This window comes from Macaca nemestrina, chromosome 11, assembly GCF_043159975.1.
Source record: "Macaca nemestrina isolate mMacNem1 chromosome 11, mMacNem.hap1, whole genome shotgun sequence".
Taxonomy (NCBI): Eukaryota; Metazoa; Chordata; class Mammalia; order Primates; family Cercopithecidae; genus Macaca; species Macaca nemestrina.
The window spans coordinates 113,387,105-113,531,283 of record NC_092135.1 but is presented as its reverse complement, the minus strand read 5'-3'; the positions used below and the strand labels follow the sequence as shown (position 1 = coordinate 113,531,283).

General features: G+C 39.1%; 1 protein-coding gene across 20 annotated transcripts; it reads left to right on the top strand.

Annotated features, from left to right (window-relative positions):
• Positions 1-64,054: 64,054 nt before the first annotated feature.
• Positions 64,055-140,086, top strand: LOC105481166 (fibronectin 1). 20 transcript variants are annotated; one of them, XM_011740522.3, is made up of 47 exons: positions 64,055-64,471; positions 65,307-65,435; positions 66,670-66,807; positions 68,191-68,322; positions 69,283-69,420; positions 72,087-72,245; positions 74,628-74,819; positions 75,592-75,771; positions 76,390-76,566; positions 78,006-78,158; positions 79,692-79,820; positions 81,095-81,238; positions 85,314-85,435; positions 90,321-90,501; positions 90,696-90,872; positions 91,994-92,122; positions 92,223-92,312; positions 93,111-93,305; positions 93,932-94,204; positions 95,777-96,043; positions 101,111-101,205; positions 102,614-102,782; positions 103,237-103,323; positions 105,751-105,942; positions 107,332-107,604; positions 108,698-108,880; positions 112,281-112,370; positions 113,619-113,888; positions 115,596-115,712; positions 116,387-116,551; positions 117,089-117,244; positions 118,230-118,343; positions 119,483-119,752; positions 121,235-121,422; positions 122,286-122,373; positions 124,476-124,652; positions 125,441-125,530; positions 125,766-125,945; positions 127,395-127,484; positions 128,496-128,687; positions 128,781-128,887; positions 130,350-130,488; positions 132,784-132,948; positions 135,197-135,322; positions 135,843-135,949; positions 138,872-138,982; positions 139,315-140,086. In XM_011740522.3, the coding sequence occupies exons 1-47, from the start codon at positions 64,324-64,326 to the stop codon at positions 139,384-139,386; spliced, it is 7,266 nt and encodes a 2,421-aa protein (XP_011738824.1). In that variant the 5' UTR covers positions 64,055-64,323; the 3' UTR covers positions 139,387-140,086. The 20 variants fall into 20 exon arrangements, with proteins under 20 accessions (XP_011738824.1, XP_011738822.1, XP_011738832.1 ...); XM_011740520.3 differs by having other exon boundaries at positions 128,421-128,687; XM_011740530.3 differs by lacking the exon at positions 107,332-107,604 and having other exon boundaries at positions 128,421-128,687.
• Positions 140,087-144,179: the final 4,093 nt, after the last annotated feature.

The following is a 144,179-nucleotide window of genomic DNA, read 5'->3' as shown; positions in this document are numbered from 1 at the left end:
AGCTTTCCTTATATATGATGTATGCAGTGTGAGCACTTGACCTCTGATGTTCTTTGATGGAGAAGGAAAACACTTGGTAATCATCATGTATATTATGTACCTTCAAAAATGGGAAGACTGTTATTTGGTTACTTCTCTTCTCCAAGAAAAGCTCTTCCAATTTCTTCAACTCTTTCGTATAAGTTCCATTTTCCAACCCTCTCATCAACATTCACAGTCTCTTCTGAATCTTTCCCAAATGTTAAGAGTTCTCTTAAGATGTGGAGCTCCAAGCTGGAAAGTACATTCTTGTAAAAATTTGACCAGTGATGAGTAAGAGCAAGTGCCATCTATTTATTCATCTGTCTATTTAAAGTTAAGTGATCACGGAGGGTCTCCAAGCATAGACCATAGATGTTAGGTGTATTTTGGTGCAGCATGAACATCAAAAGGGGGAAAGCATGTCTGTTTTTGCTTTAAGCTCTTGGTTTCAGCAAGACCACACCTAAAGGAGTTCTTAAGGCATATCTACAATCAAATAACAGACAATGTCTTTTCTAAATCAAAGACAAATAAACACTCTGCCAACTCTGAATCATTACCTTTGAGACCTCTTGTTTTTACACAGTTAAATGTTAATTATCAAATTCCACCGGCATGTGTGGGTGACTCATTAGAGTCTTCTTATTCATGCATCTTTTGGCAGACTTAAAATCAGGAAAATTTCTTTATGAAAACATACCAGTTTTATATGTTTTGTTTCATGAAAGAAGCCAAGTTGTCTAACTACACCTAGTGAAATTTTTCATATTCTTAGGTAGAAATCCTGTTGCATTTCTTCTTAAAATTCTCTACCCATTGCTCAGATTCTCACCCCCTTTGAATTGTCCTTTCATTCACTTTATTCTTTCCTTTGTATCTCTTTATTTTCTCTATTATGTTTCTTTCCCTCTCGTACATTCTATGTAATTTGGACATACATTAACTATAAATAGAATAGAAAAGAACTTATTAGAAATGTAGAAGTGAGCTTGGGGAAGAGGAGATTTAATTAAGGATTGAAGCGTCACCCCTGTTCACATCTGAAAACATCAAATAGGAACAGTGGTATTAGGTGCATGTAACTTCCAACTTGTGAAGCAATCGAGAAGAAAGGAAATAAAGTTATTGAATGATCAAAAAGATGTCATAGCACCTCAGACTCAAACTTTCAACAGTTCAAAATTTGAAAAGCTTTTTTTCCCCAACATGAGTTGTGAGTTGTATTTCATCAAAAATAAAGTTTGGAATAAAGCAGTCCATTTTTTTAAAGCCTGGGGGAAAAAATCTAGACTCTCTACTTCAAAAAGAAGCTATATTTATCAGAGTGGCTACATCACGAATGAAGCCCAAGAGTTAGAGGAATGGAGCGAGTCAGCCTCACATCGACAAGCAGCCGCAGGCAGGCACATTCACAGCCAACCTGCTTGGCAAATTGGTGTTTGAAAATACGATGTTTCGAGCATAGGAAGTCTGCAGGCGGAGTGTTTGTGGTGTTATCAGACAAAAATCTCTGTGTACCTGGACTTGGCATCTGCATCTTCTCAAACCCCAGGCTTCACACTGAGTTACATCAACATGTGACTCAGAAGAGGCGGAAAGGGAAAAACAGGGCACAAAGAAGGCAACATAGGGGAGAAAAGAGCAAATAAAAACACAGGCCAAAGTAAGCCAGCCTAGTTCTGAAGAGAACCGTGAATACTTTTTTTTTAACGAAAGGTAAAAAGGAAAGCTGAGTTTACATTTTCTAATGACTAGAGCTATCTTCTCAAGGGAATATGGAGAAAATAAGAAAATGCATACCTTTTTTTAGACAAAGTCTCACTCTGTCACCCAGACTGGAGTGCAATGGCACGATTTTGGCTCGCTGCAACCTCTTACTCCCAGGCTGCAGCGATTCTCATGCCTCACCCTCCTGAGTAGCTAGGACTACAGGCGTGAGCCACCACACCTGGCTAATTTTTGTATTTTTAGTAGAGACGGGGTTTCATCATGTTGGCCAGGCTGGTCTTGAACTCCTGACCTCAAATGATCCACCTGATTCTAAAGGAGGATTAATACTGCCCTTTAACCTAAAACATGGCTAAAAAAAAAAAAAAAAAAAAAGTGCCGGTTTTTCCTATCCCAGTCTCTCAGCTCCAACAGGGACTCATGTTGGCTTTCCTGAACAGTTTATAAATCTATCTCCTGCATTGTTATTAGAAAATGGTGCTATGAGCAGATCAGAGACTTTTTTGGAGTAAATGATTGGATATTGGTCTCCCACACAACTTGCATCTCACTGAGAAGCAGTAGCCTCAAATAGTGGGCATTGATACTCACCTCAAATATCATGTGGTTAATTCTAGTCCCAAAAAGCACTTTCTCACTTAAAATGAACATACTTGTATTACTGAAAAATGCCTTTATAAAACAGGAATCTTTTATTTCTCTCACTGCATGGTCAAAATTATCAACCACCAAGCAATGTTGATAGAAAAGAAAAAAACTTAGTTTCCTTTCCATTATACAATAGCAATTATATTTCAGTAAAAGTGCAGTTAATTCTGTTTGCTTTTTAGTGCCACTGCTAAATAAAGGCTATGAGACTCCTGGTCAGGGACTAAATCTAAAGTAACTTTTTCTTTTTTTTTTTTTTTTTTTGAGACGGAGTCTCCCTCTGTCGCCCAGGCTGGAGTGCAGTGGCCGGATCTCAGCTCACTGCAAGCTCCGCCTCCCGGGTTCACGCCATTCTCCTGCCTCAGCCTCCCGAGTAGCTGGGACTACAGGCGCCCGCCACCTCGCCCGGCTAGTTTTTTGTATTTTTTAGTAGAGACGGGGTTTCACCGTGTTAGCCAGGATAGTCTCGATCTCCTGACCTCGTGATCCACCCGTCTCGGCCTCCCAAAGTGCTGGGATTACAGGCTTGAGCCACCGCGCCTGGCCTAAAGTAACTTTTTCACAGACTGCATAACTTAACTTGTGTGCACTCAATAAAGTCATCAGCATAACTAGTGAGCAAATCCCGGAGTCTCCTAGATGAAGGAGGGAGTCGTCGAAATACCTAGAAAATTTTATCTATTTCATAACCAGACAGTTTAGAAAATCCAATGTTCTTGACTTTAATATAATGTGGAGTGGGTGATCCAATAATCCCAAACACATATAATATTATCCTATGTCCAGAATCTCCGGGTTCTGCAGACACAACCAACTACAGAAATATGTGAATGTAGATAGCAAATATGCAAGACTGGGCAGGGATGGAGAGCTGGCCAATTGCATTCAGTTAGGCAGGATTGACTTAAGCATCTAACCAAGAGTTTAGAATTCAAATAGGAAATTAACAAGACATTTTGAGAAGTCCTTTTCTCCTCTTATCATTAAATGTTCATATTTTTCATGTTCTTTTATATATTTTATATAAGATTCCTAAATATTTCACATGTTTCCAGTGACATTTTGTACTGAGAAGAAAAAAGGGTAATGAAATGTTAATGATTGTGAAATGCTAATAACCCATGGTTGGTATAGATTAGCAATCTGTATTTCTCAATCTGGTAAACTGAGAAGGGCCAAAAAAAAAAAAAGAGACTTTCCTAATTTTAACTGGAGTAGTATAGAATAAATGAATTGTTAATCTAATATCCAATTTCTTCTTTAGGACTTTTGTTCTAGACATATTTTCCTTCAACAATCTGGGACTGAAGGATACTTGTGAACTACTGTGAAAGCAGGTTCTAATAAGTGTAGAAAGATCATGCTTCGTTCAGCAGGAGGCTCTTTTATCCCCAGATACATTGAGGGTAATGGGCTGGCTATGGCTGTTAGAGTCTTTCTGAGACTTTCTGGTTGCAAGGTGTGTTGTTTTGAGAAGTTATTACCTTGTGTTAGACCTGCTAATTTTAGCTTGATTTTTTAAAAAATTGATATGCCACAGTTTTTTCAGCCCCTGAGAATAAGAGGTTTGAGGCAGATGTGTGCATACAAGGGAAAGCAACCATCTGTCAGCGTAGGTGTATCCTCAAATACTATGAAATAATAAGCAAAAGAATGTTACTTCCACTCAGCAGTCTGAGCAGGATCAGGATCTGGGGGCCAGTGGTTCAGGCACGGCGGGCTGCAGGTCCGGAGCCCTGCCCTGTAGGGAGGCAGTTGAGGCCCGGCGAGAACTCCAGTACAGTGCCGGCGAGCCGGTACTGCTTGGGGACCCGGTGCACCCACTGCAGCTGCTGGCCCGGGTGCTAAGCCACTCACTGCCCTGGGCCGGTGGCACCGGCCGTCCACTCCAAGTGCCGGATCAGCTGAGCCCAAGCTGCCCGTGCCTGCCAGAACTCGCGCTGGCCTGTGGGCGCCGCGCACAGCCCCGGTTCCTGCCCACGCCTCTCCCTCCACACCTCCCCACAAGCAGAGGGAGCCACCTCTGGCCTCGGCCAGCCCAGAGAGGGGCTCCCACAGTGCCGTGGCGAGCTGAGGGCTCCTCCAGCGCCACCAGAGTGGACGCCAAGGCAGAGGAGGTGCGGCGAGTGAGGGCTGCTAGCATGTTGCCACCTCTCAATGTGACATATAATGTTGAGTATCTTGTCATATACTTATTTGTCATCTGTATATCTTCTCTTGTGGGGTGTCTGGTCATATCTTTTACCCACTTTTTAACGGGACTGTTTGCTTTCTCACTGTTGAGTTTTAAGAATTATTTATATATTTTGTATATCAAACCATTATCAGATATGTGTTTTGCAAATATTTTCTCCCAGTCTGTGGCTCATCTTTCCATTCTTTTAACAGGCAAACTTTTTAGTGCAATCTTCCCCAATGTGGCTGTTCTAGAGCAAATAGGAAGAATTTTTGTCACTGTACTGACTCTCTGATATACATATCGAAAAAGACTTTCATTCATCATGTAGCAAATAAAAATAGAGAACAAAAAATAGAGTTACATTGTGTAGTTCCTGGGTCACTGTAGATTTTTAATCAATGTTTCTTACATAGGAGATTGGGTTGAAGGAAGGAAGGAAGGGAGGGAGGGAGGGAGGGAGGGAGGGAGGGAGGGAGGGAAGGAGGGAGGAAGGGAGGGAAGAAGGAAGGAAGAAAAAAAGAAAAAGAAAAAGAAAGAAAGAAATATTGCCAGCACCCTGACAGTCTGGGCAACAAGATTTTTAATACTATCCAGAACATATGCTGGCCTTAAGACATTGAAGGAAAGGGCTGAAGAAAGTGGCTAATGTAGGTCTCCAGCATCCTCTCTCTCTACTTATTGTCTATCCACAACCAGGAAGACTGCTGATGTGGTCAACAATAAAGACAATTTGGGAGCAATAAACTATAGAAAGGGTGCCGACAGGAAAGAGTTTGAAGTCCACCAATCTGGATCTCAGACATCTCCACCTCTCGTCTCTTCCTACTAAAAATATAATTTAAAGTTAGATTTACAACACCCTATTTTATTAAAAATATTTGATGAATGTGGAGATAATCAATGTACTTCTCCATGTTATTTACATATTTTAATATCATTAACTGAATCAAAAGGCTGTTCAAACTGCATTGAATTTCTTTTTGTGGTGTTAATGATGAAATCTTACAACAGCAACTCTTGCTTGAACCAAATTTAACCTTTTGAATGTCCAAGGAAATACTTTCGACTGTGTAAACTTACATGGTGGAAATTAAAGGAGTGCCCTCTTTTAAAACTTTGAGGGCTTCTAGGTGTACATTTTTCTCTTGTAATATGTAGTTACTGAGGAAAAATTGGAAGATGCAGAAAAATGAATTGGTAATTATTAGATTTCCTGTTAAAGATGAGGAAGACAATGCTAGTGCTGTCAATACTCAAGTTCCTTTTCTTTCTGTTGGAAATGTAGTTCCCAATATTTTGCAGTTAGTTGGGTTCATGTGACTGAGCTCTGCCCAGTGGTATGTGGATGGAAGTGATGTGTCTCAATTCCAGGCCATGCCACTGAAACCTCCTTCCTTCACTTGCCCAATGAATACATAAAGTAAGTCAGTCTTTAAAAGAAGGAAGGAGATCAGGTCCTCAGATAATTACATGAAGAGCCACCTTCCAACCTTGCATTGTACTGTGACATGAACAAGAAATTAAACCTTTAGCGTCAAGCCACAGAGACTCAGAGGTTGTTTATTAAGCAGGTATTCAACCCTGACTAATAGAATCACAAACATTTCAGTATATTTCTTTTCAGTCTCTTTTCTAGATACATATTGAATACAGTAATGGTCATATTGAAAGTATGTCTTTGTATTCAAATTTTTTATTTAATACTATATCATAAGGTTTGTCTCTCATTGAAAACTCTACATGTACATTTTAATCACTGTTTATTATTCTATGGTATGAATATAATTTAAAAAACTAAAAAACTGTTTGGATTATTAAATTCCATTCAAATTTTTTACTACACATGATAAACCATGTTTATATATAAATATATTTTCTTTAAGTTGATTTTCAAAAATAAAATCACTGGATCAAAAGGTGTAAGTATTTTAAGTATCAACTCAGATATATACTGACAGACTACACTCCCTAAAGATACTAAAATTTGCATTTCCATTGTAAGTGCTATGAAATGCTTGTCTTACCACGTCTTCACCAGTACAAAGAATTATCACAATAAGTTTTAACTGAAGTTTATATTCTTAAAATGAAATATCATGCCTTTGAAAGCAGGCTTCACAGACCCTAAGGAAAGTGAGCTGGTCCTATAGTTTATCTACTTCTTGAGAAATGGAGCCACAGATTCACTGTGTTGGCAAATTCCAGGATGTGAAGGGCCAAATCTTCAAAGATAGGAAATCACTTCAATAGCATAAGTTGTTCAAAATCTATTAGAATGAGGGCAAAGGACTGGGAGGTAATATTAGAATAGGGCCCTGAAGAATAAATTGGAAGCCTGCCATTCAGACAGGAGGACAGAAGATATTACAGTTGGAGCACTATATACACACACATAGGCATAGCTGAGAGGCCACATGTGGAAGAAAACGAGCCCATCTGTGTTTTCAGAGCATGTATGATGGCATAGAAGCTAAGATGGACAAGAAGCAGTCACCTGTGCAGGACCAGGCATATCAGGCTGAGAAGTCTGGAATTTGTTGTATAACTAATGGAAGACAGATGTGCTCATAACTGGGTTCGTTCTTCAGAAATTGAAATGATTTTATACCACATTCAGGCCACTTTATAGGTATTATAAATTACTACAGGTAAGAGATGTCATGTTGAACTTGAGAGTCAGCATTAAGTCACTTATGTGGCAGAGCTGAAATGTAAACCTAGGTCTTATTGGCTTCAAGGGCTGTGATCTTCTCATTGTACCATGTTACCTTCTGTGCTGTGACGATGTGAAGGATATATTGGAAAAGAGAGAGGCAATGAAACAACTTAGGAGGCCATTACAAAGTTCAGAAAAAAAGATAATAAAATTCCTAACTACCTGTCTCTAGGATAAAGTAGTGTTGCAAAGGCCAAGATTATAGTAAAGAGATTTGCAAGAAAAAGGTATTGGAGTTAACATTGCAGGTCACTGATTGGTTTCTCAAGACACTTCCAATAGAGAGGTTAAAGGGTGGGAGTAGAGGGCTGGGAGCCAGACTGCTTTACTGCTTACAGAGTAAATGGGAAGTGAACTGTAGAAATGGTCTAAAAGTATGATTGAGACCATTCAGTGATATTTTCTCCAAGCTCTTTCACTCCACTGCTATGACCACTAATCATAATTCTTCAAGATTATAATGATAACACAACTGATACTAGAAGTTATGTTGTGGGCTATAAAATACATTTCCATTGGTCATAAAAATACCTTGGAGGGGAGTTACTATCCCAAAACATGAGGAATTAATTTCCCAGGTATTCAAAACCATAGACATATCCTAGCTTCAACAAGATGGTAATAAATTTCCAGAGACATTGGGAAAAATTGCACTAAAAAAGTCTGCCTGTTAAGAGAATGAAAAGACGAGCCACAGATTGAGAGAAAATATTTGCAAAACACACATCTGATAATGGTTTGATATATAAAATATATAAAGAACTCTTAACAGTAAGAAATCAAACAGTTCCATTAAAAAGTGGGTAAAAGTTGACCAGACACCCCACAAGAGAAGATATACAGATGGCAAATAAGTAAATGACAAGATACTCAACATTATATGTCACATTAGGGAATCACAGATTAAAACAACAATGTGGTGCCACTGTACACCTATTAGAATGGCTAAAATCCAAGACATTGACAACACCGAAGGCTGGCCAGGATGTGCAACGACAGGAATCTCGTTCATTGCTGATGGGGATGCAAGATGATACAGTCACTTTTGAAGACAGTTTAGCAATTTCTTACAAAATTAAACATTCTCTTACAATGTGGTATATACTCAAATGAGCCAAAGACTTATATCTACATAAAAACCTGCACACACATGCTTATAACAGCTTTATTCATAATTGCCAAAACCTGGAAGCAAACAAGATGTCTTACAACAGGTTAATGGGTAAACAAACGTGATACATCCATGCAATGGTATTCCATATCACTGAATGGCATTCAGTGATAAAAATAAGTAAATTATCAAAACTTGAAAATACATGGAGGAAACTTAAATGCATATTTCTAAGTGGAAGAAGCCAATCTAAAAAGGTCACATACTGTGTGATTCTAACTATATGACATTCTGGAAAAGGAAAGAAATTGCAGACAGTAGAGCTATTATTGTCAGGGGTTCAACACAGCAGGATGAGGAGGCAGGGGATGGAATTTTGGGGGGCTGTGGAACTATTTTCTATAATACTGTAATAGTGAATACCTATCATCACATATTTGTCAAAACTCATAGAATGTACACACATAGAGTGAATCCCAATATAAACTATAGACTTTACTTGATAATAATGTATCAATATTGGCTCATCCATTCTAATAAATGTACCACACTAATGCAAGATGTTAATACTAGGGGAAACTGAAGTGTGGGGAATGGGGTAGAGTGAGGGGGTATATGTAAGTTCTCTGTACTTTTGGTTTAATTTTTCTGTAAACCTAAAACTGCAGGAAAAATAAAAAAGCCTGTATCATTCTATCTACATCCAGCTATTGCAGCAATTTGCTCCAAGTCAGAAATAAGCTTTTTATTTTAAGGAAAAAATACGTAGGAGATATTTGAGCTTCTAGTCAACTAAGGTACCATTGAATAAATTATGCATGCTAAGGACTAAGCTAATCATACTGTGACTGATGCTTTTGTTAAAACTCTGTAGAGACTATAGAAAGACTCTGAAGAAAGCCCTTAAGAAATCCCCAAATGTGGTATTTAGAGTTAATAAACTTCTCATTATCCTTACCTAGGATAAGGTCTTCACAAAGATTAGCTTGTCTATGCCTAATAATATCTGATCATAAATGGCATGATTGTAGATAACCAAAGCATCATCAATGATCCCGAAACAGTTTTAGTGATATTATTTAGAATTTCTATTACCCCTACAATCCTAGAATTTTCTAGCATTCTAATGTTTTCTTTCAGAGATATTAATAAGGATTCTACAAGTGTGTATCAGGCAGAGTCCAGTCAGAAAACAGAAATAAGTCTATGTTTTCAATAGAAGGACCTTAATACAGAAAATGTATTAACTAGATGTTACAGAAGTTCTAAAGCCCGAGCCCAATGCAGAGTGGAACCATTTCCATCTGCCCAATGCGGACTGGAGCTACAGAGGAGACACATCTGTTAGAGATACTGACCGAAGTGGAGACAGAGAATTGGTGTGTCTTCTCCCCTCCGTCTGCCCTCCAGTGTCTCACTTGTGCCTTCTATTGGTCAGAGTGATCCAGAAGTCAGCTTGCAAGGGAAACAGGGAAGTGTTGCTCTCCCATTACTGAGAAGGGCAGAGACTGGATCTGACACCAAAACTGAGAAGTGACGAACAAAAGGTGCTCATACTTCAACAATATGTTCATTATGGCATCCACAAAAACGCTGAATTCACAGAAAAACTCAGAAATAAAGAGAGAAGATAAATCATGTCTTCACAAAGTTTCTCATAACTGCTGACAATGGTAAAATACTAATGTCTTTTCAAGGAAGGAAAAAAAGTTGACAGTCTCATGAAAGTAGAATATAGTGGGCATCCAAATGATGAGGGAAGTTTTGGAATGAGAACTTCCACTGGCACCTTCTTGGGTTTCTCTATCTCTGCTATCAGCATTTAGCCAACTGAGATACATATGTGCAACACTGGATATGATCTAAAGTTAAGGAAAACTAAACTATCTTGGGGCTCTGCACTTCCTACTATTTTTCTGCCTCAAAAATCTGCCATTGTCAGGTTACTTCACATTTTTTTACTTTTTTACTGGAAAAACCATTCGATGGAGCTGATCTCAGCATAATGTTACTTTTTGGGATGTTATATGGTCATTCGCTTCTCAGTCAAAATGAATTCCTTATGTTGAGAATAAACCACATTTTTTTTCTGAGTTTAGGGTTTTTATTTTTAAAAATCAGTTGTATTTCTATAAATTAGCAGCAAACAATTAAAATGGACATTTTTTGTTTGTTTTGTTTTAACTTTTTAGTTCAAGTGTACATGTGCAAGTTTGTTATATAGGTAAAACTATGTCATGGGAGTTTGTTGTACAATTATTTTGTCCCCCAGGTATTAAGTCTAGTACTCATGAGTTATTTTTCCTGATCATTTCCCTCCTTCTACCCTCCACCCTCCAACAGGCCCCAGTGTGTGTCATTCCCCTCTATGTGTCCACGTGTTCTCACCATTTAACTCTCATTTATAAGTGAGAACATGTGGGTTTTTTTGGTTTTCTGGTCCTGCAGTAGTTTGCTCAATATAATGGCCTCCAGCTCCACCCATGTTCTTGCAAAGGACATGATCTCATTCTTTTTTATGGCTGCATAGTATTCCATGGTGTATATGTACCACATTTTCTTTATCCAGTCGATCTTTGATGGGCATTCAGGGAGAATAAACCACAATTTCTTACCATTTATTCTTAAACTTATGAGAAGGGAGCTATACATAGTTAGAAAAATAATGATGGCTAGCTCTGAAACATTAAGTGCTTCAAGAATATCATCTATAGCCTGAATTCCTTTTGAAGTCAGGAGTCTCTCACCTGCATTCTCAATTTTCACAACTACAATACAAGCCTTGTTTGAAACTCTTTTTGCAAGGCTTTCTCATTATCTCACTATGCAGCATTGAAGCCACACACTCACTGGTCATGATGTGCTCTCTACTTGCCGAGGGTGAAATTAAAAGAATAGTATCTAATGTTGGCGTTCAGAGCTATTACAGGAGATTCCTACAGAGATTGAGCCACTTCTAGAGAAAATGTCAATATTACAGAATGTGCTTGGAGCATATCTTTTCCTGGCCGAAGAAGCTGAGTAAGTAACTTCCCAGAACCCTAAAATACTCCATAATGACAAAAGAGGGGACAATTTTGAGTTATTCACAATAGTCTATAGTTCACTCACAAAATAATAATAATAGGTAACAATTCTGAGCACTTATTGCAAAGCAAGCACTTTTGTATGCTCTGTGCATGTATCAATTTCTTTCTGCCTACAACTCTTATCATTTTCATTTTGTAAATGAGTGAACTGAGGCAAAGAAAGACTACATACCTCCACCTAGAATCATGAAACCAGTGTCAGAGACAGAATTTGAACCCAGACAGTCTGGCTCCAGAGTCTATACTATTAAATACTCTACTCTCTACCTTTTTTTCTTTTAGGAAGTATATTTTACATTGTCTGGGCCACTTTATCATGGCACTTTCAGAGAATATTTGCATAAAAGCTTTGATTCAAAGTTTTGTCTACTGAACTGCAATTGATTCAGATGTTACCATAGTATATTACATGGCTGCATATGAGCCTCCTGCTGTTCTATAAAGATTATGTTTGCCCAATAATCCATATGAATTTCTTGGGATCACATCCGGGGAAGAACTACGCTATTGACATGGAGTCCTTAAAACACCTGGAATTAACCCCAAATATAAACTTTTCAGCCACATCAGCTAGTCATACCATATAGATGCTGTAAACAACTTATGTTAATAAAGTTTAAGAGTTTTGTTGACAGGAATCTTTGAAAGGTGCCAACATTTTAAAAAGCCATGCTGAAATGGTGACACTGACCTCTAAGTTAACTGTAGTATTTCTCTGAGGAGTTGGCCAACATGCCTTGGCAGTTTTCTCCATCTCATCCTGTGATTCTTAGGTCAACGACAGGAGTCATCCTGCTGAGTTAAAAACGGGGAAATAACCCCACACTTGCCATAACCGTGTGCTTCCAGCCTACTTAAGAACTTGAGCAATACCTATGAACACAACTTAGTTACTGCTCTGCCCGTACCTACCGCTTACTTACCCACATCTCAAAAGTCATTTTTGTTCCAATTATGGAGATAGATCATTCTTGTTTCATAATAAGTAAACAAGAGTGGCAATGTCTATCATGTCGCTAGCCGTAAAAGTGTTCCTCCAAGAACAGAACCAAGTTAAGCATTTTAATGCAAGCCAATTAATTTTTTTTCTAGCTCTGGAGACTCACAAAAACCATAGAGCAGTAATTCCCTGGTCTCTTTCTGTTCTGAAGTGATCTCTCTTGTTTCCATTCCCAAGGCGATCACAGAAGGGAACTCTACACTTAACAAATGGGGAAATGAGTTAAGTATGCCAGGAATTGCTATGATTCAGCATTGGTTTTTGAGATCCAGTGGAGCTCCTATTACACGAGCAAGGTAATTTTTACAGTGTTAAAGAACTATCTTGTTGAATGCCATTCCTGTTATCTATGGCTACATAATAAATGACTCCAAGATTTAGAGACTTAGAACAATGACATTTATTTTGCTCATGAATCGTAATTTAGATGGAGTTCGGTGAGGATAGCTCATCTTTGCTCTACTTGACATCAGCTGGGTTGACTCAAAGGCTGGGATTTGGAATCATCTGAAGACTCATTCATTTGCAAAAATGATAGTTGCTGCTGGCTGTCAGTCATGCAATTAGCTGGGGCTTTTAGATGTGTATGTGGCCTTTTCATGTGTCCCAGACTTCCTCATAACATGGTGGCTGACTCCAAAGGGGCTAGTGCACTGAGCGAAAAAGAAAGAGCCAGATAGAAATTATATGTCCCTTTATGTCCTAGTCTCATAAGTCATGCAATGTCACATTCATCACATTCGATTGCTTGAGGCAGTTAGAAAGCTCCACCCAGTTTCAAGGGGAGAAAAGAGACCCCACAGCTCAATGCAGGCATATTGATGCAACACTGTACAAGAGCACGTGGAATGAGATATATATTGGTGCAACAAGCTTTAGAAAATACAGCCACAGGCTGGGCGCGGTGGCTCACATCTGTAATGTCAGCATTTTGGGATGCTGAGGTGGGTGGATCACTTGAGATCAGGAGTTCAAGACCAGCCTGGCCAACATGGTGAAACCCTGTCTCTACTAAAAATACAAAAATTAGCTGGGCGTGGTGGCATGTGCCTGTAATCCCAGCTACTCAGGAGGTTGAGGCAGGAGAATCACTTGAACCCGGGAGGTGGAGATTGCAAGAACGTGCCACTACACTCCAGCCTGAGCAACAGTGTGAGACTCTGTCTCAAAGAAAGAAAGAAAGAAAGGGAGAGAGAGAGAGAGAGAAAGAAAGAAAAGAAAAGAAAAGAAAAGAAAAGACAGCCACAATGGCCTACTTGTTTCTTTGCACATTTTTTAGAGGGTTGAAACAGAGAAATATCACTCTTAGAGTGGGCTGCCATAATTACCACCTCTGTTTCTTTGAGTATGCCCACGAAACTATTTTTTTTTTGCTCTTTTCTGGTTTTAAAGAGCTTGTTTTTTTCTCTCGCTCTAACATTGGTAAAACTACATATAAAGCATATGAAAGACTTTAGGACATCTGAATGACAAAGTTATGTGTTTTATAGACAGTAACCTTTTTATGTTTACAGTCTTCAGATTAATTTTTGTTAATGAACAAATGAGGAAATGCAAACAGTATGTAAACTAAACTTTAATATTTATGATTAATACTTTAATTTATTAAATTACAATTATTATTAAATTAATAATTTAATACTATGATTATGTAATATTAGATTACAAATTTTATTACAAAACACTTGCTGAATACCTATGCTTTCTTGTTTAAAATACTGGTATTTTTATTTTTGACTCATATCTATGGGATGTTGTAAACATTATCAAGGTATTAAGTGCAATATGTTTGCAATGCTAAAAACAGTAACTATGCAACTAGAGATAATTATTTTATTATCTTTCAATTTGTAATAACAAATCACAGATGTTATCATAGTCAGCATTCGTCTGCAATCCACACAACTGAGATGCTTTTGCAATATTCAGTGAATTGTCAGTATACTCCTGAAGAGGACAGGAGCCGGAACAATATTTCAAATCAATACTCTGTTCATTTGAAGACAGAATGATTATGAAACTTTCATGCCTTTTGTAAGCAATTTGCTTCAGTCTAGATTATGCTAATTGTACTATCATATTCTATCAAATATTCTGAATTAAGGGGAAAAATTATGGTCTGTCTTAGATCAGATCTCTGTGACTAAGATAATGGTAAAGATAGTTGAAGAAATCAATTGCTCAACCTTTAATTCAGAGATTACTTGTAAAACAAAAAAGAATTGTGCCAAAGGAAGGGGGGTATTGATTCTAATACCTAATCAGAGTGTCCTAAAAAAAATAAGGAAAGATGAAACCATCTCGGATTTATGAGCAAAATTCTGTATAACTGCTGACAATGGTAAAATTTTTATAATATTTTTAAGTTGGCAATTTTATTTTAAAAAGAGGGGGAAACCAAGAAGAGAAAATTTGCTGTATTTTTTTTTAATTGGTGAAACTATCTTGTTTCAAAGGAGACATGCTCTGAACAGTGTTGGCAAGAACCAAAGGGATTTTGTTGTTATTGTTTTTGTGGAGGTTGTTTTGTTTTCTTTTTGCTTTGGGTGTCTGTACTTTCAGAAATTCCCTGGTAACTGAATTATAAAGACTATTTTTCAAACCTGATAGATTTGAGGCAAATTGTTTGTGAAAGTGTTGTAAAAAAAGGACTTGAATAAGGTCATATTTATAATTAATAGCTATGAATTAAAGTGGTTGGGAATAATACAAATTACTTTCAGCCAAACTAAATATGTTAGCAAGTCAAGAAAATTTTCTCAAATAAGTGCCTGATTTTGCAGGAAAAGGTGAAAACATGAACAAATGAAGGGCTCAATTACTACCGATTAACGCACAACAAATAGCACAGCTGACATGACCATTATCCACTCACATACATGCACATATTAGTAATGAGACTTTTGTTAATAGACACATGTAAGTCACTTTTATTCTTTTACCATTGTATGTGGTATATGGAGGAAGAGAAAGAAGAGAAGGAGGAAAAGAAGGGAAATGGGAGGGCATAATATAATTTTAGGACTCCATGTTTTAAATATTATTTTAATCCCATCTATTTCTTCCTGAAAGTGAAGCTGTGTTTCCGGAAACCCCTCCACCTAAGATGACAGTGCTTAGGCAAATAGAAGAAAATGGCTGTGGGGTTTGAAGAAAGAAGAAAAGAAGGATAAGGAAGAATGGGGAAGAAGGAAGATATAGGAGAATCAGCAGTGAGATGAAAGAAGGTCAAAAAGAAAGAATGGAGAGAGAATTAGGTAACAAAGAGGCACAGGAAGAAAAGAAAGAAAAACGGCTCAGCAAAAAATGAGAATAATGGAAACCAGGCACTGGTACACAATAACTCCCAGACCAAATCCAGCTCATTGCCTGTTTTCGCACAGCTGAGCTAACAGTGTTTTTTTACATTTTTAAACAATTGAAAAAAACAAAAGAGGAACAATATCTTGTAACATGTAAAAATTGTATGACATTTAAACTTGTATATATAAATAAAGGTTTATTGGCATGCATCCATGCCCATCAGTTATATATTGTCTACGCTTAATTTTGTGCTACAACAGCAAAATAGGGTAGTTGTGACAGAAAGAGTATGGTTCTCAAAGACTGAAATATTTATTATCTGGTCCTTACAGAAAAGGTTTGCCAACACCTGGAGTGATCTATAAATATTTATTAAATAGCAACTCAGCACCATTCTCTATGGAGGATACGAAAGAAAAGAGAAAGTCATGAATACATGGCTCCTATTTTTGTGGACTTATAGTCTAGTTGCGAAAGGAAAAACTAATAACAGCTGTTCTTCATAGTTGATTGCTAGGAACTACGAAAATGGCAATAATATATGGTTTGTTTCTTCCTCATTCTTGCTGAACTTGATACCTTGTAAATGGTCATAATATTAGAACCCTGGCACCCACAGAACAATTGCATCCTTCAAAGCCACTATTTTATATTCTTAACCTCTAGTTTAAGGCTATCGTCCCCATCTCCAAGAAACATACAAAATACCACAAATAAAGGCTTGATCTTGAATGGATAATCCGGCCAAACCAGTCTCTCAATTCCTAAAGGAGAGGAAGGCTTTGGTGGAAGATGTAGACAAAGGCCTGAGAATTGAACATGACCCTTCGTATCAAAGGGGATGATATGGGATAGTTACTCTTATTTATCTAAAATAGAAAGAAAATTCCCTAATGCTTTGTTTGCAGTAAATTTCTCCCTCCCTAAATTAAGCTTGCCACCTCTCCACTGCCCACAAGCACCCCCTGCCTAGCCTGGAGGGATGGGAGAGCAGAGGGACCACTCACTCCTTTTTAGTGTGTTCTTCAAAAGCGACACTTTTTCAACCCTCTTTAAGGCTGTACCACCCAATATGGTAGCCACTGACCATATGTGGCTACTGAGCATGTGAAATGTGGCTAGTCCAAATTGATTAATCAGAAAATACACATCACGTGTCTAAGACTTAGTATGAAAAACAAAATGCAAAATATCTAATTTTTTTCTAGAATTTTGATTTCATGCTGAACTATTTTGAATATATTAGGTTAGATAAAATATTTTGTTAAAATAAATTTATTTCTTTTTACTTTTTAAAATGTGACTACTGTGAAATCTTAAATGACCTATGCTATTTGCATTCTATTTCAACCGGACAGAACTGTTTTTTTTTTTTTTTGTTTTGTTTTTGTTTTGTTTTTTGAGATGGAGTCTCATTCTGTCGCCCAGGCTGGAGTGCAGTGCACGATCTCAGCTCACTGTAACCTCTGCCTCCTGGGTTCAAGCGATTCTCCTGCCTTAGCCTCCCAAGTAACTGGGACTACAGGAGTATGCCGCCACACCTGGCTAATTTTTTGTATTTTAGTAGAGTCGGAGTTTCACCATGTTGCCGAGGCTGGTCACGAACTCCTGAGCTCAGGCAATCCGCCCGCCTTGGCCTCCTGAAGTGCTGGGATTACAGGTGTGAGCCACCGTGCCCGGCCCAGAGCTGCTTTAACAGGCTGATTTAATGGTCAGTGTTAAAGAGGTAGCTGTGTGGCTCATTTCCTTACCTCCTTCAAGTCTTGACTCAAATGTCACCTGCTCAATAAGGTCACTTAATAAATTGTAACTTCTCAAATTCCTGACTCCCTTACCCAGCTCTATTTCTTTTGAGCCAACACTTACCATCTTCTAGCCCACTATATGGTCTAATTATTTATTATATTTATTGCTTACAGTCTATTTCCCGGCCCCTCACTCCCTATAAGGTAGAAATAGTTTATCTGTTTTTTTCTCACGGATGCATCTGCAGCACCCAGAGTGGCATCTGGTATTTGGCAGCCATCTTCTGGATGAATGGTGAAAGAAGCAGTGTAAAATATTCAATGGAAACCTCAATGGTCAGTATATGAGGCTTTTAGGGAAGGTTTAGGGAGAGTTTTCAAAGGATTGAACTTTCTAAAAGATTCTCTCCTGCAAACCTCCCTCTGGTTCACACTCTCCTATCCCCAGGCCTCTGTCGCTGATGTTGAAACCTAGCTGTACTCCAAGTGCTATTTCTCAGCCAACTGATAGACTTAGGGTTTGGGGTGCTAGAAATCATATGTAGATGCTGGAGGGATATTACTGGCCTCCCCCTTGAGAATGAATTGATGTGCAGTATTTTAATAAAATCCTGCTATGCAACACGCATGCATGTCCTAATCAAACTGGATAAAGTGCATATGACAAAGTGAGATTTGTTCATTCATTTCTGGGTTACACTGGATGCCACTACCAACAGAAGCTCTTAAAACATGGTATGTAAAACATATCTGAGTGCTGACGTTAATGGCATCAAATACTTAATAATGCAAACCATCATATAGGTATTAACAACACCCCAATATTTTTATTTCAGAGGAATAAAAATCAACATGGCTCTGAAAATGGTCCTTATCCTTCAGAAGTTCTTAACCTTATCCAAAGTATGTCCAATTCCTTACTCTTCAAATTTCTTCTTAAGTTTATTTATTTATTTATTTATTTATTTTTTATTATTATACTTTAAGTTCTAGGGTACATGTGCATAACATGCAGGTTTGTTACATATGTATACTTGTGCCATGTTGGTGTGCTGCACCCATCAACTCGTCAGCACCCATCAACTCGTCATTTACATCAGGTATAACTCCCAATGCAATCCCTCCCCCCTCCCCCTTCTTCTTAAGTTTTAACACATTAAGTCGTACCCACCCCATATCTAAATGAAGATTGCTCACATCTAGACATAATTATTATAGTAGGTGCTCATTTCTTGTATCAAGTTTTCCAATATCCATTCTACTTTTGTTCTTATTACTAGGAAGAGAAATGGTCTCATTTTGGCACAGTCTTGAACATTAAACTTACCACTGAGGTCTCAATACAAACCTTACTTTGAAGTAGAACTGACAGACTCCTATCATGTGACTTTAGGTTGCACTTGTTGCTTCATCATGTCTTTCTAGTAAAACTCCCTGTCTTTATGGGTGATATTTTCACCATTAGAGAGTCGTTCTTTTGTTTATGCTGTGTAATCTGGGATAAGTCATTTTTATCTTCAGAAGTCAGTACTCCATGGTGTGCTACACATGATTAAGGCATTAGTAGACCTTTGTGCCTTAACATAGGTTAGTATGTCAAATTGCTTTCCTAGTTAACAATTAATTGACATCGGTGTTCAAAAGAATGAGGCATAGGAGACAAAAAGTTTATGAGAAGTTCAGGAGATGAGAGAGAGCATTATATCTAGACTACTGGACTTAATCTGAGGTAGAGATGATTCCATGGAGAAGGGAAATTAAAGGTTTTAGTCAGACACGAGGAAACTGGGGACCAGAAGAAGGGAGAGTCAATTAGGATGATCAATGGAGTTGAAAGGGAAGGAATTGCCCAGGAATTTCAGGCAGGGCTCTGTGGCTCCCTATTCTCTCTCCCTTATCATAAACATTGCCCAAAATGCCTAATTTATTTAAATGACTGCCTTACCCAAGGACCTAAAAACAAAACAGAAGGCACACTTACACTGGAAAATTTGAGGTGAGTTTAATTAAAACCACTTCTTACAAAGGAATGTGCAGGGTTTAGAAGAAGCAAGAAGGCATGGTACAGTACCTTGAGGGTATCAACAGAAGGGAGCTGCTGGCCGGGCGCGGTGGCTCAAGCCTGTAATCCCAGCACTTTGGGAGGCCGAGACGGGCGGATCACGAGGTCAGGAGATCAAGACCATCCTGGCTAACACGGTGAAACCCCGTCTCTACTAAAAAAATACAAAAAAACTAGCTGGGCGTGGTGGCGGGAGCCTGTAGTCCCAGCTACTTGGGAGGCTGAGGCAGGAGAATAGCGTGAACCCCGGAGGCGGAGCTTGCAGTGAGCCGAGATCGCGCCACTGCAATCCAGCCTGGGTGACAGAGCGAGACTCCGTCTCAAACAAAAAACAAACAAACAACAAAAAAGGGAGCTGCTGCCAATCCTAGGGCTGGAAACATACAGGTAGGAGAGAATAGGCCCAGACAGCAGGCTGGACGAGGGGTTCCCTGGCAGGGGCTGTGGCCTTTGGTAGAGGACCAAAGCCAATCCTCAGCGACTTGACACACAGGCAGGTGGGATAGTAAACACCCGGACCTCGCACTCCTCTGAGCCTCCGACTTCCTGCAGGGAGAAACCTTTGCTGGAAAAACCCAACCATTGAACAGGAAACCCAATGGCAAGGGAGCCTCACCTATTTTCAACAAGAAAAGCGAGAGGATCTGTTTCTGCCACCTTTTTATAGAACATTATATTTTAATAAACTTTTTTTCAGTTCAAAGTGAGTAATACCGCATCCTCTTCATTATTCGTCAAAGCTTCAGACTAAGAGGGAATTTGTACAGGTGCTAAACTCTGGGCTTAACATAATGCATCATAGTGGAGACAAAAGAGTACAAATTTAAAGTGCCCCTAGCTTATAACAGATTTTAATTAGTTGCTGCAACTGTATTCAATCAACTGTACCCAAGCAACTGAACTAAACTATTCCTAAGCAAAAGCCAAAAGAATAAAAATTAAAATGACAGGCCCATGAAAAATTCATTTGTGGTGCTGGAAACATTTGCCTTGGTATCACAATCTTGAGTTACTAGAAATTTTGTACATGGGAACAGATAGGACACACACACACACACATCTATAGCCAACAAATGAATTGAAGCATCGTAGCAACAGTTCATAATTATGTAAAAAAAAATAGAGGGGGAACAATACTCCTGCCTTGTTCAGACGGATGAATACTTGGAATGCCATCCCTATGACATAACCCACAAGTGATCAACTATTGACCTGAGATTTCAGGTTAAGTGGAAGGTAGGATGTATTTCCAGAGTTGTACTTTCTATAACCACTAACAAAAAAAAATTATATAGAATTAAAATTCCTAAATATTAAAAATGTCCACCTTGTACATGACAGAAAAAGAATCACTGTTTCAAAGTTCCAACTCCGAATTTCACTACTTTTCCAATTATAATTTCAACATTTTCTATATAACAAATACAGAAATCAGTTAACACTTCACAGAAAATTTATTGTTGTTTGGGGTTTGGGAGTTTTTATTTGCTTTTGATGGGAAAAGAGGGCCTTTACCTATTTTAGCAAATACTTTTTTAAACCAATGAATCTGTAATGGGAAGAACAAAGTCAAGGCACTGATAGATGATGAATATGTTTTTTTCAAAAGGGCTTTGCTTTCATTCCTGGAGTGGAGAAAAGAAAGTGAGATCAGCCCTTCAAAAGTTCACAGACATTTACTGCAATTGCTGTCTTTGAAGCCAACATTGAAGACACCAGAAGCTTTGGAACTGGTATGTTTTGACCACTGGTATTCTAACCATCTAGTATAGGAGCTAATGGGTCCCTGTATCTCTATTTGCCTTGGCTTAATGATGTCAAGGATAAGATAGAAACATTTTGATCCACTCAATAGTTATTGTTTTCCCAAATCCAACATTCTCACTGGAGAATAATAACTGGATATTAATTGAAGATTTTAGAATTTACTTTTTTAAAAAAATTGAATGTTTTAGAATTGCAACTTTCTACCAGTGATTATTTACATCCAAGAGAGTGTTTCTTCTGTATGCTCTGGGATGACTATGTGAGTTGTTCCAACTAGTGTCCATCCTGACTGTGAGTACCCATGATACACAAGTTATCACATGTAGAATATTACACCAATGTTAGGTTAAACGACAAAACCACATACCATCCTCAACAGACTCTAAATACAAAGCTTATGGGCCATGGGAAATAGAGTCCTCTTCATATCTCCCCCAACTCCATACCACATTTTATAAAATGATCCAATATTTTTGATATCTAATAATTAATTTTTCTATTATTTTTCTCTTTCAAAAATTACTTTTTACACTTACACTAGGTTTTACAACTATATTAACAATTATGTAGACATTAAAAATGTTTTCCAATCTTCATATCACCCAGAATCCCTTTAGTTCTTAATCTTCCCCTTTTCAAGTTTTTATTTCCTTATGTTGATTTATTTCTTGGTAGGATAAAGAAATGCAGAAAGAGTGCCTGGCTTTTGTACAAGAGAGGGATCCTGGTTTTGGATGCCTGAAACTTATACAATTTTACGGGTTACATTTAAGAAGAAAATAAACAACTATAATGACTTATTTTACTGTATATAAATCATACTTTGATTTAAAAATTAGGTATGAATAGGAATTTGCATTTAAAAGGAGAAAGAACAACAAATACAATCTTTTTAAATATTTATTTTAATTTCTTTTTTTCTAATTTTTAAAATATTTTCTTTCTTTTTTTTATTTTTTGTTTCTGAAACTTTCAAGTTCTAAGAGCACTAGGCCCTTGTGAGGGATATTCAATTGAGTCCCTGAACCTGAAAACCTCAAGAGTACCCCTCCCAAATACAAGATATGATGTGTCAATGGACTGTGGAGAAGGAGTATGAGCTTTGGATTTTATTTTTATTTTATTTTTGAAGAGATGAGGTTTCACCATGTTACCCAGTCTGGTCTCAAATTCCTGAGCTCAAGGGATCCACTTGCCTTGGCCTCCCAAGGTCCTGGGATTACATGCATGAGCTACCACACCTGGCCAACACAATCTTAAAATATGAGAAAATATGACAAAACTCAGAAAGTTCAGAAAAATAATATAGTATTTATCTTAATTAATTGTCTGGTATACTTCTGCAATATTATACATATTTTTCTACATTTTTTGTTGCATATTTTTAATCACCTCTCCAAATGACAAAAATTTTGTAATGCCTTTATCTATACAGAGATGTGTAAGAGAATTTCTATAGCTTAGTGATCAAAATGTGTTTTTTATTATTGACAGTACCAAAAACTACTTTTCATTTCACCCCTTGTTATTGGTAATGAAACATAATTCTTTTGGATCCTTGTCATATTTTGGAAAAGCACTATATAGTTTCTTTCATAGAGAGTGGAATATTTGGAATATTTGAAATAGTTAGAGACTCACTTCAGCTTTGTACATGTCAAACTCTGCTTCTTCTCCATCACCTACTCACCTCTGGTGCTGGAGTTCTCCCCATGGCAATACAGTGTCTGTCTCTGCAGCTGTATGTCAGGATACCTTTAACTTTCCATTTAAAGAATCTCCTTTTCTCTGAAATTCAGACATTTTATGTTTATGGCTATGTGTGGAATGTGTTTGTTAATGTGCCTGGCATTTTCTTAGCCCTTCTGGTATGAAGACCACATCTTCAGTGACTCAGATCTGTTTCTGTTGTCTTCTAAAAGTCTTCATGCATAAACTGAACTACCCGGATCTCTCGTTCATGTCTGTTGTCTCTTCTCATCATATTGATTCCTTTATTTTTCTCTTAATGCTGGGAGAATTCCAAGTTGTCTTCCAATTCGCTGATTTTATTTCTGCCTCTTAAATCTGCAATTTACTGCTTCCATCACATTTTTTAAAGAACATATTTTCACCTCTAGGAAGCGTTTCCTGACCTCACACCTTGATCTACATCAAAAGTCCTCCCAATATTCAGTGATAAAATGAACTACCTATTTTTTAAGTTTTCTTCTGTTTCTTTGAATAGCTAATTTATTAATGAATTATATAAATAGGCAATTCATTTTATTACTGAAGAATAAAATGAATTGCCTATTTATATAATTACTGAAGAATAAAATGAATGACCTATTTTTTAAAGTTTTCTTCATTGTCTGTTTGATAGGGGATTTTGTCAGAGATGGTTTAAATCCCTGCACAAGTCTTTCAGGGTGAAAAAGGGGAGGGTGAGGTAAAACTTAAGTTGCTGTGTAGTTGTTGTAGTTGCTTTGTTCCGTCGTTTTAGAGGACCAAAATTCTTCAACAGAGAGTGAGTATGACATTCTGAGCTATCAGTCTTCTCCTTGGTAGGTTGTGGCAACCTCTCAGCCTGCCACCTGTAACTGGCAAGGCTATCTTTGTTGGGGGTCAGCTGTGACGGGGCCCTCTTTCTCTGTTGAATGTACCATCCCAGCAAAGTGCCAGATTGAAATGAAAGCCATTTTCTCTTGCTTTGTGTGTCACAAATATAAGCATCTCTAGAGCCTTAGCTTATCTTTCTGAGTTGCTTAACAATTTTATTAATAAATTTGCTAGTATTAAAACATGTTTGCACTTTGAGATGAAACGCTACTTGGCCATAGCATTATTACTTAGCAAAATACTAAAAACAATTCTATTATCATTTTCAAAAATTTGCATCATATTCACAACTGAAATTGGCTCCTGCTTGATTTTTTTCCAACTCCCTTTGTTAGGCTTTGATATCCAGAGATATGACAGTTTCATAAAATGAATTGGTATACTTTCCATCTCTTCCTGCATTGAAGAATATTTTAAATAGAATGGAAATTACCCCTTTCTTTGTTAAGCGTTAAGAACGCATCCATAACATTGTTTCAGTCTAGTGTCTTTTTGGAAAGTAATCTTTCTGAGAAACAATATTTACTTTAAGAAAAACATATCCCTTTATGTTCATTTTGTGTGAAAAAATTAAAATACGTCATCAAAAAGATTATAAAATCATTGAAATCAAATTCCAGGCTGTATATTAACTTTTTGCCTTATTAACTATTTTGGTGTATAATTTTTTGGTATTGATCTTCCTATTATTGCCAACCCTCACTCCCGCCTTCCTGCTATCCACACACACAATGTATTCATTTTGCTATTATTTCATTTGTTTTCTTGCTCTCTTTCTTTAAGCTTTGCAATGTATTGTGAAAATCCTTTCATGCAATACATGTTTCTAATCATATCATTTTAATGGCTGCCATTTTATGGTGATGAGGCACTTTATTTAATCAATTGTGGAAGATGAGCTTTTAGACCTTTTAATCCTCTTTTATAATCACTGTCTCACAAGAACACCTTTTCTCATAATGGTCCTCTCCTTTTGACAGCTGGGGCTTCTCACTTATCTATCCTGCCATTCACCTCTATTTACCCACCCCTGCAAAAGCAGATAGAGGTGTATCTATGTGGTTAAAATGCTTTCATCAGAAATTGCAAGTCTACCTCTTCAAATCTTTGATGAAAACAAAAACAAGAAAACAGACAAAGGAAAGCATTTTCACTGCTTTCTTAGGCTGGTGGCCCATGAACTTGGGGAGTAAGAAGGAATTCCAACTTCAAACCAAAGGCCATCACACCCAAGTGTACCTCTCTTTGGGGAATTCGTTGCCTCCTCTGTTGTGGTATCTAGCTAGCTGGGGCAGCACTTCCCTTTCCTACCTGGCATAACTGCCTCATTTAGGATTCAGCAAAGGAAGCCCTGGCTGTTTGCCTAGGAATGACCAACTACACAAAGTGTGAGCTCAAATAATTTAAGAACCATGGCAGCAATCACGCTCTATGTGAGCCATGACCAGTGTCACAGAAATTTGCACCTCAAAGACCTCCCAAAACCCAACCTTTCCTCCGGCTCCCTCTCTGGGGTAGAAGGTGCTTCCACCTACTTCTCTGACTGGCTTCTTCTTGTGCAGAAAACTATTGGTCGTCTTGTCTGTCACTCAACTTCTTCTATCTGCATATATCCTCCACGAATTCCACTCAGTTTGAACACGTGGATGTCACTCTGTCGTGGTTTCAGCAATGCTAAAAAGTGTCTCCTGCATTTTCAGGGTTATTTGGGAAAGAGGAGGATTAAAACATATGTGCTCAAATTGTCACCTTGAACCAGAAGCATTGTATTTTTTTTTTCTGTAAAAAGGGCTAAAATGATATGCTTTACCTAAGAAGTTATTTTCTGAAAAATAAGGATTTTCTACTTAGAAAATGTTTCCTTTACATCTTAAATGTAGAAGAAAATGTAATTTATTCCTATATTTTCTCCGTTGCCTCTTGGAATTCATCAAACAGCAACAAGCTCTGACACTTGGCACCCTAAAAGTAAGAAGGAAGATACTCACTAGACTAAAAGCTCAAGATAATTAGAGACTGTGGTCTTTGTATCCCTACCACCTTGCACAAAATAGTGGCTTGATAAATATCCTTAAGCTAATTTAAGAGATACCTGTGCAGACAACTGCTTATTTAGCACTGGGTAACATGCAGAGTTCATGACAAACCCACGAGCCTTGGAGCAGAATGACCACATAGCACATAGCACTACTTACAAACTTTATGTATTAGTTCATTCTAACGCTGCTAATAAAAATATACCCAAGACAGTAATTTATACATGAAAGAGGTTTAATTGACTCACAGTTCCACATGGCTGGGAAGGCCTCACAATCATGGTGGAAGATGATGGGGGAGTAAAGTCACATCTTATATGGCATCAGGCAAGAGAACTTGTTCAGGGGAACTCCCACGTATAAAACCATCAGATCTTGTGAGACTTATTCACTACCACGAGAACAGTATGGGAAAAACCTGCCCCCATGATTCAACTACCTCCAGCTGGGTCCTTTCCAAAACACGTGGGGATTGTGGGAACTACAATTCAAGATGAGATTTGGGTGGGGACACAGCCAAACCGTATCACTTTCCAAAGAAAAGAAGAAACATAACACTCGTCAATTGCATAGGCAGAAAGTAGAATACCATAAACCCAGCCTGTGACTCAGGGTCATAATAATAAAATACATCATGGCAGATTTCATAAAAATTAGAACGTAGCACATTTGGTAATTTCCTCTATTTGCAATGGAGAAAAGACTATGTGGTACCAGGGAGACAGGGAGGAAGGGAGGGAGTTATTCTGAGATGATTTACTTCCTCTAATCTATGAGAAACATATTTGGAATTCTCACTAGAAGACTTGAGATCCTTAGATTTGGAGTTGTGTGACTTCAGGAAATTGATATTTGGCCAGAAATTTAAAGATTGCTTTTTCTTGTATTAGGTAAGGACATAATTTCTGAATTTACTAATGCTTTTGAAACGCAAGTCTCTCTTTAAAAATCTTAAATGTAAACTATTTTTTCTATTTTAAAACATTTCAAATGTGGGAGCGAGCTTTGTAAATGAAATTGCTATCATCATCTATATCAATTTTGTGTAAAGGAATTCCTTATCATAATGAAGAAAAGGTCATTTTTACCAAAAGAGTTTTTAAAAAACTGTTCAGAAAAAGGCTAGGTGTGGTGGCTCACACCTGTAATCCCAGCACTTTACAAGGCTGAGGTGGGTGGATCACTTGAGGTTAAGAGTTCAAGACCAGCCTGGCCAACATGGCAAAACCTCATCACTACTAAAAATACAAAAATTAGCCAAGCATGAGGGTACACACCTGTAATCCTAGCTACTTGGGAGGCTGAGGAATGAGAATTGCTTGAACCCAGGAGGCGGAGGTTGCGATGAGCAGAGATCGTGCCACTACACTCCAGCCTGGGTGATACAGCGAGACTCCATCTCAATAAATAAATTAATTAATTAAAAGTAAAAATTAAAAACAGTTCAAAAAAAACTAAGAATGATATAAGGTGGTAAAAATTTTAAAGACAAATACATGCTTCCATTGGCAAATACTTATTGAAGGTCTAGTATATGGTAGATTCTGTTATAGACATTGGGGGTTAGAAACAAACACAAAATCCCTTGCCTTCTTGGAGCTGACATTCTAGTGGGTAGAGACAGAAAACAAACATAAAACATAACACATGAGAAAATATTTAGTATGTGATACAGTGCTAAGTACTATGGAGAAAACTAAACAGATGAGGGGGATGGGGAGTACAGAGGTAGGGAGTTGTGTTAATTTCTATATTAGTTTATATTAGTTCTATATTAGTTTTTATTGGTACTATGACCAAGTACCCTAAACTTGGCTTAAAATAACACAGATTTATCTTCTTACAGTTCTGCAGGTCAGAACTACAAAAAAGGTTTCACTGGACTAAACATCAAAGTGTCAGCAGGACTGCGTTCCTTCTGGAAGCTCTAGGGGAGAATCCGTTTCCTAGCCTTTTCCAGCTTCCAGAGGCTGCCCGTGTTCCTTGGCTCATGGTCCCCCTCCAATGATCACATCAGTCCCACATCTGCTTCTGATATCGCCTCTCCTCTGATCCTCACCCTTTGCCCTCCCTTTTATAAGAATCTTAGTGATGACATTGGACTCATCTGGACAATTCAGAATACTCACCAATCGCAAGACTCTTAACCTAATCACATCTGCCATGTCCCTTTTGCCATGTAACAAAACATATTCACCCACCACACCTAGCCTTTTTCTGAACAGTTTTGTGAAAACTCTTTTGGTCAAAACGACCTTTTCTTCCATATGATAAGGAATTCCTTTATACAAAGTTGATGTTGATGATGATAGCAGTTTCATGTATAAAGCTCACTCCCACATTTTAAATGATTTAAAATAGAAAAAATAGTTTTCATTTAAGATTTTTAAAATGAGACTTGTTTTTCAAAAGCATTAGTAAATTCAGAAATTATATCTTTACTTAAGATATATTATTCTGTCTATCATAGGCGAAGATTGCAATTTTACTTATGGTGACTATGAGTGAGTGTACTGAGAAGGTAACATTTGAATAAAGATGAAGGAAGTGAAGAAAAACAGGGATCAAGAGGAAACAGCAATTAAGAGTTTTCCAGTATGAAAAGAAAAACAGGAATCTTAAACAAGACTTGCTGACTGGGGCTGTTGTTGCCACTCTGCAAACTGTGCAAGAAGACAGCAGTGTCTCAAATGCCACTCTCCGGGAATGGAGAGAGTGGGCAGAAATGGATGTTTCTCCCAAATTATGGTAAATACAAAGTGCCAAAATGAACTTCTTACTTTCTGAGAATCTTCTATTTGAATAGCAGTTTATAGGCCATGGAGTCCAGGCAACTAGCACTGGGGGAGGCCAGGCACAGTGGCCCAAGCCTATAGTCCCAGCATTTTGGGAGGCTGAAGCAGGAGGATTGCTTGAGCCCAGGAGTTCACAACAAGCTTGGATAACACAGAAAGACCCCATTTTATTATTATTTTTTTTTTTTTGAGAAGGAGTTTTGCTCTTGCCACCCAGGCTGAAGTGCAATGGCACAATCTCAGCTCACTTAATCTCCACCTCCCAGGTTCAAGCAATTCTTCTGCCTCAGCCTCCCATCACACCCTGCTAATTTTTGTGTTTTTAGTAGAGAACATGTTGGCCAGGCTGGTCTCAAACTCCTGACCTCAGGCAATCCACCCACCTCGGCCTCCCAAAGTGCTGGGATTACAGGTGTGAGCCACCGCACCAGGCTGTGAGACCCCATTTGTAAACAAAAGATTAGTAGATTAAAGAAAAAAAAAGATTTTCATCTACTATCCTTTCTTCAAACACCTTCATATGTCTGTAATGCTTTTTGGCAGCATAAAATACTCAGTTCTTGATACATAATTTTGTTAAGGATGGCTGCTTTAGAAGGTTGGGTATTAACTTGTTTTCTAAAAATGATGAGTGTGACGCCAGTGCTATAGAAATCTGTGTGTCCTATTAACTCTCTGGGTTCTTTAGAAAGTGAGAGATTTGGTGTGGAACTAGTATAATTTCTGAGGTCCAGAAAGAACCAGCCCCTACCCTCTTCCAACATACCCACAGCCCCACGCACTGAGACTGAGCTACTGCATAGTACATTTTGGAGAATGGCTTCTGAACTTTAATTTTAACATCAGACATTTGGACTTTGACCTTTCCTTGCATAAGAATGGTGACATTTATTTATAGAATATAATATTCTCTAGACTTTAATATCTGTAGTTTATAATTTAAAAGGAAGCTTTTTTATGGGCTTTATAATTTCTTCCCAGGACTTTGATCATTAAAAAACTGTTATGGTTACATTTGGGGGATCTCTAAATCGTTGGAATGTACGACTGAAATTTCTATGCATTTCATTAGTGGAGTGTTTTATGATTTCATTTGACCTCTGAAAGACTATAATGGATGACCTAGGATATCAGGTGGGATGGAAAAAAGAATAGGAAGTGAATATTCAGTCTTTGATACAAACTGACTTTGAAGTTGGTTGAATTAATGTCCAGGCATAACTTGGTTTTTTTGGGGGGTTTTTTGTTTGTTTGTTTGTTTTTGAGATGGCGTTTTGCTCTTATTGCCCAGGCTGGAGTGCAATGGCGTGATCTCAGCTCACCACAACCTCCACCTCCTGGGTTCAAGCAGTTCTCCTGCCTCAACCTCCTGAGTAGCTGGAATTACAGGCACGTGCCACCAGGCCCAGCTAATTTTGTATTTTTAGTAGAGATGAGGTTTCTCCATGTTGGTCAGGCTGGTCTTGAACTCACAATCTCAGGTGATACAGCGGCCTTGGCCTCCCAAAGTGCTGGGATTACAGGCGTGACCCACTGCACCCAGCCCATAACTTGTTTTATTATGCATTGTTTTATTGTACTTCACAGATATCGCACTTTTTACAAATTGCAGGTTTGTGGCAACCCTGCATTGAACAAATCTATTGGCACTATTTTTCAACAGTATGTGCTCACTTTTTGTCTTTGTGTCACATTTTGGCAATTCTCATAATATTTTAAACTTTATCACTATTGTTATGTCTCTTATGGTGATCTGTGATCAGTGATCTTGATGTTACTATTCACTATCCTAACTTTTTGGGAGCAACACAAACTGTGACCATATAAGATGGAGGAGAACTTCATCAATAAATGTTGTGTGTTCTGACTGAGCCACTGACCAGTTGTTTGTTTGTTTCTCTCTCTCTCTCTCTCTCTCTCTCTCCCCCCCCCTCACTCTCTCTCTCCCCCCCTCCCTCTCTCTCTTCTTTGGCCTTCCCATTCCCTGAGACACAACAATATTGAAATCAAGCCAAGTTATAATCCTACAATGGCCTCTAAGCATTCAAGTGAAGAAAGAGTTACACATCTCCCACTTCAAATCAAAAGCTACAAATGATTAAGCTTGGTAAGGAAGGCATGAAAAAAGCCAAGATAAGCTGAATGCTAGGCCTCCTATGTCAGTTATCCAGGTTGTAAAAGCAATGGAAAAGTTACTGAAGGACATGAAAAATGCTACTCCAGTGAACACACGAATTATAAGAAAGCAAAACTGCTTTCTTGCCGATATAAAGTTTTAGTCATCTAGATAGATCAAACTGGCTACAACATTCCCACAAGCCAAACCCTAATCCAGAGTAGGGTCTAATTCTCTTCAATTCTATGAAAGCTGAGAGAGGTGAAGCAGAAGCAGCTGCAGAAGAAAAACTTGGAAGCTAGCAGAGGTTGGTTCATGAGGTTTAAGGAAAGAAGCCATCTGCATTTCATAAAAGTGCAAGATGAAGCGGCAAGTGCTGATGTAGAAGCTGCAGCACATTATCCAGAAAAAATCTATAGCTAAGATAATTGATAAAAGTTGCTGCAGTAGACCTGGTGCAGTGGCTTACACCTGTAACCCCAGCTCTTTGGGAGGCTGAGGTGGGTGGATCACCTGAGATCAGGAATTCGACACCAGCCTGGCCAACATAGCAAAACCCCATCTCTACTAAAAATACAAAAATTAGCTGGGCATGGCTGCATGCGCCTGTAGTCCCAGCTACTCAAGAGGCTGAGGCAAGAGAATCACTTGAACCCGGGAGGCAGAAGTTGCAGTGAGCTGAGATGGTGCCACTGCACTCTAGCCTGGGTCACAGAGTAAGACTCTGTCTCACAAAAAAAAAAAAAAAAAAAAAAAAAAGTTGCTGCAGTAAACCACAGATTTTCCATGTGGATGAAGTAGTCTTTTACTGGAAGAAGATGCCATTGAAGACCTTCATAGCTAGAAAGGAGAAATCAATGCCTGGCTTCAAAGCTATAAAGGGCAGGCTGACTCTCTTGTTAGGCGCTAATGCAATTGATTTCTTAAGTTGAAGCCAATGCTCATTTACTACTCTGAAAATCCTAGGGCCCTTAAGAATTATGTTAAATCTACTCTGCTTGTAGGACAACAAGGCCTGGGTGACAGCATATCTGTTTACAGCATGGCATGGTTTACTGATTATTTTAAGCGCACTGTTGAGAACTACTGCTCAAAGCAAAGGTTTGTTTTTTTTTTTTCAAAATACTACTGCTCATTAACCTTGCACCTCGTCACCCAAGAGCTCTAGTGATGTATAAGGAGATGAATGTTATTGTCATGCTTGCTAACACAGCATTCATTCTACAGCAAATGGATCAAGGACTAAGTTTGACTTTCAAGGTTTTTTTGTTTGTGTGTTTGTTTTTGTTTGTTTGTTTTGTTTTTTGAGATGGAGTCTCACTCTGTTGCCCAGGCTGGAGTGCAGTGGCATGATCTCAGCTCACTGCAACCTTCGCCTTACAGGCTCAAGCGATTGTCCTGCCTCAGCCTCCCAAGTAGCTGGGACTACAGGCACAGGCCACCACTCCTGGCTAATTTTTTGTATTTTTAGTAGAGACAGTGTTTCACCATGTTAGCCAGGATAGTCTTGATTTCCTGACCTCGTGATCCGCCTGCCTCAGCCTCCCAAAGTGCTGGGATTACAGGCATGAGCCACGGCACCCAGTCTCAAGTCTTATGGTTTAAGAAATACATTTGGTAAGGCTATAGTTGCCTCCTCTGATGGATCTGGGCAAAGTACATTGAAAACCTGGAAACTTTTTACCATTCCAGATGCCATTAAGAACATTCATGATTCATGGGAGGAGATCAAATTTTCAACATTAACAGAAGTTTGGAAGAAATTTATTCTAATTTTCATGGATGACTTTGAGGGGTCCAAAGCTTCAGTGAAGGAAGCCACTGCAGATATGGTAGAAATAGCTAGAGAACTAGAATTAGAAGTGGATCTTGAAGATGTAACTGGATTGCTGCAATCTCTTAATCAAACTTTAATAGATGAGGAGTTGCTTCTTATGGAAGAGCAAAGAAAGTGGTTTCTTGAAATGGAATCTACACCTTGTGAAGATGCTGTGAATATGCTGAAATGACAACTTAATTAGACTATTTCATAGACATAGCTTATAAAACAGTGGTAGAGTTTGAGAGGATTTATTCCAATTTTCAAAGAAGTTCTACTGTGGGTAAAATGCTTTCAAACAGCATCACATGCTACAGAGAAAACTTTTGTGAAAGGAAAAGTCAATTGATGTGGCAAACTTCATTGATGTCTTATTCTAAGAAACTTCAGCAACTACCGCCTTGATCAGTCGGCAGTCGTCAACACGGAGGCAAGACCCTCCACCAGCTAAAATGTTACAACTTGTTAAAGGCTCAGATGATCATTGTTGGCATTTATTAACAAGAAGATTTTTTTTTTTTTGAGACAGAGTCTCCCTCTGTCGCCCAGGCTGGAGTGCAGTGGCACCATCTCAGCTCACTGCAACCTCCACCTCCCGGTTTCAAGCGATTCTCCTGTGTCAGCCTCCTGAGTAGCTGGGATTACAGGCGCACAGCACCACGCCTGGCTAATTTTTGTATTTTTAGTAGAGACGGGGTTTCACTGTGTTGGTCAGGCTGGTCTTGAACTCCTGACCTCGTGATCCGCCCACCTCGGCCTCCCAAAGTGCTGGGATCACAGGCGTAAGCCACTGCATTTGGCCGCAATAAGGCATTTTTAATTAAGGTATATACATTGTTTCTTTAGACAGAATGCTATTGCACACTTAATAGACTACAGTATAGTAGAAATATCATTTTTGTATGCACTGAGAAACCAGAAAGTTTGTGCAACTTGCTGTATTGCAATATTTGCTTTATTAGGGTCATCTAGAATTAAACCCACAATATCTCTGAATTGTGCCTGTTTTGCTCTGACCCACTTCAGAGCTCTGGGTGACCACTGAAGATTGAGAGGGATCCTCAATGAAGTGGATTTCACTATTGGGGGTGGCCCTATAAACGAGGGAATAGAACTGTCCTTGGAGGGAGGCAGCCACATTTCTGGCTGCTCATGGGTTTAATAGTTAATTCAGTGGGTTAAGAAACAAAAAGAGCCAGGAGATCCTAGGTCAGAACTTCCTCCACATTCATGACATCTCCAGCCTTGCTAGATGCAACAGCTCTGGCCTTTCTCAACCCCTCCTCCCAGTCCTCAAGGAAGAATGACTTATCTAATTGGTAAATTTGAAAAGAATAAATAGGGCACGTTCACTAGGCCAGCTTGCTCACAGAGGCCCCTTCGGGAGACCCAGCCCAGGACTGAGTAGAAAGTCTGCCTGGTTATATGGCTCATATTAGGAAGTCCATCTGAGGCCAACTGATATCTAATGCCAACTTTGTCAGTAATTAGGGTGGTATTTGGGCTCCTTATTACTTTTCTTGTTTCTCAATGGTTCCAAATCTAGGCAGCAAAAACAGATGTTGTTTACTGAGTCTCTGAAAGAGTGCATCAATGGAGAAAGAGGCATTCTTCCCTCTGCTAAATTAGTAGAATAAAAGCCTGGAACTGCTGCTAGACATCTTATCACTGTATATTTGTGCATGGGAGGAGTCCTGCCTGAAAACAAGCCAATGCAGAGAAGGCAGGGCCAGGAGTATTGAAAAGAGCCCAAGTTCTGATGACACATATTAAACATCTACATGCAGCTGTGTCTGATGCCTGTGAACTTTTCAATTATAGGAGCCAACATCTTCACTCATTTGCTCAGGCCAGTTAGATTTTGGATGCTTGCAATTGAAAGAGACTTGACCAGTATTGTTTAGGGATGGACTAATTTTTTGAACCTCAGCCACAGAAACATCTGGCTTTTTAATTTGTTTCTCAATTAGATAAAATGTAAGTTAAAAATGTTGTAAACCACTGGCATGAGCTTATAACTTTAGTTGCCTGGTTCAGAGAAAGTTAGTAGCTCCTCCCAGCCCCACTACCTTTAGAGATGCTCTTGTCAGACACCTGGAGGGGGCAGATGGATGGGTGTGACTGAGGAATAGAATGTTACTTTCCCAAATAAGAGAAGTGCTGCTTGGTAGATAACTACATCATGTTATCTCTTGTTTCTGAGCTTTCAATAGCGAGTTAATTTTCTTCGCACTTGAGTACCTATTTGATTTAAAAATCTCTTATGACAGTAACTTCAGTAGCTCATATTTGAAATTTTAGAAAAAGTGGCACTTCTTTTGGGGAGGAGGTTAGTGAGAACTGAAAGAAATGTGAGAGAAGAATTAATTATGCTTCCTTGAAGGAGGCATCAGAAGAAAAGTTACATTAATGAAAAATTAACAGCATTAAGGTTTTCAAACTGATTTCATGTGTGTCTCATTAACATGGGTAGGAGTACAAACATGCCTGTCATCATCAAAGAATTTCCTGAAGACTTCCTTATCAAGGTTCAATTGCACATTGAGACAATTGCTCTAGGGCCAAAGAAAATCATGTGGAACGGCAAAGGGTGGGAATTCTTCCAGGAATGAAGATGAGATGCCACTAAGATGAGAGCTAAGATGAGAGCCACTGGTCATCTCTCTGAAACAGGATACCCAGGATGTATATAATTTGATGATCACAAGGGATGAAGACAATAGGGTTTAAGAGGGCAACAGGAAATCTAAACACAGACAACTCACTTAACTGTGAAATTGGTTGCTTAATGGTTGGTATGTCTAGACCGGATCCACACGTAACCAAGCATAGGAACAGGAAGACGTTCCAAAAACTAGGGGTGAGAAATAGGTGACGCTTCTGCCTGAATTTATGAAAAGAAACCATATGTAAATTAGATAACTCCCAGAGTTCATAATTTTTATGCATCTTCGTAGGTTTGCTTTTCTCTTTTTCATTCTTATAGAAGTCCACTGAAGTCTTTAGGCTACTTACACATTGATGAAACGACCTCTGAAACTTACTATCAAAACAGAATGGCTTCACTTCATTCATTTTAGTAAAACCTTTTCATGATATTTTTCCAAGTGAATATGGGTAGTAAGATTTTGTATAGGGATGCTACCATCTTTATCTCAACATGGACAAAATGGAAAATTAATCTGCTGAAGTAATACAAGTTGAGAAAAAATTTACCTTTAATTCTTTATTAAAGTAGCTGGAAAAAAACTGAGCTAAAACAGAAAAGGAGTCAAATAAAATGACATCATTTACCCTAGGAAGAGAGTCTAGCTAATTTGTGTCCAGTTCATATATATATCAACTATTATCTGTTTTAAATATTAAATTTAAAAATTAGGTTTCCAATGTATACAGAAAAAAGCCTCTCACTGACTATACAAAGATGATAAAAAGTAAGGTACCATTTTAACCTTATGTCTCGTATATGTAACTCGATATGTCATAATAAATATTTCTCCAATAAAGTTCACACATAATGCTTCCACTGTAATTTTTTCTATACAATCCATAATTATTATTATTATTCTTTGAGATGAAATCTCCCTCTGTCACCCAGACTGGAGTGCAGTGGTGCGATTTCGGCTCACTGCAACCTCTGCCTCCCAGGTTCAAGCAATTCTCCTGCCTCAGCCTCCCAAGTAGCTGGGATTACAGGTGCCCACCACCACGTCCAGCTAATTTTTGTATTTTTAGGAGAGACGGGGTTTCACCATGTTGGTCAGGCTGGTCTTGAACTCCTGACCTCAGGTGATCCACCTGCCTCGGCCTCCCAAAATGCTGGGATTGCAGGCGTGAGCCACCACACCCGGACACACCCCATAATTTTTACAACTTTCATTCTTAATTACAATGAATATGATCTATTTTTAAAGCAACACTTTATATTTCTTTCCCTCCTGAAGTAAATCCATGTATATTCTTTCAACAGGTCACAAAGGTCTCCCAGACCAGATAGCTCAACATACTCCCAGCAGGGATGCAGTATGGTAAATTCTGTTCCTTTTGCTTTGTTTATTTACTCATGTAACAGATTAAATCTTGTCTAAATCAGTGTCATCTTCAATGTTGCTTCTGCATTATTGCATTTGTTAGGGTTCTTTCATTGCAAGCAACAGAAACCAACCAGGGCTATGGACCAAAAAAAGGAATGTATTGAAAGAATATCAGGGTTTCCTAGAATCAATATGACTCTGGAGAACTGGGCTTGGGGTTATACTCTTCTCTGAGCCCCAGACCTTAGCAGCTACAGTTGGGTTTCTTTTTTTCTTTTTTTTGAGATGATGTCTCCCTCTGTGGCCCAGGCTGGAGTGCAGTGGCGCAATCTTGGCTCACTGCAAGCTCCGCCTCCCGGGTTCACACCATTCTTCTGCCTCAGCCTCCTGAGTAGCTGGGACTACAGGTGCCCACCACCAAGTCTGGTTAATTTTTTGTACTTTTAGTAGAGACGGGGTTTCACCGTTTTAGCCAGGATGGTCTCGATCTCCTGACCTAGTGATCCGCTGCCTCAGCCTCCCAAAGTGCTGAGATTACAGGCGTGAGCCACCGCGCCTGGCCCCTACAAGTGGATTTCTTAAAGGCATCTCAAGATCTCGTCCTCCTCTTGTCAAACTTCTCTCCTGCTTAAAAATTTTCCATGGCTCTCCATTGCTCTTAGTATAGTCAAGAACTTAGGCTCAGAAAGGCCTATCTGACTGTATTAATCTGTTCTCACACTTTCTTTAAAGAACTTTCCAAGACTGGGTAATTTATAAAGAAAAGAGGTTTAATTGACTCACAGTTCCACATGGCTGGGAGGCCTCAGGAAACTAACAATCATGACAGAAGGAGAAGTAGGCAAAACTTATATCGCAGCAGGCGACAGAGAGAGACCATGTGAAGGAGGAACTGTCACACACTTATAAAATCATCAGATCTCATCTGAACTTACTCACTTTCACGAGAACTGCATGGGGGAAACCAGCCCCATGATCCAGTCACCACCCACCAACTTTCTCCCTCGATACGTGGGGTTTATGGGGATTATAATTTGAGATAAGATTTGCGTGAGAACACAGTCAAACCCCATCACTAACCTTCAATGATCTTGAATGTGTTGCCTGCACTAACTTCTCCTTTCCCAACTTATGCTCAGCACCCAACCCCTTCCAATCAGACCTCTGTCTAACTCGTCAGCATCCTCTCATGCCAAGTTCTCTCGACCAGTAAGCTAGAGCTTCCTAACTGCTTTGACAAAGCCCACAGCACTTCTGTAAGCTGATCACAAAGATGCCAAACTATTGAACTGTTTGATATGGCCAGAAGCAGAGGCAGGTTCATTGATGCTTATATGCAGTGAGGTGAAAAATACCAGGAAGTGAGCTCCAGTCCAGTCATGCTGATCTCCTTCATGTCCACAGTGCATCAGCCTCTCCTCTGCATCCAGGCTTCTATCCATGATGTTCCCACTGCCAAGAATACTATGCTCAACTCCTCAGCCAGCTTATCCTTTGAGACTCAAGTTTTGCACCAACTCTTCTAGGAGATCTTCATCAACTTCTCATATTTGGTTAGCACACCCTATCATTCAGACCCACAGAACTCTTTACTCCATCTTTTGAAATATCTGTGGCACTAGAAGTTATTTTCATGAATGTCTGACTCCCCCCACTATATACCCAGTGGAGCCGGGTCTCGGTCTGGTTCACTGCTACATTTCCAGCCACAAGAAGAATGCGGGCAGATAAACATTCAATAAATTGTTGGTGCTGAGTGATTGTTGGCAATCATGATTACCTAGTATAAATAAGTAAAAATAATAGCAATCATTATCTTATATGTGTAGACTCTTTTTAAATTGTTTTTGTAATTAGAATCCTTTCTTATCTGGAAATACAGAAAGTGAAACACTGTAAACAGAAATTAACAATACACCTAAAGTGGCACATCCCATTAGTGGGAGATCAGTAATGAGAACTCAGGTTCTCTGCCTTGCTGCTCTGTTAATTAGAAGTTTGGGAAAGCTTTGGGCAGGTGTCTGACTTTCTAAGTCTGAAATCCTATAGAGAAGCTAGAATTCCTTTTCAGAAAATATGTATGACTGCCACAGTCATAGACAGGCTTTTAGTTAGCATGAGATATTGTCTGACCCATTACAGCAGCATAATCATGCTCATAACACTTTCTGCTGATTCGCCTGAAATTTCAAGCATTAGGAGATTTGGTTATAAAAATTTTTTTATTATCTGTCATCTATCAATTTTGTGTTTTGATTTTTAAAATGCAACCAAAAGGATAACAGGAAAAGCACTGAAAATATACCATTGTTATAGTTATTCAAAGAAATTTTTTACAATTTTGTAAAATTGCTAGCTCTCTACTTGGGTTTTTCTCTAATGATTCCACACAATTCACAGAGCAGCTGAAAAGAAGGAAAAGGGCTTCTGGTAAGAAATATAAGAAGGCAAATGCAGCAACCATGTGCAATTCTGATTTCTTTTCAATACACCATGTGACATTTCTGATTATAAATTGATGGCAGACCCATACTGGTATGAAAAATTTACTATTATGTAATGCAGACATGTTATTCATAACAATGTACCAGATGGAAAATGTGAGCATTTTAAATGGAAAGCGAGTTATTTGCTCTTTTCTATCTTGTATAAATCCTCAAAGCATAAATTAAAAGCAGAAGAGCGCCTTGTACAGTTTCAAGATCTAAAAACCTCTAGCATTCTCCGTAAATTTCTCAGCAGTGTGAAGGACAGTGTGTTCAGCTAGCCAGACAGACACTCTTATCTGTTCTCTAGTGTTGTTGTTCCACTCTGGGATGACTGGGTTAAAGAAAAATGTACCCTGAAATGAGTATTTCCAACTCTAAATATGCAACACAAACCTTGAGGCCAGACAGGGTTTATTTTAGTTTCTGTTCACGGTGCCGTGTGTGCTGCTTCATGTTGAAAGTTTTCTCATTCAGAAAATATTTCAATCTTTCATGGTTTTGCAATGACTATATAAAAGAGGACTCAATGCACAGAGAAATAATCTCTTAGATAGTCACTTGAAATGTATTTATTTTCATTTTGTATTGCCTGAATAATTTATGTGTTATATTTTGCTACTTATAGAGATGAGGAACTTAAAAGGCAATTTTTTAGAGCTAGGGAAGCTTTTTTTTTTCTTCCATAAACATCAAGCTAGTACCCAGAATGTCCCTCATAAGCAACATAATAAAATAAAAGATGAATATTTAATACATAAGGAGAAATAGAAAAATTCACACTTACATTATTGCCATACACCTCAATGAATAAAAGAACTACAAAGTGTGAAACTGAAATGTCAAAATGACAAAACCTCTAAAAAGGAAATATCTCCATTGGCCAAGAATCTATAAATTATTTCTACCCTTAAATACCAGCATGGGAAACCACAGAGCATACGTTAAACTCAGAAAATAGGAAACAACGCTTCTGTGACAAGGACAATGTGGCATATCAAGTGCTTACACTGCCCTGCCACTTCCTACTTCAATCCATCCCATATGGAATGGCCAGAAGAGCCTTCTGCAATTCTGGACATGTTGCTCCCTGGGTTGAAAATATTCAAAGGCTTCTTCTTATCTACAGAATACTTTAAAACCCTCTAAGTCTTTAGTGCGGGGCTTGAAATATGTTGGAATATTTATAAAGTTATATCATGACAAAGATTTTCTTCAAAATAATCTGGGAGACAGAAGAGAAGGAGGGAGGAAGTAGTGTCATAGTTGGAATATAATGGGTCATGAGTTGATCATTGTAGAAAATGGGTGGTAACCACATGGCGTTCATTATTCAACTTTCCATACTTTTGTGTTTATAAAGTTAAAAACAAAACAACAACCCTTCACCTTAACATTCAAAACCTTCTATAATTTGGACTTAATAATTTACCTTTCAAGTTTACAGTCAACCCCTCAAGCACCTAAAGTCACATCCAAATTCATTGTCAAAATTTTGTCCCTGAGCATATCTTTTCTTGACTCAGAGCCTTTGTTCCAGCCATTTTTCCTTCCTGGAATGTATGTGTCACCCAGCTTCGATTATTGGTCTACATTTTCGGAGTCTGAGTTTTCTCCTCTTTAAAATGATGGGTACGGGCCAGGTACGGTGGCTTATGCCTGTAATCCCAGCACTTTGGGGAGCCAAGGTGAGTGGATCGCTAGAGGTCAGGAGTTGAGACCAGCCTGACCAACACAGTGAAAACCCATCTCTACTAAAAATACAAAAATTAGTCAGGCATGGTGGCATGTGCCTGTAATCTTGGGAGGCTGAGTCAGGAGAATCCCTTGAACCCAGGAGGTGGAGGTTGCAGTGAGCCAAGATAGCACAACTGCACTCCCGCCTGGGCAACAGAGCACACTCAGTCTCAAAAAAATAAAAATAAAAATAAAATGACAGGTATGGACTAGAAAATTTCCAAGGTCTCTTCCAGCTTGAAATTACTGAACGAGGCTTGACACTCACTCCTAAAGACAAAGATCTACTTAGGAATAAAGTCTGTGGAACGCAGGACTCAACTAGCTACAGTCTGAGCTGGAACTGATGTCGCCTGTAATATCAAGTTGTTTGGGGGATTTCAATAAAATTATATTCTCCTCCCCCACCTTTTAAAAAATATTTCACTATTACTGACTTCTTTGAAACTTTTCATCTCAAATGAAAGCTGGCCTAATAATCTGTAAGGTTCACTGAGCAATACATTTCTGTTGCTGTGGAGATGGGATGCCTTAGGGAGAGAGGTACTTTGAGACTGAGACTAGGTCATTAAGGACTGGTTGTAGGAATTTAGCAAAACAGTGTGAGATTGTGAAGTGTTAAAATGAAAAACGGGTTCTCCATGTACCATATGAGCACTAGTTCTCTTATTTCAAATGACTTAGAGTGAACATTTTTGTTGCTTAGATTTTCATTATTAATTGTTAATTAAAATTACTTGAGTGATTAAAAACTCTTGGCAGCCACTGAATGTAACAAAAGAGCAAAAATTGTGTAATAGATTATTTAAATCTATTTAAATTGTGTTAAGTTATTATTCAAAATAAATAAATATTCTTATTGTCTGATTATAAAAGTCACACACATTTGAACCAAATGGCTTTGGTTATGTATGTCTGTTCCTCTTCCATGATCACTATCCCCCCTCACCCACCCACCAAAGTACAACAGGTGTTTCTGTGCTCTGTGAGCCTGTCTGATGGGATCAGAGGGTAGAGATTCTATCAGGGTTCTATAGCTGGGATTCAAATTGATTAATCAATCTGAGTGTTTAAAGTGGGAATGTTAAATTGGAGGCTCTGTGAGCTGACTGTTAGAACTCTTGGTTGACAATGACAGAAATGCAAGCTCAAGTGTGCTTAAAGGAAATATAATAACTTGCTGGCTCAATAACTTAGAAGTCCAGAAGCATGATATGTACAATGCAGCCCGGTATAGATGCTCAGATGACATCTTCAGGGCTGAGCCCCTCCACCTCAGATCTCACTTTTCTTTGGGGTGCCTTCATTCTCAGGAAGGCTCTTCCCACACAGAGGCAGAGTAATCACCAGTAGCATCACACCTATATTCTACCATTTTAGCAATTCCAAACAGAAGTGTGATTATTAATTAATTCTTTAAAAATTCTCAGGAAGGGTCTCCATTGGCCTAGTTTGGACTGCAAGCCCAGCCACGAACCAATAGTAAAGGCTGTTGGTAATCAGTCACTGCAGTGCTCTGATTACTGGGACCTGAATCAAAATCCCACCCAGAGATCAGCTGGACCTGAAAAGCATGCACGGAAAGTGGAGAATGATGGGTCTTTAGAGGAAAATCGGGGTGTTTTCTCTTATCACAGGGTCATGTATTAGAAAAAGAGATCATAATATTAGGTTGATGTGAAAGTGATCGCAATTGTTGTCATTATATTCAATGTAATATACTCAATGGCAAAACTGCGATTACTATCACATCAACCTAATACTTAGTTAATTGACTATTAATTCACTGATCAACTGAGGGACTATCTAGGGCCAACTTTGGAACAGCCCCTTCTTGGAGAGAAGATATATAATCAGAAAGCTGCTAGCAGAATGGACTGACTGGCTGCAGACTTGGGCTTTTTATGATCTAAGTGGCTATGGTGCTTTCCCATTCAATTGATTGACTGTCGAGCCTTATTCGTTGGTCATTGTTTATTTTTGCTTGGGTTATGCTAGGAGAGAATGACCAAGGCATTTGGACCAATCAAATGATGAAGGAAAAGCATATTTAGGGTTCCTACCTGGTCTGCTGTATATTTAAACATGGCTTACCAAATTCCTGGCCAGGCGCGGTGGTTCATGACTGTAATTTCAGCACTTTGGGAAGCCGAGGTGGGAAGATCACTTGAGGTCAGGAGTTCAAGACCAGCCTGGCCAACATGGTGAAACACTGCCTCTACTAAAAATACAAAAATTAGCCAGGTGATGTAGCAGGCACCTGTAATCCCACCTACTAGGAAGGCTGAAATAGTAGAATTACTTAAACCCGAAAGGCAGAAGTTGCAGTGAGTCCAGATCATGCCACTGCACTCCAGCTGGGTGACAGAGCGAGACTCCATTAAAAAAAAAAAAAAAAAAAAAGTCCTGGAGTAAGTCTCAGGTATCAGGAATAAGCCTATTTATCAAATATAGCATAGTAACCTGTTAATCCAGCGTGCCTTGTCAGTTAATTTTCTCATTACTTACCTTTGAAGAAAATATATTATACATATTTGGTGTTTGCCAACAGGCAGAAAATGTGGTTCCATTTACTGTCCAAATAAGCAGAGGTAATCAGTTTCTCACTTCTACAAAATGCAAACCTTTTGTTGGTAAATTTGTTACAATTTAGAAAGGATACATTGCCCCTCTTCATGCTTACAAAAATTCAGTTAACCTCACTCTAACTCAAGCCTCAACTCCTTTATAAATCCTTCCTTGATCACTCTGCCTACAACAATTTTCTTTCACTTCTTTTTTTATCTCGCCTTTTCTTCTCTCATTTTCTTTTTCTGCATTAATAATACTAAATGTTACTCATTGAGCAATTATTATGTGCCAGACACTCTGTTAAATATTTGTTAAGAACGATCTCTTTAAAATCCAACGAACAAGGTAGATTATTAAAGACGACGCTTGTTTTGCAGAAGCACGGAGAAGCTAAAAAGTTTTGTTCAGTGTCACCTAATTTAGTGATAGAGCATGACTTTGAACCCAGATAGTCTGATTCTCAAGCCCACGCCCTTAGCCACTTTGCTATACAACCTCTCACCGCACTTTTGATTATGTTATGTTATGTGGCAAAAGGGATTTTGCAGATGTAATTAAGGTTATTAATTACTTGACTTTGTGTTAATTAAAAGCAGATTATCTGGTGGGGCTAATCAAATCACATGAACCTTTTAAAAGCAAAGAGCTTTCTCAGACTGGTGACAGGAAATGTCAGAGAGATTCAAAGCACAAGGCCACTGCTACCTGAAGATGGAGGGGAACACGTGCAAGGACTGGAGAGCTGCTTCTAGTTTGTGAGAACAACCCCTGGCAACAACCACCAGGAACTGAATTCTGCCAACAATCCATCTGAGTTTGGAGGCAGACTCTTCTCCAGAGCTTTCAGGTAAGAGCTCAGCCTTGATTTCAGCCTCATGAGACCCTAAGCAGAGAACCCAGTCAAGCCCACCCAGACTTCTGACCTACTGAACTGTGAGATAATAAATGAGTGTTTTTTTAAGGGGCTAGATTTGTGGTCATAGATTTGTGCATTAGTGGAAAACTAACGCAAGGCCAGACACAGTGACTCACACCTATAATCCCAGCACTTTGGGAGGCTGAGGAGGGTGGATCATCTGAGGTCAGGAGTTTGAGACCAGCCTGGCCAACATGGTGAACCCTTGTCTCTACCAAAACTACAAAAATTAACTGGACATGGTGGCAGAGGTCTAGCCAACATGGCAAAACCCCATCGCTACTAAAAGTACAAGAATTAGCTGGGCATGGTGGTGTGTGCCTGTAATCCCAGCTATTCGGGAGGCTGAAACAGGAGAATCACTTGAACCCGGGAAGCAGAGGTTGCAGTGAGTGCCACTGCACTCTAGCCTGGGTGACGGAGTGAGACTCTCTCTCAAAAAAAGAAAACTGATGTACACTTTTTTTAAATTAGGCGAACCATATGAACTTGTCAATATTGACTGTTGTGACCTACAGAAATAATTACTTCATTTGACTCAATCTAACATTATTTGAGGATGATCAAGCTAATATTATTTGCTGATGGGTTCTTAAAGACTTGACATTTTAGGAAGACAAAAACTAAAGGTTTATAATTTTACTCATCCCCATGTTCTTTACTTCCCAAAATGCACACACCAAAAAAAGTATATATGTTGACAATTTCTCAGTTCTATGACAGAGAAAATGTCCTCCACTGCCTACCAATTGTGAAGACATTACAGTTTGTGTCTTTTCTCCAATGTGATCTTAAAATGTTTGAGATCAGAAACCATATTTTTGTTTCCAGCACAATGTTTGTTACATTAATAAAGCTTCAGGTTTACCAATGTTGGCACTTTGAAATGCAGAGTTAGTGATTCAGTTATGCAGAGTAACATCGGAGAATTTGCATTAGCATAACCACTAGAGAGAAAAGACGTTTTTCATTTCAGACCCTAGATTGAGACTTTAAAACCCTTTATTTTCAAACTAAAAGAAGAGGTAAGGAGCACTGAAAGTTCCCGTGTGCAGAAACAGGACTCAGAGGTGATGACCGAGGTGAAAATTGAACAGGTCATCCTTCTAAAACAGCCCATGAGGGCATCCTGAGAACAAAGGACAAAGCAATCTTCATTGTTATAAACTCTTAATTATCCAAGAGACCAGCAATTGTGCTTTTTTTAACAGAGCTTAAAATACATATATTTTTATTTACCTTTTACGTATGTGGTCAAAAGACACGAAAGATTAATTCAGTACAAGGTGCAATGTTTGATCCCATGGAAAGAGTTCTGAGACAGAGTCAAGACCAAACAGCTCCTCCTAGTTGTCATTGAGGGCATGACATTTACTATCAAATATTAAGGAAATTTTCTGAAGTGTGACTCTGAGATGGAATAAGAAAACTAGTCATGTATCCTGATCATTGTTGCCTCAAGGTCTGTATATCAACTTTGCTCCATTCATAGAGATAATAATCAGCTGTGGTTAACTGATGAATGATTGCCAGGTCACTAGAACCCATCCACTTGGGAACTCCTAGGACTGTGCTTCCAAATTAATACGGTCCATTCTTTGGGAAACTTTTGTTCAGTGTTTTCCTTCTAAACTTCAGAATCAGTCAAATAAATTTACCAATAAAATTTTAGTAATATACAGTACTATTTACAGAGTGATGTACAGAATCTATTTTCAGAACTAACAAAGGAATACTAGCAGTAAAAAAGATCCTGCAAGGATCTTTTTTAAAAATCTGCTTAGAAAATAGATATGGTTTAACACCTTAATTTGTAAAAATTTATTTCAAATGGTCTCGTTCATTAGCCCATTTTAAATGTTCTTTGTTCTTTTCTATTATTGTAAGCAGAGGCATGCTGTGTACTCTTAGTGTAGTCTATTAACTAATATAAAAGAAAAAAATTGTGAAAAGGTTTTCATCATTGCATGATTCTGTTGCTCTTATAGAATACAAGTATTAGAATTGGAAGACATCGTGGAAGGCATGCAGTACAATACAAGCATGAGTGACTCCCCTTTAAATATCATCCCCAAGTAATTTTATGTTTTTTGTTCAACTATGGCAGCCCATTTCCATCTTAGATAGCTCTTACCATTAGGAAGTTCATCTTTATGGTGAAATAAAATCCTACCTCCCTGTAATTTTTATCTTTAGTTATGAAAGTCAAACTGTACTTAAGATGTGGCTATTTTGTTCTTATTTTGCTAGTTATAATTTAATTACCAGTCTTTAAGCACTGTGAAAATTCTAACATTCTCATTCTATCAAACTACATTCTGCATTGTTCAGCAATTTGTATCTCCATAGAAACAATTCCTACACATAGAATTGTAATTCCCTGTGGCATAATTGTAAACATTTTCTCAGATAACTTCAAAGCCATTTCTGAAATTTCTTCTAAAACATTCACATGAACTCAGATTGTGAAAATGAGTTATACCTCCTTTGAAGTCCAGTTGTTTTTTAATTCCTCCAAATATAAATATTAAAACTAACATGTCAAAGTAAGCAATAGTAGTATTAAGACAGTTAATACTGAAGGTAAATGTTAAACTCATGCTACTTTCTTTGCAAAGAGCATCTGCAAATTTAAAACCAAGAGTGGTTTAATTATAGATAAATCTACTTGAAAAGTTACATTAAATGGTTTTACATGACATATCTTGGCATTTTATACTTTTTTAATTTTCAAAAGTTTATTTATAGAGAACACAGCTATTAGTGATGATGATTCTAGGTTTAGAGGGAACACCTTTTCCCACTTCCTGGTGATTTTCCATAAGCATAGTCTTGGTGCTTCTCTGGGCCAATTTTCCCAATTTATTTCTCCTCTGGAGAAGTGAAGTGACTCACTGGCTTTGTAAATTTGGGGAAAATATCCAGACCAGACTGATCGACTCTGCTCTCCTTTTCTCTCCTGGGTAGAGAGGCTGCTCACTGTGATATTTGCTGCTCCTCTGTTTGTCCATGCAGTTGGCTTTACTGGAACAGCAACGTGCCCTGTGTGGGCCACTTCTGGCCAGCAGGGCCTGGAGAGGACGGATGAGACTCCCTAACTCTGGGTACACTACGCAGGCCTCCTTCACTCCCTTCCTGAGCCACTTCCTTCACCTTAGCCCCCATCAGTTCTCTATGTGGAATTCAGGCAGGAAAGAGATGAGCTGTTTAATGAGCGCTCCTCTCATCCCCAGGGACCCTCAAAATGGGAAATCATGAAGTACAGGAACAAAGATCTTTGAATTACTTAAACAGAGGAGAGAAACAAAGCTTTTATTTTTACTAGTGGTCAGGTATGAACTCTTCATTTCTTCTGTTAGAAACAAAAGCAAATTTAGGATATAAATCTATATTCCTTGCTAAGATGTGTGCTCCAATATTCTGAGTATATGCAAAATGTGCACATGAATGTTTAAGAAGTACGCATATATCATTATTTTGCATTTGGGCATTTTTAGGTGAAGTTGAAAAAATATAATGGACAAAAGCTTTTTTACAGTTATGTAATTTTTGAACCCAAGGAATAAGAATTAATCTAATCCAACACATTTGTTTTAGGGAAACTGAGGAACAAAGATTTCAGTATAATCAAGTTCACATAGATATATACTGACAGAACAGGAACTGGAATGTCAATTATATAAAAATTGCAACTGATAAATATCATACCACCCAAAGCCACCAATGCCACTCTATAGACAACTGTCAAGCATCTTTGCAATATACTAATGATGTGAATAGACCAGATATAATTTTATTTAGCTTTTAAAATGAGAGTAATTAAGTGATTAAATTATACAAATATGTACCTTTTCTATAATCGTAAGGCAAATCCATAATAAATTAATAAATAACCTAATTTCTATTAGTGCTTACTATGCCACCAGATTTCACATATTCAACTTTTAACAGAATTTAACTTTTAACAGAATTTTAAAAGAATTTCTCTCCTTGAAATAACAAGGCAACGTAGACTAGGCTGTACTACTACAGATTCCTGATCATACTCCTGGGTAGCTAAAAATCAAAATAGTTAATGCAAGAATTATATATATTATGTGTAACAGTTAACTTTCTAAGACAGTTCCTTTTTGTTGTCAATATTAATGACATCTCAGAATGTGAGTTTTAGGCAGTCTTCAGCCAGCAATTTCATCTTACTAAAAACTGAGCAAGCTTTTCACAACATACTCATTTTTGTCTTGAACAATAAATAGTACTCCCCATATTCACTCACATTGTTTTATGCACTATGAGGTCATTTGAACCTCACGGGCTTCTTTCACATCAGCAATTCCAACAGAAGAGATTTCTTTGAATTTTGCTGCTTAGGCAGAAGTCCAATATTGAGGCAATAGACAAGAAAACATAAAAATGAATCATGAAAGCTGACGTGTCATTTGGGAGAATGGCAAAGAAGAATACAGCATCACAAATCAAAACAGATTGAGAGTCTAAAATCAGTGGTTGAGAAAACCTTTCTAGGTGGCTGAGAGCTGACTTACCCCAAGAATTGTCACCTCTGGCATGTAGAAGTCTCATCATCTAACCTTTCAAGAGGGATTTATTGAACATTTGTCATGTGCCCAACTTGGTGTTCCATGCTTGAAAGAATACAAAAGAAATCAAAATATTATCCCTGCTCTTAGGAGGTTTATTCTTTAATTGGGATGAGAAAATCAGATACCTGAAATAACTAGGCTAATTACAACAAAATCTCTTAAGCAACTTCCATTCAACCCACTTCCCAACTGTGCTCTGCTTTCCCTCCGTAAAATGTACTGATGACATCCAAGGTATACTCAAACCTCATGATTCCACCCTACCAGGTCACTGCTCTTGTGCTGTTATAATTTGATTTATATGTTTAACAGAAGTCAGTTGTTGGGTACCTAACTGTTTATTGCCATTGTAATGGATTTGATAATTATGTAATTAAGTTAAGCTTTTTTTACCTTTTGTATTTGTCTGTTTTGCATTGCTATAAATAAATACTTAGGCTGGGCAATTTGTTAAGAAAAGAGGTTTATTTGGCTCACAGTTCTGCAGGCTGTACAAGCATGGCAATATACAGCATCTGCTTGGCTTCTGGAGTGGCCTTAGGAAGCTTTTACTGATGGCAGAAGGTGAAGGGGGAGCAGGTATGTCACAGGGAGAGAGAAAGGGGGAAAGAGAGAGAAGGGAGGAAGTGCCAGACTCCTTTTAACAACCAGCTCTCCCAAGAGCTAATAGAGTGAGAACTCACTCATGACCATGAGGAAAGCACCAGGCTACTGATGAGGGATCTGACCTATTACCCAAACGCCTCCACTAGACCACACCTCCAACACTGGTGACATGGTTTGGCTGTGTCCCCACCCAAATCTCATCTTGAATTGTAGGTCCCATTATCCCTACATGTCATGGGAGGGACCAAGTTCGAGGTAATTGAATCATGGAGGTGGGTTTTCCTGTGCTGTTCTTGTGATAGTGAGTGAGTCTCACGAGATCTGGTGGTTTTATAAACAGCAGTTCCCCTGTACATGCTGTCTTGCCTGCCGCCATGTAAAATGTGCCTTTGCTCCTCCTTCCCTTCCTTCATGACTGTGAGGTCCTCCCAGCCACTAAATCTATTTTTCTTTATAAATTTTCCAGTCTCAGATATTTCTTCATAGCAGTATGATAATGGACTAATACAATTGGGGATCACATTTCAACATGAGATTTGGAGGAGCTAAATATCCAAACCATATTATCTTTAAAATCAAAATGTTAAAAGAGAGCAATTCCTAAGAAAACCAATTTGAATTACTTTGGAAAAACTCAATAAAATTGAGATATTTAAAATATTGCTATTAATTAAGTTTGGGTAAGACAACTATAAAAGATTGGAGAAAATAGTATAAGAATCTGGAAGGAAATTCCACTCAGATGGTCTACACCAGCAGTCAGCAAACATTTTCCTAAATGAACACAGTAAATAGTTTCAGTTTTGTAGTCAATATGGTCCCTGTCACAACTGATCAACTGTGCCACTGTAGCACAAAAGTAGCCAGGGACAATACATTTTTAAAAATAGATGCGGTTATGTATTTTTTCACTTCATTTATGAACACTGAAGCTTGAATTTCATATAGCATTCTTATGTCATAAAGTATTATTTTTAATTTTTTCAACTGCATAAATTCTAAAAATCATTCTTAGCTTACAGGCTGCACAAAAACAAAGGATAGGCTGGATTTGGCCCCTAGGTTTGCTGACTCCTAGGTTAAGTTACATATCTTAAAGAACAGAGAAATTTGGAATTGCTGCCTCAAAAGGCAAATGCATTCTGTTTTTAGTGTTCATTTAATTTTATTAAATGTGAGACATTATGCTAGTCTCCTTGGGCTGCCATAACAAATACCACAAACTAGGGGGCTTAAATAATGGAAATTTATTTTCTCACAGTTCTGGAGGCTGGAAGTCCAAGATCAACGTCTGGCAGGGTTTGTTTCTGGTGCAGGCTCTTTTCCTGTTATATTCCTTTTCCTCTGTGCTTGCCTGGGGTCAGGAAGGCATACAGGGTTGGGGAGATGTCTCTGGTGCCTCTTCTAATAAGGATGCTAATCTTAAGGATCGGGGTCTTGATCTCTGAATACATGTATAGATCACTATTCTTGTTTCCTTCTCACAATATCTTCTCTTTCTACAGTCATGATTTTAGATTTTAGTTTGTTTTAATCTTCACTTTCTTCTATTTTTTTTTTTTTTGCATTGCCTCTTATTCTTTTCTATAGTTTTGTATTCTATAAATTCACTTTAAACTTTTGTGTTGGAGGCTTTTCTCAAAGGTTTGGTGACTGATCCTTTGACATCCATTCATGTTTAGAATCGGGACACTAAAGATCTGATTGGAAACTGCGCAGAGAGGTGGAGCTTAGTGACTGATTGGCAACACCGTAAGTGATGGGGTTGGGATCTGGCTATTTTACTGCAGGAATCCCCAGTGTCAGATCTACAGATTATTGTCTCCAAAGAGACAAAGTCCAGAGAGCACATTTTCAATCCGCCACATGGAGAGTAAGCAAGTATACCTCCACTTAACTCTCCTTTTTTTTTTAGCCCTGCGCTTCACCACTATCACCCTCCCTGCCACTGAGTTTGGGGTTTTTCTGGTTCAATCTATCCACACAGCAAATTTCCTGAGTCCTACTTGGTTAAGGTGGGGGAGGGGTGGATCAGTCCATGGCTGGGTAGAATAGGGGCAGGAGTAAAGAGGGTGTCCAGTTATTCTTTCTGCAGAGACTTTCAAACACCTCTCAGTTCCACTTTCCTTCCCTCCATTTAGGGGTACCTGATGCCTCCCATGATTGAGGCTTTCTGGGTTTCTTGAATGCCAATCAGCTTCCTTTTTTTTGGCTTGCTGGCATTAATTCTGTGACCTTAGTTATTATTTCTCCACCTGTGTTCCTTTTTCCAAAATGTTGTTGTCTCTCATCTACTGTCTCCTTTCTTATTCTCTTTATTCTTGTGTGTTTAAATTGTTTTCATCTCTGAACTATAGGTGTGATTTCAGGAGGGTGTAGAGAAAATGCATGTGTTCAGTCTACCGTGTCTTAGGTTCATGCATTTTAAATATTGCCAAAATGTCCTTTTAAAAGATTATCTCAATTTTCACTCCTAAAATCTGTGCACATGTATACCTTTTTCCAACTGACACACTTACCAATAGTGTACAAAAATCAACCTTTTTATCTCTGTCAATTGGCTACTATATTTTACATTCCATAAAAGTAGAGCCTACATCTTATCTATCAATGTCTCCTACACACAATGATTGACACAAAAACATCTGTAAGAAAGAGCAAGCATCAACAAATTCAGCCCTTCAGTTAACCAGGCATTTGCCTTTGGGCATATTATGTCATGCCTCTGGAGTTCTATCTATGAACCTAAATTTATCACTCATTCTCTTGTTATCATTAATATTCCAGGTGCTTGGATTCATTTGCTAAGGTTGTAATACAAAGTACCATAGAATGGAGGCCTTAAACCACAGAAATGTATTGTCTTACAGTTCTCGAAACTAGAAGTCCAAAATCAAGATGTCAGCAGGGTGGGCTCCTTCTGAAGGTTGTAAGAAAGAATCCATTCCATGCCTCTCCTCTAGCTTCTGGTGGTTTGTGGGAAATCTTTGTTTCCCCTTGGCTTGTAGATGCCTCACCCTGATCTTTATCTTCATCTGTCCTGGCATTCTCCCTGTCTGGGTGTCTGTTTCCCCTTGTTATACGACAGCAGTCACATTGGATTGGGATCCACCCTGATGTACGTGTTTTAACTTGATGACCTCTTTAAAGATCCTATTTCCAACTCGGGTTACATTCTGGAAGACTAGGGGTCCAGACTGAATTTGGGAGGGACATCATTCAAACCATAACAGTCCTCTTAGCAGGTGCTCAAGAATATTTAATGGAAGACTTGAATTTATTATTTACAAACAAATGGTAAAATATTATGGGAGTTTAGCATAGAAGCTAAAATTTTGCGTGGAGTTTATGGAAAGCTACGAAAGAGAGGAAACTTGAAAGTAGAATTGCAAATATCAGGGCAAAGCTAATAAACAAATCACACGCAGTCAGCAGGAACAGGGCAGCTAAACAACTAGGCATGTAAGGAAGGTAGTGTGTCATACTGGTTACTATGAAAGCTGGGCTGCTGTAACAAAGCTGCTTAGTAACACAGGGGTTTCTACAATCAAGGAGGATGTCTATTTCTCATGCAACAGTCTCAAAGTGAACGGCTCATGTCAATAGTCAAGGTCTGCTCTTCATGGTAATTCAGGTTCCAAACTTTTCCAAGACATTTTGATCAGCAACATGGTTAGAAGCTGGGTGTCTTCTGCGTTGTGTATTTCAGCTAGTGGGAGTGAACAAGGGAATCTGGAGGAGGGATGTTAATAAATTAAGGCCCAGAACCAGAGCTGGGATAGATCACTTCTTCTCACATTCCACTGATGAGGAACTATTTCTATTGCCATGCGTAACTACAAGGGAGACTGTGAAATTTAGCCTAATTGTGTACGATGGGACTAGCTGTGAAAGAAGAGAATGGATCTGTGTGGACAACTAGCAGTCTCCACCACACAACTTAAAAAACTTCAAATGGTAGAAAGAAAAAAAAAAATCTTTCCAGAAGGAATTAATTTAGTGCCTACAATCAAAGACTTTACAGTACTGTTGGGGAAAAAAGAATCAATATAAAATTTTTGAAAGCGCTATAATAATATCCTGGTCTGTGTGGGAAAAAAAAGTATAGGTAAAGTCAAAATGAGGAGAAGAAAAATACCAGATTGGGCCATAATAATTAGAAAAGGCTCATGATCATTAATGTTGCCACTAAACATCATCATCTTTCTGTTGGTTTTCTCACTTTTACACAGAGGTAACAATCATCACAAGTGACAACTTCTCACAGAACATAATTTATATCACCTTATTTACATACTAATTATATCAAATGATAATAGATCTCATAATGATCTACCAATTAAGTTAAGAACTATTTAATTCAACACGTTAAAAACCCATGGTTTTAGCATTTATTTCCTGTGATATCTTTTTCCCCATGAGTTTGAGATTAAACTTTCCTTCAATTTTACTCTTTGATATCCTGTTCCAAAAAAATAAAATTTATTTCCAAAGCTCAGACTGATAGAAAAGGATTGAATGCTATATACGCTAAAAGGAAATATTAAAACAATAGTAAAAAATATATGTAATAAGTGGAGAGAGGTGGTGTAAAAAAAAGAAAAGATAAAGTGATGTAATAGAAAATTGTCAAAATTATGTCAGTACTTATCAAATTGCATACAGGTATGTGGGGCAGATTATATGGCAATTAGATCTCAATAAACCTGTTTTAAAAATCTGAAGGGAACATTTCAGAGAAAATTGTATGGACATGTTATTTAATTTTTTAAATCTTGAGTAATTGCCCTCTTAATTACCTATATAATTACCTCCTATATAGGAGAACAACCAGAACCACAATTTGCTAAGATATTTTAAGTGTTTGTCTAAGTTGTAACTTTAAGCAACATTAATTGGTCCGCCATTAAAACTCAAATTTGAAAGAGAACCATAGACAATTAAAAAACAAAAATGTTCGTTAGTGAAGGAAAATACCTTCTAATTTAATACGCTGTGTCCTTAAGTTGAAAAACTCAGTTCCCCAGAGAAGTTTTAAAAATATCGGTGCAAACTTGGTATTCTAATTGTAATTCCATAGTATATTTACTTTATATTGTTCCTCAAAACTGAAATGTGTTTACAATTTGGGTCTATAAATATTTATATTATTTTGCTTTAAAACTTAATTGGACAAAGAAAATGGGAAGATTAACTTAATGTGTAAGTTGGTAAAGTATCAGGAATCTTTCAAGAATTTATTGTCTGCCAGGTGTGGTGGCTCACATCTGTAATCCCAGCACTTTGAGAGGCTGAGCTGGGTGGGTCACTTGAGGCCAGGAGTTCAACCCCAACTCTACAAAAAAAAAAAAAAAAAAAAAAAGGATTTATTTATTGTCAACTGACAAAAATGTGACCATTTTGCTGTAAAAACAGAGGATAAATTATCAAATATCTTTAAGATGAGCTGTAGTGAAATACTGCTCATATATAAGTAACAAAAACATTATAATCACTTTTAAATTCAAACAAGCCAAAATTAATGGATTCTCTAGGTTTTGAAAAATAAGTAATGTAAGTTGAGGCCAGGCACAGTGGCTCACGCCTGTAATCCCGGCACTTTTGGAGACCAAGGCGGGCAGATCACTTAGGTCAAGAGTTCGAGACCAGCCTGGCCAACATGGTGAAATCCATCTCTACTAAAAATACAAAAATTAGCTGGGCGTTGGGGGTGGGCACCTATAATCCCAGCTACTGGGGAGGCTGAGACAGGAGAATTGCTTGAGCCTGGGAGGCAGAGGCTGCAGTGAGCCGAGATCATGCCACTGCACTCCAGCCTGGGTGATAGAGCAAGACTCAGTCTCAACAACAACAATAATAAGAATAAGAAGAAATGTAAGTAGAAAAACCTATAGAATACTATCAGTTTCAATGCATTTCAGAAACAGTTGTGTTCCCTAATATCACACTGTATTCTATGAATAAAGGTATGACAGATTTTTGTTTGGTTTTGATGGAAAGTCTCTATGAGGCATAAGTGATACTAGTCTACCAGGTCTGTCCAAGGTTTTGTTTCTAGAGAAGGAATTTGTCTACACTAATATTGTGAACACCTAGGAATTTACCACATGCTGAAGTAGAGCAGATCTGAATAAGCTTTCCTTGACTTTGCATGCTCTCAGCTAGATTATTTCAGTACCTAAAATGAATTTAAAGGCAAAACTTGCATTTTTACATGTGTGAAAAATATATAAAAACCTTTAGCTTTTACATTTATTGCATTTGTAGATTTAAGGAGCACTTTAAAAGATGAATCTCTTTCTGATGTGCCCCTGATCTCAACTTCTTTGCGTGAACAAAATTACTTGGACAAAATCAAATTATTTCCAAGACAGTTAAGAAGTCAAGACATGACCATGCGTGGTGGCTCACACATGTAATCCCAACACTTTGGGAGGCCAAGGCGGGAGGATCACTCAAGCCCAGGAGTTTGAGACCAGCCTGTGCAACATGGCGAAACCCCATCTCTACAAAAAATACCAAAATTTTGCCGGGCATGGTGGTGTACGTGTCCCACCTACTCAGGAGCCTGAGGTGGGAGGATTATAGTCCCACCTACTCAGGAGCCTGAGGTAGGAGGATTGCCTGAGCCTGAGAGGTGGACTTTGCAGTGAGACAAGATCTTGCCACTGTACTACAATCTGGGCAACGAAGTGAGAACCTGTCTAAAATACCATAAATTTAAATATAAAATTCCGGTTTCTTTTCTCCATCATTGTATGATCACTATGTCATTTGCTCCTATCATCTGAGCATTTTACTTTGGGAAAGATACAGTGTTAAAAGGGCAGGCATTCAGTAGAGAGAGAAAAAAATAAGACCATGCAAGTCATGGGAAATACAAAGAAATCACAGCATGATTAATACTAGTTGCTAAGGTTGTAAAAGAATTCATATGTCCTAAGTCTATTCTGCTATAATTTAAGGCTTAAAACTATGGGGTAGGCTGCTCATGTTATCATTGGATGGTTAGAATCTGGATCGTCGCTGGGCACGGTGGCTCATGCTTGTAATCTCAGCACCTTGGGAGGCTGAGGCGGGTGGATCACCTGAGGTCAGGTGTTCAAGACCAGCCTGATCAATGTGGTGAAACCTTGTCTCTATTAAAAATACAAAAATTAGCTGGGCTTGGTGGTGCATACCTGTAAGGCTGAGGCAGGAGAATTGCTTGAACCCAGGAGGTGGAAATTGCGGTGAGCCGAGATCGCACCATTGCACTCCAGCCTGGGCAACGAGAGTGAAACTTCATCTAAAAAAAAAAAAGAAAGAATCTGGATCACCAGGGTTTTAGCAGAAAATGGAATTAAAGTGATTTCCACTGGGAGAGTTTGGTGAAAGCACTGTTAGTTACCCCAGTGTGGGCATGACCAAGGGATAAAGAAGGGATGCTGAGGTTCCCAGGGACTAGCAATGTAGGCAGTTTGTCACTCCTAGGGCTGCCATCATAGGGAAGGAGCTGGTGACAGCTGGAGCCTCGGGGGACCACAGCCTTGGGGGGACTGCTGTTCTAGAGCAATATTTCTCCCTTTTTCTTTTTATGTGTTAATACCCTCCCCTACACAACCCTCCAGGAAAGAAATGAAATTTAAAGTCTAACTAATATGATAAATTCATGACCGGGCGTGGTGGCTCATGCCTGTAATCCCAGTTCTTTGGGAGGCTGAGGTGGGCGGATCACCTGAGGTCAGGAGTTCGAGACCAGCCTGGCCAACATGGTTAAACCCTGTCTCTACTAAAAATACAAAAATTAGCCCAGTGTGGTAGCTCATGTCTGTAGTCCCAGCAATTTGGGAGGCTGAGGCAGGTGAATCACTCGAACCCGGGAGGCAGAGGTTGCAGTGAGCCAAAACCATGCCCCTGCACTCCAGCCTGGGTGACAGAGCAAGACTCTATCCAAAAAAAAAAAAAAAAAAGATAAATTCACAACTAAGGAATAACATTTTTATTAGGTAGGATTGAAGTTTTTTTAACCACTCCCCTTCTACCCCAAGAACCCACTTTCACCCTCTTGGGGCAATGTTGCCCCATTGAGAATGCCGGTCCTGGGGAAAGGGAGCTGCCACCAGAACCCTGGCACTGAAGCTAGAAGCAAGGAGGAAGTGGGGAGGAACAACTCTCACCTTTCATCCTCTGTCCTCCAGCAAACAGAGGAACCAGCCCTGCAGTTCACAGGGTCAGGCCCAGGGTCCAGAAGCAAGGCAGAACAATCTAGAGGAAGATAAGAAGTAACCACCAGAGAATGTTTCCAACTTTCTTTTAACATATAGGGCAAAGTCTCTTTGGGGAAAGCCATGTATGTCTTGGGTAAGAGCAAGAATTTTGTGTCAGGAGGACCTTGGTTTCAATTTCAGCTCTGTCCCTGTCTTATGGCATAAGATCTGGACCATCTTTCAGCTCTGAACTTCAGAGAGTAAAATGGCATTATTAATATCTACTTCTGGCAGTTGCTTTGAAGATAAAATAAAATAGCATATGAAGAGCACTTAGCACTGTGCCTGGCTGGACAGCCACTGAATGTGAATCTCAGAGTGTTTGTCATCCGCCCTTCTTTCCTTCCATTCATTCATTTGACATTTGCCAAGCACTTATCCAAGGGTGCCTGGTACCTAGTGCTGGGCATAGAGAGGAAACAAGACAGAGCCTCTGCCCCCAGCAAACTTCCAGCCCAGTGGAGAGTCAATGGTAACCATCTTCCACACTTGATTTAAAATGCTAAAACACAGCCAGGCTGTTGGAAGGAAACTGGTTCCCAGAAGAATGGCCTTGGCTACAACAGAAGAAAATTGGTAGCATGTCAGTTAGCAGAGTCCTGGGTGACATCTTTTGATAAATCAATCTCATGTGAAAGAAGTCACCACAAAATTGTTTAGCCAATTGTCTTGTCCATACATTTGTTTCTGAAGGAGACCATTATGTAATCACTTGACTAATTACCTGGTATTGACAGTGACACAACCTGATGCCACAATTTCTACAAGGCTGGTGAGTCAGAAAACTTCATTCTTTGTCAATTATCAACAAACTTCTCAGACATTATACTCATGAGAGCTGCCTGCAGGGCACTTTATTTTTCCTTTTCACGTCTGTACTTAACAAGTAACATTTTTGCACATTGCTTTTCTAAGCTTTATATCCTCATCGGTAAGAATGAGAAGATGATAGTGCTTACCTTAAAAGTTTGTTGATGGTTAGATGAAAAAATGCATATGAAACACTTAGTACTGGATCTGGTTTAGAGTGTTTAATAAAATCCAGCTATTTAATTATTTCTATTTAGGTGCTGAAATCTTTGTGATTTCGTGACTACTTAAATGTGCATGCATGTAAGCAGTGCCTTAGTTTTTAATGTTTAAAATAGTAATGATTTTAAATGTCCATTTTATCTCAGTAAAATGGTCATACTTAATGAAAGAATATATCAAATTTATCTAGAAAATGGTTCAATATAAATTTACAATTACAAGTATATTGGCATTTTTACAATTCGGTTCAATATATTCTTAATTTATTTTAACTAATTAATTCACTAATTAGACAGGTAGGCATAAATATTGACTGCTTATATCACAATAGTCTGTTGTTGGCATAAATTGTTATTTATTAGATAATGTTTGTGGTTATTTTTAAGCATGTGACTCAACTAACTTTTGTGATTAGCTGCATATGAGATGTTTAAAATATGCTAATGTAAAAAGAATAGAAAATAATTTAAATATGGCAAATCTTCTAATTTTTTTTTAATTCAGCCTTTCAACAACAACAACAAAAACTCTTTAATGCCAGCAACATGAAATAACACACAAAATTAAAATTTTTCCAAGAAGCTGCTGCCTTGCTTGGAAAGATGAAATGCTCTCCAAGATAGTTTTGGTTCCATGTTCCAGCTACATAGTAGTCAGTTCCCATTTTACTGGATAAGTTAAACGCCTTTGCCATGCCCATTGGGAGTTACATCACTCTAATGAGAAAAGAATATTCCTGTTAAGAAGAAAAAGCATAGATTAAGGCTTTTAAAAAGTGCTGATTAAAAAACAAAGTCACTTAAACTATAAACAAAATGCCTATTAAGCAAAAACTGGTTAGTTTTCATGACATCATTTAAAGCCCTTATCCACTATTTTCTCCCTGGTTGCAGGCACCCTGTCAATTATTGACAAACTTTTCAGACATTCTACTCATGAGGGCTGCCCGCAGGGAAGTTTATTTTTAACTTCTCACACCTGTGGTTAATGAGTAACTTTTTGTAAACTCGGCCATTTTCAAGGAAGAAGGGAAGCATTTTATGCCAAAAAAAAAAAAAAAAATTCAAAATAAGAAAAAAAACTACTCTAATCTCCCTCTTTCTCTAATTTTTATCTACCTCTAATCTACTTATAGAAGAAGATGAAATGAAAGTTCGAACTCTCCAGAGTCAGTGGTCTCCTCTCGAGCAGAACTGAAAGAGATTAATAACAGGAGAAAAGCGAAAGGGTTTCAGGAAAAACAGCCCATCAATTAAATGTTACATCTAAATGTAACATTTTTAAATGTAACATATAAATGTGACATATTTAAATGTAACCTTTAACATTTAACATTTCAATGTTAAATGTTAAATTTTTGAGACAGGATCTTGCTCTGTCACCTAGGCTGGGTCTGGAGTGCAGTGGTGTGATCATGGCTCAATGCAGCTTTGATCATTCGATCTTCTGGGCTCAAGTCATCCCCCAAGACTCAAGTCAGACTCCTGAGTAGCTGGGACAAGAGGTGCCTGTCACCAAATCTGGTTATTATTATTATTATTGAGACTGTCTCACTATATTGCCAAGGCTGGACTTGAACTCCTGGGCTTAAGTGACCCTCCCACACTGGCCGCCCAAAGTGCTGGGATTACAGACATGAATCACCACACCTGGCCTGTTTTTAGTTCAGTCCTTTTAAATGACTGGATGTGATCAATTCTTTTGTGTGCTTAATCAAATGTTTCCATCGCTAATCTTCAAAACAAATGAAATCAATTTAATTAAGATTTCCATAATTGCTCATGCTCCTCCTTAACCTTCTCCTTAACTTTCTGGAATAATAAAATTTCCCAATACCATGGCCCCCCGCCACCCGCACCCGCCCCCAACTTCCTGAAAATATATGTGCTTCTTTTTGTTACAAAAAGTTTAAGTTGTCTGAGGCTCTGGGAAAATTCTATCACTATGGCAAGTCCAAGAAGAAACAAGGCACAGTCCTAAATGAAGATCTGTTCTGTCTCTACCACATATATGCCCTCACACAAATAGCCGGTTTCAGAAGGAGTTACTGGTGTAGAAGAAATCCACTACTATATTCACGGCAAACTTCCTCTTAGAAATATGAAGAAATGAGGACGCCTTGTGTATGTTGCTGCTACTTAAGAGCAAATCCTTGAAACCAAAATCAGGAGATGGTTAGGAGTAAAAAAGAGCAAATACTAACTTTTAAAATCAACTTTTGAAAAAAACAACTTTATTGAAGCATAATTTACATACCGTAAAATTCACTCTTTTTAAGTGTATAATCCCTAGAATTCTGAAACTTTTACTAAACTGTACAGTCATCACTGCAATGTAGTTTTAGAACACAGATTTCCATCACCTCAATTAGATTCCCTGTGCCCTTTTACAGTTCATTCCTGTTCCCAGCCCATGAACTTGGGTACCCGTGAATCTACTTTGTCTCTATTGATTTCCCTTTTGTCACATTTCCCTCTCTGAGTACAGCTTTAAAAAAGAAAGAAAGAGAGAGAGAGAGAGAGAGAGAGAGAGAGAAAGAAAGAAAGAAAGAAAGAAAGAAAGAAAGAAAGAAAGAAAGAAAGAAAGAAAGAAAGAAAAGAAAGATATCCAAGAGCATTTCCTACCAATAGAAGAATACAACTTACTGAGGAAGAACCACCTTGATAAAATAGAATCCTTAAGGAAGTCCAAAGATCCTGGACACCACACACATTGGTTGAATTAGAGTCAGAATAGTCTTTAAGGATTTAATTATCTCTCCAGTCAGAGATAACAGACTTAGAGTTGCAAGGGATCTTGATAATTAAAGAATACTGTAGTAAGCCCTGTTATCATAACTAAGAAAAGCCTCTGTCTCTAAAGTTTAAAGAAAAAAAAAAAAGGCAAAAAAAAAAAAAAACCTTTCAAGTAAAAGAGTAAACTCCGAAGCATTTCTATAAAAATCAGTCAGATGTTATTATTTTTTCCTTATGAGACAGAGATATCCTGTTTCCTTAAATAAATTAGATATCTATGGGATTGAAATACAAAAGTTTCTTCCAAAATGTAAGGTGAGCTTTCCACTTCAAGCTCCACTATGCATATTATTCTAGTGTATTTTCAGTACAGTAAATATATCAAACTATCATGGTTTTGGTTGAGAAAACACTTTTCTAATCACTTATTTCCTTCCCCCAGAATCAATGGATTTTAAGAAAGCTTTAGCTACAGGTTTATCTTGCTTACATCCGGATTTCCAGGTATCCCTCTGGAAGAAACACTCAGCTTCCCAGAAATTTACCAAGCATTTTACAAGGAGCTCTTTTATATTTGAAAGAGAAAACTGTTTTGTCAAGCGATGAGAAATTAAAAAAAAAAAAAAATACTTTAACCCAGACAGAATTCTAAATTTGGGGAAATCCATGGCACTCTTTCAACTTGGAGTGTGGGTCACCAAGATTCCTCAAGAGGTTTTTTTACACTATTTGTAGGAACCTGATATTTGCTGGGTGTTTTGCTTTGTTTTGGTTTGGTTTTAAATCCTTGCATGAATAAAAACAAATGCTAATTTTGTGTCTTTAATGTGTCCGGCATTTTATAGAACACAGAGTTCTAATTACTCCTGTGGCAATTACTGAAGGTGAAACTTTTGGAGAAAACAGGTACCTAGCCGAAATAAATATATTTTATTAGTAGCTTCATGTCCTCTCAAAGTAAATGGAACCTCTGAAATCCTAACGCAAGAAGGCAAAGCATTCAGTTTGGGTCTCTCTGGATCTACTGTGGAAGCGGTGGACTCCTCCTTCTGAAGATCTTTAAAAGCAATTGTGCTTGCGTTTGTCTGAAAAAAAGGACTGATGTGATGAGTTGCTAAATGAGAGACTTTTTAGACTCCCTTTCCACTCTGGGTTTAGAGTTCGAGACGGGGGAATCTTAAAGCACTTTCCACACTCTTGGAGTACATAACAATTGAAATAGAAAAAATCTGGCGGCGGGGGATGGAGGGGACATTCTGTAATGGAACGTGTCAGCAAAAAGAAAATGGCAAATAAATGCGAGAAAGGTACCGAAGGAGCGCAAGACAGTACACAGGGTGCCCCCCACCCACCCGGCTTTTAATGATTTGGGCAGAAAATTCTCTGCTTTGTGTGTCACTGGCGCGGTGAATGTGGGAAAGGACACGAAGACCTTTCGCTCCCCACAGCTGGTCCAACTTTCCAATTTTCAGGTTGTTCACAGTGATTTCACTTTCAGTGGAAACGGGTGTCCCATCCCCAGGAAAGAAAGGCTTTCCTGAGTTTGTGAAAAAGCAAACTGTTACTTTGTCCTTGCAAAGGAAAACTTTATTCTCTGAACTTCCCCGGGATCTGCAAAGCGCCCCGCGGAACTCCCGGTACTTAGTAGAAGCTCATTCAAGGTCTCTGTTCCCCTTCGCTCCCCGTTCGTCCCCTGGCCCTTTCTCAGAGCCAGACAGGCGCAGAGCTGAGAAGGGAAGTCCGAACAGGGAGCTGTGAAGACAAAATAAGGGAGTCCCGAGTCAGTGCCCTCTAGTCCAAAGAAAGCGAGCAGGGTGGGGGGAAAGGCAGCCCCGCCCTGGGACTGAAAAGTCTGGATTCTTACAGCTGCAAGGTGGTGGATATTTTATGGGGTTTCTTCCCCACAAAATACACTCCTATAAGCAGAGATTTCCACCCCCCACCCCGACCAGAGGTGACGCAATGTCCTCAAACACCACCACCACCCCCAATAAAAAAGAAAAGGGAAGGGGGAGCGTCTTGCAACCCCTTCGCTTCACACAAGTCCAGCCACTCCCTTTCCTCCCAGCCGCTTCCCATCCCTGCCCCCATCCCCTAAAAAGTTTGATGACCGCAAAGGAAACCGAAAAAAAAGTTGTCTTGCCCCAGTCCTGGCGGGCCATCAGCATCTCTTTTGTTCGCTGCGAACCCACAGTTCCCCGTGACGTCACCCGGAGCCCGGGCCAATCGGCGCGCGGTCGGCGGCCGCGGGCGGGGCGGGGACAGCCCAGTGGGTCTCTCCTCCCCCGCGCCCCAGGCCTCCAGCGGGGCGGGAGGGGACTGTCCCATATAAGCCCCGGCTCCCGGGGCTCGGACGCCCGCGCCGGCTGTGCTGCACAGGGGGAGGAGAGGGAACCCCAGGCGCGAGCGGGGAGAGGGGACCTGCAGCCACAACTTCTCTGGTCCTCTGCATCCCCTCTGTTCCTCCACCCGTCCCCTTCCCACCCTCTGGCCCCCACCTTATTGGAGGCGTCAACCCCCCGGAGGCATTGGAAGGGATTTTTCCCGCAGGTTGCGAAGGGAAGCAAACTTGGTGGCAACTTGCTTCCCGGTGAGGGCATCTCTTCCCCACCGTCTCAACATGCTCAGGGGTCCGGGGCCCGGGCTGCTGCTGCTGGCCGTCCTGTGCCTGGGGACAGCGGTGCCCTCCACGGGAGCCTCGAAGAGCAAGAGGCAGGCTCAGCAAATGATTCAGCCCCAGTCTCCGGTGGCTGTCAGTCAAAGCAAGCGTGAGTACTGACCGCGGGCTGAAACAGGCTGCCTCAGGGATGGGACGCTACAGCCGACCAAAGTTGGGGCTGAAGTTTTGTGCGCGCGAGTGTGTGCGAGTGTGTGCGCGCTTTACTGAGAGAAACCAGCTGTGCACACAAAAGGATCGAGTTTTGAGCAGGCTGCTTCTGAGGGCCTGAGATGATAAGATCATGCATTGGAGGACGGGGACTCTGCGACCTACCCGTGTTCTAATAAATTCTGCACGTTCAGATAGATTGTCCTTCTAGGAATTAACCAAAACTTGCTTTTAAAGAGAAAAATGATGCATGTCTATAAATTTTCCGTCCAGGATTAGTGTGGTCCTTACTGCTACTTATTTCCTTCTGTTAAATAATTGGTCAAATATTTTCAACATGGGGGTGGAAAGGGGGTATTGAAATAGCTGTCTTGTTTGTAACTGACTTGGAAGAGATGCAATTGGTTCCAACCTCTTTAGGGCCGCTCAGGATACTTCACCAAGAACAGAGGTTGGAATTCTTTCCATTTTTCAAAGACACACCCTCCTTTTGCTTCGAGAAACCTGCTTAAAGTTGTCCTTTTTTACTATTACTCCAAAAGAATAGTTAAGTTCCTTGCAAGTTTTAAAAATGTGATTTCAATTGTCTGCCTTCCAAAATGTTTCCAACTTTTTTATGTAGACCCCTGGCCAGATGCAAATGACATCATTGTATATAACTTTTAGCAAAGTTGAAAGGAAAAAAATATACCTAAATATTCACATGAAGAAAATTCCATAATTTTGGGAAAAGGAGGAATGGAAATGTAGTAACGTTTTCCTTCAATTATTTGCAGCCGGTTGTTATGACAATGGAAAACACTATCAGATAAATCAACAGTGGGAGCGGACCTACCTGGGCAATGCCTTGATTTGTACTTGTTATGGAGGAAGCCGAGGTTTTAACTGCGAGAGTAAACCTGAAGGTAAGTGACCACAAACCCCATAGTTAGTATCTTTTAATACATGAAGTGGTAATTGTTAAACTTTGCATTCGTAAGTAAAACTATATACACCATTTTTCTAATAGAATTACCTGTCATTTCCTCTGAATAAACGTTTAAAAACTGCTTGTGTTTGCTTTTCACATGCTTTTACCTTTAAAACAAAGAAACGAATCTTTCCCAAATTAGTTCCTAGAGTCTTGTTTTTGCTTTACTCTCCCAGTTTTTGATGAGAAAATCAAAGATTTTGTGTGTCCTCTGACCAAAAAAAAAATTGCTTATAAAATTTTAATTTATTAGAAAGCAGTCTCAAATCTTAAACTGTTAGTTTATGAGCCAGAAAACACTTTGGGGACCTATATTATAAAATAATTTGTCAGCGGCAGTTAACACAAAACCACTAGCCACTTCAAAGTTCTCATTCCTTTGGGACCATTGACATTTTTCTTATAAATTATAGCAACTCTGTCAGAGAAGCACTCATGAGGGGAAAATGGAAATCATAGGATTAACAAATGTTAAGGCCTGGTGGGAGGTGGGGATCTTCAAATTGTTTCTTTGTTTTTGTTTTGTTTTTGAGACAGAGTCTTGCTCTGTCACCAGGCTGGAGTGCAGTAGCATGATCTCAGCTCACTGCAACCTCTGCCTCCTGGGTTCAAGCAATTCTCCTGCCTCAGCCTCCTGAGTAGCTGGGATTACAGGCGCACACCACCACACCCAGCTAATTTTCGTATTTTTAGTAGGGACAGGGTTTCCCCATGTTGGTCAGGGTGGTCTCGAATTCCTGACCTCAGGTGATCTACCCGCCTTGGCCTCCCAAAGTACTGGGATAACAGGCTTGAGCCACTGTGCCCAGCCAGTTGTTTGCTTTTTATGTGAACCTTGGTTTGACTTCCTGAGTCAGAGATTGGGATCTGAAACCCTTCACAAATCTAGCTCTGTCACAAGTTAGTACTTGATATGGCCTTTTTCTAAGAGCCTGAGATTTCTTTACAATATGAATAATTTACAGAAAATTTGAGAATTTGTCAAGGTCAGAAACCATGGCCTTATTAGAGCCTAGGATAAAAATCTGTATCTCTCACTTCATTTTATTCTTTGAGTTGTACCATGTTACTTGTGGAATAGAAAAGTGGGTTTTCCTTTAGAGGGGATTAGTGAACTAGAAAAACTTGTACCTAAGTGAGGCTCACGTGGACTTTCCTTTTCCCCTCAGCTGAAGAGACTTGCTTTGACAAGTACACTGGGAACACTTACCGAGTGGGTGACACTTATGAGCGTCCTAAAGACTCCATGATCTGGGACTGTACCTGCATCGGGGCTGGGCGAGGGAGAATAAGCTGCACCATAGCAAGTAAGGAAGACATTGTGTAAAATGACGCCAAAATACCAAATATGAATGTCTCTGTTACCATCACTGTCATTTTCTGTTATCCATGACTGGATATTCCTAACTTTGGGATTTGGCCCTGGTGACCTGGTACTCTTAAGTGGTCACCCAACTGGTTCCTGTGTTTCTTAAAGACGGGTATGAGCACAGATGGAGTCAGTGTTTGATGTGTGTGCATTTATGAGTGTGTGTGCATTTATGAGTGTGTGTGCATTTATGAGTGTGTGTGTTTGTGTACACAGTAGAACCAAGAGACAGACCTCTTGGGTTCCATTTCAATAAGACATGCTTAGGGGAGTTGCCCATTTTAAATCACCTGGACATCTTCAAGCTAGACAAATCATGAGACTTTTCTGCCGTGACTAGGAAGGTGTTCATGAAGAGTGAACAAGCCATGTGTTGTGTGATCTTCTTGTTTGCCATGCAGAGACCTCTTACACCTCACAGAAACAGTCTGGTTTCTTGGTGACCAGTAGGTTGTACCCAGGAAGCAGATGTCCCTATTCCAAGGGATAATACTAAATTATTAACCCAATCGTGTTTGCTAAGGAACTTTGGGAACTGGGTTGATTCTCATCAACTCCAGTTTAGCTAAGGCACTCTTTCCAGTATGATTCACTGAGTTACCAATAGATTCTATTAACATAGTATTTAAGTTTTTAGATCCATTCTTTAAATATAAGTCATCTTAAAGGCTTCTATTCAAAAGTGTTCCGTGTGAATAGGCCCAGTCAAGTTACCCCATACTTCATGTTAGGCTTTATCCAACTTTACAGGCAAATCGCAAGAGGCAAGGGTCCATAGTGTTTAGTCTAGTTCAGCATTTGAATGTGCCATTGGACTTAACACCTTAGAAAACTACCAGGATTTCCACACTTTATATGTATGTGTCTGTTTGCTTTCCCCCAAAATGACATTTCTATCCTAGGGTAAAATACAGGCTCTCCATGCTCCTAAAACCTGGAGTGCTATGCCTGCTGTGGCCTTTTCACTGAATTAGTCTCAGTCTTAGCCTGCTGTATGTGAGTGAAGACCAAGCCTCCCAGCCTTTCTTTTCTGCTTAGGACCCAATTTCCTGTGATCTCTCTGGGAAAGCAGGATTTTTGACCTCTTCCTTGCCATCCAGATTTCTCTGTAGTTTTCCATTGTGTTCTAAACAAGACACTTAATTGAATTGACTCCAAGTGACCAGACCTGTTAATGTTTCCCCTGTCTCTGATGGGAAAGCTGTTGTCTGTGTCTCTACTTTAGCCAACCTAAGTACCTACCATGGGTGGAACATGAGACCAAAAAAAAGAGAAAAATTGGTTCTGCCTTCTCCTAACATTTGTGTTGTATCTTCAACAGACCGCTGCCATGAAGGGGGTCAGTCCTACAAGATTGGTGACACCTGGAGGAGACCACACGAGACTGGTGGTTACATGTTAGAGTGTGTGTGTCTTGGTAATGGAAAAGGAGAATGGACCTGCAAGCCCATAGGTGTGTGAGTCTCAGGGCTGAGCCAGAGCTGGGATGCTTAGTTCTAATGTGGAGTTAGACGAGAATCACATCTACGTAGGTCATAGACCTGAATTCCAATGAAAACCAATGGGAATTTTATTTGAAATAATGAATTATTATAGAATCCATAGTCTTCTTACAGGAATCAGATCAAAAAGTACTGACTGCACATAGAAGTCTGAACTTTGCTTCAAAAGTATAGAGATTTAGAATGAAGTCATTTCTTTTACCTAATAGCTGATCCCAGATTCCTCTTTGGTCAAGATATAATTTATTTAAAAGAAAAAAATGACACTTTGGACACATTTCTCTATGGAATGTCCTGGACTGAAACATGAAATGTGTGTGCTTGTCACACTCTGGTCATTTCTTTTCGAATTAAAACTTGTTGAGCTTCTTTGGGTCTCAGTCCTCAGTTGAATTCTGTAAGTATAAGCCTGAAAGTTTCTGGCTATAAATTTTACTCTGTTTATTTATCTTCTAATTTAGAGATTCTTGTCTTGTTTTGTATTGTTTTGCTTTCCAACATTTTAAAATAGCTTTTTTTTTTTTTGTCATTGTATTTAGGCCACTCAAAATTCATAATTGGTCATTTGTAATTGGAATTTTGCATATTTAGTCTCCCACAGACTAGTTATACACATAAATCCTTGCTACTGGAAATGCTGGTGGGAAGTTTGGGGCTCTCTGAAAATATGTAGTCCATGTACTTATTAGGAGAATGGAATTTCTGCCTGCCAACTCAGCTGGAGCTTTCTTTTGCCTTGGCTACTTACTGTGTGCTTAGATGCTGGGTGTGTCATTCTTTCTGAACAGAGTGCCACTTAAAAAAAATGTGGCTGAATTTTTGCTTACACACTACACTTTAAATTACAGGGAGCTTGCACAATTCAAAATAACCATTTTTTTTTCCTGTTTTTCTTCCAAATTTCCCTACAGCTGAGAAATGTTTTGATCATGCTGCTGGGACTTCCTATGTGGTCGGAGAAACCTGGGAGAAGCCCTACCAAGGCTGGATGATGGTAGATTGTACTTGCCTGGGAGAAGGCAGCGGACGCATCACGTGCACCTCTAGAAGTATGTTTTACATCCTTATGTTAAAGTCCAGGTATTGTTTTCTGGACTCCTAGAGAGACGGGTAATACTATGTCACTTAGAACCTATCCAGTATACCAGCATGCTTTGGTAACTTCTGGATGTCAAGAAAACTTTCATAACCAACTTACTCTGCATCTTCAGAGAAGACTACATAAATAGAAAAACATACCACTTCAATAAGGTTCAATCTCAGCTCACTGCCACTGACAAAGAGTTGAACAAAAGGTTTAGGTTTCCTTCTATGTTTGAAATTTAAATAAGGCACATTCATAGGCTAAATTGATAAAATTAAAAAGAATTTATCCCATACATTAAATGATCTACTCTGGAGTTAAGAATAGTATCTCTGACCCAACGCATTTTATTAGTGCTATAAAGAAACTGGGCCCTGGCATCTTTACTGCTCCTTCTAAGATTGTCTTGGGGTCTTAATTGTTGCCTTTGGGTTTCAAGGCTCCTTTTTTGATATTTTACACTAATAACAACTAGAGAGTTTGTTGAAGTAAAACAGCCATTAACTGCTGGTGTTGTAAATAAGTTTAAAATCAAATCCAAATAATTTGAACCTATTTTATTTATCTGGCTGAAAACATTTAACTATCTTAACATAGCCATCATCCAAATTCAAATTCTTTGCTAACAAAAAATAGGTCTCTCATGAAAAATGGTAACAATTTTGACCAAAACTTTCCCAGAAACTTGCTGGTTTATTAGCTATTTTGCATTTAAAATGTTACTGTGATCATCAGACTTCCAGGATCTTTGTGGCAATATTTTAGCTTAAGACAAATTAGATGTCTGACTCAAACCTTATCTATTATTTAGAACTCTTTAAATAGCAAGTTGGGAAAAGTTTCGGAAAGAGAAGTCATTTATTCCAGAAAATTTTATAAGCACTTACTTTGTTCGAGGTATTATAGGGGTGCAGATATGAACTGAACATTAGCTCAGCCTTCGAAGAGCACTTAGGGGGTCAGGGAGATGAGAAAGTCTTACACATATTTATCATCTGCAAAACACAATATTAAAAGTTTCAACAGAACTACTGAAAGTAGCACTATGGAGGTTCAGGGGATGATAATACTTCTAGCGGGGGAGTTGGGAAAAAGCTCTAATCAGTAATTATACCTTCACGCAAACTTCTGTTCTTGTGGGAGAGGAATGCGAGTGTGTATTTGTTTGAACCTACATCAACTGTTAATTTTTTGTGTCTAACCCAGTAGTTGCAACAATATCTGATTCACAAAGAAATCAGATCCTCTATACTCACATCATGGTACAGAGCAAATCTGGATTATAATTTAAATAATCTATTTACCAGATAAATGAACACATAGACTAATGGTCATTTAGTTACAAATTATCATTTTATGTTGATCCCACTCTTCCATTGGAGGGCTAACACTGAATAATTTGGGGCTATTTTGCTAGTGATTTTTAAATACTGTAGGTGTTGGAGTATAGGGGAGGGGAAAATAACATTTTAGTAAAAGAAATTGTGCATCCTCTAAATTTTTTACATAACAAATGAAGAAAGAGATACTACCATCTTTTTATAGCTTCTTTGTATCCATTGGTGAAGACCCTTTAAGACCTGCTTGTCTCCCCATTGTTTTAAGTTTTTTTTGTTTGCTTATTTGTTTGTTTGTTTGTTTGTTTTGAGACAGAGTCTCGCCCTGTCGCCCAGGCTGGAGGGCAGTGGCGTGATCTCGGCTCATTGCAACCTCCACCTCCTGGTTCAAGCGATTCTCCTGCCTCAGCTTCCCGCATAGTTGGGATTACAGGGGCCCGCCACTATACCCGGCTAATTTTTTTTGTATTTTTAGTAGAGACGGGGGTTTCACCATGTTGCCCAGGCTGGTCTCGAACTCCTGACTGCAAATGATCCACCCTCCTAAAGTACTAGGATTGCAGGCATGAGCCACGGCACTCAGCCTGTTTATAGTTTTCTAAAGCAAGTTCCCTATTGAAAGGCAGGCCATCCCAGCACTTTGGGAGGCCGAGACAGGCGGATCACGAGGTCAGGAGATCGAGACCATCCTGGCTAACACGGTGAAACGCCGTCTCTTTTAAAAAACACAAAAAACTAGCCGGGCGAGGTGGTGGGCGCCTGTAGTCCCAGCTACTCGGGAGGCTGAAGCAGGAGAATGGCCTAAACCCAGGAGGCGAAGCTTGCAGTGAGCTGAGATCCGGCCACTGCAACCCAGCCTGGGTGACAGAGCAAGACTCCGTCTCAAAAAAAAAAAAAAAAAAAAAGCAGGCCATAGACAGTGATTACTAGGAAAAGTCCTGGAAAAGCCTGAGAAGGAAAAAGATGAAATATAATGCCAGACAATGAAGTTAGCCAAAGGAACGGTGTGAAAACAATGAATGAATGAATGAATGAATGAATGAACGAACGAATGAATGAATATGTTATTTGACAGAGAGATGAAACTAGACTAAACCATTCAGCTCCCTTTCCATTGTAACAAATATAATTTCATCTTTCAGAAGTGTAATACCTTGCAGCACTAGAGCTGAATATGAACCTATTAGCAAAAATAGATTACCAGGCATAGATAGCATTCCTTTTTTAAGTTTGAACTGACCACTTGCCACTCTTGACCTGATATATGTATTTATGTGCTTCCTTTGTGACACAGATAGATGCAACGATCAGGACACGAGGACGTCCTATAGAATTGGAGACACCTGGAGCAAGAAGGATAATCGAGGAAACCTGCTCCAGTGCATCTGCACAGGCAACGGCCGAGGAGAGTGGAAGTGTGAGAGGCACACCACTGTGCAGACCACATCGAGCGGTGAGGCACAGGACGAGCAGGGGCGGGAAACGGGGAAGCAGGTCAAGAAATATTTCCACAAATCCGTCTTTCCTTTGACATGCCATTTGGGGATAATTTGCAGGGTTTCAGTGAATAACCTAAGATCATTTAACACATTATGGGTTGTTAAAACTTTTTTTAATGGAAAAAAAAAAAAAAAAAAAAAACTTTTTTTAATGTCAGGTTTTAACTTTTTGAGAAATAAATGAAAATTTGCAGGGTTTCAGTGAATAACCTAAGATCATTTAACACATTATGGGTTGTTAAAACTTTTTTTAATGTCAGGTTTTAACTTTTTGAGAAATAAATGAAAATGATGCAAATAAATCTTAGGGGGAAAAAAGCCAGATTTATCTCCAAAAGATAAAACTGAGTTTTAAAGAATCCTATCATCATAAAATCTACCATGGATAGATCACACACACACACACACACATGCACGCACACGTATTTTGAATATCCAAAGTTCATTTGAAAGGAAATGAGAGTTATAATTAATTAGATGACTACTTGGTTCTTCCCTAGGAAAGAACAAAAAAAGTACATTTGAGTTTTCTGTTGTTTTTTGTTTGTTTGTTTGTTTTTGAATGAAATATACTTCCCTGTTCCGACATTGAGCTCTTTTTGTAGTGGAAACCATCCTTCATATGTGGTTTCTATGCTCTGGCAAACTTTGTTACATTTTATAAAGTAATGCACAATCATTTTCTTCATGTATTGGCATTTGAAATTTTAGAAATTCAGAGAGGACCTGGAGATGGCCATGAAAGACATGATATCCAAGCATTCTTTTTAAAAAAACAAGTTTTAATCATTTTTGGCATAAGAACAAGATTTTTACATCATAAATGTTTCATAAAAATCTGAAGAGAGAAATATGGCCAACATGAATGTGCACTCCTCTCATTATTTTTAATACGTTTTGATCAACTTTTTACTATATGATGTGCCAGTATCATTATATAGTGTCTCAGCCGTCCTTCAGTTAAAAATATTAATTGTTCTAATTTTTCTTCTTTTGATGAGTTTTTGTCTTGCTTTGGGCACTTACAAAGGTGAACAAGATTAGATTTGATATCTTTGAGTTATTTGATTATCATTAATAAAATTGCTACTGACCAAAAAAAGTTATAAATGCCAATCTACCAAAATAGATTAAAAGAGTAGGTGGGAATTAAATGGGGATAAATACTCAGTAAATGTTAGCTATTTTTATGAATATTGCCAATACTGAAAAGACTCCATTGTTCAAAAAAGTTTGAAAAGCACTGGGTTAAACAAAATGGAACCTGCTCTGCAGAATTTGTATGTTCCTTTACATCATACTCTCCATGGTGGCGTGTAGGGGATGGGCGCCATGTCTCCCTAGTACGTTTGACCTTGGGATTCTTTGCCTATGAACATCTTTGGGTTCTAGTGTTCAGCAGCACTTAGGGAGGCACTGAATTCAGTGTACCTTTGGTCTAGCATCAACCCTGATTCTGTTCTGCGGTGGGCCCTGGCCTCCAAGAGAACAGATATCTAAAAGTTGAAAGAAAAGATCGACACATCCTGTTGTATTGTTCTGAAAGGAAAGCTGTCTTAAGAGGATCGATTGGTTTTAGAAAAAGCACAACAGAATCGCAATAATACTGAGGAGAAATAAAATGTGGAAGGTGGAGGTGACCTCCAGAGAATCCAGGACAGCTGCCGAAGGCACCCTCTAATGAGCTCAGTTACACAGAAAAGCGAGGAGATGTTCAAGGTATCTGCTGTATGGAGTAGCAGGATGATGTCTGTGATTTAGAAATATAATCCTGGCCAGGTGTGGTGGCTCATGCCTATAATCCCAGCACTTTGGAAGGCCGAGGCGGGTGGATCACCTGAGGTCAGGAGTTCGAGACCACCCTGGCCAACATGGCAAAACCCCATCTCTACTAAAAATACGAAAAAAGGTCAGCCGGGCATGGTGGAATGTGCCTGTAATTCCAGCTACTCAGGAGGCTGAGGCAGGAGAATCGCTTAAACCCAGGAGGCAGAGGTTGCAGTGAGCCGAGATCACGCCACTGCACTCCAGCCTAGGCAACAGAGTGAGACTCCATCTCAAAAATAACCCCACAAAACAAACAAACAGAAATATAATCCCAGTAGCCCCAATTGAGCTGGAGGATGGAGACCACTTGGTAGACACTTGTGGATTATTTCCTAGACTAAATACAAAAGCAACTGCTGAATAAGGGACATTTGTTTTTTCCAGTCCCAGGCCAGTAACGACATGGATTTCAGAGTGATCTCTGTGAGATCCTAAAGATCCTGACTGTAGAAAGTAGTGAATTGTCTTCTCTCACCCAGTTTCATGACCTTCCCTTCTCATGCCATTAGGATCTGGCCCCTTCACCGATGTTCGTGAAGCTGTTTACCAACCACAGCCTCACCCCCAGCCTGCCCCCTATGGCCACTGTGTCACAGACAGTGGTGTGGTCTACTCTGTGGGGATGCAGTGGCTGAAGACACAAGGAAATAAGCAAATGCTTTGCATGTGCCTGGGCAATGGAGTCAGCTGCCAAGAGACAGGTATGCATTATCTTTTTGAAGAATAGGACTGATGACTTTATTATTTAGTTTTTGAAGGACAATACATTCATTCAATGTGAAACAATAAAACAAATAAGAGAAGCTTGTAATCTTTACCACCCTGTGATAACAATCAGGGTTGGCATTTGAAACATTTTCTTCCAACCTTTTTAATTTATGTATTTTCTTTCTGGCGATGGGCATCATGGGTAAAGATTGTATTATCTTTATTTGTCTAAAGTGTTGTTACAAGAGAGCTGCTTTCTGAATGATCATCAAAATTTTATATTCTAAATCTCAATTTTCAGCAACTTTGTGATGTAAACATGTTCCAATAACCTAATATATGTATTCTGGGCTACAAATGTGGTAGTAACTATGGCAATAAAAATTGGTACACAATTCTCCCCCAGAATAGCCTTATATATTAATTTTTATGGCATAGATATAGCCATAAATATTATCCCAACATCCTTAAGCAGCATCCTTAATTGACCTGTATAAATATAGCTTTACAAATAGAGAAACTGAGGCATGGTAGCAGAAGTGGTCATGAAGGATATCAGCAGAAGAACTCAGGTGTCATTCTATCCACAGTAGACGTGGATTCCTGAGTAATGCATTTAGACTGAAATTAACGATGATCATCTGTACTCATACCTTCTTCCTTTGAGGGCACAAGCTCAGTATCTCATTGAAGCCATAAATAAGCAGCTGCTAGTGGGAGATAAAGCATCTCTGTTTACTGACACTCCTTTGATTATGATTGTAGCTGTAACCCAGACTTATGGTGGCAACTCAAATGGAGAGCCATGTGTCTTACCATTCACCTACAATGGCAGGACGTTCTACTCCTGCACCACAGAAGGGCGACAGGACGGACATCTTTGGTGCAGCACAACTTCGAACTATGAGCAGGACCAGAAATATTCTTTCTGCACAGACCATACTGGTGAGTGTCCCAAGGGGGAGCCACAGAAGTGAAAAAAAAAACTCACTTGCATGCCCTATTTTTACTTGCCAGCATTCTAGCCATTTATTTTGAGGCTGCCCAAGAAGCATCGCTTTTGTTAAGTTTGGACTCAAGAGATAATGGAGCTCACGTAACAGCTGAGGATTCTTCCGTCTTCCCCAGTACTGTTGGGAAATGACACCAAGGGAATAGCCTTCCAGTTCATTTGATTTAACACATTGGGATTATGATGTGATTAAAGATACTTGTATTTTGGAATCAGTAGATGATCCCACAGAGCTGAGGAATACACAGGATGAATATTTTAATGCCTTAGCTTATTTTCCAGTTAAAACAATGTTTTATTCAAAGCTATCATTTAATCTTTTGTGGGGGGTGCTGGGGAAATGACAGTGAAAATGGGATTTAAATCTGTTTTGAAGGTGAAGGTAAACATTATAAGAAGCTTAGAACTATATTATCAGATATTTTTTATTCTGAAATAGACTCTCTGAGAATTAGCTGCAGAAACTTGGTTCTCTCAGACCAGTAATTCTGTGTACATTGGAAAGCTCAGCGGTAATCTTTTCCTTCCTTGTTGTGTATTGTTCCTGGCAGTTTTGGTTCAGACTCGAGGAGGAAATTCCAATGGTGCCTTGTGCCACTTCCCCTTCCTATACAACAACCACAATTACACTGATTGCACTTCTGAGGGCAGAAGGGACAACATGAAGTGGTGTGGGACCACACAGAACTATGATGCCGACCAGAAGTTTGGATTCTGCCCCATGGCTGGTAAGATGAAGCCCTTGCGGGTTGTCTTGTTTGACAACTATTTAGGGAATAGAGACTAAAGACTAGTGTCCAGTTTACTCCTGTTTCATTCATTAAGACAATTTTGAGACAACAGAAAACTTCATGTGAAGTGTGTGTGTGTGTGTGTGTGTGTGTATGTGTGTGATGTTACATCATATACATAAGGATTGGGAAGAATAATTAGATAATTATTTATATAATTTTTAAACCTCATTGACATGATTTAGTGTCAAAAGTATAATTCCTTATTTCTAAGTCTGGAAATAGGAATTTACACAGGTTTGTCTTTGTAAAGAGCACACAACTGAGTAGCTCACAACATTTAATATATATATGATGGCTTTAGTCACAGAGCTACAACATTGACACATGGTTGTGGTTTGATGGCAGAAGCTCCAGCACTTATTAAAGAGTGCCAAAGTGACTAAAACTCAGTGTTTTCTTTTCTTTTTTTTTTTTTTTTCTGAGACGGAGTCTCGCTCTGTCGCCCAGGCTGGAGTGCAGTGGCCGGATCTCAGCTCACTGCAAGCTCCGCCTCCCGGGTTCACGCCATTCTCCTGCCTCAGCCTCCCGAGTAGCTGGGACTACAGGCGCCCGCCACCTCGCCCGGCTAGTTTTTTGTATTTTTTAGTAGAGACGGGGTTTCACCGTGTTAGCCGGGATCGTCTCTCGATCTCCTGACCTCGTGATCCGCCCGTCTCGGCCTCCCAAAGTGCTGGGATTACAGGCTTGAGCCACCGCGCCCGGCCAAAACTCAGTGTTTTCTAACAGGTAGGGAATCTCGCCTTTTTTTTTTTTTTAAGGTTTCCAGTTTGTATAGATGGCGAACAAATGGAAACCAATATCTTTTACTTGTTTTCAGATTTCAAGAACCCCATAGATTCCCCTTGATTTTCCAGTTGTAGAACCAAGAGCTTGTGCAGTAGGCACTGTCAAGAGTGACTATGAGACAAAGAAACTGCTTACACTTTTATTTCTTTATTTCAACAAAAGAAAATGTTGAGTTTAGAAGAAAAAACCACTTTTGCTTGAAATTCTATATCCAAACACATAGTTTTTATTTGATCCAGAATAAATTGGAACTGGGAAAAGTTATGAAGCAGTAGTTAAATCCAGGCTTCTAGAACAGCATGAACCCTTTGTGTGAATGTGTAGGTATTATCTTAGTTTAACATCCCCTAACCCTTCCTGTAACTATTTTCTATGACGTACTTCATGTTTGGACTACGTTTTCTGCCTCCAGGGCTCAAAAATTCTACCCCTTCACCTGACAGCACTTAGATTTCTTGGGTGCACACAAAGCTTCTTCCCCAGTGAGAATTCTTGGGATGACCAAACTGAACGGATCCTATTGCACACATACCTGTTTAGACCTTGTGATCATTTATCAAGTGCCTTTCTCATCCATTTCCAAACAGCCCATGAGGAAATCTGCACAACCAATGAAGGGGTCATGTACCGCATTGGAGATCAGTGGGATAAGCAGCATGACATGGGCCACATGATGAGGTGCACGTGTGTTGGGAACGGTCGTGGGGAATGGACATGCATTGCCTACTCGCAGCTTCGAGGTACGCTGGCTGATTAATGAAAACATTTGAGATGGCAAAAGGTACAGAGAGGGAGACTTTTTTTAATGAAAACTTGCACTTTGCCACAAGCAGGGGAAGAAATACTCAATGCCACTTCATTCATTAGTCTACCATGCTTGGTAAGATAAGCCTTTCAGGCAGCCTGCTAAGACAAGCTGGCATAGCAATGCTAACGTCCTGAAACATTCCTAGGATGTAAGTACTTAGGCTGAGCCAAAAAGATGACTTCAAAAGTAAGAATGAAACATTTGATCCATTCAGCTTTAGGCTATGCCACTGGATTCATGTCTAGAAAAGATAGGATAATTTCTGTAAAGAAATGAAGACCTTGTTATTCTAAAATCAGATCCTTGCAGATCTAAATTTCAGGAAACAAATACATAGGGGACTAACTTTCCTTGTTCAGATTAGTTTTTCTCCTTTGCACCCAGCTGTATAATATGAGGAAGTATTGACTTATTTAAAGTGTTTTAGTTTTCCATTTCTTTGATTTGAAAAGTAATAGTTAGGGAGAACTCTGAGCTATTAATAATCTGTATGGCTAGTGTGTAGATATTGGTCTGAATTTGTTCTCCTTTTGTGGTGTCCAGTGGGTAACACCATCCAGGAGTAATAATTACATGTGGTGTTGCAGAGCTGAAAGAGACCTTAATAACACATACAGACCTCACGCTATAGATCAAGAAGCTGAGACCCAAAAAGGAAAAAGTAATTTTCTCAGGATCTCTCAAAGAGTGAGCAACAGAGTTGGCCTAATTTATTTTAGCAATATGAATACTGTTGACATTTTATTTCCCAAATATATATATCTCCACCCCTTCCCCCTATTCCATAGACCAGACCACTACATCATGCTGGGTGTTAGATAAATATGTTTAATCTTCTTCTTATTTATCCTAACAAGCAGATATTTAAAGGAAATTACCAACTAAGCAAGAAACTTTCAGAAAGTAAGATGTATATTTGTTCAAATATTGGCTTTTCACAGGAAACTGTATTTTACTACTTTTTTTTTTTTTGAGACGGAGTCTCGCTCTGTCGCCCAGGCTGGAACGCAGTGGCGTGATCTTACTCCCAGCTCCGTCTCCCAGGTTCATGCCATTCTCTGTAGTAGCTGGGACTACGGGCGCCCGCCACCACGCCCGGCTAGTATTTTTAGTAGAGAAGGGTTTCACCGTGTTAGCCAGGATGGTCTCCATCTCCTGACCTCATGATCCGCCCACCTCGGCCTCCCAAAGTGCTGGGATTACAGGCGTGAGCCACCGCGCCTGGCCATATCCTTTACTTGAGCATGCTGTAACCTCTGCAACAGTTACAGATTTTGGAGAGAAAAAAAAAATTTTTGGCAAAAATTGTATTAAAAATGTTATTCTATGCTTGTAGAAAAGTTATTTTAGTGGAAGGTGTTGATAATTAAGCAGAAGTAGCTGTGTGCTTTGAGAAGCATACCTTTTTTCTTTCATCAATGGAACTTTAAAAAGTTTCTCACTCACCCACCTATTTCCTCAACAGATCAGTGCATTGTTGATGACATCACTTACAATGTGAATGACACATTCCACAAGCGTCATGAAGAGGGACACATGCTGAACTGTACATGCTTCGGTCAGGGTCGGGGCAGATGGAAGTGTGATCCCGTCGGTGAGTAGCCCCATTTCCCTAGATGAGTTTGCACAGGGAGAATGGTGAGCAAGTTTCAGATGAGAAAAGCTATGTGAAATCACGTGACTGAAGTTGGCTCCAGACTTTAATCAGTGGCTTGCAAAGAGCTTTGTAAAGTCTTCTCTCTAATACTGAACCAAAATATCTTGATATTGGTAGTCATCTGGTTTTTGCTGAATTTGATGACAAATTTAGGCTTATTTTAATTGAATGGAATTTATTCTTTGGTTTAGAATCATAAAGATAATTCATGCTATGAAAAGTATTGTTTCCTTTTTTTTTTTTTTTTTTTTTTGAGAGAGAGAGTTTCGCTCTTGTTGCCCAGGATGGAGTGCAATGGCAGTCTCAGCTGACTGCAACCTCCGCTTCCTGGATTCAAGCAATTCTCCTGCCTCAGCCTCCCGAGTAGCTGGGATTACAGGCATGCGCCACCAGGCCCAGCTAATTTTGTATTTTTAGTAGAGACGGGGTTTCTCCATGTTGGTCAGGCTGCTCTCAAACTCTCTTCCTTACCAGCTGTGCAACAGCATGAGCAAAGGGTTGTACCAGTAAATATCGCCCACCAAAATACTCTAGGATTTGTTTGGCTGCCCTTCAAAATAGAACTAAGCAAATAGTGAAGGTTGAGCCTTAAAAGAGCTGTGTTACCAGCACGACAAAGTTTAAGGTAATCCATTACTATTTTTTTTTACCAAAAGAGACTGGTTGCTAACTAAGAAAACAAACTGATATCATCAGTTCGTTTAGTGTGAGATTGCGAGAACTGAGAGAGAAGCCTGAGAGGTTTTCTTAGAAGCTGCTCAGCAAGTACTCATAGTTAGAGTCTAGCTCTGTCATTTAAATGTCAAATTAGTTTCTTTAAATTTTGGAGAAGGAAAATGAAATTATTGCAGATTTTTTTTCTTGCTATTCAAATGTTAAGCCAGTTACATTAATATGGGTAAAATAATATCTAATATTTAATATTAATATGTAGATTATCAATATACACTGAAATCCAAATCTTTACATTTTTATTTAGAAATATTACCCTTTAGAAAACTATTCCTCCTAATAGGTACTTTTTTTTTAATTATTATTACAAATTGTCCTGTAAGGTAAAGAATGTGAACAAAATACTTTTTTGACTGCATATATGTGTAAGGACAGTTGCAAATTTCTATTCAAACTAAATGTATGCTCTAGCACCCTGACATTAAATTCATAGTTTTAAGTCTTCAAGGCTGTTTATCTTTTCCTTGCGTGTATTTTAGACCAATGCCAGGATTCAGAGACTGGGACATTTTATCAAATTGGAGATTCATGGGAGAAGTATGTGCATGGTGTCAGATACCAGTGCTACTGCTATGGCCGTGGCATTGGGGAGTGGCATTGCCAACCTTTACAGACCTATCCAAGTAAGTAGCTCTATTACTGCAAGTTGAGAACTGCCAATTGGGTTATAACAACAGGGCAGTGATTATTAATGATCTCATGCCTAAGTTGGGGGTCTCCCCTCTTTCCCACCCTTTTCTCCTATTATTATCTAATAATTGAATTTTTCATTAAAATAACTTTTCTCTCTTCCTCTGTCAAGTAAAAGGTAGAGAAGGCTATGAAGATGTGCCTGTCTATAATTTTACTTCTTAACACTGTAAAATATGCCATTAGGTTAAGACACTCTGGCTGATTTCATCTTGTATCCATACATGGAAATAAAAACCACCAAGTGAGTTATGCTGGGAGTAAAGGTTTGGGGTTTTATATTATGATTCTTAACAGAGAAGCTGTGTAGAGAGATGGCATGAAATGCAACCTAGGGTACGTGTTCATTCAACATGTCATCTAAGCTCCCTTTGTATCAAACTTCTCATTTATTTGATCAATTGCAGCCAGGAACACAGTATGTTGGGCCAAGGGTTGAGTAACTTGGTCAACTCTCTGCCCACACAGTTCAAACACCCTCAAATGTTTATTGCTGAGTTTTTCCAGGTCAAAAAGACATCATACCTAGCTGTAGGTGTAATTAATTCATCTGGGGGAAAAATTGCATTTAAATATTCACTGAGTGATTACAATAAAACATGTTACTAAAACATGAAAGGCTAATTAAAAGACATCAGTTATTTGAGCAACTGCTGAGGTACAAAATCTCCAAAGTCTTCACTAATGTTTGACTTAAAATATGGCCTACATTCAGAAATAAAAAAGAGTTTCAGGGTGTCAGAATCTGCATGTGACAGAAATTAAGATTAAATTAACTCTGTAATAAGAGATTCACTGTGACAGAGAACAAGCTATGGGAACAACTTGGCCAAAGGTAGTGTTAGCCAAGCCTCACTCCTCCATTTCCTCATCTGTAATATGGGGAGATTGTAGCTGATTACCTTTAAAGTTCCATCCTAAGTACTAAACACCCAGATGCACCTTTTCTGGGAACTTGGAAGATTCTGCTTTTCCCAACCCTCAGACACTGTCAGTGCTGGGGAAGGTGACTTTGCTTTTGAAGGCTTATAGCACAGATTGATCAACCTCCTAAGTTGTATTTCTTGGAGGATTTGGGTGTAGGAATCACTTAATGTTTTGTAACTTAATATATGCTTGCTGGAAGCATTTAGGTGGACATGTTAGAGATAAAATCCGTAAAGGAAGGAATCCTTGAGTTATTGGAGTTTTACATGTTGATCTTACTCCTACTCTTTAAAAAGGAGAACAGCAAGAGCCCACTGAGCACAGAGGCAATTTTGGAGGGAAGAGATTGGCATTTGACCTCAGATACGCTCTTTGGCGCTTATCTGTATCTCTGGTTTGCTCAGTGGCCTAGCATGTAGGGCTTTAAGAGTGTGGTGAGAATAAAGGAACAACAGATTACCAATATATTGTCTCTGAGTTCTGCCCTGTTTGTTCCTCCTACAGAGAACTTGGTAGAGTTGTTCAAACTAGCAAAAGATAAGAGAGATTTGGTTTGTCAATAAGCAACTAGAAAAGCACAGATCTCAGCAAAATAAATAGAGAAAAAAAGGACTGAGTCGAAAAATCATAAATGTTTAACTTCTCCAAGGACACTACTATTGGAAATTACTCAGTTAGACTTTATTTTAAACTAATTTTAAAAGTGTAGACATTATACTATCTCCTTTTTTTGGTATCATCTCAACCATTTTATTGTTAGTTTATTCATATTGAATAAGAGAGGGAGTAAAGATTTCACAATGGCAATAGCTAGTATATGCCAATTAAGTTAACTTAAAAAGTTATACCAACTACCAGTAGCAAAAGGATTATCAAAAATTTAAATCTAATAATGTAAAAGATGTCATAATTTTTAACTTTTCTGTCTTCAAAGGTACGTAATATAAGCTAGAGTAATTATATGTAGTATAAGCTAGTATGGAGGAATTTAATTGATCTAAGAAATAACTGTCACAGTCTCTTTACTTCCTGAACAAAAACATGCTAAATTCCATTGCTGTTCAGTCCATTTCCTTTAAAGGTGGGCTATGGCACAAGGCTAAATTTAAAACGTAGAATTTCAGACCAGTGCTTAAAATCTTATGAAAGCAAAAGGGACCCGTAGTTTTGTTCCACTTTGGTTGGGGTAAAAACCATTGCAGTACCCTTTTTCCTTCCTTTCCCTGCCCGTTTTTATCCTCCTCCTTGTGTCCTTGTGTCCTTGTGGATGTAGAAATATGATTAGGCTTAGAGGTGAACAGTAAAGGTCATTTATGTTGCTTTTTTAAAACTTAGTAGACATTTAACCATTATAAGCTTTTCCCCCCTCAAAATCGTGATTGACAAAACTAAATAAACTGTGTATCAGATGTTTCTTTATAGAGGAAATTGTAGACGGATTTCTTTAAAGGATCAATATTTAAATAACCCTATGCCAATTATCATAAATAATTAAGGACATGATATTCCTAGCTTTCCTGATCTACATGGAAGTACGTTAAATAGTCACATCTCCAAAATTTTTCTTGAATAGTTGTCTTTAAAAATGTGTTTCCCTTTGTAAGGATCTTCATAAACAGAAGGGGCAATTCAAACAGGGACATGGAATTGACTTAGGCCAATTGATTAAAACAAACATCCTATGTGTTCTGTGAAATGCATACAACTTTAAAATGAAAAACTGATAATTTTATGCATTCTGGTATTTTGGTATTCATGTGGCTTGGAAATATGTGCATTAAATGGAATTACGATTCAAAGTATTTGTTAATCTTCAACCAACCCGGAATTGTTACTGGTGTAGAAGTGAGCATATTGTTCTAGAATTTCTGAATCTACATGGATATCCAAGTTATATGTTTTTTTCTGCTACAGAAAGCTTTGTTTTCAAAGAGAATTTAACAGCTTAGATAATAAAGCTTGAAAATCAATGTAGTTTTTCCTAGAAGCTTTCAGAAAACTTAAATCTGTTAATAATCTGGTGAAGTGCTTTATTACACATGCAAAATTTTGCTCTGTTTGACAGAGTGTCAGTTAAAAATTCTTGAAAAGGTTATTATAAGACATGATTTTTATTTCTAGTAATTTAAACATTGACTGACATCATAAAGATAGTGTTTTAAGAAAAGATAGTTTTCTGTTCTGCAAGCATAAATTTTCTAGCTATTTCATTATTATCTTAAATGGAGTTAACACTATTTAGAAATTGATGCTACTTCCCTTATTTTCCTTTTTTTTTTTAGACAAAAGAACCAAAACCATACTTTAAATTTTGTTGATAGCAGTGATAAACATCAAGATGTAGAAATACGGAATTTAGTATATACTTCATAAAGTCATTTCTGTTGATAACTGATTTTGGAAAAAAATAAGTTTAATCACTTAATAATTTTATGGATCAATGGTGTGATTTGGGAATACACTTCTTGAATAAAAATAAAACGAGATGTTTTTTCCAAACTGATAGATTGCTTAGACTGATGAGAAATAAAACTAGGTCTTTAATTATTACCTTTGCCTATTTGTCTAAGATTCTACCCCCATTTAGAAATGTGTTTGTTTTACATCATCTCATATGGCCTTTGGAATGTTGTTTCCTTCTTAGGTAGTAGATTCATTCTTGATGAAAACCTTCCAAAATTAGAATTTGCTTTAAAAGAGGCTCAATACAATAAGTAAATGAAGTTTGCATTCTGTATTACATTATTTTTATAGGATCGTTTCACAATTTTCTCATAATTCTTACTTTGATAATAGAGAAAATAAAAGCAAGCCAAGAGACTTTTTTAAAAATGTATTTTATTTGCTATAAACAACTACGATTTGCATTTCTCATATGAAGAACAGTAATTATCAGCTAAAAATGGATTTGCTGCATTGATTTTCAACGTAAATATTTAAAAGATTAACTAATCCCAAATAATTTTACTATACTCACATTTAACGACAAGCAAAGCTGTTTGTAATGATGACTGTCCATGTACACAGTTTTAAGTTGGAGTGAATATCTAAGATAATTAAATGTTACATTTTCATTTCCAGGCTCAAGTGGTCCTGTCCAAGTATTTATCACTGAGACTCCGAGTCAGCCCAACTCTCACCCCATCCAGTGGAATGCACCACAGCCGTCTCACATTTCCAAGTACATTCTCAGGTGGAGGCCTGTGAGTATCCCACCCAGAAACCTTGGATACTGAGTCTCCTGACCTTATCAAATTCTGATGGTTTCTTTTTTTCCCAGCTTTTGAGCCAATAAGTCTGATTAACTATTCCTATAGCCTTTATTATATTTGCTTAGTGAACAAACAATATGTGCTCAATTAAATTGACTTGTAGACTGAGGGGATTTTGGTTTTGGTTTTGGGTTCTTTTTTTTTTTTTTTTTTTTTTGCAGTGGGGCGGGGGTGGCTGGTATTTGGAAGAATTTAGCTCTTTATGTTAGAGAAATCTTTTTTGTAAGGACTTAGAACTGATAATGCTTAAAATTGTTCTTGGCCAATGTGGGAAGAGAATCTAAGGTTTTTATATGTCTTGCAACCTCATCAAAGGAAAATTACTAGTGTCATTTTCATAATTTGAAAAAAAAATAGCTAAATTAATATATTTCTTTTTTGATTCACTTTTAAAGTGATCATTTTTAAAATTTTACTTTTGATCTACTGAATTTATTTAGATAGAAGGAAAAGAGATGATGGGAGGGAAGTTTAGATGAAGGATGACAGTTGGTTTATTTAAACAGTAGCCCTGTGATTTCCTAATGAGAAGTGACTAGAAATTGAAGAAACCAAATAAGGAGGATATTGGTCTATTTAGTTTTAGTTTCTCTTACTCTCTAAACCCTGCCCTGTTTAACTCCAAAGTTCATGGCTCATAATTTGAGAAACACTATTTTAAACATAGAAGAAAAAAATGTCCATTTTAAATCATAGCTATTGAATTCCACAATTAAAAACAAACAAACAAAATTTGACCAACCCAGGCAGTTAAATTTAAACTCTTCGGGAAAAATTTAAACTGTTAAAATTATTCTTTTTCTAAATTCCTAAAGCAGAGGGACAGAATTTTTCAGATTTAAAAGAGCCTCCTAGGTGCCCAGAAAAATTAGCAGAAAGAACCACGTCTAGACACATCTTTGATGTGTCAGAGTTCCAAGGATAAAAAGAAACTTTTAAAGTCTTCCATACTCAGCCAGGTTATCAATCAAATATGAGGGCACATTAATATTTTCAGACAGATTTTTGGTAGTTTATTTTCCATACATCCTTTTCCTTAAGAGTATTTGTAGATACACTCCAGAAAAACAAGAGTGAAATAAGAAGAAAGTTGTGGGGTCCAGCAAACAGTGCTTCCAAATCAGACCCCTGATAGTGGTGGAAAACTTTGCAATGTAGTAACTGCATAGCTGGCTTAGAGGGCAACCAATACAGATGGAACAGAAAGATGAGGATGGGATTGAGGGATCAGGGATTGAGGTCTCCAAGAATAAAGAGAGACTTCACAGAAAAAGCAGGCTTGGGGATAATTAATCACAGGGGCAAATAATGCAGTTAAAATAATAACATGACAATCAGGTGGAGGAATGTATAATAAACCCAAATGTGGCCGGGTGCAGTGGCTCACACCTGTAATCCTAGCACTTTGGGAGGCCAAGGAAGGCAGATTACCTGAGGTCAGGAGTTTGAGACCAGCTTGGCCAACATGGTGAAACGCCATCTCTACTAAAAATACAAAAATTAGCCAGGCATGGGGGCACATGCCTGTAGTCCCAGCTCCTTAGGAGCTGAGGCAGGAGAATCGCATGAACCCAGGAGGCAAAGGTTGCAGGGAGTTGAGCCGAGATCACGCCATTGCACTCTAGCCTGGGCAACAGAGCGAGAGAGTCTTTCTCAAAAAAACCCCAAATGTGGCCAGGTGCGGTGGCTCACGCCTGTAATCCCAGCACTTTGGGAGGCCGAGGCGGGCGAATCACGAGGTCAGGAGATCGAGACCATCCTGGCTAACATGGTGAAACCGCGTCTCTACTAACAATACAAAAAATTAGCCGGGCGCGGTGGTGGGAGCCTGTAGTCCCAGCTACTCTGGAGGCTGAGGCAGGAGAATGGCGTGAACCCGGGAGGCGGAGGTTGCAGCGAGCCGAGATAGCGCCAATGCACTCCAGCCTGGGTGACAGAGCAAGACTCTGCCTCAAAAAAAAAAAAAAAAAAAAAAACCCGAATGTATTATAAGGCAATAATTCCTATATAAAGCAAACTAAAATGCAGCAATATTAAGGTATAAAAACAAAGAGAGGAAAAATTCCATTGAACCTTGATTCTGGAAACTTTGATCCACCCAGCAGTCATGATGTTAGACTCATTGAAAAGAATATATTTCTAATGCTTGATACGATCGGTCTATAGATGCATCATGGAAACTTGGTTGCACAAAAACAAAGTAAAAAGTAAACATTTACATGAAAAAATGGTGGATATGGAAGGTGGAGAAGAGAGGAGGTGATAGCTTTATCTTTCAAAATAGAGAATCAAGAGAGATGGTACCAAAAGCTGATGAAGTAAAAAAAAAAAAAGATACTTAATACTTTAAATTACAAATATAAACACAAGAAGAACAAATATAATGATACAAATGTCAGACCCTGGGAATGTCCACGATTCTGGAAGGAAAAGGGTGGTATTATTGAGCTAAATCCTCAACTTTGTCTGGGCACGGTGGCTCACATGTATAATCCCAGCACTTTAGGAGGCTGAAGCCAGTGGATTATTTGAGCCCAGGAGCTTGACACCAGCCTGAGCAACATGCCCATACCCCAGCTCTACAAAAATATATAAAAATTAGCAGGGGAAGGTGGCATGCACCTGTAGTCCCAGCTACTTGGGAGGCTGAGGCGGGAGGCTCGTTTGAGCTTGAGAGGCGGAAGTTGCAGTGTGCCAAGATGGCACCACTGCACTCCAGCTTGGGAGACAGAGCAAGACCCTGTGTCCACGTAAATAAATATATAAATAAATCCTCAAGTCTCATAGCAAAGAGTCTGTAAATATGACTTCTTGTTGACAAATGAAAAAAATAGAGGTGTAAGCATGTTGTCTACATGGCGGCAAGACCAGAAGAATAGAAAATGGAAACAGATTCTCTTAGAGAGGGGAATCATGTCTTTCTCATTGGCTCAGTATAGTCTCCCTAGAGTCTAGAATGGTTCAGCACCTGGCACACTGCTTAACAAATGGTGAATGAAAAAAAAAAAAAAAGTCATCCTTTTTTCTTCTTTCACCCTATGTCCATAATCTGGCCATTTGCAGAAGTTGATATCCAGTGATCTAAGTCAACAGCATCAGTGCATCCAACACGTTCTAGTCTCTCATCTTCTTATTGCATCACTAATTTTATTTACTTTAAAATTAAGGATATCCAAAGTAGTATGTGAGACCATTGCAGTGGGAGACACTGAGATATAAAATGTATGTTGAATTGGAAAGTCTTCAAAGAGCAGCAGTGACAAATTTTTTGAGATTTTTAACAACTACATAAATTCAGGGATTTTTTTAATGGATGCCGCCTGAGACTTTATTTTCTGTTATTTTCTTCTAATAACTAACCAAACAAGCTCACATTGAAAAATGATTTATTACTAAATTTGAGCTAATTGCAGTGACTGATTTCAAATTTTTTCCACAGTGTATTGGAGTTAAAATTTCACTGTGAAGAGTACTACGATCACTCTCGCTTATTCCAGAAATATAAATGGACACTTGAGTATTTGAATTATTGAGGAACTGGTTGACTGGGTAATTTTAAAAAACCACTGGGCATAAAAAACATATTTTGACTTATATTAGTTTAGAATATTTACACTTGAAAGTGTCTCATCTTGTCTGAAGTAAGGGTGTTTCTTTCATACACATTTTATTGCACTGAGTTTTGTGACCCATAGCATATTAATGAAGCTGAACAGGATGTGAAATATAAACTGGGAGCAAAAGATTAAATAAACCAAAATTGCGTTTTTTCTGCAGTCTTGTCCAAAATTGGGTAACCACTTCTGATGGGGTAGCTCCTATCCAAGAATGAGTCACAAAACCAGACTTGTTGAACCTGGTATGTGATGGCCCCAGGAACTGAGTCACAAAGCAACATTCTGCCTTTGTTTTTTCAGGGCAAGAAACTTGAATCGTATCCCACTGAGTTAAAAGACAGAATATATGGCATTGGCATTTCTGTACTTCAGAGAGGAATGTTATCTGTTATAGGAACAAAAAATAAATAGGAGAGGCAAAGCTTAGGTTAATCATATTATGTTACTGATATAACATAATTAACTTGGTAAAAGTGAAGGTGTGGGCCGGGTGTGGTGGCTCACACCTGTAATCCCAGCGCTTTGGGAGTCCGAGGTGGGCGGATCACCTGAGGTCAGGAGTTCGAGACCAGTCCGACCAACATGGAGAAACCCCATCTCTACTAAAAATATAAAATTAGCCGGGTGTGGTGGCACACACCTCTAATCCCAGCTACTTGGGAGGCTGAGGCAGGAGAATCGCTTGAACCCGGGAGGTAGAGGTTGCGTTGAGCTGAGATTGCACCATTGCACTGTAGCCTGGGCAACAAGAGTGAAACCCTGTCTCAAAAAAAAAAAAAAGGGAAGGTGCCCAGTGTCTGCAACTATGTCACCCCGGACATATCACATATCACTCTGTTTCTCCATCTGTAAAATGGGAGCAACAATGCCATTGCCTCACCATCAGGAGGATATGGAGACTAAATGGGAGAATGTAGGTAAATAGCACAGAGAATGGGTATTAGTAAGTAAACTGCAGCAGTTTGTTGATGTTAACAGTAGTTAGCATTATGTGTTAACTATGTGAACAATAGTTAGCATTATATCTAACTATACCTAACTATATAACCATTGGGAATCCAGTTTTCCATGATGTGCCTCTGGAATGGAGCTGCCTAAGTCCTGCCTATGTCATTCTTCTCTGAAGATTACTGAACATCATCTTCAAATGTTCATCCTTGTAAACACTTGTGTGTGTGTGTGTTTATTTAAATTTTCAGAAAAATTCTGTAGGCCGTTGGAAGGAAGCTACCATACCAGGCCACTTAAACTCCTACACCATCAAAGGCCTGAAGCCTGGTGTGGTATACGAGGGCCAGCTCATCAGCATCCAGCAGTACGGCCACCGAGAAGTGACTCGCTTTGACTTCACCACCACCAGCACCAGCACACCTGTGACCAGTACGTACACAACCACCCTCACGCCTCCTATGCCCAAGGTTCCTGGAGCTGAGCTCTCCTGAGGAAGTGCTTTCCTTCTCAATTCATATTCTTCCATGAGGGGCACCAACATTTTTAAAAATGATGTTGGCAGCAAGGACGGTACATTTTCTAGAAGGCTGAAGGCTGACTTTCCCCTTTCTGTGACTCTCTAGGCAACACCGTGACAGGAGAGACAACTCCCCTTTCTCCCCTTGTGGCCACTTCTGAATCTGTCACTGAAATCACAGCCAGCAGCTTTGTGGTCTCCTGGGTCTCAGCTTCCGACACTGTGTCAGGATTCCGGGTGGAATATGAGCTGAGTGAGGAGGGAGATGAGCCACAGTATCTGGGTAAGCGCAATATGTCGCTCAAGACCGGTTTGGGGCAGCTGCTGGAAAACTCTCACTGGGAGGGGCCTCTAGGCAGGTGGTATCTGTGGTCTGGAACTGGCTGACAGCTCAGACTGAACAAACCAGCCTTCGGCATGAGGAAGGAAAGGACTGACTCTTTCTAGGAAGTGGCCGGGTTTTTCCCAAGCCACCCTCACATGTTCCTGGTCCCTGATGCCAGCTGCATCATGTGCCTACCTGGGCACAAGTTTCTACAGCAAAAGCTGTTTTCTTGGTGGAAGTAATTACCAGGACTGCAGCTGACAATGTTAGCACAGTATCATCACTCATACTTTTCAAATAGTTATGGTGAGGGGCCTTTAAAAAACTTTATCAGCACACTGAAGTGTGTGCCAATCGTAAGCACTGAGTTCAGTGAATTTGAATTCTTATAAAGTGAACACACCACAAGACCAGCACCCGGATCAAGAAAAAGAATATCTGTCTATCCTGACCACATCATCTTCCACCAATAATCACTACCCTGACTTCTTACTGCAGAGAGCTATTTTTAAAAATTTGGCATTAGATTACAAAAGTTACACATCTTTAGAGAAAAAGTTGGAAAAATGAAAGGAAGGAGGAAGAGGAGAAAGGAGAAAGACAAGGAGTGGGGTTTTCCCATAGTACATTAATAATCACTGATTACACGGGGTGCAGTGGCTCACTCCTATAATCCCAGCACTTTGGGAAGCCAAGGCTGGTGGATCACTTGAGGCCAGGAGTTCGAGATCAGCCTGGTCAACATGGTGAAACTCTGTCTCTAATAAAAATACAAAAAAATTAGCCAGGTGTTGTGGTGTGCACCTGTAATCCCAGCTACTCAGGAGGCTGAGGCAGAAGAATTGCTTGAACCCGAAAGGTGGAGGATGCAGTGAGCTGAGATCGCACCACTGCACTCCAGCCTGGGCAACACAGCAAGACTCCGTAAAAATAATAATCACTGATTATCTATTAGCACATTACCTTCAGTCATTTTTCCCTATGAATATATAGTTCTTAAAATATCCTTCTTCTAAGCTGTAGAGTCATTTGAGGGACTAGTTTGCTCCGATTAGTTACCTTGTCTTTTCATTTCAAAGATCTTCCAAGCACAGCCACTTCCGTGAACATCCCTGACCTGCTTCCTGGCCGAAAATACATTGTAAATGTCTATGAGATATCTGAGGATGGGGAGCAGAGTTTGATCCTGTCTACTTCACAAACAACAGGTACCTGTGTGCTACATAATGTTAAAAGAATCTTTTTCTGTAAAACACAGGCCTGTAGTAGCACTTCCTGACTGTTTGCCCCACTTTCTTTCTTTCTTAGCGCCCGACGCCCCTCCTGACCCGACTGTGGACCAAGTTGATGACACCTCAATTGTTGTTCGCTGGAGCAGACCCCAGGCTCCCATCACAGGTCAGCTGAGCCTCCCGCTCTTTGGCTGCTATGTTAATCTTAATGACATCAACAGGGAGGGCGCAGATTCTGACTGTGGATCTGCATATCACTTTAAATCTCCAATATAATTTATGGGAGAGAGGTGTGTGTGTGTGTGTGTGTGTGTGTGTGTGTGTGTGTGTGTGTGTCGGGGGGAGTTATTTTCTATGGCACATTTCCCCTCGAAACCATTTTACCAACTCCCTTATACACACACACCACAACATACACACAACCTGTAAAGCCAGCTCATTGGCTTATTAAAGCAAGTGTTCCCAGGGTTGAAGAGGTGTAATTTTCCTGAAAACCTTGCTCTAAGATTTATCCTTAAGGAGAAAGCTGAGCTGCCTTCTTAGCTCATTAGGTGATTCAACTGCCTCATCACTGAAGTTCCAAAAAGACACACACAGTGCTAGACAACTCTGCTCAGGCTGGTTCATTAATTGCTTCCCTCATCTGGAGCTCAAAGAGGAAAAATCAGCTTAACATGAATATTTTCACCTAATGGCATCTCTAATTGACATTTATTAAGGATCTCAGGTCTTCAAGGATGACATTTATTATTAACAAGGTTTGCATGACTGTTCTTATTTTATCTTCGTGCTGAGTAGTCATTATTACAAGAAGTGGCAATATTAAAAGAGTCAAAAAGAATCACTGGCTCTTCACTAATCAAGCAAGATGCTAAGGAATATTCGAAAAGGGAGGATTTATGGTGTTTCTAAGCCTCGGTCTCAAAGAAAACAGTGCATCTTACTTTTGTTGATCCATCTGCAGGGTACAGAATAGTCTATTCACCGTCAGTAGAAGGCAGCAGCACAGAACTCAACCTTCCTGAAACTGCAAACTCCGTCACCCTCAGTGACTTGCAACCTGGCGTTCAGTATAACATCACTATCTTTGCTGTGGAAGAAAATCAAGAAAGTACACCTGTTTTCATTCAACAAGAAACCACTGGCACCCCACGTTCAGGTAACTTTTTTAAGAAGACACTTCCTATGTTATGTTATCAAGATTGTTCCTGAGGGGGGGTGGTTTTGTCTCTGTCAATAGTTCCCACATTCAAATAATCTTATGCAATAGTTTTTCCCTAAACTTCTGATGTTTAGCTGAAATGTCATAAGTAACTTATCAAAGCTGGCTACTGGCCTTTCTTATTAAAAACCAACACCATAACGTCCGTCTACAAATTTTCTCCCAGAAGCTCAAGGGTCATTTCATCTTTGATTCTTAAGTATTATAAAATGATTCAGTAAAAGAAAAACCATTACATTATTTTCTGCAGTTATTTCAAAGGTTTTTGTTTGTTTTGTTTTGTTTTTTAGTATCTTTTCTTATAACCCTCTCCCCTCACCATAATATGACACTTCATATGCTGGTAACTCATTTATTACCTAACTATTTTAGACAAAAGGTTCAAATGTCATAATTTAAGCACTATGACGGGGCCATGAAAATATGATCTGATTAAGAGAAAAAACTTAGCAAAACTCTCGAATGAGAGGCTCAGTGAACTGCCTATCATATCCGAGAAACTGGCTTCTTAAAAATAATCTTCAGCAGAAAATGTGAATGACTGGTTGACTCTTGTCTGTCAGATACAGTGCCCTCTCCCAGGGACCTGCAGTTTGTGGAAGTGACAGACGTGAAGGTCACCATCATGTGGACACCGCCTGAGAGTGCAGTGACCGGCTACCGCGTGGATGTGATCCCCGTCAACCTGCCTGGGGAGCACGGGCAGAGGTTGCCCATCAGCAGGAACACCTTCGCAGAAGTCACCGGGCTGTCCCCTGGGGTCACCTATTACTTCAAAGTCTTTGCCGTGAACCACGGGAGGGAGAGCAAGCCTCTGACTGCCGAACAGACAACCAGTATGTCTTTTCCTATCTTTACCTCCCCTCCAAATTCTCCACCCTCACTTCCAGCCCGTGAGGAAGTGCAGCAAACCATTGACTCAGAGGTGTATGGCTTAGAGAGAGGGAAATACCCAGCCGGCAAGGGAATGCATAGTGAACACAAAGCACATTAAACTTGAAAACAAAACTCAAACAAGCTCCATGAGGCTAAGTGGTAACCCATTTCTAAAATACATGTATCAGCTGAAGGGTACTAAGAGGGAGAACTGAAGAGAATCTAATTTGAGTGCATTTTTCCTGTAACTAAATATATCTAGATCAAAGTTAAAATGCAGGATCGTAACACAGTAGAATTCATTTAAGAATAGCAATTGTCAAGTATCTAGTATTACTAGCCACCAGCTTATCTGCTCAGTTTTTACAAGCATTATTCTCATATTTACTCTCTGTTTTGACCTTAGGAAGGAAGGTCTTATTATTATTATTATTTTTTATTTTTTTGAGATGGAGTCTCGCTCTGTCGCCAGGGCTGGACAGTAGTGGCGCAGTCTCAGCTCACTGCAACCTCCACCTCCTGGGTTCAAGCGATTCTCTTGCCTCAGCCTCCCAAGTAGCTGGGACTACAGGCATGCGCTACCATGCCCTGCTAATTTTTGTATTTTTAGTAGAAACAGGTTTCACTATGTTGGCCAGGCTGGTCTCAAACTCCTGACCTCAAGTGATTCACCCACCTTGGCCTCCCAAAGTGCTAGGATTACAGGCATGAGCCATCGTGCCCAGCTGGAAGGTCTTACTAGTATCCATATTGAATACATAAAGAAACTGAGGCTTTAAAAAAATTCTGGAACTTGTAGGGTCACAGAGATAGGAATGGATAGAGCTGGCTCTATAACCTATGTCCAAAGCCCATGCTCTGAATTATTATACTTGACTGCCTCTTAAATATTTCCTCTATTTGAAATGTAATTTAAATTTCGGTGGGAAAACTGCTGGTTATTATTCTTAAGAATAAACTCCACAACTTATGTGATTCTGATAGTGCAAACTCACCAGTATCCTACCATGAATCTGAGGATATGTTATCATTACTGTAATTACTGTCTAATCTGAACCATGTGAAAATAACTTTTATTTCTCTAGCAGGGACTCTTCACAGAATATTGCTTCTGACCCATAGAGAGCTTCTTCTTGCTGTCATTTTAGGAGGCATATCCCTTTTTCCTTAATCTGTTTGGCTCAGAGCAACCTGTGAAGTTCAGAAGTGTTTGTTTTGCCTTTTTAAAAATACCATTGCTTTAATGTAACTATAATTTCTGAGAGTGATGGGAAGGTCATGCTGGAACATTAGACTTCCCGAAGGATCACAGTCAAGCAAAATGGTTCCACAATTTCTCATGACTGGCAGAGTTTTGGCAAAGTTCTATGTAGCACTCAATCTCTTACTGGCTCAGTTTTTCCGGGGTTCTGACTTTCACATAGTTGCAACCTTGAGGAGAGAAAACTTAGACATTCAATCAAGCTTCAGGACTTGAGTTATGATCATTACTGATCTAAATATTTCTTGGCATGTTTCATCTTTTTTCCTAGAACTGGATGCTCCCACTAACCTCCAGTTTGTCAATGAAACGGATTCTACTGTCCTGGTGAGATGGACTCCACCTCGGGCCCGGATAACAGGATACCGACTGACTGTGGGCCTGACCCGAAGAGGCCAGCCCAGGCAGTACAATGTGGGTCCCTCTGTCTCGAAGTACCCACTGAGGAATCTGCAGCCTGGATCTGAGTACACCGTATCCCTTGTGGCCATAAAGGGCAACCAAGAGAGCCCCAAAGCCACTGGAGTCTTTACCACACGTAAGCCGAAAATTAAATGCCTTTTCTTAACTATATTTACATTCTCTATTCTTCATGCTTTACAAAAAAACAAAACAACGGCCCCCCCAAAAAAAAACATTAAAAAGTTAGTATATAATTTAAATCAGTGATACTAAAAATGTGCTCCGTAGACTGGCTGCTGGCCCGTTAATTGTTTGCTGCTAGTCTGCAACAAGAAAAAGAGTTGTGCCAGAATGTAAATCACAAAGCACACTGCTTAGTAGAGCTGAGAATTTTTCTGAAGCCAGATTTTCTTGAAGGAAGCAGTGCGTTAATTCGCATACATTGCCAAGCTCTTTCTTTCCTCTAGAGCCAGCACTTTGAGTAACATGGGTTTAAAGCACTCTGTTATTACAAAAATTAAATTCTATTACATTAAATGAATTTACCAAATACTAGTTAAGGCAAGAAAAAATTAGCACCTATGTCTATATTCTATTACTTTGGGCATTGAATAGTAACTATGAATGCAGAATAAAAATATCTACAGGTTGAATGGGAACCAACTAATTGAACATGAAGCCAGGGAAATGATTTCTTTATGAGTGTTGGCTGCAGAAGATTAAAGTACTTTTGCAGACAGAATCGCTTTTTTCTTAAATTACTCTTGAAATTCCTCAGAGGAGGAAAATACTAACAATAATTTTTGGCCACGTCTCTCCTTTTGCTCAACATTTTAAAGGAAGTGGTCTTAAATCTCCCACATATCTACATCACAATAAAGACCTCTATTCACAAACTGATTTCTATTAAATACATTTCCATTTACATTACAGAGAATTATGAGACTCCTTATTTCTGGCTGAACATTATTTGTTATTTTCAACTTGACGTTTTGAATTATAGAAGCACCTAACATAAGCACTTTTTTAGCATATATTGTAACCATGGACTAGTTTGCAATTTTCTAAGAGCCTTCAACAAATGTTACTCTTCGACTAATTTAAAAGTATGGATGTTAAAAAGCATTCAAAAAGTCAATAGAAGCCTAGTTTGTAAATAACTATGGAATTGATTTCCCAAAGAAAATATAAACTTTTCCCCATAAAAATACATACTTTAAGGAAAACTTACTTCCATTTAAATTTACTGTATGAAATTTGGCCCTTTTCCTAAATAATAGTTAATCGTAAGCAAGTAAAATTCATTTTTAATTTGCAAATAAGCTTACCTGAAAATTTGGCTAAAATTTTACACGGTTCTAAGATAGTCTAAGATCTACTCTCATGAAATTAATGTTTTTATATTTCTTGTAAATATTCATTTCTTATAAATGTCCTTCAGTGGATTAGAATGGAGATTTCAGTGAAGGTGCCCTTTCAGTAGATGTTGTCTTTTACTAAAATGTAGAATTCTATAGTTGTCTTGTTCATTCCTTAACATAAGGCATATTTTATGTAGTTTCTTTGGTTGAACACAGTGCTGAAGAAAGAAAAAGCATTTTTAATGATGCTAACAATAATTAAGGGAAGGTGGTGGGTCAAGATATTTCAAGTACTTCTGAAGACTTTGATATATTGGATATATTATTTTATGCTTTGCATAATAGATTCATATAAAATATAATTATTTTAATTGAAGTACTAATAGCCAAAAGTAATTTTATTAGATAAAGGTTAACATCGTGTCTGGAACATTGTATGCTTTCAAAAAATACTTGGTGAATAGATGATTGAGAAAGGAATAATAACAAAAACAGTTCAACGAAGCTTATATTTAAATAAACTAATGTAAGCAGGGTATTCTACAACTCCATTTGAACTTTAGGTACTCCTTAAGGTTGTAAACATCCTCAAGGCTTGCATGGTTTTGAAATTACTAAGTTTCTGTAACTTTTTTACTGTCTTACTAAGCTGAATTCTGGGAGTAACTTTTCTGAGTTTTATAACTTGTGCTAAATTCTTAAGAGCGAATGTGAGAAAAGTTACGGGAAAAAGCTGTTTCTGGGGAAAATTCAGCTTATTCCTGTATTGATAGGGCAAATTTTATTTCTTTAACAGCTGGGCTTTCTTCCCTAACAAGACCTGCCAGAACCCATAGCTCACACTCAGAATCACATCCTTTGTTTGACATCGTTTGTGGGTTTGTGGTTTGGTGATTTTCCCATAATGGCCTTCCCAGGCAGAGAGCATCATCTTAAACTTGGGAAGACTCTAGCTGGCTGGCTCAAGCAATAGAAAATACCTAGTCTTAAAGCCCAGGACAGTTGAGGCAAATATAATTTGTAAAAAAGTTGTGGTTTTCACAGATGTTCAGTGAAAGAAACTGACTGTTCTCTGAATTGCTTTTCGTGGGCCATTAAAAAATGGTCACACAGGGCTGTCATGGCATTTTGGCAGAGTCAGCAGCAGCCAAGTGGTGTATAATTTCAGAGGTACTAAAAGGCATCGGGGTCACCCATCCCAGTCATGTTCCCCCAACCCCCACCAAACACCATCAAAATAATAACATACATAGATGAAACAGCCCACTAAACCAGTAGTACCTCAATTCAGCCATTAGAGCTATCATTACGAAGTGGCCCACATATATATTTGGCTTTTTCTCACACAATATTTTTAAAATAAAAAAATGGCTCCTTAGAATCCAGACTGAAAAAGAAATGCGAGAATTGCGATGTTGATTCTAAATTCCCACATGGCAAAGAAAAAAAAATTGACTGGAGTTGAGTTGAGACTGGAGTCTGAACACTTTTTAATCCCTGTTTGTATAACTCTGGAGACTAATTCTTTGTCTTGCCAGCCATTCATAATTTAGTATAAATACATTCAGAGGTTTTTTCCCCAATGGGAACAAAATTTGATTGAGATGTAAAGGGGAACAAAATTTGATTGAGATGCAAAGAGAGGAAGAATTGTGGAGATATCAAACATGTGACCAGGGCTACTCACACACTTGATACCCTTGAACTTAACTTACCCAACTCAAAATATATGGCCTTCTGTGACTTTACCTTTCTAAATTTATAATAAGATTTGTGAGGTTGTTAGAAAGCTCTATGTTAACTTCATATATACATTCCTTCCTTCCTTCCTTCCTTCCTTCCTTCCTTCCTTCCTTCCTTCCTTCCTTCCTTCCTTCCTTCCTTCCTTCCTTCCTTCCTTCCTTCCCCCCCTTCCTTCCCTTCCTTCCTTCCTTTCCTTCCTTCCGTCCTTTCTTCCTTCTTTCTTTTCTTTCTCTTTCTTTCTCTCTCTCTCTTTCTTTCATTTTTGGTGCTAAAACCGAAAACAAATCTTTTATTTAAAAAGAAGATTTAAAAAAAAAATTTTTTTTTTAATTTTTGGCCAGGTGCGATGGCTCATGCCTGTAATTCCAGCACTTTGGGAGGCCAAGGTGGGCAGATCACCTGAGGTCAGGAGTTTGAGACTGGCCTGGCCAACATAGTGAAACCCTGTCTCTACTAAATATACAAAAATTAGCTGGGTGTGGTGGCAGGCACCTATAGTCCCAGCTATGGGAGTCTGAGGCAGGAGAATCACTTGAACCCAGGAGACCGAGGTCACAGTGAGATGAGATTGTGCCACTGCACTCTAGCCTGGGTGACAGAGCAAGAGTCCATCTCAAAAAATAAAAATAAAAATTTGTTTAAGTAATATTTTATTTTATTTTATTTATTTATTTATTTATTTATTTATTTTGAGATGGAGTCTTGCTCTCTCGCCCTGGCTGGAGTGCAGTGGTGTGATCTTGGCTCACTGCAACCTCTGTCTCCCAGGTTCAAGTGATTCTCCTGCCTCAGCCTCCCAAGCAGCTAGGATTACAGGCATCTACCACCATACCTGGCTACTTTTTATATTTTTAGTACAGATGAGGTTTCCCCATGTTGGCCGGGCTGGTCTTGAGTTCCTGGCCTCAAGTGATCCACCCACGTCAGCCTCCCAAAGTGCTGGGATAACAGGCATGAGCCACTGTACCCAGCCAAAGTAATATTTTCGATAAGAAAAAGAACAGTGATGTCAAGATGCTAGAAAATGCAAAACAAACTTGTTATGATTCCTGATTCTGGTGATAAAATACTAAATTTTTGCAGTGTTATTATTCTGAATAAATAATCACATATTTAAAGTACAAATCTTTAGACTTCAAAGTGCATCCATGGTGGCAGATTTTGTTTAACTTTTATATAGCATGTTTTACTGCAACCAAAAATAGTTGACCATTATTGTGGAATAATTCAGCATAAAGCTTTTTTTTTTTTTTTTCTTTTTTTGAGACGGAATCTCATTCTGTCACCCAGGCTGGAGTGCAATGGCATGATCTCGGCTCACTGCAACCTCTACCTCCAGGGTTCAAGCGATTCTTGTGTCTCAGCCTCCCCAGCAGCTGGGACTACAGGCACGAGCCACCATGACCGGCTAATTTTTCATATTTTTAGTAGAGACAGGGTTTCACCATGTTGGCGAGGCTGGTCTCGAACTCCTGACCTCAAATGATCTGCCCACCTCAGCCTCCCAGAGTGCTGGGATTACAGGCATGAGCCACCAATCCCTGCCCAGCATAAAACTGTTTTTAGATCACCATCTATAATTTACCATTGTTCTTAAATTAATGATTAAGAAACAATACGATAATCAGTTTGTGGTGGCCAGTTGTACATTTTATAAGGGATTTTACACTGACGATATAGGGAAATTTATTGTCATAAAACTCAAATCCCAACAATGATGGAAAGACATGAATTAGATTATATAATTTCATTGAAAAGACTGCCTTAGCGAATATTTAACCCCTTGTTACTCAGGTATAATTCATGGGCCAACAGAATCGGTATTATCTGTGTTTGTCAGAAATGCGAACTCCCTAGTTCTTTGTTAGACCTCCAGAAACAGAATCTGCATTTTAGCCAGACCCAGATGATGTGTGTGGCACATTAAAGATTGAGAAGCCTGATCCTCTCCCAATTCTCACCCAATGAAAAAATATGTTACATTCTCTATCCACTGCTTGGTTAAACTGAGGTTCTCTATAAAGATACTTGTTATCTCTATTCTATGAAATCATCTGTGATCTTAAGTTTTGAAAACGTGTATTGATTCTCTCTCACAGTGCAGCCTGGGAGCTCCATTCCACCTTACAACACCGAGGTGACCGAGACCACCATTGTGATCACATGGACACCTGCTCCAAGAATTGGTTTTAAGGTAAACTGCCCATGTTCCTAATCTCTGTGATACAGCCCTGAGCTGTCCTTGTGTTTCCCATGTAGTGGAAACAGGGTGCTCAGGAGTCAGGAGACCTGGGTTTTGCCACCTGCTTCTGTTCATACATCTTTGACTACATTGTCAGGGCCTAACAATCCTTCCCTGCCTACCTCACTGAATTGTTCCAAGAATGGATGGAGGCTATGAAAGTGCTTTTCTAAGGATAAAACATTAGCACGAAGCTGCTGCTTGTTGTTATCTTATTTTCTCTATCCTTTCCCGCAGGGAACTACATTTCAAAAAAACATAGGAAAACTTTATTTGATGTGTCATTCTAAATGGGTGTGAACAAGTTCACAAAAGCCAATTTAGGGAGATCAGTTAAACTCAGAGTCACTTAAAAATCGCATTTTCATCCAATCAGTTTCATCTCCAACTGTTCAAAGCGCTGCGGGTAAATCTCTTAATAGAAGTTAAGATTAAGGTTTCCCTGTGGATATCTGGATTCATCGTCTTTAAAGTAATGATATTAGGGAAGTGATGAATACAAATGAATATGTTTAAAAGAATTCCATTCTTTGGCATTTAGTGTGAAGACAGAAATATTTGTTATCGCTGGAAATCATGACTCAATCCCCTTGATTATTTAAAAAAATACACCAAAGATAAAGTATATGAATGGCCATACTTATGATTATGCTACTCAAATATAGAGGAACTTTTTGAAGATTGCCAGTATACCTTTTAAATTCCCTGAATGTCATGCTGACTTTCAGAAGCCTTATGGTGTGTGAAGGATCTCTTTAGAGTTGGACACTATTTGATAGCACAGTGTTACCTGAGTTTTTGAAAAAGGATCTTAAAAGGATTTTAAATTACGGGCATAGTTATTCTAATTCTTCTCTTGTAATGTATCATCCTGCAGTTGAAGCTATGAACATAGCTCTTCAAAAGGTGTGTTTTTGCAATACAGTTGCTACAGGGGCTAGTGCCTTTATATGGCAACTAAAAGGTGAATTGAATGTGAATAACTTGTTAAAGGGAGAGCTCAAACATTCCTTCCAGCACACACACAGAAAAATAGAAACAAAATACCATGTGGCCCACAGTCCCTGGGTATGTCTGGTTTGTAACAAGAGATTCTTTATCAAGCAAAACAGTATGTAATGACATTTCTCTGGAACCTTCCGTAATAATCCACCTTAATGCAGTTTGGAAGATACCTTCCCCACCTTGGGGAATTTCCAGCTAAAGTATATAAAAGAGTCCCCAAATCATTTCCTAATAAAAGTACATTGTGCAGTTTCTGAAGAGTTTACACTATTTAAAGCATAATCACAACCTCACAGCAGTAACAGGCCTCTGGAAATATTCGTCCTTGGTGTTTATTTTGCTTTCCTTCCTCTAGCTGGGTGTACGACCAAGCCAGGGAGGAGAGGCACCACGAGAAGTGACTTCAGACTCAGGAAGCATCGTTGTGTCTGGCTTGACTCCAGGAGTGGAATATGTCTACACCATCCAAGTCCTGAGAGACGGACAGGAAAGAGATGCGCCAATTGTAAACAAAGTGGTGACACGTAAGAAGAACTCTTTCTCCCTTTTCTATTAGTTTTTAAAACTGTTCCACTTTTTGAAAAAATCTAGTGTCAATATCAATTTTTACTTATGAGAATGGCACAGGGGAGATATCTCATCCTTACTTAAATTATTAATGCTATTCCTGAATTTGGAGTAACAGGTTCAATTCATGCTTTATATTTTATGGCATCAGAAATGTTCCTTCCATGTCAAGAATATTTATGAACAGGCGAGATGAAAATAATTTCAATAGTATTGCAAAATCATTAATCATAAGAAAAGTCTTGTCAGAGAACTGCTGCTGTCCATCATGTTTTCATAACGTGACCTATATTTATATGGGAGGGAGGGAGGCAAGAAGCGTGGAAGAGAGGGAGGTAGGGAAGGAGGAAAGATTACACAGGTCAAGAGCTTTGTGTCAGCTTTAACTTTTAAAATTTTCTTTCTCCGTAGCATTGTCTCCACCAACAAACTTGCATCTGGAGACAAACCCTGACACTGGAGTGCTCACAGTCTCCTGGGAGAGGAGTACCACCCCAGGTAAGTTTGGGATGGATCACAGGGCAAGTATACACCATACCTTCCCAAGACAAAGATTTTAGAAACTGTTTCTTTCAGACAAAGAAAGGATTCAAATTACAAATGCTCAGCTCTCCATACAGACTATAGCAGTACATGACGTACATCATGGGGCAGCCTGCAGGATGCTTTAATCCACGTTGACTTCAATCACAGGAAACAGAACAATCTTACCCTAGTCTAGGGGGACAAGGCAGATCCTCACACAGCTGTAGGGCTGAAGAAAAGCGCTGTGGAAGGTGCCTTTTGCTGAGTGCATTAAAAAGTGCCAAACAAATGGCTGAAGTCATATTACGTAATTTCCCTTTTGTGAGTTGTTACAGAGCCTAAGTTTATTATTCCTTGAAGTTTTATGAATGTTTTGTCATGAGTTGCACCACAAATATTTAAGGGTGATGAAAGGCAGAAATACCTTCGTTTTACAGAATAAGAAAACTGAGACTTAGAAAAAATTGGCCTACTCATAGTCACACATTTTAAATGTTACAAAACTGGGATTGTAACTTAAGTTTGTAGACTCCTTCTCACACCCAACATCACATATTTGGAATGTAATTTTTTAAAATTATATTCTATGCAAACTGAAAAATTTGATTAAGAGGTTTCTTGACCATTTTTAAAGCTTTAAATGAAGCATTTGTCTAAATTCCTTGTTCATATATATTTGAAAATTATTTACAAAATGCTAAAATGTATAAAGATAGCTGTAATAATAGTCAAATAGCACGATGTACTATGGCAATAACAGGAAATTTTAGATATTCATTACTTTTGCCAAAACCGCATGGAAGTCTCACAAAACTTATGGAGAAAAATCTTAAACAAAAATAGAAGTTCCAATTAATGTTGATTGCATTCTAACCTCCTATATTTGTTAATTTAAGGGATATGTTTAGTTTATTCCTTAGCTATTTCTAATTTTACTGTTAAATTATTGTGAAATTTTTGTTAGAAAAAAAAGTACTGTATAGTTCTTATCTTTGCCAGGGCACAGAGCTAAGGCTATCATCTCTAAGTCTGATTAATGTATGCAACCACACAGAAAAAAACTAGCTCAGAATATCTCTTTTAATCTCTCTCTGAAGTAGAATGATTTTGGTAAAGTTTTCATTATCTGCGGAAACATCGTTTAAGCCAAAGCTATACAATTTCCAGCTGAGTTGCTCCAAATCTGAAACTTTCAGTTGGCAAGCTTCACGCTTGTTAGCAGCAGGATCATTCATACCTTGTCTCAATGACCCAGCCCACACATTTGGATGATCACTAGCAAGTGTAATGATCTCAATATTTATTTCTCATTCAGTTGGGTTTCCTTGTATTTGCCACATTAGTGTTTACCCTGTTCCTAATGGCAAATGAAATTCTGTCATCTCCTTGCCTTTTATAAAGTTTAATATACTTTCTCATTTTACTTTTAATCTGGCCCTATAGCTCTCTAGTCCTCACTGTTTTTATCTGAATATCTCTCATCCCCCTCAACTCTTTTACTGCCCAATTTCTATGATTCCTGAAGACTTCAACAATCAATACTCTCTTTTTTTTTTTTTTTTTTTTTTTTTTTTGAGACAGAGTCTCGCTCTGTCACCCAGGCTTGGAGTGCAGTGGTGCCATCTCGACTCACTGCAACCTACGCCTCCTGGGCTCAAGCGACTGTCGTGACTCAGCCTTCCGAGTAGCTGGGACCACAGACATGCCCCACCACGTCCAGCTAATTTTTGTATTTTTAGTAGAGATGGGGTTTTACCATGTTGGCCAGGCTGGTGTTGAACTCCCAACCTTAGGTGATCTGCCTGCCTCAACCTCCCAATCAATACTCTTTATAGAATAAGTATCACTACTTTTGTTTTTCGCCTTTTCTCCTTTCTTGGTTCTCTTCCTATAAATCCCATAGTTTCAGACCTTTTAAATTAGGAGAGCTCTCTGAGGAATGTGCTTAAGGTTGAGAGCGATTCCATACTAGGCAGGTAGAAAGGAATATTCCTCAGCTGTCTTCAAATGATTCATTAAGGAAAAGCAGGGTACAGTGGTAGGACCATGGGATTTGGAAATGAAAGCTTTTGGGAATCACTCCCCTGGTTCAAAATTTCCTTTAAAGTGAGGATCTTGGCAGAGGTTGAAGTGAGCCAAGATCGTGCCGCTGCACTCCAGCCTGGGTGATAGAGGGAGACTGTGTCTCAAAAAATAAAAACAAAAAATAAAATAAAGTGAGGATCTTAGTACTGCCTGAAAGGATTGTTGCAAGCATTGAAAGACAGTGACAGTGGAGTCCTCAGCAAATGCCAAGTCCTTCTGCATTCCGCTCTGTGAGTCCGTCATTGGAGTCTAGTTAAATATGCTCTGGCTCACAGATGCTCTGTGCAATAACTTCCTCTTTTCTTTTTCCTCCAGACATTACTGGTTATAGAATTACCACAACCCCTACAAACGGCCAGCAGGGATATTCTTTGGAAGAAGTGGTCCATGCTGATCAGAGCTCCTGCACTTTTGATAACCTGAGTCCCGGCCTGGAGTACAATGTCAGTGTTTACACTGTCAAGGATGACAAGGAAAGTGTCCCTATCTCTGATACCATCATCCCAGGTAATAGAAAAATAAGCTGCTATCCTGAGAGTGGCACTTCCAATAAGAGTGGGGATTAGCACCTTAATCCCTAGACGGTTAAGGGTGTCAAATATAGTTGGGATTTAATTCCGATCTCCCAGCTGCACTCTCCAAAACCAAGAAGTCAAAGCAGCGATTTGGACAAATGCTTGCTGTTAACACCGCTTTACTGTCTGTGCTTCACTGGGATGCTGTGTGTTGCAGCGAGTATGTAATGGAGTGGCAGCCACGGCTTTAACTCTGTAATGTCCGCTCACATGGAAGTATGACTAAAACACTGTCACATGTCTGTACTCAGTACTGACAGGCTCAAAGTAATATGGTAAATGCATCCCATCGGTACATTTCTGCCTGATTTTACAGTCCGTATCAATTTCCAACAGCTGCCTATAAAATAGTTTTGTCCTCGTATGTGAGCACGGGAACAGCATTTGGTTGACACGTCCAGTTTTTCATCTTGCAGTTTCAAATCCTTCTTTTTAAAAATTGGATTAAAAAAAAAAGAAGTAAAAGCCACACCTTCAGGGTGTTCTTTGTTGTGGCTTGAAAGACAACATTGTAAAGGCCTGTCTAAGGATAGGCTTGTTTGTCCATTGGGTTATAACAGAATGAAAGCATTGGACAGTTGTGTCCCCCTTTGGACTCTTCAGAAGAATGCTTTTACTAACGCTAATTACATATGTTGATTATAAATGAACTAAAATAGTGGCAATGGCCTTGACCTTAAGCCTCTTTCCTAAGCCTCAATGTGCTTTTGAATGGCACATTTCACACCATACATTCATAATGCATTAGCATTATGGCGATGATATTGTCATGAGTTTTGTATGGGAGAAAAAATATCAATTTATCACCTAATTATTATTATTTTTTAACCTTCTTCATGCAAGCTTATTTTCTACTAAAACAGTTTTGGAATTATTAAATAATACTGATACTTACTTCATACACTTATTTCAGATACTTATTAAACATTGCTGATGCTTACTTCAGATACTATGTCTAGGCTCTAAGAATGGTTTTGACATCCTAAACAGGCATATGATTTTTAGGAATCTGAACAGTTCAAATTGTACCCTTTAAGGACATTTTCAAAATGCAAAAACAAAAACAAAAAACAAAACAAACAAACAAAAAAATCCCTAAAAGAATATTGTAACCTGTTTTATTCTTCCAGGGAAGCAAACTGTTCATGATGCTTAGGAAGTCTTTTCAGAGAATTTAAAACAGATTGCATATTACCATCATTGCTTTAACATTCCATCAATGTTACTACTGGTAACCTGATATACACTGCTTTATTTTTTCCTCTTTTTTTGCCTCTATTTTCCTTTTGCCCCCCACCCCCTTTGCTTTGTAACTCAATAGAGGTGCCCCAACTCACTGACCTAAGCTTTGTTGATATAACCGATTCAAGCATCGGCCTGAGGTGGACCCCGCTAAACTCTTCCACCATTATTGGGTACCGCATCACAGTAGTTGCGGCAGGAGAAGGTATCCCTATTTTTGAAGATTTTGTGGACTCCTCAGTAGGATACTACACAGTCACAGGGCTGGAGCCGGGCATTGACTATGATATCAGCGTTATCACTCTCATTAATGGCGGCGAGAGTGCCCCTACTACACTGACACAACAAACGGGTGAATTTCGAAAACTTCTGTGTTTGAGACATAGATGGTGTTGCATGCTGCCACCAGTTACTCTGGTTAAATATGGATGTTTTAAGGGGGAAGTCAGCAGTTGGCCAAAGATTAAGACAGGGTGGACTATGGGGATAAGGAATCAAATGCATCTGCTAAACATATGCAAGTATTCTTCAGTACACTCTCATTTAAACCACAAGTAGATATAGAGCTAGAAAAATTCAGATGTCTGTTCTGTTAAATATAAAATAGCAAATGTTCATTCAATTTGGAGACCTAGAATTTTTCTTCTTAAATACCAAACACGAATACCAAATTGTATAAGCACCAATTAATTATAAGAAAGATATCTCCAAAATGTACCATCATGCTCTTCCTTCTACCCTTTGATAAACTCTACCATGTTCCTTCTTTGTAGCTAAAAACCCATCAAAATTTAGGGTAGAGTGTTTTGAGGTAGGAGAAAAGTAAATTTGGGAGCATTCTAGGTTTCGTTGCTGTCACTAGGTAAAGAAACACCTCTTTAACCACAGTCTGGGGACATGCATGCAACATTTTAAAGGTTCTCTGCTGTGCATGGGAAAAGAAACATGCTGAGAACCAATTTGCATGAACACTTTTCACTTGTAAGTAGAATTCACTGAATGGACTTGTAGCTCTAGACATCTCACATGGGGGGAAGTTTAGGACCCTCTTGTCTTTTTGTCTGTGTGCATGTATTTCTTTGTAAAGTACCGCTATGTTTCTCTTTGCTGTGTGGCGACTTAAGCCTCTTCAGCCTGGGATAAAATAATCTGCAGTGGTATTAATAATGTACATAAAGTCAACATATTTGAAAGTAGATTAAAATTATTTTTTTAAATATATCGATGATGGCAAAAAGGTTAAAGGGGGCCTAACAGTACTGTGTGTAGTGTTTTATTTTTAACAGTAGTACACTATGACTTAAAATAGATTTAGATTAGACTGTTTGCATGATTATGATTCTGTTTCCTTTATGCATGAAATATTGGTTTTACCTTTCCAGCTACTTCGTTAGCTTTAATTTTAAAATTATATTAAATGAGTCTTCCTTCTTGTTCGAAACCAGCTGTTCCTCCTCCCACTGACCTGCGATTCACCAACATTGGTCCAGACACCATGCGTGTCACCTGGGCTCCACCCCCATCCATTGATTTGACCAACTTCCTGGTGCGTTACTCACCTGTGAAAAATGAGGAAGATGTTGCAGAGTTGTCAATTTCTCCTTCAGACAATGCAGTGGTCTTAACAAGTAAGCAGTCGAATGTATCTGTTCCATAAATATTAACCCAGAGCATAGCAAATGAATTCTGAGTTCTCAAGTAGGAGCAGCTAAAAGCAAGACAGCTGCAACCAAGCTACAAACTAAACTCCAAATTCAATGTACAGCTCCATAAATTTTGAAAGCTGTAATGTTTGTTGCTATCTTAATATACTTTTGATATCTACAGCTTTTAAAGAAATCAGAGTGGAAAAACACCAGCAGGAAAGTTCCATGACTTTAAACAAACTCCGCTTCCAAATAAGCAGATAAAAATAAGTGAATATCAAGAGAAATTACATGACTAAATGTAAATCTTTAGAGAAAAAAATGAGAACTGAAAATAGTGTCACTAGGCGTGCTTTATTCTCATTTTTATAAAAAAAGTGTCAGTAGTTGATTTAGGATTTGAATACTTAGAAAAGTGACTGATTGCTTGGGCTAGATTAGGATGTTGTTTTGAAGAGAGTCAGAAGTTTAATTTGTACTTCAAAAAGAATCTGTTAGAAGGATTTCTCAGAAGGCTGAGAGCTCAGAAAAAAAAAAAAAACCTGACATTAAATAAACAACAACAATTTATGGAAATTGTCTCTTTCTAGTCCCAACCATTATAGAATAGACATCTTTTGTTAAAGAATCAAACAGTAGGCTGCAAGATGGTGCTGTGTTTCACATAAACAGTGCTTTTTATTATTTTCACTGTAATAGTCAAATATATAACAACAGCAAAAGATTCTACATAAGGGAAAAATAGCTTACATTTAGGTACATTAACAAATATTAGTCTGAAAACATCTTCTACCTTTCAAACATAATTTAGACAATGAAACACAAAGAAGAGCAGCTTGACGTGACCATAATCTTGGTTTCTTACTTTGTGGCTGAGGGCAAGAATATCTTTATTTGGCATATCCACCACCCCAGGGCTATTGCTTCTGTTCTAGAGCACCCTGGAATCACTAATTACAGCATCACCCAGTATACAAGCCCCTGTATCACAATGTCTGCCCCTTAGCCATAGACCTGTCACATGTTAATCATGTGTTCTAAGACCTTATTATAATCCTAATGCTACAAATGACCTCAAGGTAGCCTCTCTCCCTCCTAGCAGAGTCATTATTATCCTCTTTTAAAGATGAAGCAAGCCAGGTGCAGTGGCTCTTACCTGTATAATCCCAGCACTTTGGGAGGCTGAGGTGGACCAATTGCTTGAACCCAGGAGTTCGAGACCAGCCTGGGCAACACAGTGAGACCACGACTCTAAAAAAAATACAAAAATTAGCCGGGCATGGTCATGCACACCTGTGGTCTCAGCTATGTCGGAAGTTGAGATAGGAAGGTCACCTGAGCCCGGGGAGGTTGAGGCTGCAGCAAGCCATGATCATGCCACTGCACTCCAACCTGGGTGACAGAGTGAGACCCTGTCTCAAAAAAATAAATAAACAAACACGAAGCAGTTGAGGTCCCCAATGGTTAAGTAAATTGCCACTGGCCAGCTAGTAAGGTGCAAATGGAATGCAAGCATCTGGTCCTCCAATCTGGCACTTTTCCAAACTTTGCAGGAGGCGTTACAGAAACGCTGAAGGGCAAATGGTGTGCAGGGGAATGAGGGTTTAGTGAGTAGGAGTTCCAAGTTTAGAAACCTCACTCTCTGTACCTTTTAGATATACAAATACTTACCATATGTTACAGTTCCTCTAGTATTCAGTACAGTAACATGCTGCACAGGCTAGTAGCCTAGGAGCAGTAGGTTAGACCATATAGCTTATAGCTTAGGTGTGTCATAGGCTCTACCATCTAGACCATATAGCTTATAGCTTAGGTGTGTCGTAGGCTCTGCCATCTAGACCATATAGCTTATAGCTTAGGTGTGTCGTAGGCTCTACCATCTAGACCATATAGCTTATAGCTTAGGTGTGTCGTAGGCTCTACCATCTAGGTGTTTTTTGTTTTTTTTTTTTTTGAGACGGAGTCTCCCTCTGTTGCCCAGGATGGAGTACAATGGCACGATTTTGGCTCACTGCAACCTCCAACTCCCAGGCTCAAGCGATTTGCCTCAGCCTCCTGAGTAACTGGGATTACAGGCATGAGCCACCAGGTCCAGCTAATTTTTTTGTATTTTTAGTAGAGGTGGGGTTTCACCATGTTGGCCAGGCTGGTTTTCAACTCCTGACCTCAAGTGATCCACCCTCCTTGGCCTCCCAAAGTGCTGGGATTACAAGCCCATCTAGGTTTGTATAGGTACACTCTATGATGCTTACATAATAAAATCACCAAATCACACACTTATCAAAATGTATCTCCATCATTAAGCTATGCATGATTGTGTATCAAAATGGAAGAAGAGGCCGGGCACAGTGGCTCACGCCTGTAATCCCAGCACGTGGAGAGGCCAAGGCGGGCGGATCACGAGGTCAAGATTTCTAGTCCAAGCCTCGCCAACACAGTGAAGGCCTGTCTCTATTACAAATACAAAACTTAGCCAGGCATGGTGGCAGGCACCTGTAATCCCAGCTACTCCGGAGTGTGAGGCAGGAGAATCACTTGAACCCACGAGGCAGAGGTTTCAGTGAGCCAAGATCACACCACTGCACTCCAGCCTGGGCAACACAGTGAAAGTCTGTCTCAAAAAAAAAAAAAAAAAAAAAGGGAAGAAGAGACTCAGGGATGTATATTTAATTTTTAAAAAACTATTCTGCTCTCATTTTAATATGGCAGAACCGATTGCTTTCTCTTGAAGTGTGGCTTTTTTCCAGTAAAGGTTAATTGCTAAGACCACCAGTGCTGGCCTGGGTCAATCCCTGTATGATCCTGGGCACGTAAATTAAAGAAGATAACTTCTCTGTGCCTCAGTATTTTTTGTTGTTATTGTTTTCTGGTTTTTTGTCATTTACAAAATGGAGATAATTGTAAATCAGATTTTTAGAGGTGATAGGTTTGCTCATTTCTTGAATGCAGTGATGGTCTCCCAAGTCACACATATGTAAAAACCCATCAAATCACTTTAAATATATGCAGTACATTGTATGGCAAGAAAATTGCTTTTAAAAGTAGCAAACTACCTCTCAGGGTTGTTGTGAGGCATCAATGGCAATCCATAGTACCACAGCCAGGATTATCATGTGCCCTCCAGAGACATACTCTCAGGTGGATGCGAGAAATATCCAGTTGTTGCAGCAACTTCGTCCCACTTGAAATCCAGCTGAGTCATCTAATTACAGACCTTCGCCAGGTCTGTTCAGTGAACACTTTGCCTTAGTGTTCACTTTAGTGTAAGTAGGATTTAGGACTGGACATTTGGACATTTCATCAGTTGAAATAGTCCTGGGCGCGCTTTGGTTTCTCATGCTTTCAAGCACAGTTTTAAAATAAGCCCCACTTGCCCTTTCAGATCTCCTGCCTGGTACAGAATATGTAGTGAGTGTCTCCAGTGTCTACGAACAACACGAGAGCACACCTCTTAGAGGAAGACAGAAAACAGGTGAGTGATGTTGGCAGTATGACTATCCAGTCATACTGGATAAAGTCAAAAGTATGACTTTTGCCTACCAATTCTGTATAACAAATGAAATACATCTCCATTTTTTGTGGTCGTGGTGTGTGTACTTTTGTCATCACAGTATGACTTTACCACTGGTCTGAAAAACTAAAAGATACCTTACTCAACAATCACCTAGACTTTCAGTCACTAACAAATTAATCAAGAAATTTGTTGTCTGTCCTTTTAAAAAACATTTCCTAAGAAGATCTTTGTTATTTAGATTTAGTGGACATTCCTTTTCATTAGGTGGCTCTGTCTAATGGCTGACCCAACACTCATTGTCATCTATTTTTCTTCCTTTACTAACCCAGCAAGATTACTTTTTACTTAATAAAATATGAATTTACTAGAAGGAAGTTGAACTGAACCTCATAAATATTATGTACTTAAATATGAATGCTTCTTTTAATTTTTTCTTTAAAAAGATACAGTTTAGTGTATTAATTAATTTATTTATAGTCTACTTGCTTCCAAAAAGGACTTACGGTATCTTAGTTTGGTTTCTTATTGAATAGAACTAGTGAATGCTGTAACTAGAACAGAAATTTGCTGGAAGTCCCAGAGACTAAGTGGTTTAAATTTACAACAAACTCTGAATTTTTGTGCATTTTTCAAAAATGTCAATTCATGAGGAATTATCAGCATTGTAATTTGTCTGGGATAATGTCTTTAGTTTCAGAAAGTTTTGTGTTTGGCATCATTACCATTCTGTTGACATATAAATTCCCTCTTGAGCTTAGGAGGCTTCTCTGAGAGTCAAACATTTACCTTGAGAGTGGGCAGATCTTGCTTTACTTGGAAGGATACACTTACAGGATAGAAACACAGAATATTTAAACACTGAAGAATTTGAAAATGTCAATTCTCAGAAGATCTTGAACACTTATCTCCAAATGTAACACAGAAACCTACAGTAATAACCCCTAAAAATTGCTTGAATTACTTAGCAAAAGAAAAAAAATGAGTGCTTGAGCTGGCTATTTTGAAGTGAGTCAATTTAAGATTTTAAAATTCATATGTAGCTTAGAATCAGTACATCTTACTCTGAGGTTTATGGCAAATCATGGTATTGATGAGACAGGAATGAAATGTTGGATGTACGTTAATTTCCCCTACACCTTCTTCACTTCCTAAACTGGTAGTATCTTTTCTTCTTTTTTCTCTTCCTCCCCTGGGTGGGAACAACAGGTCTTGATTCCCCAACTGGCATTGACTTTTCTGATATTACTGCCAACTCTTTTACTGTGCACTGGATTGCTCCTCGAGCCACCATCACTGGCTACAGGATCCGCCATCACCCCGAGCACATGAGCGGGAGACCTCGAGAAGATCGGGTGCCCCCCTCTCGGAATTCCATCACCCTCACCAACCTCACTCCAGGCACAGAGTATGTGGTCAGCATCGTTGCTCTTAATGGCAGAGAGGAAAGTCCCTTATTGATTGGCCAACAATCAACAGGTAACTTGTTTTCTGGTCTGCAAAGAAACTCAGAAGACTTTCCTACCCAGTTGGTAGATTCTGTAAAGTAGCTTGCTGTTGTCTGTCATCAGCTCTTAAAAAAAAAAAAAAAAATAGATCACTGTCATGGGACACGGAGAGGAAAGGGAGAGAATATGTGGAGAAACACCTCTCTTAGAATATGGTAAAGAAGTCTGGGCATGGTAGCAGTAAAGAAGATCATTTTTTTCCTCTCAAGAAATTTCTCACCTGATTTGGGCATTTATGCATTTCTAATAACACAAGTTTTATTGAAAATGTAGAAAATTGGCCAGATGTGGTGGCTCACGCCTGTAATCTCAGCACTTTGGGAGGCCGAGGTGGGCAGATCACTTGAGGTCAGAAGTTCAAGACCAGCCTGGCCAACACAGTGAAAACCCATCTGTACTAAATATACAAAAATTAGCAAGGTGTGGTGGCATGTACCTGTAATTCCCGCTACTCGGGAGGCTGAGGCAGGAGAATCTTTGAACCCGGGAGGCGAAGGTTGCAGTGAGCTGAGATCAAGCCATTGCACTCCAGCCTGGGTGACAGAGCAAGACCTTGTCTCAAAAAAAAAAAAAAAAAAAAGGGGGGGGGGCAGGTGCAATGGCTCACGCTTCTGATCCTAGCACTGTGGGAGGCCAAGGCGGGTGGATCATGAGGTCAAGAGATCGGGACCATCCTGGCCAACATGGTGAAACCCTGTCTCTACTAAAAATACAAAAATTAACTGGGCGTGGTCGCATGCGCCTGTAGTCCCAGCTACTTCGGAGGCTGAGGCAGGAGAATCACTTGAACCCAGGAGGCAGAGGTTGCAGTAAGCCAAGATTGTTCCACTGCTCTCCATCTTGGCAACAGAGCAAGAATCTGTCTCAAAAAAAAAAAAAAAAAAAAAATGTAGAAAACTGAACACTTTTTCAAAGTACCTTTAAAAATATAATTTTAGGGTAACAGTGTCATTGTTCTTAGCAGATAGAGGCTGAAGTACTTAGGGGAACAGTAGCATCATGATACCTGTATTTTAGTCTCAAATTGTCAAGCCAGAGACAAATACCTAAGGGAAGGGTATATAGGTGTTCATTGTATTACTTTTTTTTTTCCTTCTTTTCCTGAGATGGAGTCTTGCTCTGTCACCCAAGCTGGAGTGCAATGGCGGGATCTCGGCTCACTGCAACCTCTGCCTCCTGGGCTCAAGCAATTCTCCTGCCTCAGTCTGCCAAGTAGCTGAGATTACAGGCGCCCACCACCACGTCCGGCTAATTTTTTTATTTTTAGTAGAGGTGGGATTCCACCATGTTGGCCAGACTGGTTTTGAACTCCTGACCTCAAATGATCTGCCCGCCTCGGCCTCCCAAAGTGCTGGGATTACAGGTGTGAGCCACCACACCCGGCCTTGTATTACATTTTTTTTTAACTTTTCTGTAGTTTTGAAATTTTTCCAAACACAATGTTGAGGGAAAAAAATTCTTCCCTAAATTTGAAATAATCATTTTATCACAATTTGAATGGGCTCTGTAACCCCTTATCTTGAATTCGTCATAATATTAAATTCTGCTAATTACACATATTATTTACATTACTGTATGAAGGAATCATTAAGACAACTATTTGGAAAATAAACAAAGAATAAATCTGAGTATTGTTTGAAAATTATGGATGTGAAAAGTTTCCCGTTTTTTTTTCCAGTTTCTGATGTTCCGAGGGACCTGGAAGTTGTTGCTGCGACCCCCACCAGCTTGCTGATCAGCTGGGATGCTCCTGCTGTCACTGTGAGATATTACAGGATCACTTATGGAGAAACAGGTACGGCAGCAAAATGCTATTTTACACTCTGATTAAATCAGACTGTTGTGGATAACCTGAAAGCCCAACAGTGAACAAAGAATTAAAGAAATGTTGGCAAGTCCATTCAATGGAGCCCTGGTTTTTTCCAAGAAAATATGGAAGATATAGATGATATAATTTGTTCTAAAAGCCAAATAAAAAGTTGTTTATATAATACAACTAGAGGGGGAACAGCAGAGCGGAGGAAATAAAAGGATTGTAAATTCACAGACATATTATCAGTGGTGGAAATAAGTGATTTTTATTTTTTCTTCTCTTTACTTTTCTGTATTTTCCAAATTTTATTTAACAGGAATTTATTCCGTTAAAATTTTTAAAAAGGACACAATGCGTGCAATCCTCCGTTGAGGGCTTACCTTCTTCCCACTTTTAATGCTACTCTACTACTCAGTGGCATTTTAAAGCTGAAATGTTAAAATAGCGCTAACTGTAATTTTCTCTCAATGTTTATACACTTACCAAGGTTTGCTACGTGCATAAATACCTCTTTCTGTTCAAGAGAGTGCTCTTTAAAAGGGAATAAGCAAGAAGATGTGATTTACATGCTGCTATAAATGTGGTAATTCAATTAATCAGTAATACCCAAGTAGCTCTAAGCCCCTCACACTCTGAACTAACCCCTTTTCATACAGGAGGAAATAGCCCTGTCCAGGAGTTCACTGTGCCTGGGAGCAAGTCTACAGCTACCATCAGTGGCCTTAAACCTGGAGTCGATTATACCATCACTGTGTATGCTGTCACTGGCCGTGGAGACAGCCCCGCAAGCAGCAAGCCAATTTCCATTAATTACCGAACAGGTACAAACTTCTACTCTGGGGTGACACCAGCTTATTTATTCAGATAGTTTTTTACAATGTTCTCCCAAGGTATTTTTCTCATTGTGGAATAGATTTTCCTTTTTAATGAGACAACAAACTGCAGCTAACACCTGCAGCTAACAGAGTTTTGAGCCAGATAAAGAAGGAAGCACCCCAAGGGCAGGAAGTTTTGTCAGTTTTGTTGATATATTCCACATGTCTGCAATAAGACGGGCATGGAGAGTGTTCAATAAATATTTGTTGGAAAAGAATGGATGAGTTGATAAAGTAGGATGACAGGTATCTGCTTGTGGAATGTAGCTTCTTTGTGGATGAAGCAGCCATCTCAAAAATAGGAAATGGTATTGAGATGCCTGCCCCATCCCTCTAAAAGCTCTCTCTGTGTTCTTTCAAGAAGAAATACCTTTCTCATGTAAGAGATCATTTGAACATATAGCAGACCTAGAGAGGAGGGCTTGTCCAATCTTTTCTCCAAGGACTGAGGCTTCACCGGTTTCTCCCTGCTTTTATATGTAGAAATTGACAAACCATCACAGATGCAAGTGACCGATGTTCAGGACAACAGCATTAGTGTCAAGTGGCTGCCTTCAAGTTCCCCTGTTACTGGTTACAGAGTAACCACCACTCCCAAAAATGGACCAGGACCAACAAAAACTAAAACTGCAGGTCCAGGTAAGAATCATTTGCATCTTGGCCGAGCGTGGTGGCTCATGCCTGTAATCCCAGCACTTCGGGAGGCTGATGCAGGCAGATCACTTGAGGTCAGGAGCTCAAGACCAGCCTGGCCAACATGGCGAAACCCCATCTCTACTAAAAATACAAAAAATTAGCTGGGCATGGTGGCTCCTGCCTGTAATCCCAGCTACTCAGGAGGCTGAGGGAGAATGGCTTGAACCCTGGAGGCAGAGGTTGCAGTGAACCAAGATAGCACCACTGCACTCCAGCCTGGGAGACAGCGTGAGAGACTCCATCTCAGGAAAAAAAAGAATAATCTGCATCTCATATACAACAGGATAGATGGGGTAGCATCTAATATTCTTTTTTATGTAAATGGCTACCTTGTTGTGAGTACTATGTAATTCTTGTCCTATGTCATCATTTTCCCCATTCATGAATTCAGGGCTCAAGACCGTTATCAACCCTCTTCACAGTAGAAGTCTTAAGTGCATTTCTGTTTTAACATGGATAGTTCTATTTAGTGATATGGGCATCTTAAATTATTAGATTCACCCTTCTGGTTTTGTTTATCATTCACACTAAAAAGAGAAATGGCCTAACTGACTTTTTCAGATCCTTTTAGCTATGTTGTCTTTGTTTTTAAATAGAATACTTGTGAAATTAGGATCTTAAGGCAATTTATTAAAGTCAAGTTAATTTTCATTTTTTCTGAGAGCAGTATCACTAATTGTTGGGGGCATCATATTAAGCTTTAGAACTTATCCTTGAGTGTGACTTCACTCCCATATGGTAATTTGTATTAGCAATGAACAGGTTTGTCCAAGAGGAAATCAAAGTCTGACTCCTCCATATTTTTGTTACAATTCTGCAAATAAAAATTCTAGGCCACCATATGTTCACTACCAAACTCTAGAAGCCACCTGGAGGACTTTATAGTGGATGACGTGGGTATCGTATTTGCTTTTCACTCCCTTTGCAGATCAAACAGAAATGACTATTGAAGGCTTGCAGCCCACAGTGGAGTATGTGGTTAGTGTCTTTGCTCAGAATCCAAACGGAGAGAGTCAGCCTCTGGTTCAGACTGCAGTAACCAGTACGTAACCACTGCTTGGTTTCCATTTTCAAAGTCGAATTTTGTTCTTGGGTGTCTGAATGCCCGCCACATGTCTTTTGCAATTACATATAGGGAAAGTCAACTTGTTGGTTAGTTTATGTCTTGAGCTGAGCCCTTTACGAACATCTTTTTTCCTTCTCGGTGCCAAGCAAGGAATTTATAGAGAAAGAAGTTGTGAAACTACCATAGTTAGTTGCTGTGCTTTGAATTTCTTTTGCTCAAATGGCCTCAGCGAAATCTTATTTGCCTATAGCAAATCTACAAAAAATTTTCCTAGACCGTCTTTTCTACAACTGGATGGTAAAGCTGATTGAAGTGTGCCTCATGTAGCTGTTATGTTTGGGGCATTTGAAGGACTATGGCTGGACCGGAGTGTACTATAAATGCTTAATAGAGACGAGAAAAGAAGAGTGTAAGAACAATTATAGGGCCAGGCGCAGTGGCTCATGCCTGTAATCCCAGCATTTTGGGAGGCCGAGGCAGGAGGATCACGAGGTCAGGAGTTCAAGACCAGCCTGACCAACATGGTGAAACCCCGTCTCTACTAAAAATACAAAAATTAGCCAGGCGTGGTGGCACGTGCTTGTAATCCCAGCTACTAGGAGGCTGAGGCAGGATAATTGCTTGGACCTGGGAGGCAGAAGTTGCAGTGAGCTGAGATCATGCCACTACACCCCAGCCTGGATGATAGAGGGAGACTCCATCTCAAAAAAAAAAAAAAAAAAGAACAATTATAACAATTTGAATCTGACATTGCAAATCAGCTTTACCACTTCCAAGGTATAGAAAATCCAGGTCTATGAGACTAACATCACATTGTAAAATCAAATGGTAGTAGAATATCTTTAAATTAATATAAATACATTGCCATTGTGGGGACGTTTTGCAGGGTATCTGCTTATCTCACATACACCTATGTTTTAATAAGTGATGCAACATTGCATATTTTCTAAACCAAGAAAGATTAAGCAAGTGTTTAAGTGATTTTCCATTTGACAGTGGGTTAATTGGACTTCGTCAAAGAAAATGGTATCTGCAAAACTGCTTTGCATGTTATAAAAATGCTTATTTCACAACTTGCTTTTCACATAACCTCTTACCATTAATTTGCCTAACAGACATTGATCGCCCTAAAGGACTGGCATTCACTGATGTGGATGTCGATTCCATCAAAATTGCTTGGGAAAGCCCACAGGGGCAAGTTTCCAGGTACAGGGTGACCTACTCGAGCCCTGAGGATGGAATCCATGAGCTATTCCCTGCACCTGATGGTGAAGAAGACACTGCAGAGCTGCAAGGCCTCAGACCGGGTTCTGAGTACACAGTCAGTGTGGTTGCCTTGCACGATGATATGGAGAGCCAGCCCCTGATTGGAACCCAGTCCACAGGTATATGGTTAATTGCACCACCAGGTGCCCATGGGAGCAGCGGCTTTATGCCCTGCTGAATGAATTATACTTCACTGGGCTATTGATTCCCGTGTAAGGGTGAAAAAAATTATTAGGAAAGATCCTCTTTAAAGAGGAATGGTAAGAAACAATAAAACTGAGATGATATTTAAGTAAACAAGTCTGATAAAAAGAAATTTTGGAGTATCTTGGCTTATAAACAAGACCATAAAACGAGACGTTTGAAGAGGATACTAAAATTGTGGATTATTTCCTAAGCTCTGACTCCCTGTGATTACCCTCACTATGTATAAAGGAAAGAAGTTTGGCATCATACAGCTTACTTATAAAAAGGAACCCAAACTGGGGCATTTCATAGCAGCATGATTCTGAGCACACATGGGTAAGACCTTTCTTCTCTGGTTAGATGTCATGCGCTGGTGTATAATTAGCTTAAATGATTGTGATTCAGACACATAGGAAACAATCAATAGGGCAATTGCTTTCCATAATACTTTAGCTCTTGTGCTTTATTTCTGAAGCAGAGTAGAATGCTAAAGATGTATCCTAGTGACAGCATAAACCCTAGAGGTGACAGTCTGTATTATTGCTTTTCGCTTCTCTTTTCTGCTTCTGTTGGGAGCCAATTTTCTTCTTATGCCGCATTACAGAGAGAACATCAAATTTAGCAGCCATATCTGTCATAGGGTCCAAATAAAGAGACAATAAAAACATTATTCTCTCTTTTTTGGATGGAATACTGTGTGAAATGGTAATCCATACAAAGATACTTTATGTAGAAAAAGGAGGCCGGGTGCAGTGGCTCACACATGTAATCCCAGTGCTTTGGGAGGCCAAGGTGGGAGCATTGCTTGAGGCCAGGAGTTCGTGATCAGCCTGGGCAATGAAGTGAGACCCCATCTCTACAAAAAATATGAAAAAATTAGCCAGGTGTGGTGACACATGCCTGTAGTCCCAGCTAGTCAGGAGGGTGAGGTACAGGATCGCTTGAGCCTACGAGTTCAAGGCTGCGATGAGCTATGACAGCTCCACTGCACTGCAGCCTGGATGACAGAGCAAGACCCTGTTTCTAAATTAATTAAAAATTTTAAGAAAGAAAAAGGGCTACTGCTTATTTTTCCATACAAAGGGAAAGTAAATCATAATGGTCAATAAGGCAATATAACTTTTTTTTTTAAGGGAAAGCAAAAAAACTTCTAAAACCTAAAATCTCTTAGAGTTTTGGCATTTATCCAAATGTTTTCAGTGATTCTGAGAATTGGTGGATATAAAACGCATTTCTCAGCAAACACTTTCTTCATTTTACATCCCTTATTGTACTTTATCATACTGAATCTTTGCTTGACCAGGGAACCCACCTAACCCAACAAGAACAATCCATTCTACTTCTTGGAACCCACTTTATTTTCCTTTTTCCCCATTTCCTATAAGATAACCTCTAACCAATGACAATCCCGACAGCTATTCCTGCACCAACTGACCTGAAGTTCACTCAGGTCACACCAACGAGCCTGAGCGCCCAGTGGACACCACCCAATGTTCAGCTCACTGGATATCGAGTGCGGGTGACCCCCAAGGAGAAAACCGGACCAATGAAAGAAATCAACCTTGCTCCTGACAGCTCATCCGTGGTTGTATCAGGACTTATGGTAAGACGTGACCTTTGTTCATTGGAATAAAGATGGAGACCATCTCTAATACAGTTTCTAAGGTGGTGAAAATATAATGTAATAATAAATCTAACTATTCTTTTCCTCTGCATCAAATACTCTTATTGTAACTTTGTATCAACAGAATTCCTTTATGTTGACCTAAGTTTTCCAGGTAACCATTGGGACAGAATTTTATAAATAGCTTTGGATTTTGTTCAGCTCTTTTAGATGTATTGTGCTTATTTTAAAAGGTTGTGGGGGACAATTTACATATCCGTTTGCTTGAATGCATAAATCGACTTAGTTATGCATTTTCTGAGCTCTGTTATCTTGGTAAAGAATATTTTACAGTTTGTACCAGTTTACCTTGACCCTACCCTCATTAAAACATTTTAAAAACCTTCCAGACATACATGCAGAAAACTGCTAGGAACCTAGGGGGTTGATGTAGCTGTTAACGTAAGGTCAATTTCAGGGGAAACTACAGAAAGATTGTTCAGAGACAAAATGGAACATTCTTTTTGCCTCTCTATGATAAGGGTAAAATTATGATTTGCACCTGTCAGATCATAAAAAAGAAAAATATGCTAATACCCACTTTCCTCATTTTTTTACCAGCTTAGTTTAAGTATGTAATCTATGGCTTACTTAAGCTTAACCGCTAAGAGCATTTTAAAATTGATAAATACGTTGATCACCTGCACTGTAGGAATGAAATCAAGGAATTTACAAGGTTGTGAGTTTTGCTAGTTTGTTTATTTTTTATTTTCTAATCATTGTATTTACCTAATGCTGTAGTGAAACTCCCTGGGTTTCAGTTCATGACACTGCTAATGCTCACCATGCCCTTATTTCTCTAGGTGGCCACCAAATATGAAGTGAGTGTCTATGCTCTTAAGGACACTCTGACAAGCAGACCAGCTCAGGGAGTTGTCACCACTCTAGAGAGTAAGCAATAAAATCTCTTCATATCGACAAACCTTCGGTATAGACCAAAATTAAAGAATGGTAAATCAGCAGGGTTCAGGGGCTCATGCCTAAAATCCTAGCACTTTGGGAAGCTGAGGTGGGAGCATCACTTGAGGCCAGGAGTTTCAGACCAACCTGGGCAACACAGTAAGGCCCTGTCTCTTAAAATAAATAAATAAATAAATAAATAAAAATGTTTTTAAGCTATATATGTTAACAGTGGAATGAGTCCTAATTTGAAAATCAATTTGATTGTCTTTTTGACGCATGACTGTCATCTTTTATACTCCTTCAGAAAGGGGTCTACTGACCCATAAAATGGAATCACTTCATCAGCTTATAATGTTGATGTTATGGACTAGGACTGACATCTAGTTTATGCTCTACTTTTTAGAATTTGTTTTCATAGAGCTAAGCTTGGGGAGACCCCACTGGCTTCTGCTCTATCTTAATAATGCACATTAGGCCATTCTTGCATTACTATAAAGAAATACCTGAGACTGGGTAATTTCTTTTTTTTTTTTTGAGACAGAGTCTCGCTCTGTTGCCCAGGCTGGAGTGCAGTGGCCGGATCTCAGCTCACTGCAAGCTCTGCCTCCCGTGTTCACGCCATTCTCCTGCCTCAGCCTCCCGAGTAGCTGGGACTACAGGCGCCCGCCACCTTGCCCGGCTAGCTTTTTGTATTTTTTAGTAGAGACAGGGTTTCACCGGGTTAGCCAGGATGGTCTCGATCTCCTGACCTTGTGATCCGCCCGTCTCGGCCTCCCAAAGTGCTGAGATTACAGGCTTGAGCCACCACGCCCGGCCGAGACTGGGTAATTTCTAAAGAAAAGAGGCTTAACTAGCTCACAGGTCTGCAGGCTTTACAGGAAGCATGGTGCTGGTATCTTGGTTTCTAGGGAGGCCTTGGGAAGCTTGCAATCATCATGGAAGGCCAAGGGGGAGCAGGCACATCACATGGCTGTGGCAAAAGCAAGATCGAGAGAGAGAGTTGTAGGGGACGACTCCACAGATTTAAATGACCCAATCTCTTGAGAACTCACTGTCATAAAGAGAGCACCAAGCCACAAGAGATGTGCCCCCATGATCCAAACACCTCTCACCAGGCCCCACCTCCAGCATTGGGGATTACAACTCAACAGAGATTTGGACAGGAGCAAATATCCAAATTATATCACAGCACAGTAACCATTGGACCAAAATCAGGCTTAGATTCTAGTCTTCTGTTGTATCAATCACTTGATATATGCCTTTTCAAAAGTCAGGTAAAGTGTCAAAGTTTCATAGTTTATAAAAGAAGGATGGCATTTTACCTGTTGAGAGAAAAGATAAAATACTTGCAGTAATATTAGACACACACAGACATACACATGCTCTCTCTCTCACACACACATACACACACACATATAATTGTTAGCTGGCCATGTTATAACTCCTACCACACATATTTTTACATTATAATGCATTAATAATTTTAATATTTATTGAAATATTTGTAGATAGTAAAAAGCCAGCCCTAGGAACCACTGGTAGTATCTATAAAGCTTTTCAGTTCTTCAAAATAAAGTGTATGAGAGGTAGATTTTTCATATTTTCTTTTTTTTTTTTGAGACGGAGTCTCGCTCTGCCGCCCAGGCTGGAGTGCAGTGGCCGGATCTCAGCTCACTGCAAGCTCCGCCTCCCGGGTTCACGCCATTCTCCTGCCTCAGCCTCCCGAGTAGTTGGGACTACAGGCGCCCGCCACCGCGCCCGGCTAGTTTTTTGTATTTTTTAGTAGAGACGGGGTATCACCGTGTTAGCCAGGATGGTCTCGATCTCCTGACCTCGTGATCCACCCGTCTCGGCCTCCCAAAGTGCTGGGATTACAGGCTTGAGCCACCGCGCCCGGCCATTTTTTTTCATATTTTCTAATTGCAGTTGACCTTTCTCTCCGAATGCCAAAGGAGATAATCTACACATTACTAGTTATATATTTCTTGAAATGGATGAATTTGATATATACCAAGGAAACATTTTAAAATACCAAAACTTTACAAGGATGAGCCAAGCAGGCACTAATCTCTAGTTATGCTCCTGTACAGATGTCAGCCCACCAAGAAGGGCTCGTGTGACAGATGCTACTGAGACCACCATCACCATTAGCTGGAGAACCAAGACCGAGACGATCACTGGCTTCCAAGTTGATGCTGTTCCAGCCAATGGCCAGACTCCAATCCAGAGAACCATCAAGCCAGATGTCAGAAGCTACACCATCACAGGTCAGGGAACTCACTGTGCTAACCACATTTGTTAAAAAATATCCACAATGTAAACTGACTTATTAATTGCTCTAAGACTGACACTGATAAAATTTATTTTCAGTGTTATCATTACCCAGTTTTAGAACATTATTTTCATGCTATGATCAGAAATTGTTTTGTCTTTTGAATGCCTGATTTTGTGTAATATTTGTCATGGAAATGGCATAAGTTTCATTCAACAAGTTTGATCTTTCATCATTGTGCCCTTTCTTATTTAAAAAATTATAACACAAAGTTTAAAACTAAAAGAAATAAAAAACAGTGATGTATAGATCTTAGCATTAGTATAGATTAAAAAGCATAGTTAATATAAAAGTAAATGATACTACTTAATAAAGGTCAAAGTTGTAACCAAAGAATATTCAATATCTGAGGTCTTTTTCAGTTTTTTAAAATTCTGATTCCAAGGCTCAGCTATTGATCATCTGATTACTATAAAGAGAAAACCTCAATAAATGGCCGCCCCTCATTCTGCAATGAATGTTGCCTCTTCCAATATAGCATTTTTGCATTCCAGAATTTACTTTAGCCAGTGTCCTTATCTGCATCAGTGATTCACTTTCAAGATACATTTCTTGTTAACAGTTACATCCATACCATGCTCTACTTTACTGTTCAAATGTGGACCACTTTGATAGTCTATATAAATATGGGATGATAGAGAAACCCAGAAAAACTGCAGGCGAGCTTGAGAATTCTCCTAGTAAAGCAAGAACTGGTAAAAATCATCTCTTCTCAAATCCCAGGTTTACAACCAGGCACTGACTACAAGATCTACCTGTACACCCTGAACGACAATGTCCGGAGCTCCCCTGTGGTCATCGACGCCTCCACTGGTAACTATACCTTCTACTGAGGAAATGCCACTGACTTGTATGCAATCAGTCTCATGAACTCAAAAAACAAAAGTGAGGCGGATATTTTTGTATTATTGATTCCCGAGAATCCTGTTTCCGGTTTACGGTATTCTCAGATTCTTTTAAGTGTGTTTAGAAGGGCTAGGGAGAAAAGTGTGGGAATAATTTTCTTGGTTATTTGCCTTCTTAGAGACTTAATTTTCTTTTCTTTCAGCCATTGATGCACCATCCAATCTGCGTTTCCTGGCCACTACACCCAATTCCTTGCTGGTATCGTGGCAGCCGCCACGTGCCAGGATCACCGGCTACATCATCAAGTATGAGAAGCCTGGGTCTTCTCCCAGAGAAGTGGTCCCTCGGCCCCGCCCTGGTGTCACAGAGGCTACTATTACTGGTATTGCTGCTTTCATGCTGTCATTTTCCTTCTTACTACCTAGGGCACATGAAGTCCTTAGCAAACGCCCGCTGCGTCTTTGATACTGTGTCATGAGAATGCAAAACCCTGTTCCTGATAACCTCAAAAAGCATTCTCTGTGTAGGAGTGGTACAGCTCAATACTTCCCAGAAGGCATGAGTGAAGGAAAATGCAATTTCAAGACTGTCCTAAATGGCATGACTAGACTCATGTTTTCCTTTTGTTGCAAGTTTCCCAGATACCTGTCAATTCAGTCCTGGAGAAAGATATTTTTAAAGCAAACTAGCTGATAGTGATTCTGTCATTACACTCAGATCTCTATAGATATGGCATTCTTGCAGGACTTGCCAGAGTACCACCTGCCATTGACCACTATCACAGGATAGGTCTTGAGGCACAGCAATCCCAACCACCCACATCAGAAAGAATGCCTGGAATGGCCAATAAAAGTTGATTACCTTGGTGGGAAAGACTATAAGTCTCTAGTATTATTTTTGCCCAAGAGATGAAATTTTTAAACTATGTGTATTAGTCTGTTTTCACACTGCTATAAAGGGGTTTAATTGCTCACATTTCCGCATGGCTGAGGAGGCCTCAGAAAATGTACAATCATGGTGGAAGGGAAAGCAGGTATGTCTTACATGGCAGCAGGAGAGAGAAGCACAAAGGAGGAAATTCCAGATACTTACAAAACTATCAGATCTTGTGAGAACTCACTATCATGAGAACAGCCTGGGGGAACCACCCCCATGATCCAATCACCTCCCCTCCTCAATACATGGGGATTACAATTCCAGATGAGATCTGGATGCGGATACAGAGCCAAACCATATCAGTCTGTATAGAGTATCACCTAGACTTTAAAATTCCCATAGAACATACAGACATTAGAAGGACACACTGCCTTTTTAAAACTCGGGAGAACAGGAAAATAGAAGCAGATATGAGAGGAATTGAACTAGACACTTCCCACAGAGGCTGTACAAAGATTGGCCAATCTCTCTTACCCTTCACTTGCCTTGAGTTTTGCTTTTCATTGATCTGCCACTGAGGACCACTTGGTTATTAGGTCTAAGTAGATTCATGTATATAATCTGCAGGACTGGTGGTATATGATGCTGATAGATTTTCTTAAATTCAAAAAGGCAAATAAGACCACATGGTAAAAGAATACCCTGGAAAAGGTACCCAAAAAGTGTCTATTCAGGTGTCAGATATGACAGTCAGACAAGTACTTTGCGATGTGCACTTTATATGCAGGATATTTAGGTGTTTATGGAGGAAAAGTGAAGTTGATTTTACCTTCAAGAGGCCAACAGCCAGCTGGAGAGGAAGTGCCTCCTCCCAGTAGCATCTGCTGGTGAGACCGACTTCCACTTGACTAGCTGAGCCCATTGACATAATGTGATGGTTCTATTCTCCCTTCAGGCCTGGAACCGGGAACCGAATATACAATTTATGTCATTGCCCTGAAGAATAATCAGAAGAGCGAGCCCCTGATTGGAAGGAAAAAGACAGGTAAGAGTACCTTGCAGGTAACAAGGAGAAAGTTAGGACAAAACTAATAACAGATGAGCAATCTTGCAATATGAAAAGGTTCTCCGTGTTTTGATGCATTTCTTGTGATTTTTTTTCTAACAGCATAGTGTATATATTGTATTCTGTAATAGTAGGAATAATTTAACATGCACTGCAGAGTTTGGTTTTATTTTTTTTCTTTACTACAGCCACTCAATATAAAGCCTTGTTATTCACCTTTTAAAAATTCAAACAAGATGCTAAAATGTAAAACCAAGTTGCTATCATTGCTCTTCTTTTATATCTTCTGTTGAATTTTAAAATGTTTCCTTTTTTAAAGGAGGAAGAGAAACCTCTCACATTTATCTTTATTTATTGTTTGTTTTCTACAACTTCGAGCTAAATAATGTCTTGCTTTTGCACCCAGTTTTAATTTCAAGAAAATGCTGTCGTGATAGGAAAATTTAAAAAATGAATGTGTGTTTTATCTATTTTTACCATTTCAAACCATGAAAAACTGTTGAGCCAAACCTCTGTAATTCTCATACTTAAGACACTGATATGATTAGTCTGGATTCTACTTCCTACAACTTGCTTCTCAAATTTAAAAAAGAAAGAAAGAGAATGCACATTTCGGTTCCATCAGGTTTAATTTGAGCAGAGGCAGCTTCTAAGGGGCCCAGCGGTTTAAAGCTGTGTGTATGATAAATTCATACTAACACTTTTTTCTTTCTAAACTATAAAGAAACCTTTGAGAAAAATCCTAAAGATTTCTTTCTGGAAAAAGTGTTTCGTGATCTCAGAACTGCTCATTTTCTGAGGGCTTTTTATCACATTGGTGAACATTCATTGTTGCCTGAATAGATGATTATTATTGCTGCTGCTTCTTGGAGCTTAATGCGCTTTGCTTTTTTGGCTCTAACCTCTCTTGGCTAGACGAGCTTCCCCAACTGGTAACCCTTCCACACCCCAATCTTCATGGACCAGAGATCTTGGATGTTCCTTCCACAGTTCAAAAGACCCCTTTCATCACCCACCCTGGGTATGACACTGGAAATGGTATTCAGCTTCCTGGCACTTCTGGTCAGCAACCCACTGTTGGGCAACAAATGATCTTTGAGGAACATGGTTTTAGGCGGACCACACCTCCCACAACAGCCACCCCCATAAGGCATAGGCCAAGACCATACCCGCCGAATGTAGGTGAGGAGATTCAAATTGGTCACATCCCCAGGGAAGACGTAGACTATCACCTCTACCCACATGGGCTGGGACTCAATCCAAATGCCTCTACAGGACAAGAAGCTCTCTCTCAGACAACCATCTCATGGGCCCCATTCCAGGACACTTCTGAGTACATCATTTCATGTCATCCTGTTGGCACTGACGAAGAGCCCTTACAGGTAATTAATTTTTCTCTTCACTTCTCATGGAGCAGCACAGAAAGGAGTAAGTTAAGTAACTGAAGTGACCAGCCCTCAGATAAAAAGTGGCTTCATGGCTGGGTGCAGTGGCTCACCCAGCATTTTGGGAGGCCAAGGCAGGTGGATCACTTGAGGTCAGGAGTTCAAGACCAGCCTGGCCAACGTGGTGAAACCCCGTCTTTTGAAGGAAAAAAAAAAAAAAAAAAAAAAGTGGCTTTCCCTCTAGAACCTCTTAGAAGATGGCACATTTAAGCCTTTTTTTTTTTTTTTTAATCCCGACATGGCTCTACTTTGGAGGATATACCAGAGAGACACTAGCTTTTATTTCATAGAGAAAATGAAACTATTTCTATTATTCTCACACATTTGAGGTTCCTTTTTGAGTAAGGACAAAGAGATGATTCTAGAAAAGAAAGAAAAACATTCTACCTGAATCTCCATTTGTGTGCATCAGTCTACAACACTACCTTTGCGATTTGTCCTTGAAGAACCCCACTATCTACAATATGTCTATAGAAAAAAACCAGGCTAAGCTGTGCATAGCAGCTGATAAGTGATTGATTCTCTAAAACGTATATTCTTTGTGTTGACAGTATCAATTTTTTTTTTCCCCGAGACAGAGTCTTGCTCTGTTGCCCAGGCTGAAGTGCAGTGGCATGATCTTGGCTCACTGCAACCTCTACCTCCCTGGTTCAAGCGATTCTCCTCCTTCAGCCTCCCAAATAGCTGAGATTCAGGCACGTGCCACCACACACAGCTAATTTTTCTATTTTTTAGTAGAGACGGGGTTTCACGATGTTGGCCAGGATGGTGTCAATCTCCTGACCTCGTAATCCACCCACCTTGGCCTCCCAAAGTACTGGGACTACAAGCATGAGCCACCCACTGTACCCAGCCCACTGACAGTATCAATTTTTATTATGTTGTTATTTTTAGAAAGTGGTAGAATTTAAAAACTGACAACACTGGAGGAAATTTATGAGCTTAGAAACACAGGTTTGAGGATTTGCCCAACTGTTTTAAGGACTCCACACTGGGGTCAGATATCTCCTGGAGTAGCATGACTGTGTCTCCCATATAGTGCAGTGTCCAGGTTTTATGTCAAGCAAACATGGCCAGAGCTTCCAGAGGGCTTATGCAGACCTGCGACTGAAGCAAGATCAAGGGCAGGCCGTCTCTAGTATTGTCGAGGGCTCCTGCTAACTACGGACCACATAGGTAGATTGTTGGCAGGAAAATCTGGCAGGAATGTTAGCCCCTATCCTTGTTCCACTTCTCTCCTCCGCTGGTTAGGACCACTATACCCTCCTTTTTTTTTTTTTTTTTGTTTATTGTCTTCCTTTGCTTTGTTTAAACAGTGAGGGTTATTGGTAAGAGGAGAGCCCATGTCATTCCTCACTATAATGCTTCTTCTCTGCTTTGGATGTACCGATAATTGCAGTTCAGGGTTCCTGGAACTTCTACCAGTGCCACTCTGACAGGCCTCACCAGAGGTGCCACCTACAACATCATAGTGGAGGCACTGAAAGACCAGCAGAGGCATAAGGTTCGGGAAGAGGTTGTTACCGTGGGCAACTCTGGTATGTAAACACGTATTATTAAGACACAGGCTCCCCTCTGCTCTACACCAGAGATGGGCTTTTCTATTGACTGTACCTTTGCTGCCATTGTCTTTTTATCTTTGGGAAATAATGCAACACATCAACATGAAATAAATGAGCAACTTTGTATTAAATTAATCTCTCCCTCACCTCCTGCCATATCCTGTTGTCTTCACAAAATGCATACGTAATTGACAGACTGTCAAATGGTGATATGATTATAGATCTGGAAGGGACTTCAAATATTATTTAGTACAACACTCGGAGTCCTTACTTGTGAGTATCTGAGTTGATATAGGGCACAGGTTTCCTGATGTCTTTCCCCAGACCCTCTCCATCTCACCATGCTGCTGTCCTCTTGAGTGATTCTTAAATACTGAAATGATTACCTATAAAGAAAATACCCCTTCTGCAGACATGGGGACAGTTGGCTTTTGCTCCTGATATAAAATGCTACCACCATTGTGCATTTCTGTCTGCAGAGAATGTTATTCCAATGTTAATTCATTTTTCCAATGTTATTTCCATTTTTCCCAACGTTATTTCCATTTTTTTCCTGACTATATAGGTCAAAAGCTTCTATAGAGGTTAAAAGATCATTGACTCTTCTCTGTAGCACCTGGGAAATCCTTTTAAATCAATAGTGTGCCACCTGGCTTCTCAATTTGAAGCAGCTGAAGATCCACCAAGGCACATGAGATAGGAGATAATCAAAACCGTGAATCCCGAATCTTCCAACAGGAGGGTTCTCTACTCCACACCAACAGAGAGTGCTAAGTCCTGTTTTTGCCAAGTGACAGATTTTATTCCTAAGGCCAGTCGCTTAATTTTAGCCTCTTCCCTCATCTGATAGAAGACTGTGCTACTTTACATGTATAAATTCCTGTGAATTAAGCAGTTGAGCATTTGGCTGGAGAGAGGTTGGGAGGAGATTAATTTGTGTTTGTTGTATTACATAGCCACAGTAATGCTTATCTTTGCCTTTTGTGATTTTACTAGCAGAATGCCACGTGAACAGAATTTTCAAGAGCAAAAAGGTCTTCGTGTTTTTCTAAGTCATTTAAAAAAAAAAAAAGATTCCATCTCTTTAACTTTAGTTAGGATGGAATTTTAACTCTTGGCTCTTTTGAGTATAGAAACCCCTAGGAACAATTTAAGTTCCTTCCATTTTTCTTTTAAACTCCTTATTCCCAGCAGCAGTATTCTACATTCTAACCAGGTTCTCCCAGCTTTGAGATGTCTCAGACTTACTAGCTCTCCAAAACACTATTTTCTTCAAGGGTGATGCCTTTTAAAAATTAGGCACTTCAAATATCTACTGCTTTTGAGCTGTTGAGTTTTGCACTGTAAAAAGAAAAATACATGGTGGGACTTTAAGTCAAAGTAAATTAGTTTATTTAATTTTTAGGGAATAATTTGAAGCATGCTTTGTTTGCATAGATTTTTTTTAAAATAAGCTTTTCCAAATCATGAAGAGATAAGATCTTAGGTAACATGAAGACACTCCCTTACTCATTCCTAAATCATCTGTATTCCAAGGGCTTTTTCTTATTTGGAACCGTTGACCTCACTGATAAAGCGGTCTTACCACTACAATAACAGTGTCCAAAATCTAGGTTTTCTGCACTATTATGCAAAAATTACAATAATAAAATTGAAAATTACATTATAATGGTATATTAAAATGCTAAGACTTTTGCATTATAAGCAAAAGACAACTTTAATAATTATTCTTTATTTAGTGAACACTTTCTAAGTCTTGGAAAAGGGTCAATGTTTTGAATTCATGACCTTATATCATCTTCGCAAGATTCCCCAGGAGGTATAGATATTTTTATTATTCTCCTAGTATTGCAGATGAGGGAAGCAAGGCAGAGCAATGTTAAATAGCTAGCCCAAGGTCACTCAGGTACCAGTGGAGAGGCATCGCTAGTCTTTGCATCCCACTAAAGTTCTCAACTAGCTTAAACTGCCTCAAGATCTGTTCCACGTTCTATAAAGTAGTTTTAGCAGAAATGGCAATTATTTTAGAAACAAAGGGAAAAATAAAAGATGGGCTTCTTGTCAGATGCCTGTGACAGGTGTCCACTGACTACATCTAAGCATGGTTTTTTAGAGCAGTTAATGCCTTGATAGAACAGATGAATGCCTCTTAATCCTCCTAAAATTTTTGTTTTAGATTAAGTGATTGTATACAATCATTCAGTTTTTTTCTTATGGTCCAAATCGATTAATAAGATGTCTCTTTTTGCTTTTTCCTCCTTTTCTTCATAGTCAATGAAGGCTTGAACCAACCTACGGATGACTCATGCTTTGACCCCTACACGGTTTCCCATTACGCCGTTGGAGATGAGTGGGAACGAATGTCTGAATCAGGCTTTAAACTGTTGTGCCACTGCTTAGGCTTTGGAAGTGGTCATTTCAGATGTGATTCATCTAGTGAGTAGTTGCTTTGTCCATCCACTTGCGTGTTCGTCTCCTCAGTTCCATGCATGCACTCATGTGCCAAGGAAGCATGTTTGGAAGACACAGGTTCTTCCAAACATGAAGCAAACAAGGGAATACTGTTTGACTCGAAGTAATATTTTGCATCATAGAAAAATGATGGGAAATTTTACTTGGTAGACATTGCTTCATTTCAAGGGTTGTATGCCAACACAACCATTAATTAAACATAAGGTTATGGTGCTAATTTGATTTTTGAAATTTTCTGTGAAAACAAATCGATAAAGTTAAAGGCTTTTGGAACCAGGTCTAATTAAGAGTATTAGAAACAAAGAAAAACTTCAAATCTCTTTTAATCTTTAGTGTTGAGTGAAATCAGAGGTGGACATTTAGACTCAAAAACACTGTCTCCTTCAGCATAAAACAAACATGCACATATCATAGTACACATGCACACACTTTTGCCTCACACACATAGCCCAGGTAGCTTGAATGTTGCTAGAAATATAAAAGAAAAAACAGATAATCTGCTTTTAGATCATTAAAAATCAACTTGAATTGATAAATGTTTGATTTTTAAATTCTAATAGGTTTTAATTTTTCAAACTTTTTAAGTTAAAATGTGCCTAGGAAATATCTATTATGCTTTGAGATTTAGGATTAGAATTTATAAACCTTTCATTTATTCTTTATGTTTACGAGATGTGATTATTATTGACAATTGGTTCATTTTTATAGATGTTGACCATTATGCCTATAAATAAGCCACCTATAGACATACAGAAATCATGTCCCATGGGATTGGAATATAGGACTTGGTAAAAAAGGATTTTCAAAGTATTTTACTTAGCTTGTATACTTGAAATCATTTAATACAGACTGAAATTTTAGAGCCAGCTGTTTTCAATATAGACTTCCATATTTGACCATCTGAAAATGAAAAACAGTAAAAACATCATATGCTGTTTAGGAGTTGGAAATTTTAATATTTTACTTCAAGTAGGTGGTTTTTAACTCCTGAAATCGAACTACATTTAAGTTTGTACGTTTATTACCTGTTTAAGCACTTAGGTGCAATTGTGGGAGCAGAGCTGTCAAGTTCATTTATGTGACTCTTTGGCTAAACTTACATAATCTTTGTTTTGATGTCATAGTTGTCTAATTATTTTACTTTGTAACTTAAGGCAGGCTGAAGTGTTGATAAAATGGAAGAAGTAGTATATTGTTATATAAGCTTCTGAGGTGTGTTTTGTTGTGTAAGCCCTGGAGGTTAAAACGTTATCCCTTATGTATAGTAGTTAAAGGCATATAACTGTGACTTTTAGATATTCCACAGAACCAGTCTTATTTGATGTGGATAATAACCAATAATTTAGCATTTTGTTTGTTTTTGTTTTGTTTTATCCAGGTTCTTTTTTTTTTTTTTACTCTTCCCACGTACCTGAAACAGGTGGTGGCATGTAGAGATCAGCTGATCTTTGTTTTATGGTTAATTGAACTATTTCATATCCAGGGTTTCTGCAAATCCAAAAGTGATTTTTCATCTAGGATCTATTCCTAACAGTCTACTCCAATCCCACTTTAGTTTTCCACAATTTTAAATCTTAATAGTGAGAATTCAAATGAAAGTCATTTCATTTGACTATTCTTATGTCATGATTGTGGCAGAATAAATTGGATCTTAAAATGTCCTAGAAAATGGTAAATGATAAAGAAATAATATTTTAAAAGTCAACCAAAGAAATGGCCCATTGGACAGGCATGGTGGCTCACACCTGTAATCGCAGCACTTTGGGAGGCTGAGGTGGGTGGATCACCTGAGCTCAGGAGTTTGAGACCAGCCTACCCAACATGGTGAAACCCCATCTCTACTAAAAATACAAAAAAAAAAAAAAAAAATAGCATGGTGGGGAGTGCCTGTAATCCTAGCTATTCGGGAGGCTGAGGCAGGAGAATTGCATGAACCCAGGAGACGGAGGTTGCAGAGAGCCGAGATTGCACCACTTCATTACAGCCTGGGTGACAGCGCAAGACTTTGTCTCAAAAAAATATATATATATATAAATTAAATAAATAAAAATAATCAAATAAAATGGCCCATTATAGGGGTTTTTATCTTTAACTTGCTGTTTCTTCCAGATCGTGCTTCTGAAGACCCTGTGACATGTCCCAGTTCACCCACTGTCTTGTGAGTCAGAATATACAAATAACTTTTTGGTCCTGACTTTCCCCACCCCTACAGGATGGTGCCATGACAATGGTGTGAACTACAAGATTGGAGAGAAGTGGGACCGTCAGGGAGAAAATGGCCAGATGATGAGCTGCACGTGTCTTGGGAATGGAAAAGGAGAATTCAAGTGTGACCCTCGTACGTCATCACAGATCATTTTTAGTTGCCTTATTAAGCGTTCCCACTTTCATTATCAGGCTGTAACTCTCATTCACAGAAATGATCGGAGACTTTAGGTCTCCTTGAAGAGTGAACAGTGGGTTTCTTAGTCTTTTGATTTGGGAAAGTGAAGACAAGCTTCAAAAATGAGTCATGATTTAATGTTATTACAGGACACTTTAGCACTTTTCCAACATGAGTATTTTGACCATTATCTGCAGTAAAATGCTAGAAAGCAGCTTTATTAGTCTGTAGATTCAACTTGTAAAATATGATTTCCATCTTCCCATTGGAGCCTTTCCAGTATATTAAGTCTAATTTTTGGAAATGCCACCCTAAGATCTGTATAGTAGTACTTCTCTTATGGATGATTCACATAAATATGTGGAATTTGCACTGTGATGATACAAATTTAGGACAGAAATAGAACCCACCCCTAGATCAAGTCTGCAGTATGATTCTCAGCTTACACGTGCATCTGTCTTGTGTCTACATGCAGATGAGGCAACGTGTTATGATGATGGGAAGACGTACCACGTAGGAGAACAGTGGCAGAAGGAATATCTCGGTGCCATTTGCTCCTGCACATGCTTTGGAGGCCAGCGGGTAAGACCAGATGTGCCAGGCTCCCTACAAGCTAGCTAAGATAAAGGGTGGGCTCCTGCGAGGATGTGTCGTACACACAGGAGGGGCAGAGACCCTTCGGAAGTATTAAAATACCATGTTTCTTGCTGGCATACAGCTGCTGACACAGCGCTCTAGAGTAGCTCTATGTCTACCTTACATGCCATTCATTCTTTCTAGTAATAGTAATTTCTACTATTACTATTTCTAGTAATAGTAATTTTTAGTACTAGAAAGAATGAATGGCAGGAATTACTATTTCTAGTAATAGAAAGAATGAATGGCATGTAGAGTACCAAAAACATGAGTCCTGAGTCATTCTTAATAGCAATACCTGTCATTTATACTATGCTAGAATCATTTTCCTAAGCTCCCTGGCATCTCAGAGATATCATTTACACTGAAAAAAAGTGAAGCAGAGATACTAGTCAAATTAATCAGTGGTGAGCAGAATGTGTTTCATTTCAGCCAGTTCTCCCCATCCTGGGCAGCCTGAGACCATCCCCTCCCCTGCTACTCTCAGGCTGCTTCTATTTTTCAGCAACTAAAGTGTTAAGTGCAGTGTAGCTCTAGGCCTCCAGCTCCATTCTGATGGACTGGTGTCCCCATGGCAACGTTGTTAAATATTTTGAATAATATCTCAGATGTAAGAAAATGCCACTCTTTCACCCTCTCTCTTGATTCAGAACAGATCCGTGTTACAGGTCTAGCACTGTGCTAAGTAATACAGGAAAAACAGAGGAAATGGGAAATGGTCTTGGCTCTTAATGATATAGTTGAAGATGTTAAATTAGCATACATTTCGAAGTCAAGCTAATTAAGTTCTAAGTGGGTCTGACAAATACAGTTCTGGGTAGGCTGGAATTAGCAAGAAAGAGAAGCATGAACTGACTGAAGTTTACGATGCCTAAGGTTTAGTTGAGAAGGCAGAAAGCAGAGAGACAGAAAGCACACCCCCTGGGATCAAAAGGAGCTGGCCCAGGTGGGCTTTGGTGAGCCAACCCTCTGCCTGCTGTCTTCTGGTAAGAAATTAGATGGGAAGAAGTGGCTTATGGAGGGCCTTGGCAGCCCATTGTTTAAACCAGTACTTCTCAACCATTTCTAAAATATGCCCAGTATAACAAAAAATAATATGCCTTTCTCTAATATGATTTGAAATTTCAAAACAAAATGACACGTAACTCAAATAAAAGCAATGGAACGTGACAGCTCTTTGTTTTCAGTGAAGACGTGCCCTCCCAGCAACTCCCCAAATCCTGGTAGGTGAGGGGCGTGCTTCACACTCGAGGGTGAGACTCACTGGTTAATGCATTTGGCATTAACCAATTACAGGTATCCAAGATGCAAAGAAACATGATGGAAAATAGTCTTTGGGAAAATTAATCTTTAGGAAAATTAATCTGGCAGCAAGGGCGTTCAGGGGCCTGTCTTGACCCCACCAGGGGCAGCCCATGGAAACTACTCTGATCTTGTTTCACCCCCAGTGATTACATGGGGAGGGAGGTGCTCCCAATTCTGGAGGAGAATTGGAGATTGGAATTTAGATTGAATTCTGTATCTCTCTCTGTCTCTCTCTCTCTCTCTCTCCCATTAACACTTATAACGACTGTGATCGTATGATCTTAGAATTCAGTCACTCTGGTTTTAAAAATGTGTGACGGAGAGTGAATTTGCTGGGAAGTTGATTTTGGTCTCACTTCAGCATCTTCTCATTATTTATGCACATGAAACCTTTCATGTGTGAGGCTTATTCCATTCTCAAGTAAAGTGCTAAATGAAACATAAGACAGGAGTGGAAACGGTTACTTTCTCATATGAAAGGAAGATTCAATGATTCTGTAAGGAGGCAGTCACTGGTATTGTGTTAGGTATTAAGGGGCATATGTGCTTACACAGAGAAATATGTCCAAAATATTTAAATTCTAATATAAAAAAGAAAGTGATTGTATTATTTAGGGCTGCATTTTAGTTGTAAGAAAAAAAGTCCAACTCAAGTTAAGCAAAAATGGTCCACAGAATGGAAAAGTCCCAGGACCCACCGGCTTCAGGGGCTGCTCCAGCAATGGCGCCCGGAGTCCCTCTTGCTCCTCGTGCCTTCCCATGCACTGGCGCCATGCTTCAGAGGGGTCTCTGCAGATGGTGTCATTGATGACTGACCTCCGTGAGCTCCAGTTTTACCCCCTCCCAGCTTAAGAACAGTAGTAAAAGAGAACATGTATGTCCTCCCATTTCCAGCAAAAACCTCAGGGAGGAGCCTCACTGGCTCAGCGTGGTCCCATTTCCATCTCCCATGCCATCTCTGGCCGGACGAAAGGCTACCATATCTCTGCCTAGGGAAGTTTAGGAAGGGAGTGGCAAAGTGGTGCATTAGAAAGAACATGGCCGGGGTCACCCCACCTCCTAGGCAGCAGCCCCAACTCCACCAGTGGTCCACTGTATGACTGCCCTGCTCCCTCTAAGCAAAGTCACTCCTCTCCTCTGGGTCTTTGTTTCCTTACCTATAAAATGACAATGTTTGTTCATGTGATCTCAAGTCCCTTTTAAAATCGCTACGATTCTATGAAAACCTTTTCCATCATCTAGTGCAGAGAACTTGTTGAGGAAGTTGGGATTGGAATGAGCCTCAGCAGATGGGTAAGGTTTGAATAGGAGGAGAAGAGAGGACATTTGAGGGGAAAAGAAAGAACACAGAGAGACAGATACAGGTATAAGATATGGTAATAAGCCAAAATGTATTCTAAGAATTATAAATGCATGAAATCATCATCAAAGTTTCCTTAGTGATTAACTGCTTATATTTGGCCAGTGCATAAGCTGTGAAATTTTTCTTTAACTCAAACACTAAATTACGATGTCCTCAGGTTATCATAAACCCCATTTGACTTCATGCCTCTACTCTCTCAGGGCTGGCGCTGTGACAACTGCCGCAGACCTGGGGGTGAACCCAGTCCCGAAGGCACTACTGGTCAGTCCTACAACCAGTATTCTCAGAGATACCATCAAAGAACAAACACTGTAAGTGCATTGGCGCCACGAGTGTGTTCCCTCATACTAGACAGTCCTTTCTACAGGTGTCTTCCTTCAGAATGAACCAAATATTTTAATTTTTTAAAAAAACCCATGAATGACTTAAGTGAAACACTGTGTTCTATAATACAGTTTAAGTTATCATTTATTTAACTCTTGAACATCTCCTATTGCCCAGTATGCTGCTAGGTTCTTGAAACTAGGAAGAAATATTATCCTATTTATAAGCAGCTGTCACGAGTCCCCACCTCCCCGCATTTTTTTTTTCTGTACACTTTACAGTATTTGCCACTAATTTTTTTTCCCTTCTTTTTTAACAGAATGTTAATTGCCCAATTGAGTGCTTCATGCCTTTAGATGTACAGGCTGACAAAGAAGATTCCCGAGAGTAAATCTTTCCAACCCAGAGGAACAAGCGTGTCTCTCTGCCAAGATCCATCTAAACTGGAGTGATGTTAGCAGACCCATCTTAGAGTTCTTGTTTCTTTCTTAAGCCCTTTGCTCTGGAGGAAGTGCTCCAGCTTCAGCTCAACTCACAGCTTCTCCAAGCATCACCCTGGGAGTGTCCTGAGAGTTTTCTCATAAATGAGGGCTGCACATTGCCTGTTCTGCTTCAAAGTATTCAATACCGCTCAGTATTTTAAATGAAGTGATTCTAACTTGTGATTTGGTGTGGGATCAATAGGAAAGCATATGCAGCCAACCAAGATGCAACATGTATTGAAATGATATGACCAAAATTTTAAGTAGGAAAGTCACCCAAACACTTCTGCTTTCACTTAAGTGTCTGGCCCGCGATACTGTAGGAACAAGCATGACCTTGTTACTGTGATATTTTAAATATCCACAGTACTCACTTTTTCCAAATGATCCTAGTAATTGCCTAGAAATCTTTCTCTTACCTGTTATTTATCAATTTTTCCCAGTATTTTTATACGGAAAAAATTGTATTGAAAACACTTAGTATGCAGTTGATAAGAGGAATTTGGTATAACTATGGTTGGTGATTATTTTTTATACTGTATGTGCCAAAGCTTTACTACTGTGGAAAGACAACTGTTTTAATAAAAGATTTACATTCCACAACGTGAAGTTCATCTATTTGACATAAGACACTTTGCGGGGAAATAATTCTTGTCAATGTTCTTTTTCAATTCAGCAAACATTTGAAAATCTATGATGTGCAAGTCTCTCTAATTGTTGATTTCAGTACAAGATTTTCTAAGTCAGTTGCTACAAAAACGGATTCGTTTTTGTCACTTCCATCTCTGCACTAATGGAGACAGCCTTATACTTTCTGCTTTAATAAGTTTAAGTGAACCCAAATATTTATTAAAATTGCTAGTTTGCTCTTCAGCAGTATAATCGAAATAATCTTTAGTTACTCTTTTCTAACCATTATAATTCTTTCCTTCCTCCACCTTTCCTTCCTTTACTGAATAAACCTCTTCAAAGAGATTGCCTACAAGGAAAATAAAAATGACTAAGATATTAAAAGTATTTGAATAGTATAATATAGAGTTTTATCTTAGGGAAACCCCATAGTATGATAACCCCAATCTAACATGTCTTACTTTGGATCAGCTGACACTTTTGCATGGCTTGATAAACTCCCAGCCAAACAGTTTGTTTACTCCTGATCTGTAAAGGTCATTTCTTTTTCAATTTAACATTGAGGAAACAAACTTTGAGATTAAATTTAACATTCAGGCCAGGCGCAGTGGCTCACACCTGTAATCCCAGCACTTTGGGAGGCTGAGGCAGGTGCATCACCTGAGGTCAGGAGTTTGAGAACAGCCTGGCCAACATGGTGAAACTCTGTCTCTATTTAAAATACAAATATTGCCAGGCGTGGTGGTGGGTGCCTTTGGTCCCAGCTACTCGGGAGCCTGAGGTAGGAGAATGGCTTGAACCCAGGAGGTGGAAGTTGCAGTGAGACGAGATTGTGCCAGTGAACTCCAGCATGGGGGACAGAGCAAGGCTCCATGTCAAAAAACACAAATAAATAAATAAATAAATAAATAAATAAATAAGACATTCAGAATAGTAAATAGTGCCACTGCAAATAGTTAATTGTTAATTAGTAAAAAATTAGTAGTTCATAATAAACAAGACATGCAAAGCACTTTTTAAATACACTACTGTACAATGAAAGAAGGTATTTCAATAAATACCTGGCAAAGAATATTAAAACTAAATACAGAAAGATACTTCATGTTCATTTGAAAAAAAAAAACTAACTCACATTTGAATTGATTTACAGTTTACAAAATGCTTTGACATTTAGCCATCTCATTTAGGAGAGGTTTTAGAGCTTAATTTTACAGGGAATGAAGCTCAGATGAGGGTTCCTTAGCAAAATACAGACCCAGACCCTGGACTTCTGTTTAACATTACTGATCTTTCAGCTTTATCAGCCCAGTAGTCACCAAGAGAGCTACTCTGTATGTTTTTTAGAAACCACAGAAAGTATAAAATAAAGGTGACAGTAAATGACTGTCTCACATATGTGGGTCATCACTGCACCCTGGAGAGAGAATGTTGTCTCAATACCAATCTATACACTGTGGGAAGGGACAACCCCCTGAGATACATGTGCTGCAGAAAGTAAGCTGGTGCCTCCATATTCACAGGTGAGCTGGTAAAGCAGGCCCTTCATCTGAATCTTGCTTAAAGGTCTTGATATCTAAAAATATAAGGAAAGAGCAGCTATGGTTTGAGACTGATGATGCTTCAAACCACTTGCCTAACTACAAACCTAAAAATATTTACCCTAAAATGCAGTGTAAGGGCTGGGAATGGTGGTTCACACCTGTAATCCCAGTACTCTGAGAGGCCGAGGTGGGAGGATTGCTTGAGCTCAGGAGTTCGAGGCCAGCCTGAGCAACATAGTGAGACCCCTGTCTCTACAAAAAAAAATAAAAAATTAGCCAGGCATGGTGGCAACATGCCTGTGGTCCCCATAAGTTGGGAGGCTGAGACAGGAGAATCATTTGAACCCAGGAGGCGGAGGTTGCAGTGAGCCAAGATTGTGCTATTGCACTCCAGCCTAGGCGACAGAGTGAGACTTCATCTCAAAATTAAAAGTTAAAAAAAATTGCAGTTTAAGTTGGACTGTATTAACTAAATGGATAGCAAGCCCCTTTACTTTTATGTTGAAATGTAAAAAACCTCAAGTTTCCCACTTAAGGTCAGGAAAAATGCCACCCTTTCCAAAATGTCTGTTGGATTCTCCTTACATTAAATTTATGAATTAAACGAATAGCAAATTAAACACATTTACATGGCCTTTTAGCATCACAGTACAAGAATGGTAAAACTTTCGTACTATTTCTCAGCAAATAGTATAGTATAGAGTTTTGTCTTAGGGAAACCCCTATGATAACCCCAATCTAACGTGTCTTACTTTGTGTCAGCTGACACTTTTAGCATGGCTTGATAAGCTCCCAGCTAAACAGTTTGTTTACTCCTGATCTCAAACAGGAGAATCAACTATTTCCAAAGATGTTTTGCCGTTTTTATTGATTCAGGTTATTGCTTCCCCCGAGCATTATTTTAAGCAGGCAACATTGAAAAGGCATTGCTAAAAGAAAAATCTATTTTTAGGCAAGAAATTGACAATTCAAGAAAAATTAGGTAAAACTAGTAAATATTAATCAGACTTTAAAAAAGAAATATCGTTTTAAAGTTTTACATTGCCTTGCTACACTTGATTTGTAATAAAATGTATTATGTTTTATATTGTTTTCAGCTCTAATAACCTAAGTGAATTATGCAAATAAGTCTGTATAATAATATCACTATACACCTGTAGGGCACCCTTTCTATGGAGGTGAATAAAGAAACGATCAGGGGGAAATTACAAGTATAGGAAATGACTTTTCTATTTAATTATATTTCCATTGAAACTTCTATTCCATTTCTAGTGGTATGAAACTCATTAAAGTGATTTAGAAACATCACATCAGCACATTTAAGTGCTGAAATTGCTTCCTATTTAGTAAGTTCCCATTTCTGTGGTAGGGAATGTGGCAGGTTACAATTAAAAAATCCCATTTTCGAAGGAGACAATTCAACTATTAAGAAAAGAAAAAAAAAAGACCACTGTTGGGACTTCCCATGTTTGGAAACATTTAAAGATTACCATTAAGGCTGATAAAGCAGAAGAAACACAAAGATGACCTTGCAGAAACTAAAAGTTTTTTCAAGAATATATGGCACTTATACTTGAAATGCACATTGTTTTCATTATCACATCGTTTTACTCCATATCCTCATTAAAGATTCCATTTGAATTGCAAATAGAAACCTATATAAATTACAAATGAAGAAAATATGTAATAAAAGAGCAACAGAAATGGGGCTTCAGCTGAAAGTCCCAAATGGGAAATTCCTTTAACATTCCTCAGTAGAGTCAGGTATGAGATATTAAAGCGTGTTTTACATTTCCTTGAATTCCTTTTTACTTACTCTTTAGAGACATACAGGTTTTAACAATCTCAGGAGCCAAATTTACCTCTAAAATAGCTCGTGTGGGGCCCCCAAAGGACTGAAATTAGCATTGGTTGAAGCCGTACAAGGCAGCCAGCCCCGAGTGATGGACTGGGGCTGGCGTCAGCTGCCCTGAAGCTACCCACCACAGCAGGATCCCTTAGGCAAAAATTCGTCAAAGGCCAAGGAGTCTCCCACTGAGCCCTTTGCAACTTGGTACTTTGTAAATGGCCATTTCATTCTAGAATGAAGCACTGCCTTTGCCAGAATGCTGGACAGGACTTTACAATGAAACCTGTCTATCTCTGTAATTCAGCTTCAGATGTAAGATGCTGGGCCAAGTGCTGGAAAGCTATTTTTGACTCAAAAATATATGGCAATGGTGGAGGAACTGGAACCCTCATTCATTGCTGGTGGAAATGTAAAACGGTGTGGCTGCTGTGGGAAACAGCCCGGCAGCTCTTCAAAATGTTAAACAGTCACCATACAACTTCACAGTTCCATTCCTAGACATATACTCAAGAGAACAGAAAACATATGTTCACACAAAAATTTGCACACAGATGTTCATAGCAGCATCACTCATAATAGCCAAAACATGGAAACAATCCAATGTCCATCGATCAACAAAATGTGGTATATCCATATAATGAAATAATTGACCATAAAAGGGATGTACACGCTACAACATAAA

What these genes read in the sequence shown, in the direction of transcription:
- LOC105481166 (XM_011740517.3), top strand. Translation starts at nt 64,324, where the DNA reads ATGCTCAGGGGTCCGGGGCCCGGGCTGCTGCTGCTGGCCGTCCTGTGC. An exon ending in AGTCAGCTGCCAAGAGACAG is followed by an intron (nt 74,820 to 75,591) that starts GTATGCATTATC and finishes TTATGATTGTAG; the next exon opens with CTGTAACCCAGACTTATGGT. An exon ending in CAGAAGCTACACCATCACAG is followed by an intron (nt 124,653 to 125,440) that starts GTCAGGGAACTC and finishes CTCAAATCCCAG; the next exon opens with GTTTACAACCAGGCACTGAC.